The sequence below is a fragment of the Telopea speciosissima genome, chromosome 4 (genome assembly GCF_018873765.1).
Source record: "Telopea speciosissima isolate NSW1024214 ecotype Mountain lineage chromosome 4, Tspe_v1, whole genome shotgun sequence".
NCBI classification, from domain to species: Eukaryota; Viridiplantae; Streptophyta; class Magnoliopsida; order Proteales; family Proteaceae; genus Telopea; species Telopea speciosissima.
This window is the reverse complement of record NC_057919.1, coordinates 21565615-21709793: the sequence shown is the minus strand read 5'-3', so window position 1 is coordinate 21709793 and position 144179 is coordinate 21565615. Positions and strand designations below refer to the sequence as shown.

The following is a 144179-nucleotide window of genomic DNA, read 5'->3' as shown; positions in this document are numbered from 1 at the left end:
GATTCGATTCAATCCAAGTTTTTTCGATCAATTTTATTGGTTTGGGCTAGGTTTTGACAATCCTATATAGTGGTTTGATGGATAACTCTTTGGCAATAGTAGTGGTTATTTGAAAGTAATAAAAGGAATTTGAAAAAACAAAACCAGAAAATAAAAAAAAATAAAAAAAAAAACCAATGATGAGAATGAGAGCGCTTAGACAAAGGACAAAGCCTTTTACACATCTTCATATCTTCCAACCAGTAGTCCATACTGATGGTGGTGGCCATGGTGGGATTGTGTCAGGCACTTAAAAACCTCTTCCCTAAGTCCAACTACTCTTTCTCTCTGTCTATTATGTATAATCCAAATCCAGACTATCTAGTCCAAATGCTTGATATTACAATGCAAAGATGGCAAAAGAGAAAAGTTCTCTGTGAGGTGGTGTACTACTCACGCCCAGACACAGAGGGCAGGCCCATGAGAGGTAAAATTACCATCCTCATGATGTCAACGTATGCGCTCTGATTGGCCCCATGTGCATGTAATGGCCACACTTCCTGCATAGAGAATGTCGATTGAAATACGAATAGGGGAAAAGATCCCTATTTGGTGGTGTTTTCTATGCCCTCTCAGAGGGCACCGTGAGATGTTGCCTCTACCCCCTGGGTAGATACTCAGGCATGGTTCACCCATTGGCCCAGATGCTTGTGTAGCGACAATGCAACCAAATAGAGATCTCTTACCCATAAAATTAATAATTTTTTGAGATACAAGTTTCATTGTGTGTTATCTCTCTCTCTTTTTAAATGACTACCCTACCATTTATGTATATTGCACTATCCTTTAACTATAGTGTTGTCACCTGTTAACTTACCTCACAAGGTCCATGTGACAATCTGAACTCTTAGTGTATGCTTGGTTGGCGAAAAATGAATGAAAAAAAAAAAATTTAATATTTTTATTTTTTAATTTAAAAAGAGAAATAAATACATAAATCAATCATTATGTCATTATATATTTTTTTTATTATTTATTTTTTCTTTTCTCTTCATATCTTGATTCTTGATAATCAAACATAACCTTATATAAACAACAACGGCCTAATGTAGTTGGTGAACTATGATGCGTTTCATGTTCATTCTCAATAGGAGGTCTCGAGTTCAAGTCTCTTGACTATTACCTTCCTCCTCCTCTCCATTTCCTCCCTCTCCCCACCCCACCCCTCCCCCTCCCCCTCCCCCTCCCCCTCCCCCTTAAATAATAATTAGTAAAAAAAAACATAACCTTAAATAATAATTAGTAAGAAAAAACATAACCTTAAATAATAATTAGTAAGTAATGTAAGAAAAGAAGCAAAGTGGTCGCTGCTGGAGAGTTGAGGGGGAGGGGAGGGGGACGGGGGTGCATGTAGGCGTGCTGGCCCCATGGTAAAAGCTCAAAGCCTCAAAACAGGGAAGAAGGGGGGGGGGGGGGGAGGGGACACAGAGATCTTAAGATTTAAATCTTGAAAGACAGCAAGGGAGAGAGAGAGAGAGAGAGAGAGAAAAGGCTGCCACAGAATAGAAATGGAAATGAATGGGGTCATGTTCCACACTTTTCTCGTCTCGTCACCATCCATCTTTCCCTTTTCCCCGCAATACTCTCCCCTCCCTCTCCTGTTAGGAAAAAATTAAAGATTCTACTGTTTCTACTTTCAACCACGAACTTATTATGATGAGCGGAATAAATCACAAACATAAATGAGGAGAACGACAAAATTTTACTGTTCTCAACGTAACTTTCAACGGTGAAAGGGTTGGCCTTTCGGACGGACTGGAGAGACTTGAAGGTTCACGACACTGCTTTGCTTCAATCGTTCAGGTTACCACTCACGAGTCACGAGTGAGAATCAAAATTAATAAATAAGAGAATTCAGGGAAGAGCAGGACTCAGGGCCAGGATGGGGCAGAGCTCTCAGGATTCAGGAAACTCAGGAATATCACTGGTGGCCTGCGTCTGCTGGTGGTGTTACAGCAGCAGCACTGGCAGGCAGTGAACGCGTGGGATTCTCTCTCTTGTGTGACTGGTCTGACGTACGGCGTCAGGGCGTCGCATCAGACGTCTCCGGATAGGGAAGCTGGTTCCAGGCTCTCACAGTGTTCCACTTCCAACTTACACTTCATTTTCTCCTTCTCTTTTTTTTCTTTCTCTCTCCCTTCTCTTCTCTTCTCTTCTCTTCTCAGTTCGCACTTTGGATTTGTCTGTCCGTAACAACTCCATCATCAAGTCCCAAGATAAGTGTGTTACGTCCTTCTGTCCTCTGTAACTCTCTTTAGTCTCTGTCCTTCTCCTCCTCTCTCCCAATCTCTCTCCTTCTCTCATGACTAAAAGCAATAAATATTAAACCCTAATACAGAATTAATCTATGATTAAAGAAAATCCAATCCATCCTTTCAGTCTTTCAACATTTTTCTTCTGTGTATGCCTCTACATCCAGAGACGTCTCTTGTAATCTCTTTCTTTTGTTTCTTAAAAAGGTTATACCGAAACGGGGCTTACCCGATTGACGATGATGCTGGGTAAGATGCATGGAAGAAAAATTCAATCGAAACTTGTCGAAACCATCGAGTTAATTCGATTTCATAAGTTTTCGAGACAAGTTTAATCGGATTTTGATGATTTCAACACATATATCCATCGAAACTAGGAGAAACTTGACTCGAAACTAGGATAGACAGGTATTTATGCCAAAACCCAAGTAAAAAATCAGGACTAGAGACTTTTACTTATGTCTAATATCATTTCAGTAAATATTTTTGTATTTATATTTCGTTTACTTAAGTAAATGTTTTATATTTGTATTTCATTTACTTAATATATTATTCATAAATAAACAAATACTTTCTATTTGAATCCAATAAAAATAGTTAAAAAAACAAATTTCATAAGAAAAAAAAAAATCAATCCCCTAGTTCAAGAACAAAAACTGAATTTTCAACCATAAGTATAATTTTCAATTTTCTAATGTTGGAGTTTTTTCTCAAATCTAAAAATTCAATAAATCTTAATATGGTAAAAATTACTATAAACCAAAAGTGTGATAAAATATTCATTTTGTTTGGATGTTCAAAAAAATAATTTCATTCAAAACGATTTTGATAGCATTCGCGTACACCTTAAGTTTGACTGGTACATAAATCCTTCAATATAAATCATATTTAAGTAATCTTGGGCTTATTGGAAAACTATCAAAACAAAACTTTCTAATAAATCCAAGATTGCTTATAACATTTGAATTGAAGGAGTTATGTTCCGGTCAAATCTTATTCAATACCATGTACAAGAACAACATACAGTATCAAACTTGGATCAAAACCACAAGTAATATTTTTAGTATTCTCTGCTAAATGCGGGAGCTTTGTGCATCGGGTACGGCCTTTGTGAAATTAATGCATGGATTGAGTTTAAAATATCAAAAATAGGCAACACAACAAGAATTATGGTTAAAAAAAAACTTTTGGGTTTTGAAACCAAGGTTCGAGTTAGCCTGGAGAAGGTTCCAGATTTCGATCGAGATATGATCAAATTCGAGACGAATTCATTTTCTGACTAATCGAAACCGAGTTTTAGAACCATTTGTAACATGTCAAATAAAAAATCTACTTTTTATCACATCAACCTCTAAAACTCATATAAAATTTCAACGAATATCTGCTAAGTATAGAGACCATCGAACATCATTCAAGGGTGTCATCATCAATCCAAAATAAAATAGGGTGTGGGATTAAGACCGTACCCTTGCCTGATCATTTGCTTTGATCGGAATCCCAGCCATACCGTTAGTCCAATCCTAGAGAGGCCTGATGCCTTTCCGACGGTCGAACGCTGACCCCCCATCACCTTATTTACCCATATATCACTCAATTTTCTTTTTTATTGTTTTTAAAGCTGAAAAAACAAATACGGCTTCTACCAAAATAAAAATACAAATACGGTAAAAAAATTTTGTCATCACTGATGCTAAAATTAAGGAACCTTTACAGCTTGATTGCCTCTACTGTCTTTACTGTTTCTTTACCTATGGGGAAAAAGTTCTCTATTTGATGGTGTTTCTATGCTATTTCATTAAAATCATGAGATGACGTTTTTACTCCTTGGGTAGATATTCAAGCATGCTCATCCATTGGCCCAAACGCTTGTGTGAATACCATACGACTAAGTAGACATCTCTTACCCATAAGTTAAATATAAAAGAAAATCTCAGAGTATCGCCTTGATCACATGAAATGAAAAATCACTTCTATATTGATACTATTATGTGTGTTCTCATTGGCCCCAACATTGATTAGGGTTTTTGTTGGTGAGGTGGATGAATATATGAACCATATATGGGTGAAACTTCTCTGTGTTTTTGTTGGTGAGATGGATGAATATATGAACCATATATGGGTGAAACTTCTGTGTGTTTATTTGATCAATTCACAACGTTACCAAGAGTAAACTTGTCATTTTAATTTTTTATTCTCATTTGACGTCAAGAATTTACAACTGACTAAGGGTGTAGTTTGTGAAACCTTGGGGTGATTAGTGTATTTTAGTATAAGGGAGATTTATGTAATTTATTCTAAAAAAAATCAAATAATGAGAAAGTTTTAAATGACCCAATATCTAAGTAGAAACAGTGAAAAAAGATATGTATAATTTTGATCCTTTGATAAATATGACCTCAAATAGAACTAATTAAAGCACTAAGATCCATACAACTGATGTATTTAATTGAGGAGGATAAGAATGAGTTGTTGAATCAGATAATACAAAAAAGTTTTTTTTATATTTTTAAATAAAGGAAAGAGGTTGTTTTTTGGTAAAGAAGGAAAGAGATTGTTTTAGGGATAGAGGTGGGAAGAGTGAGAATAAATGCAAGGTTGACGCCGAAGAAGAGTCACGCATTGTCGGAGATGGACATTCGTAGGCAGCATAGCAGCCTTAAATGCCAACAATTTAATTTTTCCCAAATAATTCCGTGTCCCCCCAGTAGTACCATGTGTACAACCAACCCAACCCAACCCAACCCAACCCAGCCCCCTCATCTATCCTTTCTTTCCTTCCCCCCCACTCTCTCTCTCTCTTCTAACGTCTTTCTCTCGTTTGAAAACCTATACCTCACAATCCAAACACACCCTTAGAACAACGGGCCCTCTCTCTCTCTCTCTCTCTGTAGTCTTCAGAGACAGATCAATCCCCGTCAACCGTCACACAAAAAAGTTCTTCAGCAACTGGGAAGCGACACGACACCATCTCTTTTGCTCATTCCTCCTTTGGAATCGGATCCTCATCAATCAAACCAAACCCCCACGCCCCCCACCCCCGCTTATCAGACCTTTGATTGCTGCTAATCTTATCACCCCCATTTTTAATACGACAAAATTAATCTCTGTTCAGGGTCATTTTAGTCTTTTACATCTCTCTTGACCAGGCTTCTGTGGAATTATCTCAGGGAAGGGAATACTCTAAATACCTTATTTATGACGTAGGGTTTCAGAGGTAAATTCCTTACATACAGTTTACCCCGCAGTTAAATTTGGGAGCACAGTACAAAAACAAGTAATTAAGAAAATTTATTTATTAAATATTTAAGGATTAAAATTTTGCCACATCATTTTATCCAAATGGCATAATAAAACGAGTCGGTCCATAAAAATATTTTTGTCTTTCTCATTTGGAAGGTGGAGAGAGAGAGAGAGAGAGAGAGAGAGAGAGAGAGAGAGAGATTTGAGAAACGGAAAGTATCTGAAAGGCTTAAGAGGAAGACTTCACCTTTTTTGCAGGCGGGGAATTGATGACCACAATCTCCTTCTCTTATCTTCTCTGGGCAACAAAAGAAAAGGTCTTGCAGGGATATACAGAAAAAAAAAAAAGAAGGGTAGGGTTGGAAAATTGACAGAAGTTTCATCGCCGGCGGTGGTAGGGCCGGTCGTGGATTTGTATCTGTCTATACTCTCTCTGATCATCGACCCTCTCCCACCCCCCTCCATGTGATCCAGTTTAGAGTATTCTCACTTCTTTTAGTGTTCTTTACTTTACCTAATTAGCAGAGACAGTAAACAAGAAGAAGACAATCAAAGCCAAGTGGAGGAGTGTTACACAGACAGGTGCAAGAGAGAGAAATTTTACAGAAAAGAGAGAAAGAGAGAGAGAGAGAGAGAGAGTGAAGAAGGTTTAGTGGAAGGAATTGAAAGAAGGGATAAGTAGGAAAAAATAAAAAAATAAATGATGGATTACGGTGAACATGAAGAGCAGGAAGAGGAGATAGAGGGGGGATTAGCAGTATCGGCGAGCTACGAATCGCTGGGGAACAAATCGATACCTAAAATGGGAAGCGCAGGTGTTGGGGAGGCTGTGTCGTCCGGGAGGAAAACAGCGAGCAGGTACCGAGAGTGCTTGAAGAATCACGCCGTCGGCATCGGTGGCCACGCCGTAGACGGATGTGGTGAGTTCATGCCTGCAGGAGAGGAGGGAACCCTCGACGCCCTAAAATGTGCCGCTTGCAACTGCCACCGCAACTTCCATCGCAAAGAAACGGACGGAGGTCTCTACCATCCCCAATTTCATCCCTATTACCGTACACCGACGGGATATCTGACGGTGGCGCCACATCATCGGCAGCTGGCACTGCCATCGACGTCTGGAGGTGGAGGGCATAGCAGGGAGGACCAGGAGGATATGTCGAATCCCAGCGGTGGAAGCGGTGGTGGTGGTGGTGGGGGTTCAAAGAAACGGTTCAGAACGAAGTTCACGCAGGAGCAGAAGGATAAGATGCTGGCTTTCGCGGAGAAGCTAGGGTGGAGGATTCAGAAGCACGACGATGCCGCCGTGCAGCAGTTTTGTAACGAGACATGTGTTAAGCGCCACGTTCTCAAGGTTTGGATGCACAACAACAAACACACTCTGGGTAAGAAACCCTAGCTGGTTTTGCTGAATCCAATCTCAAGTAATTCCCAACCCCCCATCAATCCTTCTCAGCAACAACTGCATCTTCTTCTTCTTCTTCTTCTTCTTCTGATAGTCTGCAAGCATTACTATCGAGCTTATGTAACCCACTTAGAACCACTACTTCAGGAACAAGAAGGCCGGAGAACAACACTACACACCAGTACCAACAAGAAGAAGAAGAAGAAGAAGAAGAAGTAGTAGGCGGACGGGAAATTCTATAAAGAATTTATCTACCTTTGCTCACTTGAGATGAATGAATGTTAGTTGGGCTTCGTCCTCTTTTTTTTTTTTTTTTTTGTGGTTTCTTGTCTTCTTTCCTTTTTAATCTATTTATGGGTTTTTTTCTCTCCTTCTCCTCCTCCTGCTGCTAATGATGTTTGGATCGATGGATAGCTTCATCGTTTCTTCAGTAGATTATTGTGGATGAGCCATTGCTCATACCAACAAGTGCTATTTTCTTCCTTCTATTTATTGGGCGCATGGAGAAGACAATTCTGACTTCTTTTTCTATTTGTTCTCTAATTAATGGTTGATTTGCAAACGAAGAATGAATAAGAATGCTACGTTAATCCTAATCTGATACCCATAAAAAAAAAAAAAAGAGGGGGGAAAATAGCTACTAGGGTTTTAAGGTTTATTAATATCAGTTGTTAGTGTTGCCTTAATACTGAAGCTTTTCTTGCTGGTCTCATCCTTACCTCTCAGGCTCACTCACTGTGTCTAGCTTCTGTGAGTTTTGCTTTTTGCACCAATTTCCTTGCAGAGACCCCAAAGCCCTAACGTGTTTGGCATGCAAAAACTGCATTTTCAGTTCCGTTTCACATCTGTCGTCATCTCCGGGCTCTACCATCGATCAATTCCTCTCATTTACTTCTCTCCCAACTTCCCCTTTTGGTTTTGAGCCCAGGAAACCTGAAATTAACTTGAGTGAGACAAATGTGCGTACGAGCCTGCGAAGGGGAAGAGAAATGTTGAAGGTGGAGGGTGTGAGTTACCGGCCTGCAATTGAATCATTGAATGCACTTTCTCCCTTTCCCACAGTGAGCTCACTTCCTCAATTAATTTGATGCTGTTCTCTACTTCTCTAGTCTCCCCTTCTTGTTTTACACTTCCGGTCTCCACCCTTGTTTGGTTTGAACAATTTCTTGCCTGCGTGCTGAGTCTGCTACTTGTTTCTCATCGTTTTCTTTTTTGGATGATTTTATGTTTTATTCTTTCTAACATTATGATCATGAGATTATTTTAGTGTGGTTGGAGTCTCTGAGCTGTTCCCAGCCATGGCTGATCTTATCCCTTCCTGAATTGCATTTTCCTGTGCTGACATCTTATATGTTTGCACTTGCAGAGAGAGAGAGAGAGAGAGAGAGAGAGCCTCTCTCATTGCTGGATTTTTTAATAGTATATAAATAACTAATATGATTGCCCCCACCCTGACGGACAGACGGAGAACGGGGAGCCGGGAATGTTGAATCTATCCGGAAGGGAGACCTGAATTTGATGATATTATTATCTATTTATTATTAGAAGAAAAGAGAGAGAGGAGAAAAAAAGAAGTTCTGCTTCACTTTTTTTTTTGGGTTCCATTCTGCTTCACTTCCCTCTCTTCACTTTAAAAGGGAAGAAGGAGAAGAAGGAAGAGAGTGCAGGTGACAGTCTTTTAAGAAGTGAGCATGCATGGATGAATGATCTGGGGGACATATCTCACTCTTTCCCATCTCTCTCTTTTGGGTTCTTCTTTTACAGTTCTATAGATCGGTTACGGGAACATGTGGGCACTAAAAGAAAATAAAAAAAACAAGATTCATAAAGAGAAGCTCACACATTCACAGCACATACCGTTTTGTTATGCTGTGTGTCTGCAATTGCAATTATCTTTAATTACATTACCACATCATCCATCCATCCATCCACAGAGATCGACTAGAGTTTCCAGTTTTCCAGCTGGGCTTTTCTAGTTTGGTACGTAACATTACAATTCTAGAATGTATATATCTTGGAATTTGTACCTTTCTCTGAGAGAGAGCTAGAAAGCTGAGACCGTGATACCCTACTTGTGATTGAATTCTGCAAACACTATAAAAGCTCCTCTGATCTGTTATAATATAAGAAGAGTAAATGCATTAATGTTTGTAATGGTGAGTGAGGGCCTGAGGGGTGGTGTTAGGGTGTTTGTTAGCTTCATATATATCGCATTTTAATGGGGTCTTTAGCTGTCAACAGTTTTGCTTTGAAGCCGGCCACATGGTGATGGCAGACTAGCCGTGTAAAGGTTTGTAGCTAGTTCTTGACGAGTCTGATGCAACAAGTAAGGTATAGAGAGAATAGAGATGGGTGTGGTGGTGTACTAGTGTGGAGTCTGTGGGTGGACCCTTTTCAATTATTACTTGTACCTCTGCTTTCTTTTTTGCTGTAAAATAAAATAACATATGGTAGAATTGTATAAAGCTATGTGATGGGAGCAGGTTAATGGAATGGCCCATTTACTTGTACTACATTGCCAGGGATGATGGGGGGTTGAAATGTTGCAGAGAGGTAGTCCCAAAGGGACTTTCCTTCTTTCATGTTCTCATGTCAGGTTTCACCTCAACTAAAGTTAACAACAAAGGCTCACAGGAAAAAAGAAAAAAAATCACAAAGCAGTAAAACAAAGTTTGCGAGAAGGTTTTGGGTATGGGGCCAATTTGTGGTAAGCTAGCTGCGTACACTAATCATAGGGCGGGTTGAACATAGGAGGGCAAATGGGTCTTTTTCAAAAGGGAAGGAGAAAAGATGACACATGTTGGGCACTTTAGATGTGTCCTGTGTGCCTTGCCTTTTCCCATATATTTTTTTGAGAATCCAACACTACCAATTGTAGGGACCTTTATCCGTTGCTGTAACTGCAGCGCTACTATGCGCATTGTGTGGCGCAGCAATGGCCATGTGTGCACAATGGGGCCCGTTGTGCACACATGACCATTGCTGTAACATGATTTATTAACAAGTACGGTAGTCCTTTGGTTTTATAACCGCAAACAGTCAAATTGCTCATGATTAGGAACGGGATTAGACATCTTGTCTATATGGTTGTCACACTGTGTACCTAGGAATGATGATTCTGGGGCACAAGCTAGTGTGAGTATACATATTGTGTGACTGTGTGTATACTGAATCGGATCTTTCGAGAATTTCTTATGTAGCTTATGGTCAGTCCCTTGACATGAGGGATCCTTACCGGTACAATCATGCATTGTGAAATTTGGTGCATCAACAGTTGATGTCTTCTTGATTATATATCGATGTACTAGATTCATAGTGTTTGATCGTTCGAACAAAAGAGATGTCCAACATGAAATCCACTCCTATAATTAGGAGAATATCAAGGAGAGAGAAAATACGTATTAGATTGAACATAAATCTGGATCGGGTGGTATTTTGGTAAAATATTATAAAATATAATATAAATTGTTAATATTTATTTTTATAAATATATTTTTGAAAAATGTTTTCTTGGTCCAATCAAAATTATAGAATCTCTGTATTGACAATTACAGTACACTGGGTTCTTGACAATAATTTTATGCATGCATGCCCTATAGTGTACTATATGATCTCATTCTTTAAAACTCACATAGACACTTCTAGAGACCGTAGAAGACATGATGGAGTATGCTAAAAGTTTTGGCCTCCATGCTAATTCATCCTATTTTACTTGATGGAGTCATACTCCATCTAATACCAAAAATCAAACAATCCCCTTCCCCTTCTCCTTAGATCCAAGGAGTTTTCTAACCGTCAGGATAATGAATGCTTGTCTTGGAAGTGGATAACACCATATGATATAAATAATAGATTTCTCTCACGTTGGGGAGGACCTTGGTTGAATATTTTAGAGTTTTCATATGATCTAAGAACCCTAAAAAGAGAGAGTTCGAGTTTCTGCAAGTCTGATTGAATCTCTCCAAACATGAGCTTGGTCTGCTCCAACCCTCTTGTCTCCTTCATGAAAGTAGAATACAAGTGAATCTTCTTTAATTTCTACTGCCTTTGATTTCACTTAATTTAATTGAGTATCCAGTTAGATCTCCTCTGATTTGTAAAGGTATATATGTCACTACTGCCCAACATGGTAATGTCAATTTACCATGTTTTCATGCATGATTCGTCAAGATTCCTTTTTTTTTTTTTTTAAATGTCTTTATATCATTGTTTAGATTTAGGAATTAGCTACCAGGAATAATTTTTTAAGATTTTTCCAATGTATTTTGCTATCTTTCCTTTAATTTGTCTGATTAGCCGACAAATTTCTGCACCAACGTTCTTTAATTATGTTCAAGCTTTTATTTTCATTATTGATTTTGATTTTCTAAAACTTCCATGGTATTTCATGGATGATTTTTATCATTGATTGACATTTTTTTTTTTTTTCAATGTATTATCTTTCCCTTCTTTGTTGTCATGTGTTTCTCTCTCTAAATCATGTCTATGTCTAGGGGTATTTTGGTCTTTTTACATGTGCATGAATTTCCCATAGTTTATTTAATTTCTATTTTGATGATGAATATTTTTTCTTTTTCATATTACTCATAGTGGCCACGATGGAATCCATGGCTGGTCAATAGGAGGCATGGTTTATTATATCGGGATCGGTCTCGGTATCACCCAAATCGGGCCGAATTGAACATATTTTGTCTTGCTTTTTAATAAAAAGCTATTTTTTATTAATTTTTTAACCCTTGGCCATACCAGTGGATCGGTATAAGTCTCGGGTTGGGCGAATTCAACGATCCAAGACCAATACCTCAAACCATGTTGGAAGACATCGTGTGACCATAGATGGTCGGTGATCTTTTGGCCAATATCAAAAGATCAAATGCCTCCCAGAAAAACACTTCAAACCCCCTGAACTATGGTTCTCCGTTCTCAATTGTTCAAAATTTTATTTTATTATGCCATTAGCACCACATTGTGAACTCTATTTTCCGGTGAAACAAAGTGTGTCAAGAAAACAACACCCAGAAGTGGCGATTTGCAGAAGAAATATAAAAAACAGAAGAACGATCACACACAAACACACAGGATTTACATGGTTCACCCCCAAAATGAAAGTTACATCCACGGTCAAGCAATAGAACGAATTTCACTATTCTTTAGAAATGTTACAAAATCTCTCTTACAATCCTCTTAGAGATAAGAACATTATATAGAGAAGCCCTAACCTGAGGAAATACATAAATACCCCTAGACCTAGAAATTGCCAAACCGGACAAGTCGGACCACAACATAACATATATCCCAAAATATACTGTTTCGAAGATCTCGACGAGCCCCACACAACACACAACCTCCGACGGTGATGTACGCCACTTATCGGCAATTCAAGATTGTTTCGAGGCCAAAATGACCCTTCGAAGATCTCAACCGCACATTCTGGACCGAAATTAGGCTTCACCAATAACAGAGTGAACAACGTATTGTAGAGGATGCTTTGATACCACAAGGTGGCATCAAAGATCATGGCAACGGAAATCACAAAAATGGAGCACCTCTCTCAGATCCCAAAGTCTGGCCAAGTTGGAAAGAAGAAGAAGAACAGATTAAAAGTAGAAAGAACAAGAAGAAGAAGACAGGGTCGGGTTGAGCCGAGTTGGGCTCAGCCCGAGGCCTCAACCCTAACCCAGCCCGGCCTTGACTCAGGGCTAGAAATTCCTAACCCTAACCCACCCTCAAGGCCAATGTATCTCAGCCTAGGCCCTGTTCGGGCTCGGCTGCCCACATCCATGCGAGGAATGATTAATTTTATAAATGATTAAAGTGATGATTAAAAAAAAAAAAAAAGATTACACAGGATGGTGCATGGTATTAAGCCATCCAGTGATAAAGAGACAAGTGAAAACGTAATTGGTGGTGCTCTTAAAGTTCCAACCAAAACCAATGCTCCTAAATAGTATTTGAATTGAAGCTTGAGGAAAGTTGGTATGGCCTCAACACTTAAGGGTGATTGTGTTGGTCACAAATATAATAACAAGGGGATGGACAACCACTCTTTATCATGTGTTGATGTCTCTCAAATTATATCCCATAATACCTTGGCCCATGAAGAACCAAAACCAGGGTTGTCTCCATTATACAAAATTTGCATGATTTCCTATTCCCACAGTAACTTCTAGATAGGCTTTCTTACATTTGTTGGGATGGTAAGGGGGAATTGGGGCTAATTTGTTGTGTAACTGTAGTTTGTATTTTTATAATCTTCATTTTAACATCAATTAATTTGAATAATGGGAGTTGAAACTCTTATCAGTTTTGTATTTAGCAAATAATTATTTATTAAATTGGGTGAAACACAAGTAGCTCGATCCCTTGATTTAAATGCCTGGTCCAATGTAAGTCGGGCATTTCACTACATCAAATTGGTAAAGTTAAGACTGTAAAATCAAGGATCGAGTTTTCATTTACCCATGGTGAAGAAGGAATTATATTCCTTGACTATGAGTATTTGTACCATTGGATGCCCAAAGATAGAAGTATTTTTTTGCCCAAACAATAGGAGATGGGAGTTCACTGTTATTGGTGAAGATTGATCTCAGTCCAGAAAGTGTTGTGGTGTTCTGTTTCGCCTTTGAAACACGAGTAAATGGCCTAAAAGTGCTCGTCGAGATCTTCGATTTGATATGTATTTCATTCTATTTTGGTTCAAATCTCGAACCAGACTGGCCGGGTGGGTTTCTAGGGGCAGTTTTGTACCTTTTGGGTTAGGATGTTCTTATATATTGTAGCTATTTCTTTGAAAGATGTGTGAGAGAGTTTGTATTTGCTTCATAGGAATAGTGGATTCGTTCTATCGCTCAACCGTGGATATAGCCTTCCTTTTTTGTGGTGAACCACGTAAAATCTTGTCTTGTTTGTGTATGATATCTTTTTCCTTTGCATTTCTTCTGCAAAATCACCATCTTGCTGTGTTGTTTTTCTAACATTTACAATGGGACAATATGGTCACATCACCAACGGTGAGGGAATTCTTTCCATACAATAGTGAAGGAAAACTTTTGCTAATGACAAACAAACAAACAAAAAAAGACAGTTTTCAATGAGGTTTGAGGTAAAATGACATTTGCACCCCTTAACTAGGAATAGCTTCCAACACGCCATGTGAGCAAAGACCTTTGAGTCGATCTATCCAAAAAATTTATGCCCCTTCCAATCTACCATGTGACAGATATTTGGGTTTCCCGAAAACTCTCTTCTTAGATAGGCCACACAGGAGACCATTGTTTGGTGCTTAAGTGGAAGACAAGTAATTTTTTTTTTGTTGCTGATTTTACCCACACTTTCACTCATGTACATGTGTAGACACACCACCAAAGTGGGTAGATTTTGTTTTGGTTTCAGAATTTCAGCTAAATTTTTGGTTCTGATTACTTGACCAGTAATTTTTTAATTTTGCTTTAATTAAGAAATTCGAATCCATGACTGTGAATTGTCACCGTTAAGTAAACAAAATTATTCTTGGAAATCAAACTACTGCGTGTTAGAGACTGGAGAAGCAAAAATCAGCCCTTGTCAGCTATATTGTGAAATTATGGTGTCTTTTACCATAAAGTAAACTTAAGCCAAAATGTATTTATATAAATTGAAATGATCACTAAAATAATTTTACAACCAAGTTTACAATCTCTCTCTCTCTCTTATAATTTCTTATTTGTCTTATTTTTTAGGGGGATATAAGTACTCTCATAATCTTTTTTCTATTTTTTTTGGGGTGAACCTAAATATATTAAGAAAGAAAAGGAACTATACAAAGCCACCCCACAGGAGAACAAGGAAAAGGAAAATCCAACTCCAAAGTCCAAACAAAGCAATCAAAGGAGCCTAATTTGAAGACCCCAAGCAAATACAATAAAACTGACCTAAAGTGCAATCCAAATCAATAGCATGAAGATGATTCACTCTAGTTTTGATCTAAAAATCAATGGAGCTCCAAATTTTGCGGAGGAAGTCCACTTTCACATATTTCTTTTTCACCAAATATGATACACACAAAAAGTCATCTTGACTACCCTCGTACAAATCGAGTTGCCCTTATATTCCTTTTTAATCCATTTTCATTCACTTTTAGAAAACATAAAGGGACATGGGAAGGGCAGCACTTCTGAATTATCCATTTTCAAATACTCAAGGAGAAAGGGCACATGAAGAATAAGTGATCAATATTTTCTATTGTATATGTTTAGTTTCACCATTGCTCTCATATTTAGAAAGTAGAAACTAATGGTGTCGCCTTAGATATTTTCATATTTTATACTTAGCAAAACTGGACATAAGGTATTACAATTGTAAATTTAGTGACAAAGTGTTTACCATTAATATGCAGACAATGTTTCATGGGGTTCCGTTTGTTTCGGCATAAAATTTTACCTGGAAAATTTTTCACTTTAAGTGTAAAATTTTACAATGTTGAAAAATTTTCCAATGCTTGTTTCCATAAAAAAACAATCATTGGAAAAACTGTTATACATGTTAAATTTTATAAGTCAAATTTTTTGAAATGAAAATTTTCAAGTAAAATTTTCCAAGTAAAATTTTACACCGAAACAAACAGAGCCTGACAATCTTAGAATCTTGAAAAAACTCAAATGAGAAGCCTAGAATAAATTCACAATCATGATTTTGCTTTTATTTTTGAGTTACAACTAAAAATTTGTCTTAGGCTTGCTTTTATTTTTGAGTTACAACTAAAAATTTGTCTTAGGCTATGTTTGAGAATCATGTAGAATGAGAACATTTCATTTTTATTTTCCATTGCATTGGAGTCTGTACGGTTTTTCTCTGAAAATGTACTATATTCAACAGTTAGTAGAATGTAAAATATTAATTCTTGGCTCTATTTGTTTGTAAAATGGATATAAAAGAAAAAAAAAATGTAAACATTGGGCAAGGGTTGGGATTGCCGTTAGCTTTCAATAAGCTAGTAGCATGCACAAATCACAGGGCTTGACACAGGAGGGCGAGCGAGTCTTTTCCAAAAGGGGAGGAGAGAGGATGACATATGTTTTTTTTTTTTTTGGCTGACTAAAGAGACTTTTACTGATCAAACATAATATGTACAAATTCATCCAAACATTCAGAAGATAAGTACTGGACCCTAGCAAAACGAGAAATCCTATCAATAGGTTCAATATAAGATCTAGGTTCTTTTAAAACTTTTACAGACCCAAGGGAAGCAATAAGATGGGAAATATCATATAGCCAAGTTATGATGTGGTATGGCCAGGGATTGTCTGCCGGACTTGTAAACCAATTCTTGATCTCCTGTGAGTCAGTCCACACAGTCACTTGTTGACATTCTAGTGAAAGTGCCTTTTGGAGCCCTTCTTGGAGTCCTCGCAATTCTGCTTCTTGCGCTGACCCTACAGATCCACGATTCATAGAAGAAGCATACAATTTTTGGTTATGAATAATTAGATAACTCCAACCACCTTGAGAAGTTGATGGGCTGTAACTCTCATCCAATATAATGATACAATTCTCCTCCTTTCTCAACCCCAAGTAAAAAGAAAGTGGTAGAATATGGGGAGATAAAGAGGTGTTGGCTTGGGAATCAGATGGGTGGATAGGGTCCTCCCGGTCTATGGATGGAGATAGATTCAAATCATTTATCCATCTGTAAACATTATGTAAAACAGTGTGGGGACTGATCGGGTGGTTGTGAAAAATTACTTGATTCCTAAGGGTCCAAATAAAATATACAGTGATGCAAACAATGCTCAGAATGTAGTGTGCATGAGATTTGGATGTACCTCCACCTGTCAAAATAGCATTAAAAGTGTCCAGAAAAGACTTCCCAGTGAGATATTCAGTTCGAATACCTAGAGGGGTTGCAGCCCAAATTCTCTTGGTAAAGTCACATGAAAGGAAAAGATGCCTAGGAGTTTCAGGTTGAGCTCGACAAAGAGGACAAAGAGAACACCACCCGTAGTGTTGATCTTGCCAAAACAATTTTGATTTTGTGGGGATACCATCATGGAGCAGTCTCCATAAAAAAAGAGGAAATTTGGGTGATAATTTCAGTTTCCAAATTTCCTTCCAAAGGGGGTTTATAAAAACAGTGGATGAATGGGGTTGGTGGGTTAAAAAGGATGCAATTTTCTTTGTAGTGAGCTTCCCTGTTTTGGGCATTGGAGAGAAAAGGTGATCATTGAAGGGATTGACAGATATAGGTAAAGATAAAATATTGTTACAAATAGATTGAGGAAAAAGGGAGGTGAGTAGAGGTAAGTTCCAAGATCTGTTATGTAGCAGCTCACTTACATTATTGAACAGAGGGTTCCTCACTACAACCTAATTAAGAGAAGTAAACAGAGAAGAGGGTATCCATGGGTCATCCCAAATATTTATTTTGGAGCCGTCACCTATTTGCCATCGGACCATTCCCCTCAATGTAGGGAGTACAGTTCGAATACTGTTCCAGGTCCAAGAGCCAAATCCCAATCTTTCCATAGGGTTGAGAAGAGAGGTTTTTGGGAAATATTTTCCTTTAAGCAACTTGGTCCAAAGTGAATGAGGTTCGGAAATTAATCGCCAGCTTAACTTAAGAATAAGGGCACGATTGTGGTTCCAATGGGTGCGAATAACCAGACCCCCTAGATTTTTATGTTGGCAGATGGAGTTCCAAGGTATCAGGGATAGTCTTTTACCTGGTGATGACTTTTCACCCCAAAAAGCCGAATTGACCGAATCAAGCTTGGAACAAACCCTTTTTGGGAAGAGAAAACAAGACATATAGAAAGTAAGAATTGAATGAAGAACAGATTTGATTAGTGTCAGTCTACCTGCTTGGGAAAGAAATTTGGTTTTCCAATTAGCTAATTTATTTGTAACACCGTTTAGAATAGGGGTTAGGCCTCTGTACTTTGACCGTGCATGAAATAAGGTTGTACCAAGGTATTTAGAGTCCTCCCCCATCACCTTCATATCTAGAGCTTTGCAAATCTTAGTTTGTAATCCTTTGGGTGTATTTCTACTAAAGAAAATGCTACTCTTGGCCAAATTTAGCTGTTGCCCTGATAGGGATTCAAAAAGATTTAAGATGGCTTTGAGAGTATATACATCTTTTAAGCTTGCATGACCGAATAAGAGTGTATCATCAGCAAAAAATAGATGGGTAATTTCGGGACCAGCTTGAGAAATTTTGATGCCCTTAAAAAGGTTCATCTGCCTATAAGTTTGTAACAATCGAGAAAGACATTCCATGGTTAGAAGGAAAAGGTGGGGACTTAGAGGGCACCCCCGTCTGAGGCCACGAGAAGGTCGGAAAAAATCAAAGGCACTACCTTGTAACATTTCAGGTAAAAGTTTTTCAAAATTCAAGGTGAAGATTATCTCTTCATCCACGATGATTTGATGCTATTAGTGGAATCTTAGAATTGTGAGTCTCATCATTAACTCCCACTCCTATTGATAAAGGTCCTAAATACTCTTCTTCGGTCGAATCAGAGGGTTAGATCCCATAAATAAAGAGATTCTTTCTTAGACATAAGTGAAAGAAAACTCTATCCAACATTTTATTTTAGATTTTATTTCTTCAAAAGTAAATATAATGTATGCAAAGTTTAAAAGGGGCAAGTGCCTGCCCCCAGAAAAATGGGTGTTCTACCACTCTCTTCCCATAAAATATTTTCTTTTATGTTATTTTCCAGTCATTGTATGGCATGCATACATATACTCTTTCTTTTCTTTTGATAATCTACATCCAAACGCCATTGAAATAATAATAAAATAAAAAGAGTAGGTTTCCTCACTGAGTCACTGGCCAAGAACAGAAAACAATTCCTAAACCTGTAATGTGCTTGTCACCCCCCTACTTATCTGTCAAAGTTTTTGGCTCAATTAGACTCTCACACAAGTCAAATAGAAGTTTGAAAAGATTTTTCATACTAAAACTGCTTTTTGGTGAAATCTGTGTTGTATATGCATGCCATAAAATGATCCATTATATTGGTATCAGCATGAGGCTTTCTATTGTGATTGACATTTGTGTTGATATTTATGGACTAGATATAGTGGACCAAGTCAAGGAATCTGAGCCAACCCAGCCCAGCCCATGTGTTATCAAGCTTCAGTTCTAAGCCCAAGTTCAAACGCAAAATGCGCAGTTACTGAAAATCTTATACACAACTGACTACTTCGACCTATTTGAAATTGAGATTCACACTCTGGCTTAAGAAAGGGCTTAGGTTTGTAGTCAACTGAACTGAAGTCAGCCTGAGCCACCTACAAGACGAATGCCTCATGTTCAGTTATTTACAACAGAAATATTATCCATGATATTAACTTGACGAAGTCAAGTCTCAACTTCTAGCCCTAACACCCCTCCACAGATTAAAAGATGGTTCTCCAGAATCTTGAAAATTTTGTATGATGAAGGCCCTACCAAATACTTGGACTACTTACTGATTTTGGAGTGTGTCCAAAGCTTAGTTATTTCAAGACATCAAGAACAAAGTCTACGACAAAATTAAAGGGTGGAATCATCAGCTTCTATCCATGCAGGTAACAAAGTCTTGGTTAAATCTGTTGCTTGTTCCATCTCCAATTATGCAAGTTCTCACTTTAACCAGATCAGAAAGACTGTTTCTAACTTCTTCTGGGGCCAAAAGGAGGGGGAGGGGGGGTATACAAAATCCATTAGATTTCTTGGCTTAAGCTTTGCCACTCAAAACAGAAAGGAGGCATCGGATTGTGGTATCCTTCGTTCAAAGCTGAGCTCTGCTTTCCGAGGTTGATTGGAGATTGTGATTGAATCCCAACTCGCTATGGGCCAAAATTTCTCAAGGCAATCTATTTCTCCAATTGTGATTTTCTGCACGCTAAGAAAGGAGACCAGCCATCTTAGGCATGGAAAAAGTATTCTTGAAGGCCGGGAGGTTCTCAAAAGTGGCTTACTCTTGCAGGTGTGAAATGGAGGAAGCTTCTCAATTTGGGACGACAGTTGGATCCCCTCGAGTAAGAACTTTAAAGTTATCCATTCCAAAGCTGCTGGCTGGCCCCACTGTGCAAGTTTCGAACCTAATTGATCATGAATCATGATAACAGATCCTAGGATTTGAACATGTTGGAGGGCTTTTTTTTCACCCTGCGGATAGGGCAGAAATTTTGAAGATTCAGATCGGTTTGTTCCCTTAACCTGATCGACAAGTTTGGGGTGGATCACCGAATGTTTTCATTTTTTTATTTTTTATTTTTTGGGTGAAAACAACATACCATCTCATTCTATCTTGTACCAAATGTTTGAATCATAAAAACTCATGCTTTCACCTCTTTCAGTAGTGTAATGAGCAAAAGAAAGGCCTAATCATGTGTTCAACTTTAGTAACTGTAGGAGCAATCAGTTATTAATCATGTCATCGGTGAATTATAGCCCCAAATGAGTAAAAGTGAATGGAAGTTAAGAAAACATTTCATGTTTTAGTAATCTTTTTACCTCTGCAATTTCATAGAAAGGAATTATAATCTTTGTGAAGCCATTGAGGAATAGAAACCTTGGCCCTTTCGACTTGGTTTCCACCCTCTCTAAATAGAAATCTGAATCCTCAACATCTGTGTTTAATATCATGAATGAACACGAAAAGAATCTTATCAACACATGACAACTTCATTGAAATGTCATCTGTCGAGCATCTGAGACACTTGTAACATGCAAAGGTGATGGTTTGTGGTACCACCATGAACTTTCTGTCACTTCAATCTTCTTTCTTGTGAGAAATATGGATTGAGCGCAGTAATGAATAAGGCAGCTTGGATCAATGGAAATAAGCATGGCCAGGCCGAATAGGAGGGGCTTTGTGATATGGAGGGCACATAATGATGGGTCTTTTCAAAGCCAGCAGGTAAAATAGACTCCACTCAAGCAGGAAAATCCCTGACTTCGGATTGCAGGTCATCTCCACTCCTATAATGATCGTAATTTAACAGAGGTTATGTTAGAGATAACTCCATTAAGGCCACCATAGACATCTTAAATGGCCACCCAGGTTTTCTAATTCTATAGCAGATGAATAGGCAGAGGACATTGAGAGAGGGCACACCAAATGTAGGGCCTCATCTTATTCTGTAGTATATGTTTTGAGTCTCTTTTTTAATCTTCTTGATTCGAGGAATGTTCCAATTCCGTTGGATGAATGAAATTTCTCACCATGACAAATCTTTCTCACCTGCTGTCCGCAAGCAAGAAGTATTCATGTTCACTCAAAAAATTTCAGCTCAGATAGAGTATATCAAAGAACTTCATCATTTATTCCCTTGTGAAACAATGAAACAGAAGTATGAGCAATCACATGTAAGCTGAAATACACAAGAAGGATCCTATCTACACCCAAATTGTATCACAAAAGAAAAGCTCTAAGACAGGAGAAACCAGACACTACTCAAAACAGAGCACCATACAGCAGTTTTTCTTTTATCCATATATGTTGAGTTTTCAGCACAAAAAATTATTAACATCCAATAAACATCTCAACAGCATGTGGCGCATATCCCCAGAGTACATAGGTGTCACACAGATTGTAAGTTGCGGCCCTGTAAAGCGTCTTGTAAGTTGATAACAGCACCGTCATAGTTTACAAAGCCCATGAACCAAAACTCAAGGTTGTCAACAGAGATAATTAGGATGTATTTCTCAGCTGGTTTGACTTTGCTCGCTGAAGGATTAACTGCTTTAAGCTGATGCAAAGGGATAACTATCTATTAATGAAAAGAAGCATGGAAGGATTTGTTAGTGACTATTGTGGGAAACGCTTGTCTGTATAAAATCAATAATCTGCAAGGAAGAAGCAAAGGAAAGTAGTGCACACAAAATGCAATGAAATCAAGATACTGCCATGTATTACTGTATCTCATATTCCTCCCAATTCCCCCCCCCCCCCCTCACCACACACACACACACGCCTTTCAGATCACAGAATAAGTGGAATGGAAACTACAGCCTTGTAGTGTTAGTGCAGTGTAATGATTCCAGAACTTAAGAAACCATAACCAAAAGGAGGAGAAAGGAGAGAAGAAGAGAGAAACCACGAGGTGGAAGAAAAAGAAGCTGTGCGATAGATAGTTTGATCTATCACCAGTCTTATCTTATTTATATTTAATTGTCCAGCAATACATAATGAAAATAATCTTCTTTAGCAACTAATCCTAAAGTCTAATCACAACACTCCCCAGCTTAACACTTCCCCTCATATCTCCCATACCTAACTTAGAACAACACACACAGAGCTTAACACTCCCCCTCTCAAGCTGGAGATAGGTGGAGTATATATATCTCTCATACCTAGCTTAGAACAAACACACACACACACACACACACGCAGGTTGAAACAGCACCGTTGTAAACATATCACTAAGTTGATTGCCAGAGTTGAAATAAGCTTTTGCATAACTGCCTTTCACACAAAATGACAATCAACCTCAACATCCTTGGTCTTTTCATGAAAAATTGGATTGCTAGCAATATAAACTGCAGCTTGATTATCAAAATACATATTCATTGGGTGAGGAAATGAGAATCCCAACTCTTGTAGGGGAGACTTCAACTACATCAACTCTGTTGTAGTATGAGCCATAGTTCTATACTCAGCTGCTACACTCGACCTAGCCATAGTAGCCTATTTCTTACTCCTCCAAGAAGCAAGATTACCATCAACAAACGTACAATATCCAGTGGTTGATCTATGTTCATTACCAGCACCAGCCCAATCAGCATCCGAATAACCCACAACATCAATGTAACCATGACGATGATAAATAAGACCTTTGCCAGGAACATCTTTAAGATAGCGCAGAATGTGACATGCAGCATCATCCCAATGAGCATGTTTAGGATTCTCTATAAATTGACTAATGACTCCTACAGCAAAGGAAATATTCGGACGAGTGACAATCAAATAAAAAAGTTTCCCAACTAGTCCTTTGTATTGATGTTTATCCTCAAACTCTTTGCCATCACACCTTAAGTTTCAGATTCAGATCCATGGGGTTGTTAACAAGCTTACAGTACAATATACCAGTCTCAGATAGAAGATCTAGAACATATTTCCTTTGAGACAAACTAACACCTTTCTTGCAACGAACAACTTCAATCCCCAAAAAATACTTGAGCACCTCTAATTCCTTCATCTGAAAATTCTGATAGAGATATGCCTTGACCTCTTTAATGCCAGAAGGATCATTTCCTAAAATTATGGTATCATTAACGTACACAACTAGGATCACGATCTTGTCCCCTTGACGACACACGAACACTAAATGATCAGACAACCCACTGAGTGAACCCATAACCACCAATAACTCTACTAAACTTGTCAAACAAGACATGTGGAGACTGTTCAGCCATATATAGCCTTGTGAAGATGGCATACCTTGGACGCATTCTCCCCCTAAGCAACATACCCTAGAGGTTGCTCCATATAAACTTCTTCCTCAAGATCACCGTACCAAAATGCATTTTTTATATCTAGTTGAAACAAAGGCCAATAAAAATTCACTGCGAAAGAGATAGGAACATGAACAGAATTAAGAGACGCCACTAGAGAGAAGGTCTAAAAATAATCGATACCATAAGTCTGAGTAAAGCCTTTTGCAACCAACCAAGCTTCGAGGCGCTCAACTGAACCATCAGGAAGATATTTAACTGTGTACATCCAACGATACTTCACAAGCTCCTTCCCTGAGGGTAAGTCAATAAGGGTCTGTATGGCAACGTTCATAAAAATGTTTTTGTTGTTTTTGTACTTTTTTGTAACAGAAATGGGACAAAACCTATGTGTTGTCCGGTTCCCTTTTTTTTTTTTTTGTGAATTGAACAGGTAAAAAAACAGATTTGGTACATTTTTGAGAAACACAAAAAAGGAACTCTGAAAAAATAGAAACACACACTGAAAGCAAAAATGTGCACGATACAGACTCAATATTCATGAATTACCACCACCACTACCACCATCACCGTCGCTGCCACCACCACCACCACCGCCGCCGCCACTCCCACCACCACACTACCACCGCCACCACCCTAAACCTCCACCTTCACTGCCAGTACCACCACCAACACCACAAAATAGAAGAAATTCTTCTCTTAATATGCAATCCATTAATGTTTTTTTTTTTCTAGTGGTAAAAATAAGTTTTTTCCAGTTTTACCATACAATTTTTGTTGATACAGAATTACTCCAAAATTACAGCAACACAAAAACTGTTTCTGACTCAGAAACAGTATTTTGGAACAGAAACATTCCCATACAGAGCCTAAGAGTCCAAGTTTGACAATCTAATAGGCATCCATCTCAACATCCATAGCACGTTTCCAACCAGGGGGCAGCAAGACGTCATAATACTTAATAGGTACAGATATAGTAGATAAAGACGAGGCAAAATTGCGAAATAAAGGGGGAAGATGAGAGACAGTAATAAATTGAGACACGGGATAAATAATCTGAGACTGTTTAGCAAAGGTTCAAGTACCTTTACAAAGAACAATTGGCAAGTTAGAAGATAGCGGATGCGAAGGCAAGGAGACTAATGAATTAGAGAGCGGTTGCGAAGGAGCGGCTTGATTCACGAGAGTAGACTTAGGACGACGCTTATAAATCTGCAATTGCTTAACTGGAGCACTATCAGAAGGAGTGTCAATAAAAGGAACAAGGATTGGAATTGGTGGAGACATTAGAATTTCAACATCCATCTGACAGCTTTCAACAGAATAGTATGGGGTAGATTCAAAGAAGGTAACATCAACATTAACAAAATATTAATGGTTAACAGGATTATGGCATCTGTAACCTTTCTGCGTGTGAACATAGCCAAGAAAATACACAAATTACATTGCAGGGATAATGTATCAATTCCAGGGCAAAGGTTGTGAACAAAACGAACACAACCAAACTGTGGAGGCACACTAAACAGATTATCATTGGGAAAGACAAAAGAGAATAGAAATTGATTACCAAGAACAGCAAAGGGCATGCGATTTATTAAATACAAAGCAGTAAGGCCAGCATTACTCTACAAATATTTGAGAACATGCATGTAAAACATCAAGGACTGGGCGATAATGTAAAGCCAATTCACAAGTGACTTAACCCCAGAATAGGATCACAGTTACAACAAGAAAATTTACAACTTCAGAAATAATGGATGCAAGTACTGGATGGGCTAATATTTTAATCAAAGAGAGGTCTAATAGAAAGGATAAATCCCTAAAAATCTTAGCCCAAACTAATGGTTGGATGCTGAGATATCAGCAGGTCACGAAATTAGCTGTAAGTCTGAAAATTAGAAGGTAGTATGAAATAGACAAACTCAGCCTTCTAATGTATACCAATTCAGCATCGAAGGGAGGGTCCCTAATGTGTATGCAGCCCTCCAAATACCAGCCATGGATGGTGGCTTGATGTGCCTATATAAGGAGATCAAAGCTGAAGCAAAACCCCTTGGAGAAACAGAGCTGCAAGGGCTGATGTGGGCTTCTCCAGTCAGCAACAATGGCAGCAGTGAATAGGCACTCTTCTGTTGAACCGATGGGGGATCTCAGCAGTAGTAGTAGCATTCGGTTGATCTCAGTTATGCGGAAAATAAAACCTAGAATATATAACCAGGGAACAGGTCTAGGTTGGGAAGAAGAAGATAGAAGGGAAGGGTCTCTCACCCATGGCCTCTCACCATAACTCTCTCTCAGAGCAACTGAATCACTCAGCCAAACATAAAGCTTCTTTTCTTTTCTTTTCTCAAAATCGTTGGGGGTATGTTCCCCTTCAACTTTAATTTATAATGGAAATCGATTACTCCCTAACCAATTTCTAGAAACAAATAAAATCCCACTTAGAATAAAACTCCTACTAATAATTGGAAACTAATCCTAACTGACCTTCTAATAGAAAGCTATGCAATAAAACTAACTATAGCAGCTGTAGGAGTCATCCACGCAAGAAGCAATTGGCCTTCAACTTGTTCCCCACACAAGGAATATTTATCTCTAACTTGTTCTCCAAGAAGCTGGCCATGGGGCCCACAAGATGTTATCAATTATCTCTCCTCTTGCCAGGCTGATCAATATCTAATAGTAATGTATAGCTGGACAACAAAGGACCTAGCCCCAGGCAGGATATTCTAGAATAAAGTTTAATGCTAATTTGAACTTCAAAATACTAGGCAACAATTGAAGAACTTGTAGTAGATCACACAATGAAATAGAGTGAAATAGAAACAACGAAGATAATAGAAAATAGAAAAGAAAGATAGAATTGGATTGAGTATCCCACTCTCTCCCGGGTCTCTCATCCATGGCCTCTCACTGTATTTTGGTCTCACCAATGGCATCTCACCATACTCTCTCACAGAGCAAGGCACAAGGCTATGTTTTTTTACCTCAATCTCATTAATTAAATTCGTGTACAAGGCTGTAGCCCCTAATAAACTTACATAAAAGACTCAAAAACAGACTCAAACACTAAAAAAGAAAAGCCTAACTCAATCCTTAACTAATAACGTAACATAAACTGACTAGGAAACTAAAACAATGAAAGAACCAGACTCAAAACAGGACTCTAACTAAACTAATGAAGTAAATCCCGTTTTCCTACTTTCTATCCATATTTTAGGCATATTAAATTGGCCAATTACAAAGTAAACCCATAGGATCAAAAGCCCAACACCTACATAGCCCAACCCAAAGCTTATTTTCAATAAAATAAGCCCTTTAGATGACTCTTTTTTTTGTGGGTAAAGAAGCCCTTTAGTTGACTTATCTGCATCAAATAGTAGTAGTCTTCAATAAAGCTGGTTGATATGGCCTATCTTGGCAGAATTTAATCTGGTTCAATATGGGCCTGAATATACCCAGGATATGGCCTAGATAAAAGCTGGCTTGATGGACTTAATTAAACTCATACCATGGGCCAAAGATGAACCAATTTTGAAGCCCACCAGATGAACATGTACTGCATCAATTCCCCCACTAAAAAAACAGACGTGTCCATGAGCTTTGGTAAATTTAGGACTAATATTCATGTTGCACAAATCTAGTTTCAGACCGTAACAGAATTCTGGTAGTTCCTTGAAGATTTGAATGTAACCTAGAAGGTATAGAGTTCATTCTTCAAAGTACTTTGGGGGAATAACAAACTCCATGTGCTCAACTTTAACATCATCATTAGTGTCTATGGGTTCTTCTATGAATGTGTCTTCAACCTTCTCTACTTCAAACTTTAAGTCTTTAAGTTCGTCCTTATCGTTCACAGTCTCCTCAATAGTTGGAGCCACACATAAAACATGAATGCCAAAACGTCTGTGTCATCTTCATCCTCTGCATCTCCATTATCAACATCATCATTCTTCTCATCATCAAATTCCACAGGTTCACACACTAGGAGTTTTGGGTCGGCCTAGAGTGGCAACAATAACAGAGTTAGTATTAAGACGGTGCAGGTAGAACTTGGCAAAGTGTCCATAACCCTTGCAGGGTAGCATTTAATGTCCTCATCATTAAACATAAGTGTTTTACCCTTTTTTGCTATAACTGGTGGAGCTTGATTAGGAACACCACTTGGCTTACTTGCTGGAAAATTGTCTAGCATCTCCACATGGTGGGTTGAAGCGTCAAGTAGATTTTTGAGCAAATCTCAGCATCCATTGCCTTCTCAAAACAGTCGTTCAAACTGAGAATATGGGCCACTCCCAGCTTGTCACGAATGTCAGTTCGTAATCCCAATTTGAAACGAGGTAGGAGTTGATCACCATCCTCATTGCACTTGTCCGTGCCAAAATGTCACTGAACTTGTCCATATATTCTTCCACAGTCATCGAACTTTGACGAAGAGTATTAAATTGGTCATGTAGTGTCCGTCGAAAGGTTGAAGGTAGATACTTCTCTTTCACTATTTCTTTCATTGCCTCCCAAGTAATAGGTTAATTCTGACGACGATACATCTTGTCCTCATGTATACTTTACCATTCTCTTATTGTACCTGTTAATTTGGTACGTACTAACCTCAGCTTCCGATCTTCCGAGAGGTTGAACCAATCAAAGTAGTTGTCGAGAGCACACAACCAATCACAGAATACGAGTGGGTCGTGCTTCCCGTTATACTCTTTCAACTCAAGCTTCACCTTATGCTCGTCATCATTTTGTCGTGGATTTGCATCATGATCAGTAGCATCAACATCATAGTTGGCTGGTGTACAGATGTACCTTTGTGCTTGTCAAGAGGAACTTGAGGAGGTCAACTGATAGTGGTTTGTTGTTATCCCCCTGTATGTCCTATGTATGCATCAAGGCATTGCTCCATAGGAGACAACTTCTCAGTTAACAGTCGAATAGCTTCAGCAAGAGCAAGATTAGTAGTCTTAAGGGCATGGTGTGCAGTATTTGAACTCTCCTCAGCCATGGCTCTGATACCTAATAATGTAGAGCCAAGACACAAGTGACTTAACCGCATAATGGATCATAGTTAAAGGGCGTACCCAGTGCACAAGGCTCCTGCCACTGCGGGGTCTGGCGAGGGTCATAACGTACGCAGTCTTACCTCTGCTTTCGCAAAGAAGCTGTTTCCAGACTCGAACCTGTGACCATTTGGTCACAATGGAGCAACCTTACCGTTGCACCAAGGGCTGCCCTCTCATAATAGGATCACAGTTACAACCAGAAAATTAACAACTTCAGAAATAATGGATACAAGCACTGGATGGACCTAATCTTTTAATCAAAGAAAGGTATAATAGAAGAGGTGAATCCCTAAAGATCTTAGCCCAAATTAACAGTTGGATGCTGAGATATCAGCAAGTCACGAAATTAGCAAGTTGGGTCGAAATCTCGGACAAGTTGGGGTATTTTTTTTTTCACCTCGATGGTTGGTTTCAATGGGTTTTAGACCTAATTTGTTCATGAAAGTTGGTACACAGTCTATTTAGGGCCATTTAAACACAATGACACTATCAAATTTTGAAAAATTAAAGTCCAAATAGGTGTTTCAGTGAGTAGGAAACCAAGACAAACACTTATACCAGAAACTAGGACAAACACTTATTTATGCCTAATATCATTTAAGTAAATGAATTTCATTTTCATTTACTTAAGATATTATTCATAAATAAGCAAACACCATATTTGAATCCAATAAAAATAGTTAAAAAATCAAATTCAAAAAGGATAAAAAGTCAACCCCCCAGTTCAAGAACAAAAACTGGATTTTCGGCGATAGGTGTAGTTTTCAACTTTCTATGCTGGGGTTTTTCTCAAATCTAAAAATTCCATAAATCTTAATATGGTAAAACATTTCTAACTGCGGGTTTTTCCCCCCAGTTAAGTAAATGTTTTTGTATTTGTATTTCATTTACTTAAGATATTATTCATAAATAAGCAAAAATCCCCCTATTTGAATCCAATAAAAAATAGTTAAAAAATCAAATTTCAAAAGGATAAAAAGTCAACCCCCCAGTTCAAGAACATAGACTGGATTTTCGGCGGTAAGTGCAATTTTCAACTTTCTAATGCTAGGGTTTTTCTCAAATCTAAAAATTCCATAAATCTTAATATGCTAAAACATAGCTAAAAACCAAAAGTGCGGTAAAATATTCATTTGTTTTGATGCCCCAAAAAATATTTTCATTCAGAGCGATTTTGATAGCATTCGTGCACACCAAATTAAGTTTGAGCAGTACATAACTTTTTCAATATAAATCAGATTTAAGAAATTTTGGATTTGTTGGAAAGCTTTCTAACATGTCCAAGATTGCTTAAATTGATTTATATTAATGTACCGGTCAAACTTAATTTGGTGTGTGTGAATGCTGTCAAAATTGCATTGAATGAAAATATTTTTTTGGACATCAAAACAAATGAATATTTTACCGCACTTTTGTTTTTTAGCAATGTTTTACCATATTAAGATTTATTGAATTTTTAGATTTGAGAAAAACCCCAACATTAAAAAGTTGAAAATTGCACCTACCGTCGAAATCCAGTTTTTGTTCTTGAACTAGGGGGTTGACTTTTTATACTTTGGAATTTGATTTTTTAACTATTTATATTGGATTCAAATAGGGGGCTATTTGCTTATTTATAAATAATATCTTAAGTAAATGAAATACAAATACTAAATAAGTATTTGTCCTGGTTTCTAGCATAAATAAGTGTTTGTATACCAAGGTTTGCATAAATAGGTGTCTGTATACCAAGATTTCCCACCGAGATGACCAAAACCACGAGATCTCGTCAGATTCTGGAACTAATATGCTTGATTTAGGGTCGAGATCTCACCGAGATGGGGTAATATTGGGTATCACCTGAGATCTCGTCTTGAGTTCTCAAAATAGCGAGATATTCATCAAGATCTTGCGAGTTCTTGTTCTATGATCCAAGAGTGCTACTCAACCCAAGTTTTGTGCTGATCTGATTCTCAGATTTGTTTCTATTTAAAATCTCGTAAGTTCTTACTTTGTGATTTTTAGATCTGAAGTTTGGTTGATTAATCTCAAAACCACCATTGGATTTGATCCATATATTGAGCATAAGTTAAGTAGTCGAGGAGTGAAGTGGAACTCGATCTGAGTTTTGGGAGGATCTAACCTACTGATTTGATTTAATTTCAATTCTTCTATTTGCTGGAAAATCTATTTCAGATTTAAAATTTTCTAATTACTCACAATCTGACAGTTTACTTTCTCCTATCTTCTGAAGGTTGTCTATCCTCATTGTTTGTAATTGAATCCTAGAGTTTGACCTTCATCTGAGAAGGTTGGCTTTTCTATTGACTTTGGGTTGACTTGAGTGATTTGACTGTGTTCTTGAGATCCTGTTGTGAGATTAGGTCTAATTGACTCATACAGATCTGGTCTTAAATTAATGGTTGGATGGGCCTCAGTAGTCAGTACTGTCAGAATATGAGCCCAAATATACTGGTTCAATGGGGGAAAGAATCTAGACAGCATAGTTATCAAAACTCCCAGTTGTCAAGGCGTAGCCTAGGCATCCAGGTGCCTTGATCGCCTTGGTCGCCTTGGCTGCTTTGGCCGCCTTGCTCGCCTAAATGGTGTTGCCTTTGTTTTGGACCCTCTCCAACGGCTTGGTTTGCCTAGACGCTGCAACAACTATGGTCCAGGCTCCTTGGACGCCTTGGTCCGCCTTTTTGGTGCCACCTTGAAATTTATCCTCTCCAACACCTCGTGTTAGAAGTCACGATGTAAAGAGAGGGAGGGGAATCATGATTTACTAATCACGATTTCTCTATGGGGGTATTTCTGTCTTTTTTTATTGTTTTTTTGTTTTGGGGTTTTCCTTATTATATATTGAAATCGATGGCTCCCAAGAGTTGCAGCACATCTTCTTCTTCTTACTCCCTCTTTTCTTCTCCTTTTTCTTTGTTTACAGATTTACATGGTATCAGAGCAAGATCCTTAGGGCTGCTACATATTCCCTAGTATCTTGTTCTCCTCTTTCTCACGGTTTCAACCAATATCGATTGGTTCATTGCTGGTTGGTGATTTGAGACTTTTTTTGTTCTTCGTTTGAAGGGGTACAGCATCCTATGCTGTATTTTGGAGATCTTTAGAGCCTAGTTCATGCTTCGAATTTAAGAACTAGGGCTCTCTGTTGTTTGGTGATCGATTTATGGAGTAGAAGGTTGCGGCTTCTATCTCAATTCAGGTATGTGTTGCTGAGTGTTTGAGATAGTGATATCGATCAGTTTCTGGGCAGATTCTGCATCGGTTTTTCTGGACAAAACCTGCATTGTTTTTGGGACAGCTTTCTGGATTAATTTTTTGGGCAGATTCTGCATCAAATATCTGGACATAATCTGCACCGTTTTTCTTGGGACAGTTTTCTGGATCAATTTTCTGAGATTTTCTGGACAGATTCTATATCAGTCTTTGGTCAATTTTCTGGATACATTCTGCATCGTATTTGGCCTGTTTGTTTGGATTAATGGGTGATAACAAATCTGTTGTTACTGAAATCTCTTCCAACAAGTTAGTGGAAAAGAAGTTGGAAGGTGCCAGCAATTTTCAACAATGGAAGAAAATTGTTGGACTGGTTTTGACTGGTCGTTGACATGAGAAGCACTTGACACAGACCAAGGATGATTCTGATGCTACATGAACAGTGGTGGATGCCCAAATTTTAGGACAGATGTTAAATTGCATGGATCACCATATTGTTGATCTGGTGACCCATATCGATACTGTAAAGGAACTGTGAGATTATTTGAATGTTCTGTATTCTGGACAGAACAATCTCTCTCGGATTTATGAGCTTTCTCAGGACTTTTATCGTGTTGACCGTAAGGGTTGTTCTTTGACTCAATATTTTGGAGACTTCAAGAGGATGAATGAGGAACTGAATTCCTTACTTCCTATTACTTCTGATGTGCAGCAGATGCAAAATCAGCGTGAACTTGCAGTCATGGGATTTTTTAGTGGCCTGGGTAAAGAGTTTGATGCTGTCCGCTCTCAGATTCTTGGAGGCGATAAAGTGGCCACCCTTTCAAAGACTTTTTCTCGTGTTCTACGTGTCTCACGTGAGAATACACATGATACCACACCTGTGGAAACTTCTGCATTGGCGTCTTTCACCCCTAACCGTGGGGGTAGTGTTGGGAATGGTGGTGCTGGCCATGGTCGTGGGGCTGGTAAGGGCCCAGTGTCTGGTACTCAGACTACTTCAGAGGCTTCGGGGGTAGTGAGAACTTACCATCTGTAAAATCAATAAAGAGAAAGAAGAAGAAAGAAGAGAGGAGAAGAGAAGAGAAGAGAAACAAGACTGCTGCAACAGTGGGAGTCACAGTCTAACTCCCGACTGCCCCAGTCCATTCATCTTTATAAGTTTACCCAATAGGGTAAACAGTGTCAACACCGAAAAGACAAAAACTCCCCTCAAGGGGGAATCGTGAATTAGCGCTAATTACTAATTCACGATTCCCTCCTCCCTTAAACGTATCGACTTCTAACACTCCCCCTCAAGCTGGAGCATAGATGTTAATCATGCCCAGCTTGTTACAAATATAATCTACTCTTGCACTCCCCAAAGACTTTGTAAACAAGTCAGTAAGTTGCTCCCCCGTTCGAACATGACGAGGAGAAAAAACCCCTTGTTGCAGCTTCTCACGAACAAAATGACAATCGATCTCAATATGTTTTGTTCTCTCATGAAACACAGGATTCTTAGAAATATGAATAGTAGCCTGATTATCACACCATAGCAACATAGGAGAATCGTTACCAAACTGAAGTTCAGTCATCAATTGTTTAACCCACATCAACTCACAAGTCCCGTGTGCCATAGCCCGATACTCTGACTCTGCACTGGATCGGGCTACAACAGTTTGTTTCTTGCTCTTCCACGACACAAGGTTCCCTCCAACAAACACACAATGACCTGAAGTAGACCTTCGATCAACTGCAGACCCTGCCCAATCAACATCGGAAAATCCAGCAATCCTCCCATGACCATGATCAAAATAGAGGAGACCTCGTCCCGGATCCTTTTTTATATAGCGTAAAACTCTTATAACTGCATTCCAATGAGACGTCCGAGGAGCGGATATAAATTGACTAAGCACACTGACAGGAAAGGAAATGTCAGGTCTAGTCACAGTCAAATAGTTAAGCTTCCCCACAAGCCTGCGATATTTCTCAGGGTCATCAAGAATATCACCATCATCTGACATAAGTTTCACGCTAAAATCCATAGGTGTGTCCAAAGGTTTAGAACCCAACAGTCCTGTCTCTGACAACAAGTCAAGAACATATTTTCGTTGAGAGAGCGAAATCCCTTTTTGTGATTGAGCAACCTCAATACCCAAAAAATATTTCAGTCGCCCCAAGTCTTTAGTCTGAAACTGCTGTCCCAAATGTATCTTCAAACTCTCAATACCTGAAGAATCATCTCCTGCGATAACAATATCATCCACCTAAACTACCAAAAATATCCTCCCTGCATCAGAAAGCCGACAAAACACTGAGTGATCACTCTCAGACCATTTCAGCCCAAACTCCAATACAACATCAGTAAAACGACCAAACCATGCCCGTGGAGACTGTTTTAGTCCATACAATGATTTCTTTAGCCTCCACACCTTCCTAGACGCCCCCTGAGCAACAAACCTAGGAGGTTGCTCCATGTATACCTCCTCATGGAGATCACCATGCAAAAATGCATTTTTCACGTCTAACTGAAACAAAGGCCAATGATGTGTAGCAACCAAAGAAATCAAAATGCGAACTGATGTAAGCTTTGCAACAGGAGAAAAAGTATCCAGGTAATCGACCCCATATACCTGGGCATATCCTTTCGCAACAAGGCGGGCCTTCAAACGAGCCACAGACCCATCAGTGTTGACCTTCACCATAAATATCCACCTACAGCCAATAGCAGACTTACCAAGAGGTAACGAAACAAGTTCCCATGTCTGATTTTCCTCCAACACAGAGAATTCCTCAGTCATAGCAGCCTTCCACCCAGGATTAGACAAGGCTTCGATAACAGACTTAGGAATAGGATGACGGTCAACAGTAGACAAGCAAGCAACAAAAGTAGAAGACAAAATCGAATAGGACACGAAATTAGAGATAGGATGCTCGGTACAACGCCGAACACCCTTGCGATGCGCAATAGATAAATCCAAATCAGAAATAACAGGAACAATGGAAGAAGAGGAAGTACCTATTGGTGGATTCAAAGGCAAAGAAGACGAGGTGTCGCTGCCTCGACGGATGAGCGACGTTGAAACACATAAAGTGGATTCGTAGGAGTTGGCGCTGAAGGCAACTGAACCTGCAAAGGAGAAGACTCAACAACAAATATGGGCAGATCATCATCCAAGGCTGAATTGGGCACCGAAGACTCAACAAAGGGAGTGGACTCGAAGAAAGAAACATCAGCCGTAACAAAGTATTTATTTAAATCAAAAGAATAACAGCGATACCCCTTTTGAGTTTAAGAATACCCAACAAAAAGACATTTAAGGGCTCTAGGATCCAACTTAGAGCGATGAGGACGATGATCCCGAATAAAACAAACACTCCCAAAAACACGTGGTGGTAACACAAACAAAGGATTAGAAGGAAACAACAAAGAATACGGAATACCACCACTTAAAACCGAAGAAGGCATACAGTTAATGAGATAACATGCAGTAAGAACAGCATCAGCCCAAAAACTGTTAGCCACTTTAATCTCAAACAGAAGAGATCGAGTGACTTCGATCAAATGTCTATTTTTCCTTTCGGCGACATCATTTTGTTGAGGTGTATCCGCACAAGAGGACTGATGAATGATTCCATGCTTAACCATAAAGTCATTGAAAGAAGCAGAAAAATACTCTTTAGCATTATCACTACGAAGAACTTTCAATGAAGTATTAAATTGATTATAAATTTCAAGAACAAAGGCACAGAAAATGGAGAACAACTCAAAATGATTTTTCATTAGATAAATCCAGGTAACTCTGGAATAGTCATCTACAAAAGTAACAAAGTAACGAAAACCCAACTTAGAAATAACTGGACACGAACCTATACATCTGAATGAACTAAAGAAAAAGGTTGGGCAGCCCGTTTATTGACTCGAGGGGGATAACTTACACGGTGAAGTTTCCCAAACTGACAAGACTCACAATGCAAACTAGACAAAGACTAAAACCGACTATCTAAAATCTTCAAACTTTCCAACGAAGGATGACCCAAACGACAATGAATTTGATGGGGAAGCGCCACACTTGAGCATGCCACAATTGATGTGTCTTCAAGGACATATAATCCCCCAGATTCACGGCCTCTACCAATTGTCTTCTTCGACTTGAGATCCTGAAACACACAATGATCAGGAAAAAAGGTGACAGAATAGTTGTAAGCTTTAGTGAATTTTCGAACAGACAATAAATTAAAAGGAAATTTAGGAAAATAAGAAACAAAAGATAAAGACAAAGAAGGGGTAGCATGCACAATGTTTGTACCCCGAACTTTAGCTAAAGACCCATCGGCTAACATAACATTCGAAGAAGACTCACGAAACGAAGAAAAATTACCTGAAACCTCAGTCATATGATCCGAAGCACCTGAATCAATGATCCAAGGACGAGAAGTGGATGAAAGACACGCAATAACATTACCTGGTTGAACAAGTGTAGCAGTGGAGAACTGAGATGACTGGGAATTTTGAAACTGAGTAAAATGCTCATAATCTTCATTAGACACGGTTACTGTTTTACACTCAGTCTTGGAAGAAGAAGGAACCACCGAATCACTACTCGCTGAATTTGCAAACTGAGGTGGTTTACCATGAGGCTTCCAGCAAAAACGCTGAATGTGGCCAGGTTTACCACAATGGTGACAAGTTCTCACCTGTCCTGAAGTCTCTGAAGCACCAGACGTGGGAGTTTTACCAGTACCAGTCCCACGACCACGACTACGACCACGACCACCACCATTACCTATCCCACCATTGGGCCCACAGTTTGGTGTAAAAGATGCCAGAGCCGAATTTTCTATAGGAGTAGAATCTTGGCTGTTCTCACGAGAAACTCGTAAAACCTGAGAAAAGGCTTCTGAAAGCGTACCACCACCAAGAATTTGGGATCGCATAGACTCAAATTCCTTACGAAGTCTACCCAAAAATACCATTACAGCAACCTGTTCTCACTGTTTTTGCATGTCTTGTACATCAGAAAAAATAGGAAGGACAGAATTTAGCTCCTCATACAACCTCTTGAACTCCGCAAAATATTGGGTGACATTAAGGGTCTTCTGATCCACCTCATAGAAAGCCTGGGATAGATCATAAATGCGAGACAAGTTGTCCTTTCCATAATACAAGACATTCAAATATTCCCATAAGAATATGAGTCACCAAGTCGGCAATCTGATTATCCATCGAATTCAGCATCTGACTCAATATCCTTGCATCCACAGTGTCCCATGTCGTATCACCCTCAGGTTTTGCCTTCGTCAAGTGATCCTGTTGATCACGACCAATCAAAGCCAACCTGACAACCTTCTTCCATTGCTGAAAATTAGAAATTCCTTCTAACTTCCTTTCAGTAATGCGATGAGAAGATGATGAGATTTCAGTCACTATAGTCTTTGTATCACCCATTCTAAACCGTCAAAGAAGCCTAAAAAATCAGAAGCAGCCCCAAAAAATTGTCCACCAAACAATCACGATTAAACACAAATCATGAATCACCACACAAACAAAACCAACATAAAGAGGCACGATTAATATCGCTGACTTCTGAAAAAATAAAAAACTGATCTCAATTCATCAATCATCGCCTCCACAATCAATCATCAATACCACCAACAACAGACCTAGTTCTTCACGTAATCATGAACTAGTCTTAAACAAAGATCAGACACAGCATTAGGGTACTGCTCCCCTTTAACCGAAAAGTTGGAGAGTCTACAACGTGAGTTGTTTTTAGAAGAACTCAGTTGATGTAAACCTTCATACAAGAGCACAACGATCCTTGGAAGCGTGAATCAGTCTCTAACGATCTTGCTCTGATACCATGAAAAATCAATAAAGGGAAAGAAGAAGAAAGAAGAGAGGAGAAGAGAAGAGAAGAGAAACAAGAGTGCTGCAACAGTGGGAGCCACAGTCTAACTCATGACTGCCCCAATCCATTCATCTTTATAAGTTTACCCAATAGGGTAAACAGTGTCAGCACCGAAAAGACAAAAACACCCCTCAAGGGGGAATCGTGAATTAGCGCTAATTACTAATTCACGATTCCCTCCTCCCTTACACATATCGACTTCTAACACCATCATTGCGGCAAGCCTGGTCACATCCAACGTTTTTGTTGGAAACTTCATGGTAAACCAGCTCAGTTTGCCAATTCAGCTCGTAGTGATTCTGTTGTTGCTTCATCTCCACAGTCTGAGGGAAAGACAATGAAGATGTTTGATGAAGAGTATGAGCGCTTTACCCAATTTCAGAATTCCCAGTCATCTCAGTTCTCCACTGCTACACTTGTTCCGACAGGTAATTCTACTGCGTGTCTTTCGTCCACTTATCGTCCCTGGATCATTGATTCAGGTGCTTCGGATCATATGACTGGGGTTTCAGGTATTTTTTCTTCATTTCGTGAGTCCTCTTCCAATGTTGTGTTAGCTGATGGGTCTTTAGCAAAAGTCTGGGGTACAGGCACTGTGCATGTTACCCCTTCTTTGTCATTATCTTCTGTTTCTTATTTGCCCAAATTTCCGTTCAATTTATTATCTGTTCAAAAGTTCACCAAAACTTATAATTGTTCTGTTACCTTTTTTCCTAGCTATTATGTTTTTCAGGATCTACAGTCGAAGAAGACGATTGGTATAGGCCGTGAATCTGGGGGTTGTATCTACTTGAGGACACATCAGCCATGGCATGTTTGAGTGTGGCGCTTCCTCACCAAATTCACTATAGTTTGGGTCATCCTTCATTGGAAGGTTAAAAAATTTTAGATAGTCTTTTCAGTCATTGTCCAGTTTACAGTGTGAGTCTTGTCAATTTGGGAAACTTCACCGTGTAAGTTATCCCCCTAGAGTCAATAAACGGTCTGACCAACCCTTTTCTTTCGTTCATTCAAATGTGTGTCCGGTCATGTCCAAGTTGGGTTTTCGTTATTTTGTCACTTTTGTAGATGATTACTCCAGAGTTACCTGGATTTATTTAATGAAAAATCATTCTAAGTTGTTCTCAATTTTTTATGCCTTTGGTCTTGAAATTCAGAATCAATTTAGTACTTCTTTGAAAATCCTTCGTAGTAATAATGCTAAAGAATCTTTTTCAGCTTCCTTCAGTACTTTTATGATGCAACATGGGATTGTTCATTAGTCCTCTGGTGCTGACACACCTCAACAAAATGGTGTGGGAGAGGAAAAATAGACATATAATGGAGGTCACTCAATCTCTTCTGTTTGAGATGAAAGTGGCCAAGTTTTTTTGGGCTGATGTTGTCTTGACTGCATGCTATCTCATTGACCGCATACCTTCTTTGGTTTTGGGAGGTGGCATTCCCTACTCTTTGTTGTTCCCTTCTACAGCATTGTTCGTGTTACCACCACGTGTCTTTGGGAGTGTTTGTTTTATTCGGGATCATCGTCCTGGTAGTTCTAAGTTGGATTCTAAAGCTCTTAAATGTCTTTTTGTTGGGTATTCTAGAACTCAAAAGGGTTATCGCTGTTATTCATTTGATTTAAATAAATATTTTGTGACAGCTGATGTTACCTTCTTTGAGTCTACTCCTTATGTTGAGTCTTCAATAGTTTCTTCTGATTTGGATTATCTGCCTGTTTATGTTGTCTTAAGTTCTCTTGGTTTGCAGATTCCTTTGTCTTCTGCTCTGCCTCCTACTTCTACAAAACCTCATGTTGTCCAAACGAGGCTGCACCATGTATTACACCTTTTGAGAGATACACTACTCGGCTGAATGCTTCTACCACGCCTTCTTTGTCGGCAGATCCTGATCCTACACTAGGTACTTCCTCTTCTCCTACCGTTACTGTTGTTTCCCATTTAGATGTTCCGATTGCTCATCGTAAGGGTGTTCGGAGTTGTACCCAACATCCCATTTCTAACTTTGTTTCCAATTCTGGTTTGTCCTCTAGTTTTGTTGCTTGTTTGTCTACAGTTGAGTGTCATCCTATTCCTAAGTCTGTTGCAGAGGCCTTGTCTAGTCCTGGGTAGAGAGCTGCTATGACTGAGGAATTATCTGCACTGGAGGAGAATCAGACATGGGACCTTGTTTCCTTACCATCTGGTAAGTCTGCTATTGGTTGTCGCTAGATATTTGTGGTGAAGGTCAACCCTGATGGTTCCTTGGCTCGTTTGAAGGCCAGACTTGCTGCTAAGGGTTATGCCCAGATATATGGTGTGGATTACCTAGATACTTTTTTCTTGTTGCCAAGCTTACATCTATTCGCATATTGATTTCTTTGGCTGCTACACATCATTGGCCTTTATTTCAGTTAGATGTGAAAAATGCCTTCTTACACGGTGATCTCCATGAGAAAGTATATATGGAGCAACCTCCTGGGTTTGTTGCTCAGGGGGAGTTTGGTAAGGTATGCAAGCTGAAGAAATCATTGTATGGGCTGAAACAGTGGCCTCGAGCATGGTTTGGCCGATTTACTAATGTTGTGTTGGAGTTTGGGCTGACTCGATCTGAAAGTGACCATTCGGTGTTTTTCCAACTATCAGATGCAGGAAGGATATTTTTGATAGTCTATGTGGATGATATTGTCATCACAGGAGATGATTCTTCTAGTATTGGGAAATTGAAAGTACATTTGGGACAACGGTTTCAGACTAAAGATCTGGGAAGACTGAAATATTTTTTGGGCATTGAAGTCGCTCAATCACGAAAAGGAATTTAGCTCTCACAGCGAGATTATGTTCTTGACCTGCTTTCAGAGACAGGGTTGTTGGGCACCAAACCTCTGGATACTCATATGGATCCAAATTTGAAGCTTATGGCAGATGATGGTGATATTCTTGAGAATCCTGAGAAGTATCGGAGACTTGTAGGGAAACTTACTTATTTGATTGTGACTAGGCCTGACATCTCCTTTCCTGTCAGTGTACTGAGCCAGTTTTTGTCCGCTCCTTGGTCATCACATTCGGATGCAGTTATACGGGTTCTACGATATGTCAAGAAGGCTCCTAGACGTGGTCTCTTATATTCTGACCATGGTCATGGGAGGTTAAGGGTTTTTCAGATGCTGATTGGGCAAGATCTCCAGTTGATCGGAGGTTTACTTCAGGATATTGTATGTTTGTTGGAGGGAACCTGGTGTCATGGAAAAGCAAGAAACAGACCGTTGTAGCTCGATCTAGTGTAGAGTCCGAATATCGTGTTATGGCTTATGGTACTTGTGAACTGATGCGGATCAAACAGTTGATGACTGAACGTGGGTTTGTTGACAATTCTCCTATGACTTTGTGGTGTGATAATCAGGCTGCTATCCATATTTCTACTAATCCTATGTTTCATGAGAGAACGAAACACATTGAGATAGATTGTCATTTTGTCCGTGAGAAGCTGCAACAAGGGATCATTTCTTCTCGGCATGTTCGAACGGCGGAGCAACTTGCTGATTTGTTTACCAAGTCTTTGGGAATTGTAAGGGTTGAGTATATTTGTAACAAGTTGGGCATGATTAACATCTATGCTCCAGCTTGAGGGGGAGTGTTAGAAATCACGATGTAAAGAGGGGAGGGGAATCGTGATTATTCTATATGGGGGTATTTCTGTCTTTTTTTATTGTTTTTGTGTTTTGAGGTTTTCCCTATTATATATTAAAATCGATGGGGAGTCACAACCGTGAGAGTTGCAGCACATCTTCTTCTTCTTCCTCCCTCTTTTCTTCTCCTTTTTCTTCGTTTACAGATTTACACCTTGGTCGCCTTGCCGCCTTGATAACAATGCCAGACAGGATGGTGGTTCTTCTCCCATCGATCTACATCAATGCCCACAGCAGACAATATTTATGGCATTTCATGAATGATAAATTTGCTCTTAAAAATTCCCAGATTGAAGATAACTTCTTCTATACAAGACCATTTTTGTAAACAAAATTGATCCATACATGTCAAGTCATAGATCACGGATGAGATTCAGAGCAATTCTTAATATTGGTGTAGCTCAGAACCATTCCTGAAAGTGATAAAAGCTTAGTATGAAAAAAGAATTATTACTGCTAATATCCTACAAGTTAATCAAGCTTATTATGAAAAAGGAATTCTTCCCCACACATAAAACTAGCATACCTTGTAATAGCTCCACTCAGTTTGGTCTCCAACTTCGTATGAAAGAGGATTGTCACTACAAAATGCAAGCTTTGCCGTGGAGAGATATAAAATTCCCATAACTGGACCAGCCGACGTGGATAAGTAGCATGCATAAGAGCTTTTAAGTTGCTCCTCCGGAACAGTATCAAAGGTCTGTCTGAAGATTTTCTCATAACCACCTTCTGCTATAACTTTGGTTCCCTGAGCAAGCCTTCCCATGGCAGCATCGGCTACACTAGGTGCTGTTTTCACTGATTGAAAAAGGAAGCTCATCAATATAAATATTATTCAATGAGGAACCTGCTAAGACATGGCAAGTCAAGAAAATGAAGAAACAAGAGTACATGGCAATTTAACAAGTGTTTTATTTAGAAAATTACATACTCAAAGAAAACTCAAAAACACACCCACATAAACACAAACACAAAAAAAAATAGAATACATTTCTCAATAAAATAATGAATACAGTTTAAAAAGAAGGCACTGAAAAATCAAGAAAATTTTTCTTGGTTGACTAAAGGACGTTTTTTCGTCTGGCCTTGATCAAGAAAAGTGAAACTGGTCTTTATCTGCATATGGAGACTTTTCTTTCAAGTCATTGTTAATAGCTCTCATCCCAACTGTACCCATATCATGGAGGCTGTCCAATCATAACCCAGCTAGGCAGAAAATAACTCGCCCCAGAGCACAAAATAGGAATATACCAACTCTAAGCTCTAAAAATACTCTTGTTTCTCCCCTTACACATGCTTCAGCATTAGCAAAAGGGCCTTGAGAGCTAAACAAGACTTCAGGCCATATAACCACGCATACCTCACTTCTTTGATAAAATGTGATTTTCACCAAAATCACTGAAATTGAAACCAAAATTACCAAAAATTTTAGTTTCAACCATAAGCCAAAATGAAATCCGATGCATTTTCCATTCCTTGAGGTATGGCCTAGGTCAACTTGAAACACAAAGAAAACAAGTTAGCATAGTTGTCAAGGGGTCGCCTAGGCGCCACCTAGGCATCCAGACTCTTTCTTGGGTCTAAGGCGACAACATGCCTCATTCATACATCACGAGCTTGCATTGATTTATGTTTATTCCTTTGCTTTTTAATGAATATACTAGTTGGTCTTCTCATACTAGGTCATTACTAGCATAATTAGATAATATCGCATTGATATGGCTTCCATATTGCATATAAGTATAATTATATAAAATTATCATTGCTATATTACATATAGACATATATTGCACCCCTAGGATGCTTAGGCGGGTGCCTTGTCGCCTAAGCGCCCCTCCAACGCCTTGTGTCGCCTAGTTTCCATGACAACTATGCAAGTTTTGTTTTCAGTATATTGACAAATAAAAGAGTGTGTACAGGGTGGATTAGTGGATCAAAGCATGTAAAGAAGAGGGCTAACAAATCCAGGAAAACAAAACCTCATCCAAGAACTCTCATCAAACCATCCATTCACCTCCTCAACCACCCCCATCCAAGCTCAACCAACACCCCTCCCCCAACCCCAAAAAAAAAAAAAAAGTAGGCCAGTAGAACAATAAAACAAGCCTTGGGTTCTCAAACTACCTCAAAGAAAAAAGATAGGAACAAGAAAGGCAAGCAAATAATAAAGAAGGATCAATTTGAAGCAGCAGAATTCTTGCCTCTTTGACCCCATACTAGTTTTCAAGGCATCAAGGAACACAAGGCAAGTGCCATATTGTAGGTGTACTGTTCATATTCCACATACTTTTCCATATCCCAGACATTTTTTATCAACTTATCATTTGGGCATGGGTTCCTTGAAAATAAGGCAGCTAGCCACCTCCAGAATCAAGGCACACCTACTCGTGTTACCCAGTGGACGCCTTGATACTATGCCCCCAGATCTGTTATGGCCCCTACCACAGGTCTTTCAAATGAGAATTTTCTATTTCTATCAATATTTTTGGCCAAGAAAATCAGGTGCATAAGAATTTCTCAGCTGGCTCAACTATAAACTATTAATCACTTAGAAGAGCTTGATAAGGGAAATTAGCCGCAAAGAGACTTTATCCTGGCTTGAAAATATTTAGAAAGAGAGAAAAAACGGGTAGAGAAAGAAAGAAAAGAAAAGAAACGAGGGGGGGAAAAGAGATGATAGAATTGAATTCTTAAAACCATTCTATTGCAATACAGAACTTCCAAAATCAGAAACACTTCCCACATAAATCTCCAGGTTCCATATGTCAGTGGTCAACTTCTGCAAATTTCCTCTTCATTCAGCTGTATTTTTTTACTCCTTTATTCCACTCAATCAAAAGCTATGCTTTTTGTTGAAGCTCGACTCATCAGATTTTTTTCTCCCCACCTCAAGCAATATATTCCACCTTGCCTTTGTCCTTTTTAGTCTTCAACTTGCACCAACACATTAATCATAGCTAATGTGATGTAAGAAGATTTAATGGATTCTAGCTGGCAGAAACCAGGAACAATATCTGAGTAACACTTTAGAGATTTTATATTTCTCAACTCCGTAAAGATAATCACATAAAATATTCCACCCTGTTTGATCAATATGAGATTGCCAACATGCAGCTCTTTGGTGCAGCATAGGAAGTCTATTTTCTGGATTATTTTTCTAACAAAAAAAAAAACTGCACAACGTTAAAATGAAAAATTGATTACCGCTTTCATTTGTAACCACAATATATTACTGTTGTTGCTGTTGATTCATCCAGACATGACCAATCTTTGGCAACTTTACAACTCTTCAGAGGACTACCAAGAACTAAAAAGGTTGACAAAACTATAGGTTGGCACAACTAGGTGCAAAATAAAAAGGGGAAGAAAGGGAACCTGACCTTGGTATGATTGACCTCTTCACTGAGGCACATAAGCCTTCCACAATCCTAACAACCTCACCTTAAGGTGCTATACTTAATAAAAATCAAAGGGAAAAAAATGGTACTATACATTCTAGATAGTTTTGAATTCAGAATTCTGGCAAAGGAAAGAAAAGGAGAATACTATGCGGTTCAACCTGGTTCAGTTGGGTCCGTTTTATGAACCAGATCAAGCTTGCAGTTATTGATTTGAACCAGTCCTATGGTTCAGATCTGGTTCTGTGAACCAGATAAGGTTCATCCAAATTGTGGGCTGGTTTCTAGGAGTTTGTTTTCTTTATTCTATTCAGGATGTCTGTTGCACTAGGATACTCCAATCACAGCTATCAGGTGGAGGAGATAAGGGTCAGTTTTTGAGTCAGCTTAGGATTCCTCCAAAACACCTGTGTATGGGAGGCTTTCCTTTTCAGTTGTCTTTTCCTTATTATATTATCAGATTAGGACACTGCCTACTCAGCCAATCAATTAGCTGGTTTAAAGTTCTATTTTGTTTCAGTTTATAGTAATTTTATAAAATCATGTTAGGCTATTAGCCCCCCATGATTTGATTAATGAAGAAACACTTTTGGCTGCAATTTGGTTGTGTGTATCTCAGGCCAGCGCTGGTGGATTTCTGGAGTGTTTACTTCTGTGGATTCAAAAGTGTTTTGGTGTGGATTCAGCAAGGATCTGATGGATTCCAGATTGTTAATCATGTGGATTCCTGGTTCTCTTCTCCCATCTCATTCTCCACTCATCTTATCAAAACCAGGTCAGTTATATCATATTTTCTTTCTTGCTTATGCTGTTTTCCCATTCTTTAGTCACATTTGCTCAATTAATTACTGATCTGTTAGTTGATATATTCAACCATTCTTTGACAGTCTTCTACCCTAAATATCTGTTTCTAGTTCTGTTTTAAGTACTGCTTTTCAGATCTGAGATTCCTAATCATTTTAAAGAATCCTATTTGAAGTATGCTTTTTTCAAATCTTTGTTTTCTGAATTGGTTTCTCAAATCTGATTGCAAAATAGTACTAATGCTTCAGTTCTATATTTGTTCATGAAATCTGATCATCATCTTATATTTCTGTTTGCACAATTAAAGGACTTGCTATCAGCAAGTGAAACTCTTCATTAAATTCAAATCTGACCATCAGTTTGCTATGAAACTGTAAGGGAATACTCCCCTTTCCCATTAGGCTACTCAACCAGAATTGTCTGGCCATCAGACCTGATTAAACTGCGATTTTGAGACTTTTCTTAAATCTCTGTTTTGGTTCCTAATCCCTGCAATTCTGGTTTACTGGAATTTCTGAACCCTAATGCTTAGTTGACCTAGAAACCCTATCAAGTTTCTCAAAATGCTAACCTTATATTATGCATTTGATGCCATAGATGGTTCTAAGGAAGCCATATTAAGCAATTGCACCAAAGGGGTACGAGAGATATTAGGAGCTCATGGGCAAGAAGTGGTACAAACAGTTGTACAAAAACTTGATACCAGGAAGCAATGATTCCTTTTCTTGAAGAACTTCATAGTAGAGATTATTCAACTCGTGGTGCTACATAAAATAAGGTTGTCATCCGGAACCCTAGTAACAATTATCATAATGATTCCATTTCACTCTTATGGTCATGTCAAATGTTCAATGGAAAAACCACTTGGCTTTTTCTTTTTTCGTTTAGCACTATATTTCTTGCATCAAACTCACAGTACCAAGTACCTGATCTTTCCACAGTAAAGCTTCTGCTTGACATTGTGCAACACATGGCTCAGTGTCATCCAACAAATGAGATCCAATCCCAACAGAGTCATGTGCCTTTGCTTCATTGAATCACAAATCTAGGTTTTCCATTATAGGTAACAGTTGACATGACTATAAGAATGAAATGGAAAAACAAGGACTCACACATGCCATCCCAATTTTTTGAGAAAAGGTGTAGTGGAGGTGAGAGAGAAAGGCAAGCATGAATAAATAAAAAATCTTCAGACAATCTCAGACTGAATGAAATGAAGTGACGGAAACTCATTTAGTATGTTCCATTGCCAATATGCGACAAAAAATCTTTTAATTTCGTCTGCAAGTAGGTCTGATTTTGAGAAATGTGAATATAGAGAGGTATAATAGTTGGAATAATTACAACCATTTACAACTTCCTCTGTAAATCCACATCAGAAAATTCAAATCCATTTCTTTGAGCTACACAGATACCGCAAACGGAACCATCTCCTAATGGCACAAGTACTCACAAATGTACGCATAATCAAATCGATGCAAACAGACGCCAAGATCCGTTCGTTCAATACTAAACTTCGATCAATTTCGAAACAAAAACATGTCTGGACGTAGAATACATCACAGGTACAGAGGAAAGGCAACATAAAAAGTAGCGTTTGAAATAGAGAAACTTACAGTGTTGCCACATGTTTCCAGCAAGAACCTCCGCCTTCTTTGTGGTTTCTCCCACCTTCTTTCCCCATCCCCCAAGCACATTGCGAACAGTTTCCATCTTCTCTGATCAGAACACGACCGCATTCAATTCATCATTCGGAAAATCAAACAGACAAAATAGAAAAACCTATAGAAATATTTTTGAAAGAAACGAGGGGTGCTCACTCTTGACAGACGAAGAAGACGACGGCGCAGGGGAAGAAGAGACGTAAGGATTGGATTCAGGAGGCATTACGGTGGAGCGATTTACTGGAGTTGCAGAAGGTGTTTCCCTCGCCAATTCAGAGCTCCAATTCACCTGTTTTTGCGGCTTATTCGTCGAAGGATCGATTTGCGATTGAGTTCCCATCACAAAGGTACCCCAATTCTCCTGATTAGTAGCTGCAGCGGGAGGATGAGGAGGAGGCGGAGCAACCTCTTTCGGATCGAGTTTCGGGTACGGGGCGTAATCCGAGGAGTGGTTGCCTTCGCCATCCGATTTCCTCGTGTCGGTTTGATCGCCTTGCTGTTGTTGCTGCTGCTGCTGCTGATCCATCTCCGCTGGAGTTTCGGATCTCGGAAAGATTACTGATGATGACTCTCCTACTGATCACTATTCTCTCACTTGTTGCCTTCTCTGTATTATAATTCTCTTCTGCTTTACTTCTCCGTGAAGAATTTTGTGAATCGAAGCAAGGAATGGAAGAAGAAAAGAAAAAAAAGGATTCTGGTTGTCGAGGTTATTTGAACTGTGTTTCCACAGTCACTCTCGTTCGCCATTGTTTGTGGAGTGCGAGCGACATGCGTCATTTGCGGGGGATAATCGAAGCGGCGGGAAATGATTCCAAATAAATGCATACGGTGGCAATGGTGCTCCAACTCCTTTTCAACTGTCAGATTCAAACTCAAGTCGCTTACGATCCAACCGGTCGAAAAGGTTGGAAGCAACTCCCTTTGGCTACGTACGTAAATACTTCTTTACTATATCGCTGACCCAATCGAACTTCCCAAAATCTGGAATGGGCTTTTTGACCCATGGTCCATGGCGAGTCCGGCTCACGTTGAAGTCCACTAAACGAAACGAGGGCTAACCCAATAAATGCAACGACTGCTTTGATTGCGGGTTGCAACTGACACCTGAAAACCGTTCGATTAGAATCTTTTTAGAGGCAATCAATCCCCTGATAAGACCCCACCTGCCATTCCCGCCCTGCAGTGGGCACACACCCTCTGTTCCATGCTTCCAGCCTTCTGGAGTTCTAGGTGTGCCATCTAGGGATGTAAATGGATAATCGAAAATCTATGTTCGAATTTATTTTAAGTTCGATAAATCTGAATAATTTACTATCTGATTGTAAAATTCGATTAGTTTAATATTTTTGTAAAAATATATGATATATTACTATATTATTTTATTATAAACACTTTTATAAGGATATTTTGATAATCTGAATTGGTAAGCGATAATTGGAGTCAAAAATCGATAATCGATGTAGGTCAGATTCATTTACTAATCGGATAGTTATTAGATCAGATAATATTTGGATATCCGATAAACTCCTGAATTAAAATATAATATTAGTTTTAAAATTTCATTGCATATCAGATAGGATACAGATATGGCATTCAGTAAATAGATTCATATTCGAATTCGAATAATAGTAAATCCAAGCGGAATCCAATCCATTTACATCCCTAGTCCCATCCCCTAGAGACTGAAGCGATCCATTTTATTCTTCGAAAATGAAGTACTACCAGATGTAAGAGATTATTTATTTACAAAATATTGATTGTAAGGACTATAGTATGAAAAATCACTCGAAAATGTTCAAATGTTTTCCTGTCCACAAAATCTGAACTCTGAAGCATCATTAGACACTATATTATACACTACTTCTAATCGATTAATGTGTACCTAAATGGAATATTGTTGCGACTTGCGTGAAAGGTGTTTAGAGTTGCCCTGATTTTTTATCATATTGGTTTGTTGGTTATAAAAAAAATAACCAACAATCACATAATGCACATAAAGATTTATTTTGTTGGATAAAATTACATACGTCACTCATCCTCACATCTCTCCTAGATTAGTTATAAAGAAAGAATCATTGCTACAAATATGTAGTGAAACCTTATATGGATAATTTACTAAAATACCCATATAGCCCATCACTGGTAATTTACAAATATGGGAGAATGTTCTCTGTGCCAGGGGCACAGGCTGTGCCCAAACACATGGGGGTAGACGCAATGACCACCCTGCCCCCCTGAATGACAGGCCCATGTGTCTGGGCACAATCTATGCTGCGGCACAGAGAACATGAGCCCATATAACAAAACCCTACACAGATAACCTAACACAAGTAGTTTACAAATATATAGTGAAATCCTTTGGTCGTACAGCTTTTTAACGGCCCTTTGAAATCAGCCCACTAAAGCAAACGACAGCATACAAGACATCACCCCCCCCCCCCCAACTAGCTTCTAATAATCAAGAATATGTTACTTTGTTGTATGTTCAAGATTAAGCAAATATTTGCAGAGTAGACAAGACATGGAAGAGAAGCGCAACAGTACAGCTTCAAGACATGAAAATTCATGTAAAAGACAAACACATCTTCTCTGTACATGAAATCCATATAAATTGGAATAGCAAAAACCTAATAATCAAGAAATGCCTAGAGAGTATTAGTGGCACGATAGAGAAGGTGCTAAAGAAGGATATCCATGAAAGAAACTGCCATGGATGTTGTGTGTTTTAGAAGTTTTTGTAATGTCATTGCAACAGCCCTGTTGTGATTTGTAATAAAACTAGCTTTTATTTCCCTCAAAAAGTTGGATTACCCATAGCTAGTGATGGTTTCTAGTTCGACACTTAAATTATCGAATCGTTATCCCCTTCAATTCGCTGTCCGCTTCAATTCCTCTGATTCCTCACATAAGAGCGAAAATGACCATCCTAGCTCCTGCCCGAACACACTGCCCAAGGTGGGGTAGGGTGGTCATTTCCGCACCTATGTGAGGAATTGGAGGAAATTGGAGCGGGCAGCGAATTGGAATGAGAATTACCTGCAAATTATCCACTACAACCCAAGTACTATCTATAGTGTGAAAAGAAATCAATAAATTTCAGGCAAAAAAAACTATGGAGAAGATGCATCATAGGCTCCACTTTTTTTTTTCTCTTTCTCAAATACATTTTAGATCCATATACTTTCACCACCATTTTCTCTCTATCTCTCTCAAATGCCCCAAAATAGAAACTCCAATCATGAAAAGAAAAGAAGCTTAATCATCCCAATAAAGAAAATCCTAGACAGTTGCACAACAATCCTAATGGATAATGAGCTACTTGTTTAACCCAAACAGTGATTGTAGACAAGTGGCTTCTAGTTCTATGGTATCCTTTCAGTTTAAGGAGTTGAAACCTGAGATATTTAACATTTGCAGCGACTAATATGATGGTAAACCATATTTTCTGTGGGCTTTTGATGGTTGGTTTTTCATCTAAAAAGGGAAAAATAAAAGCTTCCATCTTAAAATAGGGAAACCAGATAAAGACCTGCTACATTTTTACTATTAGTTGCACGATTGGAGGAGAGGTTCATGGTTGGAGGTATGTTCGTTGGTGGAAATAATCAAAAGGCGAAATGTTCTCAGTGTCAGGGGCACAGGCTGTGCCCAGACACATGGGGTGGATAAAATGACCACCCTACCCCCTTGAATGGTAGGAATACCCAGCCCATGTGTCTGGGCGCAGACTGCACTGCGGCACAGAGAACATCAACCCTAGTAAAAAATAGTGAAACCAGCTCATACCCGAATGGACAACGGAATAAATTGATTCGGGTCCTTTCACATCCCAAGAGTACCAAACAAAATTTTTCATAACAAAACTATATAGATTTGTTAACCTGAAGAGCCTCAAGTATTGTTCATTCTCCAGATAATAATTCTTTGTCCAACAAGCACACTGGAAACTGGAAAGGATGATCACAGATCACAAATCTTCCTGGTGCAAGAAAAATCTTGTCAAAACCTCCAATCTTCAAAACCAGGGTTTCACCATACCCTAACTCTCAAGTCCTTGATGTTGAGCAAGAGCACAACAGAAGAGAGAGAAAGAGAGAGAAAGCCAGGAAAAATTCATACAAGGCTCTCCCCCTCTATGTATGTGTATGGGAGCCCTAATAAGGCTCCCTCTAGTGTCCTTACGAGAGTTTAATATTCTCTCGTCTCTTTGTTGACTTTAATGAGTTTAATCCCAACTTCCTATCCTAGTGTGCATCAAATTAGGGAATAAGTAGAATCTTAAAAGAAAGTAAAATAATTATTTATTTTTCTTTTAATGGATAAATAAAATATTACACCAAATCCATTAATCAACACTATCATTATGGAATCTAGGGCATGTATGTAAAAACTGCCGACCCCATTCCATAGTGCATGTCCATATCAAAGTGTCAGTGTACGCGATTGTATCCGCAAAACGCTTAAACATTTTAATCCAAACGTACATGTATTTAATATTTTATGTGAAAATAAATTTTGAAAACCATTTCTAAAACAGTTGAGGATCCTGATTTTCATACCATCCACAAACAATCTCTCTCTTGATGTTCCCCAATCGGGCAGTGAAAACCTTGTTGAGCGACTCTTTCACTCACAAGTTGCTTGCCCGCACCCAACATATCGTCTTTGGCCCATATATAGGACCTTAGTCGACCGGCAAACCTTTCTAGGTCCATAAGCAAGTATCTTAGAAAACACAGTTTACATGTATAAGGAATTTTTCTTTTAATTTAAATGGTCACGATTAAACAAATTTCTAATGGATGGTCGATGAAGTGTCCACTCAATTATTGATAAAGTTTTGTCATTCTTTTTTGTATTTTAAAGGTTTTTGTCTCTGTCACCATCACTATGCCTAGTGAAGTATAACGTCTCACTATTTGCCACGTAACAGTACATGTGTTATTTATTCCATATGAGAGGATCAAACATGCACCAATAACTGAAAAAAAAATTACAAAAGATGTCATTTTGTATTTTATATACATCTCTATTTTTTAGCATTTTAAAAATTTTATTAAAACTTTGAATCAGAGTTTGAGCAACCTCCTTTGCTTACTTTGGACTAAAATTTAGGTATTGAGATGTATGTGGATCCTCTATCACATGGACTAACTCATGTACTACCAAGTGGCAAACAGCGAAGCATTATACTCCATGAGGCATAGTGACACCTAAAAAAAACTCTTTTTTTTTATTTTTTTATCACAAACTATTTAAGTGTAAATCAAATTTGATAAAATTTGCTAAGACCGGATCACGTGCACATTCCATAAATGCCCCTCCATGCACTCTAAATGGTAGTGGATACAACAACTGTCATCACTTGACTATACATGCAGTTTTGTAGGTGATCTGTGCTCAAATTTGCTTAGGTGATGAGCAAAGGTAGGATGCTTCCCTTTTATTAAATTCAAGTGCAAAAATAACTCTCTTTTCTTTAAAATGCAAATAACTATCTTATGGAATTTGTCAAACCACATTACAATTTTTTTATTTGAACTAAGTTTTCCTCCACCTCCCGGTAAACATTCAATCACAATCCAAGGGTTCACAAATCCCTATAGGGTTTTAATATGTTCTCTGAAATACCCTTTGATCAAAGAAAAACTCGATCTTTTTTTTTTTTTTTTTCCATTAAATTGTGGTTGATATATATCCAATTTAGTGGAAACTGAAGATAGTACCAAGACTCCCTTCCCATGTATTTTAGTTGTTTATTTTGCATCAAAAGTCATTGCTTAGAATACTGAAATGTGAAGTCAATTCTTGAGATATCCCATCATAAAATAAGGCATTAAATCAAGTGTAACAATTAATACAATTTTTAATACTATTAGTTAATAGTTAATATGTGAGTAAAGTCCTGTTGCATACTTATTTAAAAGAGGATTAAATCCTTATTCTTATCCCAAATCTTGGTGGTTCTTATGAGTAGTAATTAATTCTCTTGAGAAAAGACAGTAATAGATACCAATCTGAGCATAGCCCAAGTAACCAAAGCACTCTTTAAGTCTAAGGTCAAGAATGGCATTAGAGTATGAAAAGGAGAGGTCCAGGATGATGAAGAGCATGGGAATCACCTCAAATAATTGACTCAATTTGGATTTTAAGGTCATGAAAATAAAAATCAAAACCACTTTAATTTTAATCTCTCTTCTAATCCCAGGGTTTGTTGCCCTGTCAAAGCATACTGTCTAGCACTAGAATGCTGGCAATATTGGAAGGATTATGTCACTAAAGCACTCACCATTTAATAAATTCTACCTAAGTGAGTGCTTAAAGCCACAAATTCTTCATGCATACCTGTTTGGGTAATTGATACGACTACTGCATTAGGCTAGGGATCAAATGAACTTTTGAACCATATGGAACTTTGAACCAAAATATAAAGTTCACGGGCCAGGCTTATTCTCATTATATGAATTGTAGCTCCTTATATATGGTCCATGAGTATACAAGCCTTAAATTTTTTAAGTTCATATAATCTACTTTACAAAGAGAGTAACAATGGTAGTCCCACATCAAGTGTGTGCGTGTGGTGTGTGTTGTGTATATCCGTCATATTTCCACAGTCCTAAAAATTGATTAACTTTTTGGGATTGGTGTGTAGTTTGTGTGATTACACTTTCATTAAAAAAGAGTGAAAATGACATATAGGCAGATCCACATAGTTGTAGTTGATTTGTATTTGTAATTGAGACGGATTTTGGGTCAATTACATGTACAATGGTAAAATTGTAATTATGTGAGGATTAGGGTTTTGGATTTCCCTATATATTGTTTCTGTGTACAAAACCCTAGAAACAAGCAAAAAGAAACACTTTATGAGGTGGAGAGTGGTGTAGGGAGTTTTTCTAGGAAATAGTAAAAATCTCTGATTCTCTTGGGTGTATATGAACAATCTTGCTGAATCACGATAAATTCCTTGCGTAGTGTGATATTTGCTTGAGTTCTTCTTTGTGGTTGCGCATTCGTCCCCAACAAGATTGATTATAGGTTTTAGTCTTGGGCATTACGACCAATTTTGTTACCACTTTGGTTCTGATATCAGCCCAATTATGTTATTCCTGTGATAGGACTGAACCGAAATCAACCAAACCCACCGGTTTGATGCCCTATTCCCCACATTTTCCATGGTAACATCATCAGATTTAGACCATCATACCTGATGGTCGAACTGTTGACCACAAGGTCATGGTCAATCTCCTTGATTGTGGGATATTATTGGGTTCTAAAGAGTATGTTGGTGAGTGCTTGCAAAATCTCACTGCAAGCAATGGCAATCTTAAACGTTGAGTATGGAGTTTGTTGGTTTACCTTGATGATCCAATATTGCCCCAAGAATCCATGGTGGCCACATTGTGGAATTTGGTGGGTTCGATCGATTTCCATGGAAGTTCTTTTCTCGCTTGGTCTTCCTTCCTCGATTGTTTCATGTGCTTAAATGTGATCCATTATTGGTGTACGTGAACAAGAAGCAGCTGCATCTGCCATTTTTAGGGTCTGCGGCTCAACAAAAATTAAGTGGTAGGTGTGGAAAATGAGACAAGAGAAGATGGTTACGAACTTAAGATATCTCCAACCCATTCATTTTCTCCCCTACAACTCTTTTCCCATGTCTCTCTTTGGCTATAGCTCTTGCTCTCCACCCCCTCCCCTCCTCCCTCGCTCAGATTCTCGCCCAGGGCAAAGGGTGCTCTATCATCTCCCGCTCTTGATCTCTCTCTTCTTGGGGGCAAAGAGGTCATTTTCAGCCCAAGGAGAGAGATAGGGAGTGGGAGGTGCTAGCATCCTCCGCCCTTCGCTCCAAGGAAAGAAACATTAATTCTCTTGTGTTTTTTTATCATCACATGATGATGCATGTTCATTAAGCATGTAACTAATACCATGTGTCCATCAAAGAGAATGAATGAATTGATTAGTGGTATCAATCAATGTGTATCAATTATCGATACCTAACTAATCTATCAACTAAACCTATAAGAAACATATCGATGTAATGCATAACTAACACGCATATTTGATACCATTTTTTTAATCAATGTGATTTAGGATAAGAAGGAAAGTAATTGAAAATTATAATTCTCTCTTTACGTGAATATTCTTCCTTTAAATTTCAATATCGTCAATGAGATATGAGATCCATACATATCTTTCTCGTAAATCTCAATACCGTCCATAAGGTATGAGACCCACCTTCGTTAGAATTGAAAGAAAATTAGATTGAATTTAAAAGAAAGTGGACTTGGGACTAAGAATGTAAAAAATGACAAAGGATGCTAGCTCAGCAACACCATAAAGGCAGCAAAGCCCTTCCAATTACATTACATCCCCTCTTTCCTTTTTTTGTTTTCTTCAATGTTTTTCTATTTATCCATAGTTAGACAACAAGAATAGAAATAGATGACACTGCTAGATAAAATATAATAGAAAATTATTAAAAATTTGAGATGAAACGGAAAGGGGCCGGCCAGGTGAGGGCCAGGTGAGAGGGACTGTCTAAGAAAACCCAAATAATGGATGGGGAAGGGATGGCCTTTGCCCTTTGGACAGTGCAGAGAAAGAGAGAGAGAGAGAGAGAGAGAGAGAGAGAGAGAGGCCTGAGGAGGGCATGGAGAATCCCAATGTACAGAGGCAGACAGCAGAGTGGAGACCAAATAAATTAGTGTTGCTCATCTCACCATACTTCTCTTTCCCCTGAGCTTCATCAAATCTTATGATTGTTTATTTCTCAATCTCCATCTTCCTCCATGTCGTCCTCCCTACCCTACTACACCACCAAATTCACTCCCCCTAACTCCATCTCTCTACCAGTTCTTCTGCTTCTTTCCTTGTGATGTGAGTGTCACCTGGGTTAGAAGTAGCAGGGGGCTATGATCTGAAAAGAGAGCCATAAACAATTGAATACAGCCCACTTTTTTTTTTTCCTTAAATAATCTTTATAGGGTTATTAGATCGGAAGCTGTTAGGGTGTGATGAGAGAAGAGAAGACTGAAATGTCGGAAGACGAAGACAGAACGGTGGATCTTGGTGGTGGCGGCAGCGATGGCGATGGCGTAGCCGATGAGGCATCGTCCAGCAATATTTGGACTTGCCCCTCGCCTACCCCAGATCAAGTCCTCGAGATCGTTCTCGAGAACGTGCTTCTCTTTCTTACATCTCGCCGCGACCGCAACGCTGTCTCCCTCGTCTGCAAGTCCTGGTACAAGGCCGAGGCGCTCACTCGGTATGAGCTCTTTATCGGAAACTGTTACGCCGTGTCGCCTCGCAGGGCGATCGAGAGGTTTCAAAAGGTGAGGTCTTTGATGCTCAAAGGGAAGCCACGTTTCGCTGATTTCAATTTGGTGCCTCAGAATTGGGGTGCTCACTTCTTGCCCTGGGTTTCTACCATGACCACTGCTTATCCGTGGTTGGAAAAGGTTTACTTGAAGCGTATGTCTGTCACTGATGACGATTTGACCCTTCTCGCTAAATCCTTTCCTGGTTTTAAGGAGCTCGTGCTCGTTTGTTGTGAAGGGTTCGGCACCAGCGGCCTTGCTGCCGTGGCCAGTGAGTGCAGGTATGTGGTTTTCCCCTTTACTAATTCTTTGGGCTTAGCTGATGCCGAAGAATGTGTAAATGGATCTCTTATTTGCTTTCTTTTAATTGCCCTTTTGATATTGTTGTGAAAAAAGATTTCTAGGTGTCGTTATCCCGTGAACAACAATGCATAGGTGGAAACTTGCTAGGTTTTCCTGGCTTTGCTTTAGGTCCATTGACCATTGAATTCTGTTGTATGAATCTCTTTGAAATCCAATAGGGCATCCATTCTTTTGATTTGCTTCCTATTCTGTTATTTGTTTTATTGCTAACGTTTTTTGTCATCTTGGTTTGTTCATCTTCAGTTTTTGAAATGAGTATTTGAATCCAACTGTGGGATCGATCCCCAAGTTGGCATTTTGACTTGCTCTTGCAAATTTCTAACTTGCTATGCATAAGGTTATGCTTATAGTGAAATTAGAAAAGGGGAGGGGGGAAGAAGAACCTTCAAAATAATGATAGCCATATTTGTTGAAGGTATCTTCTTAATTAATCACCTTATCAACTCTATAAACTTTTGATGATTCACAGACAGCTTCGTGTGCTTGATCTGATTGAGGATGATGTTATGGAGGATGATGAAGTTGACTGGATATCCTGTTTCCCGGAGGCTGGGACATGTCTTGAATCTCTCGTATTTGACTGTGTCGAGGGCCCTGTGAACTTTGAAGCATTGGAACAACTGGTGGCTAGGACTCCTTCATTGAGGAGGCTTAAGTTGAATCAACATGTCTCCCTTGGGCAACTCCGTCGCCTGATGGTCCGAGCTCCACAGCTCACTCATCTCGGAACAGGGTCTTTCAGCTTGTCAGAGAACCCAGCACAAGAAGATCAAGAAGCAAATATCTCCGAGGCTTTTACTAAATGCAAATCCCTGGTCTGTCTCTCAGGATTCAGGGACATTGTGCTAGATTATCTCCCCACAATTCATCCAGTCTGTGCTAAACTCACCTCGCTCAATCTGAGTTATGCCAACATCAATGCGGAACAACTCAAATCAGTTATCTGTCACTGCCATAAGCTTCAGATCTTTTGGGTATGTGTGCTTTCTACTGTTTGTTATGGTTCTAGTCTCTGGGAATATCTAGGTTCATAATTTGCTAATGAGATCTGAGTATTATTTATTGGTTTGTATTTCTGCAGGTCCTTGACTCTGTACGTGATGAAGGGCTTCAGGCTGTAGCCGCAACTTGCAAGGAACTCCGTGAGCTTCGAGTCTTCCCCATGGATGCCCGTGAAGATGGTGAAGTATTTGTTTCTGAAGTGGGCCTTCTTGCAATTTCTCAAGGCTGTAGGAAGCTGCGATCCATATTATATTTCTGCCAGGAAATGAGCAATGCAGCTGTGGTGGCTATGTCACAGAACTGTCCTGACCTTGTGGTTTTCCGTCTCTGTATTATGGGGCGCCACCGGCCTGACCATGTGACTGGCGAGCCCATGGATGAAGGGTTTGGAGCCATTGTAATGAACTGTAAGAAGCTCACAAGACTTGCTGTATCTGGTTTACTCACTGACAATGCATTCAGTTACATTGGCAGGTATGGGAAATTGGTCCGAACCCTGTCCGTTGCATTTGCGGGAAACAGTGATATGGGGTTGAGGTATGTGCTTGAGGGTTGCCCTAAATTGCAGAAGCTTGAGATCAGAGACAGTCCATTTGGGGATTCAGCATTACTTTCTGGTTTGCACCACTATTACAACATGAGGTTCTTGTGGATGTCTTCATGTAACCTGTCTCTTGAAGGTTGTAAAGAGGTTGCCCGGAGGATGCCTCACCTGGTGGTTGAAGTTATTAGGGACATGGAGGAAGTGGATACTGTGGATGATGCAGTTGAGAAGCTATATATGTACCGCTGCCTTGAAGAGCATAGGCGTGATGCACCATCATCTGTGACGATCTTGTAGGCTAGTGAGAAGGATATAACATCTGTTACGAATGGACATGGATTGCCGCAGGACGACTTATATTCATTCCAGCTCTTCTGAAGAAATTTATATTGTGGGTACCTTTTAAAACCCACAATTGGGTGCAGGAGCTACTTGTTAAAAGATGTTAACACGCCTATCGTTTTTTTTCCTCCACTGGCCGGTCTGAATGGCATTTGAAGCAGAAACCTGTTTGAGGATAGCATGTAGTCATTGCTAAGTACCCTCTCACAGGATCGTGAAATAGTAATTAATGTTGGCGATGGATGTTTCTGTAAGGTGGGTTTGCTCATCCGATGTTGTATTTGTAAGTGATCGATTTTAATGATTCTCTATTTTCCATAAAAGAGATGAGGGGCAGGAATCATCCTCATCAGATATTGGAGGATGTAGGCTTGAATTTTCCTATTGGTTCAAAATCGGAGGTCAGTATGTTCATCTACGATGAAGAATCTGATAGATTAAGAAAGGTGAAAATTGGGAACATTTTAATTTTCAAATGCTTTATGTAGGATTCTATCTGAATGAAGGCTCAGTCATCTTTCTTCAAATGGTAGTTGACTTAAATCTGATACTGCTGATTATTAGACGTCAGGGGAAATGCCCAGAAACTGTTGCAAGAAAACTGAAGAAAGATTGATTTCTCTTCCCATTTCATTCTTTCCCAATGTTTGTTTGGTTTTCTCAAAGTGGTTATAGCTGATTATTTAATTTATCATCAACATCATCATCATAAATTCATAATTATCATCATTGTTACCGAGCATAGCATCATAAATTCATAAAATGCAGAAAAATGAATGAACAAAATGTCACTGGGCCACCTTACCTTTTTGAATGTGCCTATTCGATTGATAGCAGGACCAACTAATGATTTGAAGGAATCAGTGTTGGTTGGAACTTGGATGGCTTGGAGATGAGGAACACTGCAGAACCATCATGAGGTAAAGTAAACTTGATTCTTGCCAAGATATCAGAGGCTCCAATGGGTCCTGATTATTATTCATCAAAAATTTTTGTGGTGGTTGGCTGGATAAGAGAGATTCTGTGGAAAGCACTGTTAACTTATCATTTCTTCCTGTTTGTACCTCTGTATTATTCCACAGGTTTAGCATAGTAGTATACTATGTCTTCTAGTAGAGTAGATTTACAGAATCTAGTTTCTTTTGGAAGTATTATTGATTGGCATCCGTATACGTTCATATGGGGTTCAGATCATTGACCCACGTTAATAAATGTGATTCATCAGAAATTCAGATCTTTGCTGATGTAAGGTGTGCGTCAGCTGTTCTTTTAATCTACTGTTGCTTTTGGCATGCTATGGTAGTAAGCACCCAGCATGACAGCATGCACGCTGCTTACAAGTTCTAAATGAAAATGACCTGAGGACTAGTAGGAGGAGAAGGTACAGGGAAGAGGGAACCCTCTAAACGGTGCAGATTCTCTACGGCGCGGGCTGCCCCAACGGCTGTGCTGTGCTGTGCAGACCCTGGGTCTCGTGCGATGACCACTTTACCCCTGCCCAAGCACCTTGCCTGGGTGGGGGTAAGGTGGTCATTGCACGTGGCCCTGTGTCTGTGCAGCACAGGGCATTGGGGCCGCACACCGTAGAGGATCTGGATTGCCCTCTAAAGGGTCAAAGAACTCTCCGTCTCTGGTGCAGCTTGTGGTTCCAAAAACGCATACTCTTTTAGAATCGGTGGCCTGTCAATCCGTCATGTTCCCCTCATGGTGGGGATGGACACTACTCTCGGTTTCAAGGCTTTGGATTGACTGCAAACATGAATTTTCTATTCTATCGTCTCTGTTTGTTTCGGTGTGAAATTTTACTTGAAACTTATAACTTCAAAAATTTTGACTTATAAAAATTTGCATGTATAAAAGTTTTCCAATGCTTGGTGTTTTTATGGAAACAAATATTGGAAAACAAAACCCCATGTAAAATTTTACATTTGCGAAGTTAAATTTATCGCATAAAATTTTCTAGGTAAAATTTTACGTCGAAACAGACGGAGCCGGTAGGAAAAAGGAAATTCATTCATGTAAAGAAAGAGGAAGACTATAGGTTACAGAATTCAAACGGGAACGACAAAAAAAAAAAAAAACCCTGGATAGTATGAGTTTTAAATGGTAAAAATTTACAAATAGGCGGGACAAATTAAAAAAAAAAAAAAAGAGAGAACGCTACAAGTTTTAATAATGCATATTTTGAAAAAATGGAATTTTTTTTTAAAGACACTATTCTCATATAAATGGAGAAATTTTTATTTGAATACCCGCTTTTTATATTCAAAACAACTGTAACATCCAATATTAATTCATATATATATATATATTCCACAAACCATGCAAGTTCCAAGACATGTCATCTAATATCATCTAAAATATATCATACAATATCAATTCCCCATTCATACACCATAATGTCCAATGTCTTGTTGAGCAATGTGGTTTGGCTATGGGGTTGCTCGTTGTTGTCAACACAACTAACACATTCAGGTAGTGATGCATGTTCAGTTTGAGTTGAGAGGCTTCGCTTTAGATAGTAGATGCATCACTTTATAGCTCAATTTTGGGTCCATGTATTGACCTTGAGTTGAAGGTAATATCATGAGAAATGTAGCCCTTTGAGCAATCTTATGTTGACAAAAGAATTAAGTTTATCAAACTTCAGGAGCGAGAGAGAGAGAGATATATGGTAGTTAAGCGAATTAGTGCGGACGACAAACAATTTTGCATAAAAAGTGCTAAAAAACATAAATACATTTTGAATGCTTTTTAAACGGAAAGGAGGCCGGTTGCCTTTTTTTGACTTTATATTTGAGAAACAAACAGAAATATGCATTTAAACAGTAAAAAATGTTAATGCCATTTTAAACACGTATTTGCTAACTAGGCTACTGGCTAACTGAAGGGCTATTGAAACTATGTTCTGACATTTCTTCTCCATCTTACCATAGTCAAATTGTTTAGAAATATTCTTGATATCCAACAGAAAAAGAAAACATTTCCCATGACCAACTTTCTTGATCCTGTTGGAGAAGCTTTACAATCTCTTCACAATCCACCTAGACTCTAGCGATGGTGAGCCCTAATTGCCTTGCCTGTTGCAACCTTTCAAGAACCACTCTGACTTCGGATTAATCCTGTGTGCTCCCCATATCTAGAATTTAAGGATGCAGAAATGCAATATCCAAAAATCTGAGAAAATAACTGCCGCCTAACCAATCATGCAAAAGGCAAGACTCAAAACTCCCATCACAGACTATGAGGCAAGATGTTCTCGGAACAAACCCTTGGTAATCATTTCATGCGATAACGGGATCATGAGTGGGTGAAAACACTTCTGGTTTTACAGAGTTGAGTGTATTTAGATTGTGAATCCATATATTTATATTAGACATCATATCATGCTTTGGGGATTGGGAGGCTTACCATATTTTTAACATAATTATTTCTAGCAATCTAGATGAAGTAGCTAGCAAGTGATAGCAAATACCGAAAGAAAGGAGGAGAAGTTTGGTTTAGAAAATTGAGACTGGTTAACCACATTATCAAGCATATCTAGCACAGTAGGACCATACAGGTATTCAGTTCTTAACCCTAAAAAATCTTGCTACCTAGAATCTTTTAGAAAGATGACAATATAAAAAAAAAATATGCCAGCCCATCTCTCTTTCTGAATTGCAAAAAGAACAATAACTTTTCGACTAGGAAAAGCTTGATCAATAAGTTAGATCTGGTATTTAGCCCATGCTTTTAGAGTTATTTTCAAAGGAAAATTTTAAATTTTGAATGTAAAATATATTTCCACAAACTGTGAAAAACAAGGTTTCCCACACCTAAAGAGTAAGAGGGACTGAGCAGAGCAAATAAAATCCGCAACAAATTTTCGTTGAGAGGTCCCCCCCGTCTTAGACAAATGAAGCCAAAGGAATTGGTATAATGTTTTTACATCAATGGTCTTTGGAAGATAGCATTAATCAATGGGGACATTCCACTTTCGATTATGAATGAGATCAGAGACGTTATTAATAACATTCCACTTTAGATAATGTAGGGGAATTCCAGTGGCGCTTCCACATGACTGAGGATATATTTGGCAAAAATTGGGCATTACAATTACATGCCCGACATAATTATACTAAAGAGGAATAGACAATTGTAGTCTATAACAGCCCTAGATTAGGGTCCGTGCCCAAAAGATATATCAGATAAGGGGAAGAAACACCCACCTAGGCCTTGAACAAGGTTTACCAGTTTATTTCTATAGAGTTTCCATGTTCTTTGTAGCTTTCCATACCGTAGGGGATATTTTTTGAATTTCCTCCGGAATCTTTTCTTCTCCTTCTAGGTTTCTTTGGTCGGAAATCCTTCTTTTCTCTAGGGTTTCTTTTCTGGAAACTTTTCTCACTTCTTTTTTCTCTTATTTGTTTGTTATTTATAGGAATTTTTTTATGGGGAATTTCACCGGCGAAATACCTTTCACTAGTGATTTGACTGTGTTTTTGGCGAAATAGTATCTTTTTTTTCCAGTGGATCTTTGGGTTCGTTGACGAAAATTCATTTTTGCCAACAGATCTTTGAATTCATTGATGAAAATCCTTTTTCGCTAGTGATTCTAGTATTGGCAGTTTTTAGAATGTTGAGTGGCTTTCGGCACTCACCGTCAAGGACGTAGTTGTCATTTTCACCACATAGTAGGGGAGATTGTAGGATGAGGAAAGGATATATCGGGACAGGGAGAAAGCAGAGCTGGGTAGCAGATGGTGGAGATGAGCTTCTGTCCAAGCTAGGTGAGGTCACTGAACAGGGAAGGGAGATATCGGGATAGGAAGAAAAAGATCAGATGGGGTATGCTAACAAGAGGTAGGGGAATTCAGATCAGATGGGGTGGAGTGGCAACCTGGTTGCAAGGACAAGAGTCACTGGTGCAGAGTGGTGGAGGCAACAGGTGGTAGAGGCGATCAATAATGGGGGTGGGAACGCTAGGGAAAATTCTGCTTGTCTAGGCCTTATAAAGATGAAGAGAGAGACGAGACGAAGAGGCTCACGGGAGGTGCGAGAGACAAGATGGGGGTGGAACTGGCTAGGGACAAAGTTGGAAATATTTTCAGTCTTAAACATAACTTGTTAAATAGGAATCCCCAAACAAAATATTTCAAACGTGAAGTACCGCAGCATAGGTTTCTTAAATGGTTGGTACCCTGTACGTTACACCCCTTTTTTTTCTTTTTATTGCAGAGTTGAATGGTAAAACAAGATATAAGATCGAGTTTTCATTCACCCACAGTGGAAAGAGAATTTCTTAATCCATGGATATTAGTGGTTAGATGGGACTCCTACAATAGTGTGAAGGGCATGACACTCCAATGACTAGATTCTCTTCATTGACAGTAAAGAAACTTTGGCCCAAGATTATACCATTTAATTGGTGAAGCTTTGGTTGAGTAGCATTGATTGGCCTCTGCATTGGGGTTGGAATTGGGCTAGACATTTGAATACCCTTGCTCACCTACTCCATAGATAAATTTGGAATGAGTAGATCTAGGATGCATTCAAACCAAAAGGAGTTCCAAAATACCTCTTTCAAAATGTTTTGTTCTCATAAGTTTTGAATCCAAGATTTCTCCGATGTTGTTTCTAATAAAAAAAAAATAATGAAAAATCTTTAGTCCCACATTGGTTATTGAAGAGAACACAGTAATGTTCATATAATATAATGAGAACTATAGAGGTATGGTTCCATGAAAGAAAGGTCCACCATGCTCTCTTGTCTATGGGGGTTCGGATATTATTCTCACACATACGTGCAAAGCCGAGCCAAGCTAGGTTTTGTCATGGTGAGGCACTAATGTGTGTGATTTCCTTTTTGCTAGTGGCCGGACTTAGATCTATAAAATTCTTTACCTTCCTAAAGTCAATTTTTCTCTGTTGAACATCGACCAGAGTATGTTCTAAGTCAGGGTTTGTCAGGATTGATACCAACATGTTTAACTCTCTGTTCGACATTTAATGAGTTTTACCAGTGTCGGATGAGCATCGAGCACATCATCCAGATTGCATTGGACGTTATCAACGACTAGTTTTTTGTGTCTTCTTTCTCCTAGAGACATACCTTTTGCCTTTTGGACCTTCTTGAACATGAGTTTCCAAAAATTACATCTCCTCTATATATAACAGACATCCTAGGCATTTTCAAGTAATTCTCTCACTCTCTCTCATAAGGGTGTTAAATGTAAACTGAAACCATTATACCAAAACCAAGCTTAACCATTTAAACTAGAACCATCAAACCATTTATTAAATGGTTCGATTTTGGTTTGAAAACATACAACCATTTAGTAAACAGTTCTATTTGATTTAAACCGTTTAACCATCAAGTTTTTCAATTTCCCCTTAATGCTTTGAGCCACTGTCTATTGAAGCCTTCCCCCTCCTCTGGCGGTGAAGCTGCTTTAGCCCATGCTTATTAAACCATTTATATTTACCCAGACTAAACCATATACACCAAGTCTCCACAATTTGGTAAGTACACTTATAATTTAGAACAAATATGCAAATATGCAATCAGGAATGGGTTTAAAACTAGAAAAACGTTGACAATATATTTAAAAATCGTTTATGAGCCTACTATCTCAAACCGGTGACAAAACAGAGACCGAAACCATTTAAAACTAAGAAACCAAAGTCGTTTAAGTAATTGTTTTGATTTCACTCTAACTGGAACCGTTTTCAACTTGATTTCGGTTTCTGCCTACTATACCCTGAACAAGCCAAACCGTTTAACACCCTTACTCTCTTACACTCTTTCCATGTTTTGCTTCTTGTTTTACTGTTTTGAGCAATGTTCAGAGTTTTATTTTTCTTGTTGATTGAGCACAGCCCGAGTGCGTCTTGACATGACCCGGTAAGTAAGCACGACAACTCATAGAAGGGCCTGCGGTTTGTTTCATCTTGGAGGCTAGTTTGCATTATCCGGATTGCATCATAGGACCGGCTCATCTACAGTCTTAATGAGTATGACTGGTGACACGATTCAACTTATTGTTTTTCTCCTACTACAAGTTTTGTTGTAATAGACGAGTTCATGATTGTTTATGAAACACCACAAACCTTAGGAAAACCTAACCACCGTACCACATCCTCCGTACAAAATCAGATTTTCCATACATAAACCTAACCCATATGAAATTGGCTCAAATTGTTTTTCTTATCCCCTGTCACCCTTTTCCTATTCCTAGCTTTTTATGCACCTTTTCTTTTTCAATCTTTTACGAAATCTTCTTCTCCCCTCTCACTTTTTTTCCTTTTCTTAGAAAGTAATGATCACATACTTTTCCTTTTTTTACTTACTTCCTCTCCCTTGATGCCTGAACCAAACCTCCCACCGACCTCTTCCTCTCAACTCACCCTGTCGCTTTGAGAAGCTTGAGGTGGTTCTAATTTTCGTCATACACAAATCAAGGAAGAAATTCTTCTTGAGAGGCATATTCAAACCCCCTCTTTTCACTCTATACAAAGTGAATCTCAGAACTGTATAGTGCTTCTCTCTTCTTCCTCTCTCCTTCGCTCTAATACCACTTGTTGAGGACGAACACAACCACACGAAAGAAGCTCAAGCAAACAATCATACAAAATAAAAAGAATTTTAGATTCATACAAACAATCATATTTAGATTTTTTTTCTTTCTCTCATAGAGACAAAATATTGGGAACCCAAAAACCCTAACTCTCATGTAATTACAATTCTACCCTTACATGTAATAGATCTAAAATCTTATCTAATTACAAATACGCACTCAATAATAATTAATTATATGAATCAATATAAAATACAAAATATAAGACTCAAGGTGACAACATCAAAAGTCATCCAAGAAGAAGTTAATTCAACGATAGAATGCATTTGAACATTTTTAATACAAATTGTGAGAGAGAGAGAGACCCAATTTGAAGAACCACTACATCTGCGGAGAACCGTACACTTGGCAGCATTCCAGACCAGAGAAAGAAACTTGCTAGAGTAGAAAATTATCTTCTAACAGCCATCTCTCCATCTTCGTTTACTTCCTGGACTATATAATTGGATTGGATATATCACCACTAGGGTCAAATGTCAATCAATCAAAGAAAAACACTTGGGGAGGGGGGGGGGGGGGGTGGGGTTATGATATAACCACTTATTAATCATTATGGTTTTGGTAGACATGATATGTGCAACTCTTTTATCGTGCTTTGCTAAGTTTGTGATGTTCCCTACTTGCTCTGTGTAGGCTTGCTTCTCTGCACGAGCAAACGTGGACACACAACTCGTTCCATGCAAGACAAGTCAGCTAGATGGGTCCAGGCCTATCTAGACCTGGATTGAACTGAACTGGACAAACGAACGACTCTCCTTCACTCAAGGGATAATTAGAGAGGCATAGGGAGTCTGGAACTGAAAAATGGTGATTGATAGAGCTGAAGAACTCTTTTCTGCTTCTCTCTCTCTCTCACTCTCTTTTTGTTTTGGGGGGGGGGGGGGGTAGATATGTTGGTTCTGGTGACAAACTCATTAGACAAAATTAAATGAATTGTGTAAACAGTATTAATCCAACTAAATGGGTCCTCCAATCAGATCTAAGCTATTCATGTCTTTCCTCACCATTTCTACTAAGGTTATTTTAAGTCTGTTCTTGGTTCTTTTAGATCCTTCAATCTGAATCAAATCACTTTTCGTGCGGCATCTAAAGGCCTCTGTTGAACTTCGTCATGCCACCTCAAATGACTTTTCGAAACCAAAATTTAATTTTAGGAGAAAAATTCTCTATGAGGGGAGTGTACCGCCTACACCCAAACATAGTTGGTGGGTGTGAAATGACTACTCTGCCCCTTATGAAAGGCGAAAATCCTGTCTCCAAGATGCTTATGTGCACGTTCTCATTGGTCCCCACACGCACGCAGGGGCCACACTCCCCCTTAATTTTATTTCCATATCAGTTTCATATAAAACCTTACTGTCATCTTTGACAAGCCTTCTATTTATGATATGATCAATTTAATCTTACAGGTCACCACCCTTTGAGACTTACATGATGCAGCAGTTAATTTTCTTCTTCTTTTTTTTTTTCCCCCCCTTCTATGCATCACTCTCCGAGGGGAAAGTGATGGAGATGTAGAGAATGTAATTTACAGGTCACCACCAACATTGCAGGACATGGACAAGTTTTTGATGATTATAAATTGTTTGTGATCTCTGAAACAATCTAACTTTCAGAACTTCTTGATGAATACAAATCCAATTCCTTCTGAAATAGCATGAACTTCTGCAATTGACTTTAAGGTCTTACAAACCCCCAAGAAAATGATTTTCTTTTAGGAGACATAATCTCTTCTTCAAACCTCACAATTTAACTTCCTTGACATTCTTTCTTAGTAAGGTAACTAGTATGCTTTACCATTCTCATTATGTTCTTTCTTTACTCAACCCTATCCTTTTATCTCCCTTTTTTTTTTTTTTTTTGGTTTAATAATACTCCCATTTTAATAATAATTCTTTTGTAGGTCTAAATATTAAACTTCCTTGTCTCTTGGATTAAACTTCTTTCTAATTGGAAAGGTAGTATTTTAAAAGATTTATTTTTAGGTACATTATAATTGTGCTTCAATCATGGAGGTTAACCTTCTCATTACCAAAAATATATACCTAACAGCGCATGCAGGAAGAAGAGGGAAACTTGAGATTAAAGATTGTTGTAGTGATTTAGAAATAATGTCCCTTCAAATCTAAAGATTGCAACTTGTGTTGCACTCTTCAGTGTTAATTAAGTTGATTCGAAGGAACCTTCGATCCTTCGTGCCTTGGATCATGAAAATTAAATATATGAAACAGTAAACATCACAAAACTTGAAGGTAGCCATATAGACAAAAATCCACCCTACGCTCTCTTATAAGTTTTATCCTTGTTATTTCAGAATTTGAGAGACTATTAGTAGGTTTGCTTGCAGATACTCCTCTTTGGAAGTTCTTTATTCTATGTAGGCTAAGGCATAGGCTTTAAATGGCATGAGATTCTCCCACAACTTTACAAAAGAGCTAGGTTGAGAACTGAAATATATTCTCTCAAATTTACCATTCAGATTCTCTACTGAGGAATATTCCTTAAGAGTAACATTCAAGCCTCCAAAGGCATTGTGTGAGATGGACTGGTGGAGTTTCTTTTGTTTGCAGTAAGCCATTATTGAAAGCATCAACTAGACTCCCAAACTCAACATATAGAAAGGGCAAAAGCCTATTAATATTTCACCATGGTGGATTACACTATGTATGCCTCACTTCCACTTCTTTTATTGTAGGGAGTTGATCCATAATTGGTTAAAAATGAGATGTCGAAGAGAAAGTTCGAAGTGATCTTATGTAAGATTAGCATAATCAATTGAATTTAAGGTCAGTATCTAACCCTTATAATCCTCAACTTGTCTTGAGTCTATCTTCGCCATGCTTTAATGGACTTCATTTTTCTTTCTTTGTTCAAGTTCTTAGGAATATAATCTATTCTGATGAAACAGTAGGCTATAAGTCATAAGCTAAAAATGAATCTTGCATGATATATATGTAATTCACTGAGGTATGAAACATTCATTTTAAGTAATTAAGTTGATATTATCAAAAAACTATATATCTAAGTGGCCGGACATTAATTGCTTAACTCTAGATAAGTGTATATTAATGTATATAATTACCATTTAGATGTCAAGGGAGCTGAGGTTTAGAACTGTAGATGGAACAGAGAGGAGGAATTTGTGGGTCTTCACTCTTTCTCCTGGACACAAGTATATTGGAGGGGGACAGCATAATTTTCCTCTTGACAATAGATTCCACTCAACTTTTTCCATCCAAAACAAATACCAGCTTGTGGAACATTGTTTTCTAATGAAGATCAAATTATTAACCCTCCTTCATGCCCTAATTTAAGGTTTTGAACCAGATCTATCTACTTCAACAAAAGATAACTAGAAGTTCTTCTTATCCTCTGTTACTCATCCACACCAGGACAGTTCTGTACATATATATAGTATTCAAATAAGTTCATGAACCTCTCTGCATGGTTAATTAGTTTTTTCCATTGTGGTTTATCAAACAGGTTTAACCACTGAGAATTAACACAAGAATAAACTTCATTAATCTAGTGAAGAGTAATAAGTTTGAGAAAGAAACAGAGAGAGGAATCTCAGGGATTCTTGCTTTCTAATCTCTACTTTTATCTTTATTAAAATTTCTTCAACTTGAGGGAATCTTGTATCATTTCTCTCTTAGAAACTCAATAACCACACTTCCTCCCTAGCCTCTCATTTTGGTCCCATCAGTGTTTAGTGATAGAATGAAGATGGGTAAGTACAGTGTATTGGAATTTCATCCTAATCGTTGAATGCTTGATAATCCACTCATTGAAACCTTTCCTTTCAACCAAAAGTGGGGAAGTCATAGATATGGATGTGGCCTTTCAAAAAAGCAGTTAGGGTTTCAACTGCAACTGGTCAAAAGAAAGCTTGAAACTCCATTTCTGATGTTTCATGGTGGAGCCCAGTTAGGTAAAGGATCAGGATCAAACCCAACCCAACCCAAACCAAACATTAAAATAAAATAAAATAAAATTATTCCCATAAATATTCACAAAAAGAAAAAGACACAAATTTTTTGAGGCTCTCATGGTATCAACTCCAAGAGCCACCATCATCATACATTCCATAGTCAATCACTCACTCCATCATCTATTATCCATTCCCGACAGTCGTTGGTGTTAATCTCTTTGCGTTGGACCGGTTTGAAAGAAAACTAAACGCAAAAAACCAAAGGGTACTCCAAAAAAGATAAAGGTGTGGGGTTAGGGGTATCCATGGCCCATGAAAGGACCATTTAGTTGTTCTGTGGCGCCATGGAGTTTGACCTACTTCTGCCATGTGGAATGTCGAGTGGGGCTAAAATTTTATGGGTCGGTAGATCCTATAAGCCCTTTCACACATATCAAGCTTTAGCCCAAATAAAGTTTGCATGAATACCGACATGTGGGTATTGCATGTGATTCGATAAATAATTGAATTTGAAGTTGAAATTTGACACATGACTAATTCATATTATTGCAAGATATCCAATGATTAGAATAGTCATACTTCCATATGGTACAATTAGATAAGTCACTCCCTGCCAGCCTATTTTTTAACGGGTTCTACTAATTCCTTTTATTTCTATTTAAAAGGGTCTAAATTTTTTAGCCAGATAAGGTACCCTTTTCACATGTCAAATTTCAGCTCAATCAGAATTCACTGTAAATGACAAAATAAAGTTTTGAAAATCAAAAACCACGAACCAAGAAATCAACCACAAAGAAGGTATACCATTAATTCCGGGTTTTACACTTGAAATTTTGATACATGTTAAATTCAGATCTTGCACTGTCTATTGAACTGTCGAAATAGCCACATCACCTTCTCAAGTGGCAGAATAAAGTGGGGTCTTCAAGAAAAGCTTAACCAAAATGGATGACTACTGGTTGGGTTCCACTGTACTCTCCACTGCCCATTTGTTCTAAGCTTGCAAAGCTATTGTGGCCAAGGATTTTATATTCAGAATCGGGAGTGTCTCTGCTGATTCTGATTCGGATTGGATTGGGATCAACTAGAACTAGCTGGAATCGGTTCTAAAACAGTAGAAGCGGCCTCTCAAATATGTAAACCCAACAATTCCGTCTCAAGAGCCCTAGAATCGACCACTTCGAAATGTTCAGAATCGAGATCATGTCACAGTCAATTTCAATCCAAATCAACCGATTGATCCGATTCCAATTTTTAAACACAGTGATTGTGAGAAACCAATAAAATTGGATTATATTTTCAGCAAAGGCTGTCAATGAGGCAAGCCTTGTGACCTTTTTTTTTACAGCTCATGAGCTGAGGCCAAGCCTTGCATTATTCTTGCAAGCAAAGCATGTGTATGCTATGAGTTTGCTTGCAAATTGAGCCCAATCCTCAGGCTAAGCTGCTTTTCTTACCTTTACCTTCACCTTTGTTTGCCAATTTAGCCTAACCCTCAGGCTAAATAGTTATCAACTCCTCCATGTTTGTTTTAACGGAAAAAGAGCGTTACTTGGTCATGTGGATTCTGAGTCCAGACACACAAGCAACCGAAAGTACTGCCCTTCCCCCTATGGAATAGAAATTCACATATATGTTGATGCCCCTGTGTGTTCTTTCATTAGCCCCCGCACTGGTGTAGGCACTACACAACTAGACAACGCTCTATTGCCCTTGTTTTAAGTAGTGATACTAATAAAGGACCAAATAACAGAAAGTAATCATCACATTTTAAATTCAAAAAAGCATCATACTTAATATTTTAGTTTATTTTGATTAGGACATTTTTACCATCTTTTTTTTTTTAATTATTTTTAAATCTGTTTGTTACTGTTTGAGAGTACATGTAAGACAAATTACAGTGTTAAAGTTCACACTTATATAAGTAGAAACCAGTTCTCACTAAGTGAAAGTTATTCCAATATCTTAGAATTCCATAACCTAACTTTAAGCATCCTCAGGAATGAGACAGGTGACTTTGGAAAATCTTTAAATCAAAATCCAGATAGTGATGCATTAGACAATTCTATTTGGAAACCTATTGTTGTCACATCCCCTTGCAAACCACTATTTCCCTTTGTGCTTTAACCTAGCTAGTATATTGACCAGGCAACAATATACCTGAACAGGATCAATTCCATTACATGCTTCTACCAACCAATACAAAATTCAGAAATTAAACAGGAAATTAGAAACAGAAAAGGTTTAAAGTTTCAGGTCAATCAGGTTCAACTCGCTACTTTCCCGTTTTTAACTATGGTTTGGTTCATACTTTCCAGTTTTTAACTAGCCTTAATTCTAAATTATGCTAATAACAATGTCAAAAGAGCATCATTTCATAAACTGACCATACTTAATTAGGCCTTGCAGTCTAACAGGATTGATTGAGTTATTGGTTAAAAGATTGGTCTTTCCATCAGATTTATTTCTAGATAATCCTCCTTCCAAGTTGGTCTTCCAAAGTTTCGCAAACTGATATTTCTTCTTTATCTATTAAACATGCCCTCTCTCTTTCTATATTTTGTTTAATTTTTTTGGTGGCTATTTCTGAATTGTAGTGAGCAAAAAAAAAATTTGTTGCAGGCATATTTGAATTTACATGTTAAAGCAAGTCTTGTAGCAATTCTGCAAGTACTTATCTTGGCATTCATACAGTTCCATGCTAAAACTGTTCAACCAACCAGATCAACAAGTTTACCACCTTACTAAGAATTTACATTGGAAATTGGAAGCTGTATTAAAGTCTACACTATTTGTCTCAGTTAAAATTACCAAAAATACAAAACAAGAAACTGTGTAAATTGGTAACTAATTACACTATTTGTCACATACTCGAGTGCCCCCACCAGTAATAATTGTTGTGACTTAACCATGCAAATCACTTATTCATGAGATATGCATCACGCATGCCTCTCACTAGTCTAAGTCTACGAAAGATTAAGTAATAAAATCCTTGTGAAGCAAATTACAAAGATGAGAATGAAAATACTAGTCATGGAGCCAACCGAACAATTTTCCACACTGGCCTTCCATCAACCTCTTGAAGAGAATATTGCAACCTATCACAAACGAAAAAGAAATATACATTATCTTGACATCCAACTCTATTCCCAAAAAAAAAATAATAATAGAATAATAAATTAAAAAAAAAATATTTGCAATGTAGATGGCACTAACACACCGATCATGCAGGCGAGACGGTTGTCCTTGCCAAAACTCAATGACAATCGGTTTTAGCTGGTACCCACCCCAGTGTTTGGGTTTTGGAATCAAACTTCTGCACATTGAAAGAAGACCAATCTTGCTAAGTTCCCACCATCAACACCAAATTTACTATTTAAAGAAGCCAAGAGAAAGGTGTTTCATAAATAAAGGTTATTATTTCGAATTCCAAGATAAAATATTTGCTTCAGATCAAATTTCTTCTGAAATGTACCCCATCCATCTTCTACAAGAAGTTTCGATAAAATAGCATCCAACAAACATGCCAGTGGCTTTATTTAATTTTTTTTTTTTTTTTTTGGGGGGTGGGAGAGGGGAGGGATGCGGGGGTAGGTATTGGTGGTTAGGAAGACAATGGACAGAAAGTATCAGTAGAGCAATGAACTTAAATTTAATACGTAGACTCAAGCAAAAACATGCTTCAGAAGTTGGATGAAAATTAGTTATTCATCAAACTCACCCATCAGAAAACTTTGCTTCCAGTTCTTTATATTCTTGATGCAAAACATGCCTTCCAGGAACAATTGTACTCTGCAAGGAGGTGATAGATTTAGTGTCCATGGTTACACACAAACACCAATCATCAATGGAACATTCAACAAGTTTAGAGAACATATTAATTGAATTAGGCAAGTGGTAAGCCAAGAAAGAAGACCTGCTTGCTAACGATTGCTCCGATCTGAGAACCACGAGGACGACTATGGAAGTACTTCTCAGACTCTTCATCAGAAACCTTCTGCACAGTTCCTTCCACCCTTACCTACAAGGCAAGATGATCCAAAATGATCTCATACAATTGTATCAGATAGAAATTTATCATAGTCTCAATATTGTTGGCACTGAATCTTATATCCACATTAGATGCCATGATTGGTGACCTGGTACCCAAGAGTGATGCAGGAATACTAAAGCACTAAACGGCCAAAAGTAATTCATGCTTGATGGATGTGGTGTGATACTCTAGGGTCTGAAGCCTGAATACTTGGTGATAAAGACTAGGGAATCAGGTTTAGGAGGCCAGTTGGACCATGAGTGGACTTGATCCAGCATGTCAGAGTTCATATCAATATACAGTTTCAGACTCACAATATTGTATCGTTGGGACATGGAAGACTATGGTGTCTATAACGTATGTATTGTTCACTGTACTTGAGTGTCTTTTAATATGCATTGTTCACTCATCACTGTACTTTGTAGTTTTTACTTTAAGTCCTTGACTATTTCTTAAATAATTATTCAATATTATGTGTCTTCATCCATTATTGCATAATTTACTTGTTTTAATTGCCCATTATGTCTCATAGCACTCAAACAATGTATATAGGCAATATTACATAAGGATTCGACGTTTACTGCCAACCAAGGGTGCAAATCCAAAGCACAAAATTGGGTGCCTTTTTTTTTTTTTTTTTTTTTGACAATTTGAAGATTGAAATATGTTTATTAAGCCTAAAACAAGCTTCTCTTAAAGTTTCAGAGCCAACTGTGCCCATTTTCCCACCAAAACATCAAACCAAAAAAAAAAATGTACTATCTCGATGCCGAGATCTTGAGAATCTCGACCTGGTCGAGACACCTCCTCGACACGAGTTTTTGAACCTTGGTGAAAATTGAGGAGAGAGAGATACCACAAAGTGACTATTTTAGATATTTGGCGTCTACCATAAATAAAGAAGGTAACATAGATGATGATGTCTCACAGAGAATTAAAGTGGGATATGTGTTGTATAGATGAGGATGTTAATATGGATGTGTGGCAAAACTAAGAAGGATAAAGTGAGGAACGAACGTATTAGAGCTGATGTGGAGTTGCCCCGATCAGTGACAAACTCTGAGAATGTCGATTGAGGTGGCATGGCCATGTGCAACGGCGGCCTGGGGACGCTCTAGTAAGGAGGAGTGATCTGATACCGATTGAAGGAGTTAAAAGAGCCAGGGGTAGCCCTAAAACGACCATAGGGGAGGTTGTGAAGAATGACATGCTTAGTCTAGGTCTAGTGCCAAATATGACCTCAGATAGAGCTTATTAGAGGGCAAGGATCCAAGTTGTCGACACCATGTAGCTGAGATATTCCTGTTTCCATGGGCTATCCTTTTTCCTCTTACTTTCATTTTCCATTTCACACTTCTCTTCTCTCATTTCTTCAATTTTATCCATCATTCCTCTTACTTTCTTTTACCTTTGTGAAGACCTCAGCTTTTCCCTACTTTGTTTTGAAAGGATCAATGTAGCTGACCCCATTTAGTTGGGATAAGGCTGAGTTGTTGTTGTTGGTATCAGGCTTAGAAAAATGTCTCAGTTATATCTGCCACATGGCAGGCTGGCAGTTCATCTCACATTCAAGTTTGAAGCACAGGTAGACCCACCATCCCCAATCTACCTATAGAATTCCATCGCCATCCAAGTTTTAACACATGGGGAAAAAGTTCATCCTGTTGCTGGGAGTAGGATTTTCATTTTTATATGTTGTGCTTCATGTTGATGATCTTTCTTGTATTGTGCTCCTGGACATAGTAGCTATTTTGTAATCAGCTCTCTCTCTCTCTCTCTCTCTCTCTCTCTATATATATATATATATATATATCAATAAAATTTGCCTTTATCTGTAAAAAAGTCAGAATTGCTTAAAAAGTCAAAGATAGGAATGGACCTGTAAAAATACACAGAAATAGTCAAATACAGGTGAGCCATATGATTTAGTTTGACCACCAAACCTGACATATGGCTAATCTAAGAGTGGCCCTATCTATACGGTTGGGAGTTGCCACAACATCCTAAACATGACTCAAATCAGTTGGGACTCTTTTTCACCTTTTTTGCCATTTTCATAACCATTTAGTCATTTCCTAGATGATGCTTTGCCTTTTGAAAGGCAAAATCATCTAGACTTGCTTGGGTGCCCTAACTATGTTGTTCAGGATGGTCGTACAATATGCTGGGTGTAATGTGACTCACCTGGCGATTAAGACTATCCCAATAGAAAAGAAGCGCTGCACGAGGATTTTCAGATATTTCACGTGCTTTCCGACTGTCATAATTAGTATACCTACAAAATAGAAATAACAGAAAGAACCAAGCAACTGTTTCAAGACATCCAAATAAAAATCTGTTTAATCACACCAGAAACAGTTATAGAACATTACTAACCAAACAAAACCCTCTTTATCAACTCCTTTAAGCAAGACCATTCGCGATGAACTGCCGAAGAGAGGGGAAAAGGTCATAAGGTATAAATAACTAGGCAAAAAGTACTTTAGTGTAAAAAATAAAAATAAATTTATCCTGCTTATAAAGAAAAATTGGGCTTCTTATTAACAATTAAAAGACTAGACAAGATTCATAAAGGAATAATTAAAAGGTAAAAAAGAAAGATGGGAGGTATACAGTTTTCCATCTTTGCTGGCAGTAGATAAAGCCATAGCATTTGGTTCCCGCAGACCAGCTGCCACTGCATCATCAAACCAGTTGTGGAACTGCAAGCAAACTGTACACTTAAATCTTGCAAATGAAAGAAATTTTGAATATAAATGTAACAAAGACAAAAAAATAAGACACATTTTTTTACAAAGCCAGATAGATGCTTGTTTTATCAAGCAGCATTGTTGTCTGTTTAATCAAACTCCGTGGGTAGTCATAAAGTGCCATATAAGTTAAAACAATCTAAAAGTCCAGGTATGTGGTCATTTGTGCTATTTTCACAATACCTGATCTATAGGATCAGCCTTCACATGGTCCTCGAGGAATTCTGGCGATATATAGTTCTCTCTTAGAGATGATATGTCAACTGTTGGAGGTTTTCCTATCCGTACACACATGGAAGTACCAGGATATGGTGGAAGATGAAGTTTATACTTATCTGCAATAGCTGGTGGAACAAACCTACCACCAAGGAAATGGTGGGGACCACAAAATTTCTTGGCACACAGCTTTGGAGCAGTTAATGAAACCTAGAAGCAAGCACATAAAGCATTAATATGACAACGTAATAAAAATGAAAAGGCAAATCCAATAACAATATTTGGAAATAAATTTGCTAAACACTAAAATTATTGAGTGAAGAGAATACAATAAAGGGTTCCATCAGACACACACCAGCATGTCAGGTTTAATGCCTTCGCCACTTATGTCACCTTCTTCAACATGCCACCCAGAAGGAATGTCTATAGACACAATAACAGCTGGTTTCTGACATATCTGATTATTACTGTGCAAACAAACCATCTTTCGGATGAGATCATCAAAAGGAGGCCTCGGGTCACCTGAAAATTTTAAGAATGTGTAGTCAGATATATATCTCAAGCATTCCAATCAAATCCCAAGCAAGTTATAAAATGACAATTCTCCCACATCGTGATAGGATATATAGTAAACGACATGAAAAGGGTAAGATTTTCAGGCTTTTAGGACTACCACAAAACTCGATTGAGTCAAATTTAGTCAAATGCATCTCATAGGACTTAAGAGGTATTGACAATCAGCAGGTTCAAGGTCTGGTAATTACTTGCGGCTGACTTAAGAGGTATTGATAAGTGAATTCACTTGAGTTTTATAGCATACACTATAAAAATTTCACCTACTCAAATGGAGTAGTAAACTCTCGTCTTGATAGTAAAAAGTTACAAGAAGGCAGCACAAAACATTTCCATACTCATATTTTTGTCAGAAGTCCCAAAAGAAATGGCCAACAGTTGTTTTCTCATCTCGTATTTTTGTAACAAGTTTCCTCGAGATACATTTGTTGATTTATCAGTTCTTCTGATGAGGGAAAACAAAATTTACCATCCTGGCTCAAAGCAAAGCTACAGGGTGCACAAAGAGAAGTGGAATAAAACAGTTAAACAAATAGACAACAAATAGACCCCAAGATCTACAATCAGATTTACTCCACAATATGTGAGGCCCGACTAACCCACATTTTGTATCTCAATCTTACACTTGCTCTGATTCTTCATTTACAAGTCAGAGACCTCATTCTTCTTCCTTGCATAGTTGTCACGGCGGATAGGCGATCCAAGGCGTTGGAGAGGGTAAAAATTCAAGGCAACACCAAGTAGGCGGGCAAGGCGTCCAAGGCGCCCGCCTAGGCGACCAAGGCGTCCAAGTCGATCAAAGCGCCTGGACGCCTAGGCGACGCCTTGACAACTATTCCTTTGTATCGTGGAATGTAAATTTCTTCTAGATTTGAATGTCAGAAGTCAAATTTTTTTTTCCTAGTATTCATGTTCTGTCACATCTCAGTATTGTTTTTTCACTTTTAACCTCTGCTTCTGTGGAGTAGGGCTTAGGGAGCCCAAAATATTGGCTTGATGAGGTTTTTTTTTTCCTTTGGAGTCTTATTTTCTGTTTTACTCCAACAGCCACATATTACTGCTGCTTTCCATGGAATTTCGTTCAAGATTTCAGCTTTTCTTTCGTACCCTGTTCTAATTTTTGTTCCTTCTTTTCCCCCATTTTAGATGCAACTGTGTTCTTCTTTCTCAACTGTTTGAAGTTTCAGGACATGGCAGATTTTATTTATTCCTTTGTTTTTTCCTCTTTCTGGGTAACTAGTCTGGCAGCATTTAGTTATGTTTCTAGCATTTACAGTTTCCACTCCATCCTTGAATTTGAATATTTTTTAAGCTGTTTTGAGTTGAGTTTCTAGGATCTGGACTCTGGAGACTAAGAAAGAGTTTAGAGATGAGACAATGGAAAGAGTCTATTCATTCTCTTTGTTTATAATTGTGACACAGTTAAGGAATTCATTCATTATAGAATTTGTAATTAACCAAACTATGGATAAATGCAAAAGATAAATATGCTTATACATATTGTAACAATATCAAAGCTTAGAAAACCAGCAATGGAGAGAGGAAGAAGAAGAAGAAAAACAGAAGAGAGGAGAAAACCGAGAGAGGGAGAGGAATAGAACATAATACAGTAAATTGCTTCTATCATGGACTGGGACTCCTTTATATTAACTAGCAATCAACTCTTAGTAGGAATCCTACTAAGACTCTAAGTCTGATTACAATAAAAGAAAATAAAAACAAAATCAAATTACAATAGGAAATAGCTAGTCTAATTACAATTTAGGAAATAACTCAGAAGACTAAAAAGACATAACAACTAAACTCTATCCCACGGTACACTGTTCAGAACACCCATGGACCATAACCCATGATACACACTTTAACATATATATAGCAGACACCATGCTGCATTAGAGTATACTTGATGCAGTACAAAACCTTTGAATTAACTCCTAGGAAGGCCCACACTTGGGCCATATGTGGGTTATTCTTAAGCCCATATTCTGCTCCTTGGATGTGATTGACCCGCAGCTGGAGGAGATCTTTATTTTTTGACAGAATTGGTGGGTCCCATAGGTCAGTGCGTGGAGAAGGAATTCCAGAAGTTTGTGTGGCTTGTGCAAGACTTGGGAGGGGGGCAATATGGAGGAGATTTGATGGAGATCCTTGGAGATATTAGTGCTACTTCTTCAGTTTAGTTTCTATTCTATGCTCTTTAGTAGTAGGAAAGTAGAGTTGCTGTCATGTTGAGTTTCTATTTCCTTGACTTTCTAATTTGTAAGAGGGAGGGATTTTATTTGGATTTGGCAGCCTTCCTATGGGATACGCATCGAAGTTTTCCATTTTTCTTTCATTGTAAGATTGCTTCTATTAATAAGGAAGAAGGGAGAGAGACACCCTCCCCAATGATTTGATTAGTGGAAAAAAAGGTTTTACAACCATGGCTGTGAAATGCAGCAAAGTGAGGTGAGCGAACTAGGCAGTGAAAAGCTGACCAAGACCATAGGCGAGCGCCTTGGTCATATCCCACCCCCCCCCCCAACATCTTTTGATTCTTCTTCTTCCCCATGACCCCTTCAATCCTTTTTGTTACTATTTTTATTATTCTGCAACAATCGTTTCTGAGGAGAGCCGAAGCACTGTTCTATACTGCTGAAGCTACTGGTTGGATCATTGAAGGTTGAGTTAGATACTAGATGAGGGTTGATTCTAGTAAAGGAACAAGATCTAACAGCAAGGGGAAGAAGAAAGAGAAGTGAAGAAGGAAGAAGAAGGACACTTGTGAGAAATCGATGATCGTGGAGAATAGACTCCACTCACCTATTTTGTCATTAACAACTTCTAGAAATTACATAGGCCTCCCTGAGGAGGTAAAAGGAAAAAACAAAAAAAAGTAAAATTATAATATAACATGACTTATGATATGCCAGTGACAAAAGTACCCCTAACAACATAAACTCTAACACTCCCCCTCAAGCTGGAGAATAAATGCCATGCATTCCCAGTTTGCATAAGAGGGTACTGAATTGGTTAGATAAGAGACCTTTGGTGAAGATATCTGCCACTTGATCACCTGTCTTCACAAAGGGAGTACAAATATAGTCAGAATCCAACTTTTCTTTGATTAAGTGCCTATCAACCTCAATGTGCTTCGTTCGATCATGTTGAACAGGGTTCTGAGCAATACTTATAGTATCCTTGTTATCACAATAGAACCGCATAGTTCCCTCATAGTCCAACCCCAACTCTTGAATCAACTACCTTAGCCATATTAGTTCACACACTCCATGAGCCATAGCTCTAAATTCTGCCTCTGCACTAGATCTAGCTACAACTGGTTGCTTCTTGCTCCTCCATGTAACAAGATTACCACTCACACAGGTGTAGTACCGGATGTAGATCTCTTGTCAGAAACTGAACTCGCCCAATCGGCATCAGTGTAGCCCTCTATCCTCAAATGATTATGCTTGACATATAAAAGGCCTTTTCCTGGAGACGATTTCAAGTACCTGATGATACGATAAACAACATCTAAGTGCCCACTCTTGGGAGCATGCATGAACTGACTCACCACTGCAACTGCATAAGTTATGTCTGGCCAAGTCAAAGAGAGATAATTAGTTTCCCAACTAATCTCTGGTACTTACCTGCATCCATAAGAGGAGAACCACACTCATCTCCAAGCTTGTGATTTGGATCAATTGGGGAGTTTGTTGGTTTGCACCCCAACATTCCTATTTCTTTCAATAGATCTAAGACAAACTTTCTCTGGCATATATTGATTCCTTTCTTTGACCTTAATACTTCAATACCTAAGAAACACTTCAGAAGTCCAAGATCTTGAATCCCAAACTGTTGGGCCAGGTAAGATTTCAATCTACTTATGTCAACAGTGTCATTCCTAGTCACTACAATGTCATCAACATAAACAATGAGAGTTGTGACCATACCATTTCCTCGTCAGATAAACAAAGTGCAGTCAGTATGGCTTTAGGAGTACCCATTCCGGAGAATAGCTTGTCGAAATCTCTCAAACCAGGCCTTAGGAGATTGCTTGAGGCCATAAAGTGCCTTTTTTAGGAGGCACACTTTCCCTTCTGCTGAGGTGAAAGAAGGAGGCTGCATATACACTTCTTCTTCTAAGTCACCATGGAGAAAGGCATTCTTCACATCTAATTGGTTCAACGGCCAATCTCTATTGGCAGCCACTGATAGGAGGACTCTGATTGAGTTATGCTTGGTCACAGGAGAAAATGTCTCTTGGTAGTCAATGTCGTACACCTGACTGTATCATTTGGCCACCAACCGACCCTTATATCTTTCTACAGTACCATCTGATTGGTACTTAATGGTATAGACCCACCTGCATCCAACTGGAACTCTCCCCTTGGGATGATCTACAAGTGTCCAAGTACCACTCTTCTCAAGAGCCATCATTTCCTCGGACATTGCCTCCTCCTACTTTGGATCAGACATAGCCTACGTGACATTTTTCGGAATAGAGGAAGAAGCAAGAGCAACGGAAAAAGCAATACCTGTAAGAGAAATAGCCTCGTAGGAAACAAACTTGGCTATGGGATTAGTACAAGATTTTTTCCCCTTTCGAATGGCAATGGGGAGATCTAACTCAAAGGAAGGAAAGGAAGAAGTGTTACCTGACTGAGGAGGATGAGGCTAGGATGTGGATCCAAAGAGGACTCTTGGCAGGTCTTTTTTTCCCTTTCCCTTCAAGTATTCACTTCTTTTGAACACAATCAACTTTTTTTCTTTGCTAGCTAGCTCATAGTCGTTGCTTGCATCAACATTTGAATGAATACCAATGTCAACATCCACTTCTTTGTATTTCCCAATGTCAAGAAGAAATGTGGAGGTAGAGGTAGAGGTAGGTAAAGGAGTGAGAAAAGGAATGACATCAGCAGCCTGTTTACTTCCAAGGCTCTCCCCCTGAAGAGGATGCTGATGAGGAAGAAAGAAAGGAATAGACTTAAAGAAAGTGACATCTTTGGAGAGAAGTGGCCTTCGGGAGGAAGGATGGTAGCATTTATACCCTTTAGTAGAAGTTGAATACCCAAGGAAGAGACATTTGAGTGCTTTGGGGTCAAGCTTTGTTCGAGTTGATTTTTAAACAAGAACATAGCAGACACACCCAAACACTTTAGGAGGAAGAGAAAAAGCAGAAGCTTAACGTGAAAGGATATCCAAAGGAAATTTGGAGCCAAGAATTTGAGTTGGCTTCCGATTAATTAGGAAGGCAGCAGCAAGAAGGGCATCAAACCAAAAAGTTTTAAGAACATGCATGCCAAAGAGGAGACTTCTAGTGACCTCCAACAAATGACGGTTTTTTCTCTCAGCTACCCATTCTATTGAGGGGTGTCAACATAAGCAACTTGATGAATAATTCCATTATCAGTAAAAAACTGTTGAAGCCCCCCCCATTCATGTATTCATTTCCCTTATCAGAACGAACTATTTGAATGCGAGTACTGAATTGTGTATCAACTGATAAAAGTTTTTGAAAACATCATAAACATTACTTTTTTGTTTCATCAAAAAAGTCCAAGTGACCTGGGAATAGTCATCAACAAAAGAAACAAAATAACGATATCCAAACAAAGTAGTGGGAGTAGATCCCCAAACATCAGAATAGACAATATTAAAAGGAACAATGGATCTATTACCATGATAAGGATAAGATGAACGAAAATGTTTAGCAAAAATACACGGTTCACACTGAAATACATGCGAAGAAGAAAAGGAAGTAAACAAATGTGGTAATTGTTTTCTCATAACAACAAAAGAGGGATGACCCAAACATTGATGCCAAAGCATCATAGAATCCATAGTACTACTGTCACTCCGACCACAAACACAAAAACGAGCAATAGACAAAACAGGTGTTGAAGTAGGTATCCAAGACTCAAGAAGGTAGAATCCTCTCTCCTCACGTCCACTGCCAATGATCCTCTTCGTCACCAAATCCTAAAAAAGAAAATAGGAAGGGAAGAAGGTGACACAACAATCTAAGGATTTGGTTATATGACTAACAAATAATAGGTTAGTGGCAAAATTAGGGACATGAAGAATAGAATCAAGGGAAATAGGAGTGACTCGAACAGTACACTTACCTGAAATAGAAGAACGTGATCCATTGGCAATTCTAACCTTATCCCTATCAGAGCATATAGAATAGGAACCATAACACTGAGACATACCAGTCATGTGATCGATGGCACCAGAGTCAATGACCCAAGAAGGAGCAATGGAGGGTACAGAAGTAGAGGCTTGCAAGGCTGATGTTGAAGAATCTGACTTTGCAGGTGTAGTAGAAGAGTGGCCTAGACAAGACATCATCCTTCGTATTGCTGCAATATCCTCTCTGGAAAGGGAATCAGGATCAGCCTGTAGTCTAGATGACTCAGGCTCGACTGCAAGAGTGTGGGCTCTGGCACCCCCTCTCCTACCACCACAAGTACCAGTGGATCCACCATGCATACCAGGAGGTTAACCTTGAAGGATACAACATCTTTCTTTAGTGTGCCCCAGCTTCCCACAATGATCACATTTAAATTTGTCTCTGTTATCTCCGCAGGTTGGCCCTTGGCATCTCCCCCCTCGCCAATCTCTGTGAGAGCTAGAAGTAAGAGTAGATCTCTCCAGGGATGGTGTAGTATCCATGGATACTCTCCTAGTCTCCTTACTCTGTAAGTAGCTTCATCTAAGGATGGAAGAGCGGACCGCTCCAAGAACTGCAGTCGGATTGGCTCAAAGTCAGGATTAAGCCCACCAAGTAAAGTAAGGATCTCAAGTGTCCTATACACCTTTGCTTCATCCTCAGAGTTGGACAAAATGGAGGTCTCTATAATAGTCATACTCCTCCCAAAGACCAATGACAGTGTTATAATACTCAGAAATGCTTCGGTCACCTTGTTTCATATTGATGACCTTTTGAAGAATCTAATAGACTTTTGCTGAGTCACCTACTCGGTCAAAAGTCTTAGAGACACTGTCCCAGATTTCCTTTGCAAACTCCTTTCTCATAAATCCCTAACCTATCTCAGGTTTCATGGAGAAAATCAGCCACATCATGATAGTGGAGTTCTCAGTCTCCCACTTCGGATATGTTGGATTAGTTGATGCAGGTGCCTTGATAGAACCGGTAATGTACCCCAGTTTCCCCCTACTTCTCAATGATAAATTCACAGAGTGAGACCAATCTAAATAGTTGGTTTCATGGAGAAAATCAGCCAGGTCATGACAATGGAGTTCTCAGTCTCCCACTTTGGATATGCTAGATTAGTTGATGCAAGTGCCTTGATAGAACTGGTAATGTGCCCCAGTTCCCTGCTTCTCAATGATAACTTCACAGAGTGATACCAATCCAAATAGTTGGTGTTGTCCAACTCCACAATAGAAATTTGGGTATTGGGATTATCAAATGGGGTCATGCTAGGATGAAGACCATCGAGACCACCTGTTGAAGCTTCATTAGATCCACTGATCTCAGAACCAGGCCCAAACATGATGTGCAAACACTTGACAAATCACTGAAATATCTTGAACAAGTAGGCAATATGCTTCACCCAGAGAAAGGAAACAAATCGACGACCAAATATATCACCAGCAAGTAAACAGACCACAATTTCTTGATGATAACAACTTCAAATAATATACTTCTTGCATCATTACTTCATTCCATACCAACCAAAGAGACTTAAATAGTGTAACCCTTCAACTCACAGCAGCCATTCAACACATAACAAACAAAAAGCCTCAACAAAAAGCTTCAAACAGAGAGGGAAAAAAAGCATCTGGCGGTACCTGTGCAGCAGCATAGAGGAGAGCTCTTAGGGGCTTAAAATGGACCCTTGGACGATCCAAATGGGCTTGGTTTCATTGCAAACCAAGAAGAAATGAGGCAGAAACAAAACCGAGAGGAAAGGCAGGGGGTAATTCTGGTTTTACCCTCTAGGGCTTCAATCGACTTCTACAGCCTTTGAACTCCTTCCATTAAGCATTGATTTGAAGATTAGAACTCTAATAAGTATTCTATGTGAAATACTTTACATAGTATGGCCTCTATTGGAACCCTCTACCTTTCTAGGGTCCCAAAGAGAGGTAAAGAGAACAGCTGAGATTGGTTGACTCTCAAACCTGCTCTGATAGACTGATACCAAGTTAGAAACTAGATGAGGGTTGAATCTAGTAAAGAAACAAGATCTAACAGCAAGGGGAAGAAGAAGGAGAAGTGAAGAAGGAAGAAGAAGACAGAAAGAAGGAGAGTTGGGAGATATCGATGATGGTGGAGAATAGACTCCACTAGCCTATTTTTTCATTAAAACTTCTGGAAATTACATAGGCCTCCCTGAGGAGGTAAAAGGAAAAAAGAGAAAAAGTAAAATTACAATATAACATGACTTATGATAAGCCAGTGACAAAAGTACCCCTAACAACATAAACTCTAACAGGTTGTTCTATCAAGCTCCAACTGAGACAGGCCTTGAAGATTGAACTGCCACCTTGCGACACTATTGAGTTGATGTTTACTACAGCAGAACTTCAAGTCTAAAGAAATTCAGATCCGAGCAACCGTCTCTGCCCAGATTTTGGCACTGTAATACCCATCCTTAAACCCTCCTTTGACATTAATTTCAAAATGATCTAATGGCTGGATTGGTAGTTTCTGTGAGACTGTGAGTTACTATTTCTGATGCATACATTCTAATTCTGAAGCCCTGTTATATCTCAGCATTCAACCATCAGACTGGGTTGAAGTTTTGAAGAGTTAATCAGCACCAGAAGACCTACCTTTGATGGGGATATCTGTCCCATCAGACTTACTTAGTTACTAATTCTGTAACCTGTAACTTTTCTTGGCTTAATTGCCTATTTTTTGTTAGCCGATGGGTCAAACCTTGTCTCTTCTTGTTTCTTGAGTGGTTTGACATAAATCTAAGGTTCTGTTAAACCTTACTGAGGGTTTTAAGTGTTATCTATCTGTCTGTTCACCTACTGTTAGATGTTATCTTGTTATTTCTGTTGCTGGAGATTGGTGAAACATTGTACTGATGTTAGAGTTGGAAGGTCCTATTGGGGTTAGGTCAAAGTTGTTTAATTGAGGCTATTGAGCCCTAGCCTTACATTAATACTAATTGGAAAACTATTAGTGTTGGAACTATCTATTAATCTGTATTTCATAACCAAACCTCTCATGCTATCAATAATATCATGATGTATTGTGTTCTATACATGTTAGGAGTTAAGACAGAAAAAAAGGATTTATTACCGCGGAACGAGAACCCAAACAGTGCATCTACTATAATGTCATAGTCATTTGACAAGTCCATAGGAAGGTCTTCCATAGACAAGAAAGGGATTGACAGTGATTCAAGCTACAAAAACACATATAAGAAACATGTATCAATAATGGGTGAAACCTTCTCATTCACAAGAAGTTTAAATTTAGTTTACCACAGTACCTGAGTAACCAGACCAGTATAAAGAGCCTTGGGAGTATGTTTTGGATAACAAACATATGTTTTATATCCAAAGTGATGCAGATGACGAGCAGCAACCAGGCCATCACCACCATTATTTCCTGGACCGCAAATAGCAAGCACACGCCTATATTCATTTGGTTTGTAAACCTGCCAAACATAATAATTTCAAATGCAATAAAACATCATTTGACCTGAAGAAATCTACGAGATCCTATAGAATATGTAATTGCAAAGATAACAAAGCTAGTTGCAACAATAGAAAACCCAGCGCAAATGGATACGGGACTCGCTTTCAGGGATTGCTGTGGTTGAGTGATTCAGGCATTGTAAGGGCCAATTGGAGATGACTCCACTAAATTTGATATCAAGGACATTTGCTTTGACTTGATTAGCCCTTTCTTGTGATTCATGGGCTGTTGGTTGAAGGGCTTTTCAGCACTTATCATTACAGTTAGTTTATAATGCAGAGCAGAGGGCTGGGAATGAAGCTCACATCATCAAGGAGGCCAAAGATCTCACAACCTCTTATAACATCTCACTCCAGCAGACACCATGTTCTTTCAATTGTATACTAGCTAAAGCGGGAAAGGGGAAGGAGTCATTCATTACAGCTCAACTTATGTGGTTCGCTTAAGTTTGACTTAGCACTTTTTGGGATTTCTTGACACTTGGCTCTTCTTAATAAAATTGTCATTCATGAGGAGGGAGGGGAAATGACTAATGTAAATGTAGGTGCTTTTCCAATACTTTATTAATTTTTGCCAATGTATTGTGAATTAATCAATATATCTACAAAATAAATATATTTTATTAACATATATTAAGTGATGTCATAACAGTCATAAAATATAATTACAGCGGCTGGAGTCCAGATGGTGTAAATTACAACAGGCAATGGCCCTAACATTATGCTGTGGTTCTTGATCATTATAGGCAATCAAGCATTGCTAAGACCATGGAGATAAGGTAGGATGCAGAACATGGGAAGGCTTCAAGTGACCACCAGGTCCATCCAAAACCCACATCCATAACCAACCAGCAAAGAATGAAATATAGACCTGTGAAAATCAGCCTAGAAAACACTCATATGCATCAAACATGAGAAGCCAACAGATCACATACCAATTTCATTTCTGTACTTCCCTCGTTTCAGTTATCACAATAGAGCAATTAATAGATTCACATTCCAATGGGTTTGATTGTTTTTATCCTCTTCCCTTTTGCCTAATGTTTAGCATATATGAGCCCGTTCTATATGGGATTCAATTATCCACAAAACTCAATTCAAAATCCAGAACCATCAAAAGGAGGAAACGGAAACAAGCTCAAAGGGAGAGAACACAAACAAACAGGGCAGTGTCTAGAATTACCTCAGCTATGGATGCTGCAACACTCAAACCAGCCAATTCCTACAAAGACCCTTAGAGGCAGAGAGGAGTTAAGAGCAACAATACTGAATTGAAACCCATAAAAAAAGGCAACAGGGAAAAGCTAACCAACCATTAATTGGTCGACGCTAAACCAAAGAGGACCCATAAGGATCTCATCGATCTCAGCCGCCTCCTTCTGAGTCAGATAAGACACGGAGTCCGGATCATTCAAGGTCTCCAGAGGCGAAGTGACCTTACCCGCCATTCCTCTCACTTGTATAGACCTCCAACAGAAGCCAACACCAAGAATTGCAGAACTTGATCGCCAACCCCAAAAACCCTATCACATACGAATAATCAAATTAACCAGCATGTATGGGGGTTAGTGTGTATAAATAGTTAGTTGGTACACTTATTGAAGGTTTACCGATGGAGGAGGAGGAGGAGGAGGAGGAGGAGAAGGGATCGCGAAGGAGGAGAAAGATGAAGAAGGAGAAGGAAGGGGAGGGTGGGAAAAGAATCTATTGGTGGCAACGAAATTGGTGAGCAGACAATGGCATCTCATCGTTTGCCTTTTCAATCCACGTAACATCATTTTCTTATGGTGTTAAAATAAGGGAACTCAAAATAATATGGTCATTTTCTTACGAGTATATATCATTCCCCTCCCTTGAAGTATTCATAATATCAAATCCCTCCCCAGGGTTTGAATAATGATAATGCCCTCCCCTATTTTATATAAGATGCTATTAATCGTATCTTAAGTGACTAATGGTGTTAAAATAGCAGTTCAAAAGACAATATTACCCTTTAATTGGAATTATAAAATTAAGATGTCTTTCTCCCTTGCAACAGGGAAACCGAGAGAAAGAAGAAAGGGGAGAAAGAAGAAGCGTCGTTAAAGCATCCTCCGCCATTGATGACCTGGAAAAAGAAAACAAAAGGAATCCTATTCCAAAATCCCAATAGCGAGACAAAAGTATAAAGATGAAGGACAACGAAGTGTGGAGGGTGGGGGAAGAATCTATTGGTGGCAAAGAAATTCGTGAGTAGACTATGGCAGCTCATCGTATCCCTTTTCAATCCACGTAACATCATTTTCTTATGGTGTTAAAATATAAGGGAATTCTTTACCAAAAAATATATATATAAGGGAACTCAAAATAATATGGTCATTTTTTTATGAGTAAATATCATTCCCCTCCCCTCTAAGTATCCATAATATCAAATCTTTCTCCGGGGTTTGAATAATGATAATGCCCTCCCTTACTTTATAAAAGATTCCATTAATCATATCTTAAGTGGCTAATGGTATTAAAATAGCAGTTCAAAAGATGATATTGCCCTCCCTTACTTTATAAAAGATTCCATTAATCATATCTTAAGTGGCTAATGGTATTAAAATAGCAGTTCAAAAGACGATATTACCCTTTAATTGGAATTATAAAATTAAGATGTCTTTCTCCCTTGCAACAAGGAAATCGAGAGAAAGAAGAAGCACCATTGAAGCATCCTCCGCCATTGACGACCTGAAAAAAAGAAAAAACAGGAATCCATTCCAAAATCCCAATACTGAGACAAAAGTATAGAGATGACTGACAACGAAATGGAGGGTGTGGGAAGAATCTATTGGTGGCAAGGAAATTCGTGAGTAGAGTAAACTGTGGCAGCTCATTGTTACCCTTTTCAATCCACTAACATCATTTTCTTATGGTGTTAAAATAAGACAACTCAAAATAATATGGTCATTTTTTTATGAGTAAATATTATTCCCCTCCCCTCTAAGTATTCATAATATCAAATCCCTCCCTGGGGTTTGAATAATGATAATGCCCTCTCTTACTTTATGAAATATTCTATGAATCGCATCTTAAGTGGCTAATGGTGTTAAAACAGCAATTCAAAAGATGATATTACCCTTTAATTGGAATTATAAAACACAGATGTCTTTCTCTCTTGCAACAGCGAAATCGAGAGAAAGAAGAAGGGTAGAAAGAAGAAACGTCATTGCAGCATCCTTCGCCATTGACGACCTGGAAAAAAAAAAAAAAAAAGGAATCCTATTCCAAAATCCCAATAGTGAAACAAAAGCATATAGAGGACGGACAAGGAAGTGGAGGGTGGGAAAACAATCTATTGGTGACAAGGAAATTGGTTATGGCAGCTCATTGTTTGCCTTTTCAATCCACTAACATCATTTTCTTACGGTGTTAAAATAAATCAAAAATAATATGATCATTTTTTTTAAGAGTAAATATCATCCCCTCCCCTCTAAGTATCCATAATATCAAATCCCTCTCCTAAGTTTTGAATAATGATAATACCCTTTCCAACTTTTAAAAGATTCTATCAACCGTACCGTAAGTAGCTAACGTTGTTAAAATAGCAGTTCAAATGATGATATTACCTTTCAAATGAAATTAAAAAAAAACAAAAAACAATGTCTCTCTCCCTTGCAGCAGGGGAATCGAGAGAAAGAAGAAGGCGCCATTGAAGCATCCTACACCTACAAAATAGAGAAAAAAGGAATCCTATTCCAAAATCCCAATAGTGAGATAGAACCATAAAGAGGTTCTGGCGACTGATGGTGTAAATAATGCTTCAATTGCTTAGGGTTGTCCACACACACATGAAAACAGTACTGGAACAGGGTGCCCATTTCCATGGTCCAAGCTCTTGTGGTTGTGGGATGACCCACCGACTTCTGAATTAAACCATGAGTTTATTGACTGAGGAAGCGCTATGCGGCCATCACCGAATAGTGGATTTGGTTCAGAGCCATTCTTTGCTCAGCCATACTCGTCGGCTTCATAGATAGTCGGACTCTGATTCCTCTTGTAATCATTAGCAGCTCCTCTCTGCTTCAAGAAAATGGTCCAGGGATGGAGGAGGGTTGTTCAGTCCATCAGGGTTATCTTCACCTCTCGAGCATAGAGAGAAGAACCAAGTTTTGGACTTGTAACTCTTCCTGCTTCTCAAGGCTTCTGTTCTTCTTCCTTCACCTGATCTTCCTGAGAGCCCTAGATTGCTGGACACACCAATGAGCTTCCAAGTGTCATGCTCTTGTCGTGGAAGAAGGACCCTGTGGACTGAAACAAACATGTAGTGGAAGTCAAAAACTTTTTACGGAAAAGAAAAAATCATAGAAACAAAAAGGGGGTAGAAGGTATTTGTACGTATATCTCAATGAGAAACTCAATTAATTAAAGATGGAGAAGATATTTGAAATTCAGTGAGCCTGAATTATATAATCTTTCTTTCCTTAATTTTATCAATCTCAAAAAATTTTGTAAAATTTTCTAAACTTTGCTTCTAATGTGTGTGGGTTTAGTCCCAAATTGGGTTCTTTGAGAGAGTTTTCTCCATACCCAAACTAGATGCAGCTCATTAACAATTATTATAATATTTTCATTTTTGCAGGAACAAACTTAAATTATGGATAATTAACATGTTTCAGTGAGTAGCTTAAACATCAAGAAGGTGCCCCAACGTTTCAAATTTCTGTAATAATCATTTTTGTGCAAGGGAATGATCTTGTTACGTGTTTGGATAAGGGTAGTAATGAGAGATATTATTATGTGGTTATTTGTTGTTAGTTATTATGTAGTTATTGATGTAGTTATTTTATTAGTTAGGGGAAGTTATTATTGGTGGATAACAGTGGAAGGAAAAGTTATAAGGAGACGTGGCGGAATTACGTAACTATTTGTGTACTTATATATAGAAGTATTGGATAAATGAAAGAGACTTTGGAAAATTAAAACTAATCTTGAATTTAACTTGAGAGAGGCCGGGTACCTCCCAACAAGCCAGATGCCATTGTTTCGTCTGTAAAGCAAAATTCTATCTCAAATTTATCTTTGTCTTCTTCTCTTTTTATCCCTATTATTTCTCTTTCATTTTCAGATTATCTTGCACGATCTTATTTCACTTGCACATTACCCTCGGATCCCTTTTATTCCCACATCCCACAGAAGATAAACGGTAAGTATTATCAGTTCTTACTACACTGAACTAGCAGAAGAGAAGAAGAAGAAGACACGTAGAGGGGTTTTTGGGAGAAGAAGACGTAAAAGAGATTAGAAAATTTGTAAATGCCCACGTCATCACTTAATGATTTTTTTAACGATTAAGATACAGTTGATAGAATCTTTCAAAAATAGGGGAGGGTATTATCATTATTCAAAATCTGGGGAAGGGGTTTGATAATATGGACACTTAGAGGGGAGGGGGATGATATTAACTCTTTTTTATATATTAGGTATCAGAATTATTTTGCCATATAAAATCTCAACAAGACACTCGCACCAATGCCGAACCGTTATCCTCTCATGTTATAGCATGGTGCTGTACTACATCGTGCGGCACTGCAAAGGCCATGTGGCACAGTGGGCCCCACATGATGCACATGGCCTCTGCAACCACCGCACAATGCAGTACAACACCGTGCTGTAACAGGAGAGGATAAAAATTCCACCAATGCCCCCTTGATGAAGTCAAATCCATTTAAGTTATTGATACCCAGAAGTATATAAGAATAAATAAGAAAATTTATTATCATCTCTTGAGCTCGGAAATTTTCTTTTTATTACAGTCCAGATCATAGCTTTTCAGAAGGCTTTAATCCAATGCAAGCTACAACATCCATAACCTTCAAGAGGACAACAGTCCTGTCTAATTAAGCAAAGTCATAAGCTTCAAAAGTTACATATAGGCCTTCGAAAGCCCATTTATTATCACACAGTAGTACTAATATCTTAGTGGCATTAAGCCTTCTTAACTCCTCCATCCCAATTCAAGTAAGTTCCAATTTCTCCCTTCCTTCACATGATGTTTAGTACCATGGCAGCTCATGTTTCTTGTTGATAATAGCAGCAGGACTATTTCCCGATCGGAGAGTATCTACCCAGTTGAATTTCTTGGTACCAGGGAATACCTTTCCTTGCTTACCTTCTGATCTGGAATTCCGAGGCTGAGGAGGATTTTCACGAGCTGCTTTCTTGATCTCATGTATTTCTATTTGAGATCCTCTTGCTTCCATCCTAATTGTTATCTTCACTTCCGAAAATGTTTTATTGTCAAATGTAGATCCAGTTTTGCTATCACTTTTTGATGATTCTCTCTCATTCTTGTCAGTCTGGTGTTGATAAAGCCTGTGCAGTCGACGAGCAAGATGGCATATACCATCTTTAATCTCATCTTCCAAGTCTTTTTCTACATCAGTCTCTAGTTCTGCGCGTATCTTAGATTCCTCATTCGACATGGATACTTTGCAATTGGTTACCAAATTGTTCCCCAAGTAACCTTCATTGACATTAATCTGTTTCAAGTTTCTATCATTAATACATGCAAAGAAGTAAAGTTAGTAACCAAAAATAAAAGCAAGAAAGTAGAAAATTTCACCAGTGCACCCTGCCAACTATGGTTCCTTTGAGTTGCATTTTCACAGTCATTGAGATTGGAAGTGAAAAAATCTGCAAAACCCACAATAAGAATCTGTTATTATTACTCATTAAAAGCTTTGATTGGGAAAATAGAAACATAAAACTATAAAAGGACTCATACTATAACCAAACCAATGGACCTTTTAATTCCATTCTTGAGCTTGTGTTGCTCCACTTCTGTTCCATGTTGGGTTTCACAGTTGGTATTGGTTGATTCCTCTGCTTTTTTATACCAAGTAGATTGACTTGGACTCATTGGCAAGCTGACCTATCACACACGTAGAATGATGAAGACATTAAAAGGGAATTTTTTAGGAGAAAGTGATAGGCAAACCTTGTTTGTAGTAGGGTTATCCAAGTTTAGAAGCCAAAACTCTCTACGTGAAACACCAAGTAATATGAAAAGTATTTCAAATTTTGAACCTAAATGGCTCAAAGTAAAAGCCTACTTTACGTGGAAGAAATAGAGAGTTGTGGGTTGCCCTTAAAGCACAATCAATATAGGGTAATCACGTGGGTCAATGGACAACCTAACCCTAGTATTTGTCTAAACTTTGAAGGTATGAGGTATCCCTACTACCCTTCCCAGGGCCCTCGGTTACCTACCCAAGGATGGCTAATGGGATGTACACTAGTCACGCTTCTACTGTTCTACAGAAGTGGAGCACAGGGCACACAGCAGAGGTTGACATTTGACCCATCACTTGAGGCTGTTCTAAATGGATATTCTCTTGCATGCTTTATACCAGATATAGTGCTCTCAGATGCTTGGTGCCATTTGATGCTTACATTTTCTTTTGGGAAAAAGAACTCAGTCCGAGAGTGTGTGCCCTGCGCCAGGCACATAGAGGGGGGGGTGGCGAAATGACCACCTAGACACAAAATGAAAGGTGAAAATGTCACCCCTGTTGATACTTCCACACGCTCTTCCATTGGCCCACAATACTTACAGCAAGTGCCGTGCTCTCGGAGAACAAAAGTGGTTTTGTTTCAATAAATTATTTAAGGTGGAATACGTAATATTGATCCCTGACTGACATAACTGGAGGCCGGAGTACAGTACTGGTCCTCTACTGCCAAGGCCAAGAAGGGTCCAAACCATCCAAGGCACAGAAGTTAACCTTAGATCAACGTGGTACAATCCTCCTTGATTACTAGCAAGCATGGGAACTATGGAATTTATTAGTTACTCCAAGAGTTATTGAATCTATTTTTATAGAGAAGCAGGAATTTTTTAGGCCGGCTCAGGTTTACATACAAGAATGTTCTTGTACGCCCGCAAGGCATCCAGATGTTTGGTTGCCTTGCAGGCGTACCGAGTGTTCTCTTACGGAAACCTGAGCTGAGTCTGGAATTTTTGTGGAAAAAAAAAACCGTTATGAATACTTTTTTGGCCAAATGTTCTTTGTGTCGGGAGCGCAGGCTGCACCTACCCAGACACATGGGAGTGGGGTAAATGATCGTCCTGCCCTTTAAATGGCAGAAATACTCATCCCATGTGTTTGGATGCAACCTACACTATAGCACAGAAAACATCAGCCAAAAAACTTTTTTTTTTGAATATATTTGATCAATTTTATTAAGAAAAGGCAAAAGAGGGGAGAAGGACTATATATCGCACTAAGACCACAAAAAACAACTCACGATAGGCACCTCAAAAAAAGCAGACAAACAAAGAGACAAAACCCAGCACCCGCCCATCAAAAAAACCCATTCCAAGACCTCATGCATACCCAGGGGAACAGAGCAAAGACGCCTTCAAGAAGAAGGGAGCCACACCACATGCAAACCCCCAGCCCCTGATCACCATATATGGCTGGGAGTGGAGCAAAGGGCCAATAATATCGCTATGGTGGAAGCATCAACAATGCACCTCCAAGAAGTCAATGAATATCGTAGATTGTGGCCATGGAACCACACTGTATTTTCCTAACCCACATTGGGCGATATGTAACAGGCTGAATCCCAAGCTGATTTCGAGGAGAAGAGTCCGGATTGAGAGGAATTCAAAATCACTTTGTTGGATTCCATAAGGCTCCGTTTGGTTGCAAAGAGAATTAAAAGGAAGGGCTGTGAAAATTTTAAACTTAAATAGGAAACTATTGTAATCATTACCGCATGTGACTATATCACTTACTGCAAATCATTCCATATTTGGTTATTAAATTTCACTTTACTTTGCATTTAATTCTCTATGATTTAAAAAGTAAAATAAAAATTACATGTAAAATGTATCATTACTAAATATGATATGAAATTGAAGTAATTTATCCTATCACATGGGGTAATGATTACAAAAGTTTCTTTCTAAGGTATAAATTTTTTCACTTTCCTTCCTTTTAATTCCCCTTGCTAACAAACATAGACTAAACTGCAAGGGCTTGTAATCTGGAAGAGAAGCCCACACCTTGAGAAATTACCGAATCAGCCACATATCTAAAGTCGATCAATGAACTTAAACGGTTCAAGCCAAAGACGAGTTTGTTAATTAAGGTATCTATGGTTCACCCACTGAACCCAAAGGCTCTCCTTCTTCGACCCAATCCATCAAATATGCTTCAAAATCTTTAACAAATTTATATTCCAAAGTCTTTTTAAGATCAACCAACTAACGGGTTTCTTCTTTGGTGAGGATTGTGCCAATTTTCACCTCTCGAGAGCATTAATCCATCCCTAGATTTACGGCTCTTGAATCCTCACGGATGGGTTAGGATCTTCTTTCTTTTGATCGTTTAATTATTTTGTAATATTCATTAGGTATATCATTGAAATCATCGAAGGAAAAGAAAACACATACTTGGAATTGAAATTTTCATTAATGCTTAAAGAAGACAAAGAAAAAGTAGTTGGAATTGCCTACACCCTGAAACTCATCGTGCATGAAAATGTGGCCAATGCAAGCCCAATTGGGGATAGGTCCGAGAGTTAGGTGGATTAATAGATGCAGCATAGGAGCTCCTTCTCCATCGATGTCGAAAATACTGCTACTTCGCTGTCAAATAGGCTTCTGATTCTGTCAACATAGGAGCTCCTTCTCCATCGATCATCCTGGAAGAAGATTTCAAACCCTGATAACAATCTTCCCACAATATCATAGAACCATGGCTCAATATTCCCATAGTATAGAAAAATCTCTCCTTCTCTAGTGAAATATCCGCTAAATGTTCTGTAGCACGGTGAGGCCTTCTTCTATCGTTGGTGCTACCTCCATGTTCTGTGAAATTCTTGCCCCTGATTTCATCACCTTCTGTGCTAATCTCTTCATCTTTTGTTTTTCCTGAACTCTTCGTCTATTGGTCTCTCCCCGACCTATTCCTTCCACCCTTTCTTTCTCTGAGCTCCCCTTATGTCCACCTGTTCTTTAATGCTATATTTCTTCATTTTTTAGTCTACTGGTAAAATCCCCAACCCATAGGTACCTTTATTGTCCAAGAAGTCTGGGAATTTGGGAATACCTCGTTGGTTTTTGCCTATACCCAAACTTGGAAAGTAACCCCATCTTTCTTATTGTTTGAGACACAACACCATTCCATACTCCTTCATAACATAACAACTGACTGAGAAAGGTGCAGACATTTTTAATCTCAAAATCGCTCAGCCGTACCTCTTACTGCTTCCCTTGGGTATTTGTCCCCACAATATTTGCCAAGGTGTTGATCACATGTGAATCTCCTACAATGGTTACAACTTTCCTTTCAAAAATGAACTTCAACTTCTGATGCAAACTTGATGCCGCCGCTCCAACCTGATGAAGCCAAGGTCATCCTAATAGCATATTGTTAGAGAAACTCTGTTTGGAGAAGGAAACTTCAAACTGCTTTGAACGCGATCTCACTATCTTAAAGGAGATATTTGCTCCACACGACAAATTCACTTTCAAGACTCAACAAAGCAATAAAAATAAAACACAGAACTTCTTTTAGAGATATTGAATGCAAGAGAGAGAGATATTTTGTTTGCACACAACACTTCTATTTTATAGAAGTGGAGCACCTCTTCTGAATAGACATATCTATTCATCTTGTATTTAGACCATTAGATCGATTGCCATCCAATCTAACGGTCCAGATTAAACCAGAGATGAACCTATTCACAATAGTCATATGCTATCAAACGTGACCGTAGCATCTTCTAATCCGACGGATCTGATCATTTCAAAAAATCAACGTACCAGATCAGATCACTTGCATCGCGATGCAAGTGTGCTAAGTGCATGCATACGCCACTAACGTCTCTACAACCCACTGCCCACGCCACGCGTGCGCTTGTGTGTGTGAGTGTGCATGTGCGAACGGCTACGCCGTCCTCGCATATACACCGTAGAATGTCTCCCTTTTCCGGTTTAACTCAAGAAGTAAAGAAGGTAATATAATAAATACCATTTATAACTCTTGTAGTTTTTCGATGTGGAACTAAAGCACTTTACCCAAATAACAAAATATTTATTTAATCTCTCATCTTATTACAATCTATCTAACAATCCCCCACTAGATTGTAATAAACATCTTAATATCTCTAACTACATAGTTATGCATACGAAAAGGTTGACTTGACATTAAACTTTTAATTAGTGTAAGTATTTCAAAGTTGTAATATAGAATGTGGTTGATCGATTTAGCATTAAACCAATTCTTACAAATATTAAAATAAAAAATACTACACACACAACTATAATTGATTCTATGTCAAAATCTTTAACATAGTAGCACTCTTACGGTCCTGTGCTCTATCCTGAATTCATGAACACTTACAAGAATAAACCCTAAATTCTTGCTTAGAAACGGCACCATTTCAATATTCATATAGGTAGGTTTTTCTTTAGTATCTCTGTTATTGTAGATACTCTTACTTCATATAAATCTTATTAAAACTTCATAGAAGTTATCCTCAACTCATAACAGTTAATATTGACACCTTTTGGGTTATTAATTTCAATGGTTTTTTTACAATCATTTAGCAATAGTTTGTTATTACCTATTAAACCTTATTCATAAGGTCGGCTTGGGTTCCCACTACTGATGACTATAAGGGTTTCGGCCTCATTCCTTTGGATGTACCTTTTACAAGCTCCCTAAGTAGATTTTTCGTAAAAAGATCCGCTAAATTATTGTTAGACTTCACATGTAGAATGATAACTATACCATCTTGAATCAATTGTCTAAGATATTTATGTCTTAAGCTTATATGTCTAGACTTTCCATTGTAGATCTTACTATAAGCATTAGACATAGTGGCTTTACTATCACAGTACAAAAAAATAGTTGGCATCGATTGTGACTGCAACTTTATATCCAATAATATATTTCTAAGCCATTCTGCTTCTTTTACTATTGTTCCCAAAGCTATAAATTCAGACTCCATGGTTGAATGTGAGATACAAGTTTACTTCTTTACAGCCCAAGATAAGGCTCCACCAGCTAGTGTAAAAATCCATCCAGATGTGGACTTATTATTACCTCTACTAGTAATCCAACTAGCATCCGAGTATCCCTCTAACACTGCTGGAAAGTTTCTATAAAACAAACCAAAATTCATAGTCTTCTTAAGATATCCAAAAACTCGACCAATGGCTTTTCAGTGATCCACACTAGGATTACTACTGTATCTCGAAAGTTTGCAAACATCAAAAGCTATATCAAGTCTTGTACAATGCATTGCGTACATTAGGCTTCCAATTGCACTAGCATACTCAAGTTGTGCCACAGCCCTACCTGAATGCTCGCTTGTTTTAGAACTAGAATCATAAGGAGAATTTGCTTCTTTTATGTCAAGAAACTTAAATTTCTCTATCATTTTCTGAATATAATGTGACTGACATAAAGAAAATCCTTCACTATGTTTCTTTACTTTAATTCCTAAAATAGTATCCACTTCATTTAAATCTTTCATTTCAAATTTTGAAGTAAAATACTCTTTAGTTTCAAGTACACCAACTAAATTAGTTCAAAAAATAAGCATATCATCGACACAGAGGCATATAATTACACCATATGTGTCTGTAAACTTAGAATATATGCATTTGTCTGCACTGTTATGCATAAAACCATTTGACAAAATTACTTGATCAAAATTTTCATACCATTGTTTTGGCGCTTGTTTTAAGCCATATAGTGACTTAACAAATTTACAGACTTTCTTACTATTTCCAGGTAGAACAAAACCCTCGGGTTGTTCCATATAGACTTCTTCATCTAAATCACTATTTAAAAATATTGTTTTAACATCCATAAGTCATATAATGAAACTAAGAAAAATAATACTCTAATGGACGTTATTCTAACAACAGGTGCATATATATCAAAATAGTCAATGCCTTCCTTTTGTTTAAAACCTTTAGCCATTAGCCTTGCCTTAAATTTTTTGACAGATTCATCTGTATTTAATTTCTTTCGAAATACCCATTTGCAACCTATGGATTTAGATCCTTGAAGTAAATCAACTAACACCCATGTGCCATTAGACATTATGGAATCCATCTCATCATTTATAGGCTCTCTCCAGAAAGCTGAATCCCTTGAACACATAGCCTCACTATATGTTTTAGGATCATCTTCTAAACTGAATACTATTGGTATTTCATTTAGAACAACTTCCCTATTCCCTTCCACAAGAAAAACAAGAGCTTGTGAGGAAATAAAATCTGGACTTAAGTCCTTTTCTTTTCTAACTCTTTGACTTCTATTGGGTTCACTAATCACACTCGAATATCTTTTCAAACTAAGAGATGGTTGAGTTTCCATGTTAGTGTGACCACTAGACTCCAAAATAGAAGATGGTGTCTGAATATGTACCTCTTCAGATTTTGATTCATTGATGAATTTATTCTCTATAAATTCCATATCTCTTGATTCAACAATTATGTTAGAATCCAGATCCAAAAGTCTATATGCTTTTAAATTTTCAACATATCTTCAGGTTTTATGAATTTATTCTCTATAAATTCCATATCTCTTTATTTTTATTTTCATACTTATAAGAAATTAAGCCTTGTTTTGACATATTTTTCATGTATCTAAGATTCAAGTGTCCTAAACGAGCATGTCATAAATCAGAAGAACAATCAATCAAGTAAGCAGAACTAGAAGCCATCTTATTAATATTGAGCTTAAACATCCCATCAACAGAATAACCTTTTCCCACAAAGACACCCCTTTGGACAATATCATATTATTAGACTCAAGAACGGTTTTAAAACCATTCTTAAATAGCACATTAGCAGAAACCAAATTCTTACGAATTTCTGGAACATACAACACATTCATTAACTTCAATTTCTTCCTAGAAGTAAATTGCAGTTCAATACTTCCTTTTGCTAGGACCTTAGCAGAATTGTGATTCTCCATTAGAACTTTTCGTCCTGCAATATCCTCACACAGAATTGTGATTCTCCATTAGAACTTTTCGTCTTGCAATATCCTCACAGGTCTTGAACTGTATCTTGTCATTGCACACATGAACCGTTGCAATTCAGTAATCATACCAATTTCCATCATTGCGACTAGATCTTGTGGTGCAGATTCAACAACATTTGCTTTGTCTAGAATACTACTATTCTTCCGATACTTGCAATCACGAATGTAGTGATCCTTTTTTCCACAATGAAAACATACTCTGTCTTTCTTGTCTTTGCTGCTATTCTTGAAAACTTCTTTCTTATTGATCTTTAGTTTCTTATGAAACTTCTTAACTCCATTTTGTTCAACAGTGTTCACTTTAGAACCAATGACCAAGTCATCACGAATTCTATTCTCTTCCTCAATTCGTAGATGCTTTTCGAGTTGTCCAACAAACAAATCTTCTGTCATATGAAGAAGTTTCTTTTTATAATCATTCCAACTGGGGGAAAGTTTTGATATAATCGCCCCCACTTGGAGTAAATCGAAAACTATGGTTTCAAGACCCCGAAGTTTTCCCACTAAAACTTGAAGATCATGAAATTGATCCATAATACTGACACCATCACTCATATTGAATTCAAAATATTTCATGGTGAGAAATTTGCTCATACCTATTTTCTCAGTTCTGTATTTATCTTCAATCTGTTTCCAAATTTCATATGGTGACTTGATTGGCTTGTAGTAATCATAGAGACGATCTGAGAGACTATTTAGAATATATCCTCTGCAGATTAACTCATCTTCTTCACACTTACTTCTTTCTTTCTTCACAGCATCAGTGTCCTTATCAGACGGTTCTAGCAAAACTTGCAACGCAGAACTTAACAAATAAAAGATCTTCAGACGATTCAACAGGAACACCATCTTATCTTGCCAACGGTGTAGTTGGTACTGTCAAAACTTTCGAGTTTGACGAAGTTTGGGGACATCATCATCTTCAAAGCAGCGTTGCCTCCTTCCATGATAACAAAATATCTCCTTTAAATTGTTAGAAAAACTGTTTGGAGAAGGAAACTTCAAACTGCTTTGAACGCGATCTCGCTTTCTTAAAGGAGATATTTGCCTCACACAACAAATTCACCTTCAGGACTCAACAAAGCAATAAAAATAAAACACAGAACATCTTTTAGAAATACGGAATGCAAGAGAGAGAGATATTTCGTTTGAACACAGCACTTCTATTTTGTAGAAGTCGAGCACCTCTTCTGAATAGACATATCTATTCATTTTGTATTTAGACCATTAGATCAATTGTCATCCGATCTAACGGTCCAGATTAAACCAGAGATGAACCTGTTCACAACAGTCATATCCTATCAAACGTGACCGTAGGATCTTCTAATCCGACGGATCTGATCATTTCAAAAAATCAACGTACCAGATCAGATCGTTTGCAACGCGATGCAAGCGTGCTAAGTACTTGCGTACGCCACTAATGCCTCTACAGTCCACTACCCACTCCGCGCGGGCGCTTGTACGGACGGCTATGCCGTCCTCGCATATACACCGTAGAATGTCTCCCTTTTCCGGTTTAACTCAAGAGGTAAAGAAGGTAATATAATAAATACCATTTATAACTCTTGTAGTTTTCCGATGTGGGACTAAAGCACTTTACCCAAATAACAAAATATTTATTTAATCTCTCATCTTATTACAATCTATCTAACACATATTGAATGAAGTAGAGGCGTCGATCACCTAAAAATCAACCTTGAATTCTGCCAGTCCAACAAACATTAGCTGTGAGTACCCCAATAACATCTCTAGATGTTGTTGTAAGCTCTTACTTTGAATAGATAGCTTTAATTGAGTGAGATTGAGACCCATGTAGGTAGCGGTCCTTCCCAATCAACTTCTGCTTCCACATCTTCGTCATTAGACTCATCGTAAAGTTTATCTACCACTTATTGATCTTCTTTATTTTTATTTTTTTTTTTTTTTTTTTTTTATGGGAAAAAAAATATATATATTAAATAATAAAAAAATAATGATTGTACAATATTGTTTGATAATTGTATCTACTCTTTGTGAACATACATATATTTAGCAAGAGCACAAAGTAAAAAGAAGAATGATATACAAAAAGCCTAGAGTTCGAGGTAGTGTGGGCTGTAAGACTAAAATAAATAACGGTAGCTGGAGGACTGATTTGTAGGGATTATTGACCAACTCCAAAATCTCCTTGTTGTTGCACCACACTTCCTTGATGTCGTATCCTTGTCTGGTAGCAAACTCCATCCCCTGAGTAATGCCAAACAATTCTGTTTCCAGAACATTGTTAGTATCCAAAAAACCTGCAGAAAGAAATATACGTTCTCCTTGTAGCAGAACTGTAAAGGCCCAACCAGATTTGTTTAGTTCTGAGGCAACAACCCCTGCGCATAGCAAAATTGAGAAATTAAAGACAGGAAGATGATGACAAGCTATTGAGCCCATTCGTGTAGCATGTTGAAGATTCAATGGGATCACAACAAGGTAGGTTAATCGAAAGCTCACAGAGCCATTTGTTAGGCATAGTTATGATCCATAATGGATCTAGCTTATCCTTCTAAAATAGATCTTTGTTCCTGTAAATCCAAATGAAATAGCAAAAGATGATGAAAACAGAGAAAAATCATTTTGCCATGGCTTTATCTTTTAGATTGCTTAGAGTGTAGGACTCACAAAAGTGTAATAAAGATAGAAAGGATATGTGTTCAGTTCTAAGCCTTAAAGGTCCCGTAGCCCATAAGTGTTTTGTCCATTCACAAGAGACCAAAATATGCCAAATAGATTCCACGTGTCCCACAAAAGACACAAGTTGGGTCGATATGAGTCCACTTTGAGAGGATCGCTTTGACAGGTAACCCTTTATTCAACACACGCCTAAAGAAGATTCTGAACTTAGGGTGAATTGGAATTTTCCAAAAACACCTCCACCATTGAGTTTGTGAAGGGGTAGAGTGGAGAAAAGCATGTGCAACTTTTTTTAGTAGAAAAAACAGGTGAATTAGTAAGAGTGCATAACCAAGCATCTGTACGATTGACAAATTGAATATTACCACAAATTGAAGCAAAGCAAATTGGCTATTCATTTGTAAATGAAGTGTGAGAGCCAGAATTATCAAAGGCATTGTAGACAGACACATCAGTTACATTGATCTTCTTTATTGAAAACCATACTTAATAGGTCATCTCTTTCCTTTTTTGACCTACTGATGGAGCACTCATCTGAGGAACTAACACATGTCTTTGATGTGAAGTCCATCTCTGCTAATTGCCCAACTCTGAGGCTTGACTCATTTTCATAAAGACTCTGCAATAGAATCCCACATATATAGCCTTTAACTTGAGATTCTTCTTTAAAACTTTGCAGCCACAGACAACTATGATCTAAACATTATACCCCAAGGAATTGAAATATGACTCCATCCTTGAGAAAGATTGTGTAGTTGGACGCGTTAAACATAGGAGCATTACTATATGAAGATTCTTCACCTAAAGTCATCTCTGTTCACTGGATCAGCCAAAGCTGCTAAGCTCCTCACTGGCACATGACACTTTGATACCAATTGTTGAACTAAGACGGCCACTAAGGGTGAATCAATGGTGTCCAAAACTAATCTCAACTTGTTCATTCTTTTAACTCACTTATTGGCGTCACAACCACTCATGCACATAGGCACATCATAGCACCCATTCACATGTTGTTATGTTTGTCTCGAATTTTTGTACCAGTTTCAAAGTTTGCCTTGCTCCGACATTTTTAGTGACAACCCGAAGGGGAAATTTTGTGAGGTCTGTGATGGTAGTAGTAGAGGACTTGGGCAGATAGGCTCGAACCCGACTTAGAGGAGTATTCCTTTGTTTTATTGTCTTGTTGTGTAAGCAAGAGAGAGAAGCGAGATTCGAGGATTATAGAGTTAGGGTTTTCTGGAGAGAGTTCTTGCCGCGACTTTTGGTGTTCTTGAGAGATCTCCACTGTATTTTTCTTCCATTACATATTGAATTGTCTTCAACTTCGCCCGTGGATGTAGCACATCACATTGGTGTATGAACCACAATTAAATTTTTGTGTCTTCTTTGCTTGAATCTATTTTGTTTCTTCATGTTTCTTGGTGTTTGCATTAACACTGTACATACCTCGCAATCACATGCACTCAAAACGATGTGGCCATATTCACAGGCTTTCCATCTTACAGAGTGCTTCGCAGATATACATGCATTTATATAACAAAACAAACCACAAATTAGAGTATATATGGTTCGACAGTGTGCCCACATCCACGGTGCAAATGGTAACTTGGACTACAACCCAAATCCTACCATTGTACAATGCAAAATACAATATTTATATGACACCTACCACGAAGGAGCTACAACCCCTAGTTTATGTAGCTAAAACTACAAAGTAGCACCCACTACCAAGGTGCACCCACTTGCTAGCTTTAATGCTTATAATAGATGGACATTAACAAGCCCAATTTAAAGCTAAACTAGTCTAAGAATTTCATCACACTTGCCTACAAACTAGTAAATAATGTGGGAAAGACAAACAAAGTAGGTTACCTCTAACCGATGTTGTTTTTCCTCTTCAGCTCACATTCACCAATGTCTCTTCGCCACTGGAGCTTCATCAACCAAGTTGTCACTTGGACCTTGAAGCTTCTCACAAGCCCTAGGTTTGTTTTCCTCTTCTTCTCCTCCTCTTTCTTGAGTCTTCTCACAACCCTTGAAGGCCTTCTTCAAATACGCTTCACCAACTCTTCACTTGAATGCTTGAGAGCATCAATGGAACATTGAAGATTGGGTGCTCTAGGGTTCTTCCTCTTTAGAGCTTCCTCTCCTTCTCTTTTTTCTTCTCTCTCGCTCAATAATCCTCTCTCATTCTCTCCTCCATCAAGCCAAATGTTATTTACAAGACCCCAAGAGAATGCCACTTAAACAGCCCGCATTCACAATTTCCTTTCCGCAACTGGCCGACCGGTTCGATAACCAATGAACCGGTTCCTTGAGCCGATTGGCCTCAGTGGCTCTCAGGTACCATCAGCCGGTTCCTTGACCTCTACTTACTCAACAGGCCATATCTCTCTCATCCGAACTCAGATTGACTTGATTCTTTTTCCATATAAAAGCTTGCTCAAAGGGCTATAACTTTCATGTTTTCACCTTCAACTCAAGTTAGGTGCACAGGTTTGAGCTTAAAACTAACAAACACTGCTTCCTAAAACACACAGACCATGTCAGATGTTCTTGCCATTGCTTTCACCTCCGATATCCGATGAACATGTTGCCACTGAAAGCTGGCTTGATTTCTTTCATTCCAGATTGCTACATCTCCAACTGCCAATGCCAGCTGTCACTGTCGTTGACTGCAGTGAGAATATGAACAATCCTCATACATCAAAGAGAATGTCATCACAAAAGGTAGAGCAGAACTTCTTTTGAAGAGGGACCTCTAACTATTCTTAATTGACTTTTCTAAATGAATGAATTACATTGACTCTTCTAAATGAATGAACTACCTCAGTCAAAACACTATTCAGATGAATTATTCAAACATATTTTGTATTCATCAGAAGTATCAGCATGTTCTCAATAGTCAAATTTTGAGCCAAGTTGCAGAGGATGACAACAAGAACCAGAAAAAGAAAGTGCTAAATCAGCATATTGCCATTTGCACATTGCTAGTGACTCATTTAGAGTTGCAGTCTGTAGTAACACAATGAAACAAACTATGAGTTTCTGTGCCTTTTTTTTTTCCCAAGAGCTTGTATACCCTTCTCTATCATGGACTCAACATCATATACATGCCATATGCCAATTTTTCATGAGCTGTTGAACATGAAAAGCACAAGTACCATCATACCTGGGAGAAGCTTTCTGATGGATTGGATAACTCTCCTAACATCGCGGAAGGATTCAATGTTTTCTATATGACCATGAACTCTGAGTGACATCAGTATAGGTTAGGAAGGTCACTTGTTCTAAAATTGGCTGGAGTTATTCCTATGTTTTTTCTGTTACATATCACTTGGTTTTGCCTTTTAACTACAATTCTGCAGATAAGGACGTATACTGAACTCGGGTCATGAGAATTTGTGAGAGACTCCTGCACTTCTTTTAATTTGCCCAAAAGAACCAGATCATTGTACACTATCTGTTCAGATAATTAAGGACTAAAAGTTATTTCATCAGGGAGAAAAATTAGAAGTTAAAAAGTGGCAAAAAACAGAGCAAATACATTGACTGTACTGACAAAATATATGACAGTATATCAGAAAATTGTGTGGCTCCCCAACATGGGAAAACTAAACCAAACAATGGAAAATGATAATAATTTTTTGAACTTTCTTAAGAGCTGAAAACAGAGATTAACAAGTGCTAGAATTGCCTCCAGAAATCTAAGTTACAAGAGCAAGAACTGTAAAATACAAGATATTACCATGACTTATGGCCCATCACTGCACATTTACATACATGCAAACCATTCATCAGTCCCTCCTTATGGAGCTTGCAGTACCCCCATAGGGCATAGACTTGGATTTGTTCAATCTCACATAAGGCATCCTAAGAACAAACCCAGATCGCCTCCGAACTAGTGCAAGCTGCTGGTTGACCGAGAAATTACCATTAGACCCCATTTTCCTCTCTGTAGCAGAACCAATCGATTTGGACCGGCAGGCACGCTTTCTCACTGGGCCACTCAATTCAATCACAAAATCCATACTGGGCTGAACACTCGACACTCTTCTGCTCCTCATCAATGAAGAATTTCGACTACCATGTCTAGAGCTCTTGGCTACATCATCAAGCTCAACCTCCACATCAAACACCTGGGCACCCATCGACAGCGACGGTTTCACCATCAACCGCCTAATATTCCTCCAAATTGGCGAAATCGAGTTCACTCTCTTGCAAGCTAATCTAAGGCAACCCACCACCTCCGCCATGGCTGGCCTCTTCTCTACATCCGACGCAACACAGCGAGAGGCCAACAACGCCAGGTCCATTACCACCGACGGTTCCTCCGGCGGCCCAATCCGAGGATCATAAAGCGAGGTGAACTTACCTTTTCGAATCAACGGTAAAGCCCAATCGACCACCGACGAAGGGCTATAGTTCATATCAATGGCGTTTCTGCCACTGATGATCTCCAACAGAAGAATCCCAAAACTGAAGACATCGCTCTTGCTACTGAGGTTCTCCGGCGTAATGTAGCCAGGGTCCAGATAGCCTAACGTGCCCGCGGGGGGCGTACATCTTATCCTTACATCCTCCACGTGTCCCCTCAGCGCCAACCCGAAATCACCCAACCTAGCGTTCCAATTGCCGTCGAGGAGAACATTGGAGGATTTTATGTCTCTGTGAATAACCGGCGGGTTCGAAGAGTGCAGAGTTTCGACCGCCTTGGCGGTCTGTAAGGCCAACCGGATTCGCTTCGACCAACCGGGCGGTCGAAGGCTGGTAGAATGAAGGAGATCGTAGAGAGACCCGTTGGGCATGAGCTCCACCACCAGTAGTTTCTTCTTCTCTTTAGGATCGAGACAGTAACCCAAGAGATTCACAAAGCGGTGGCTTCGGATTCTGGAGAGGATTTCGATCTCGTTGTCTGCTGGGCTGTTGTTGGCGTTATCGTCTTGAACAAAAGCTGTTGCGGCGGTTCTTGTCTTTTTGACGGCGGCGATGAGGTTTCCGCCGTCGATGACCGCTCTGTAAACAGTGCCATGGCTGCCTTTACCAAGGAAGCTTGACGAAGAGAAGCCTCCGGTGGCGGACTCTAGTTCAGCGTAGGAAAACTTTCTCACATTATTACTTCGGTGTCGCTGCTGCTGCTTCTTCTTCTTCTTTCGGTCCCAGTTGTAGGGATCGCAGACGGCAATGGCGGACTCTGCTTTGCAAGATAAGCGATAACCCATCTAGAAGCACTCGCTCAGCGTCGACAATATGCTGGGGTAGTACAGGGAAAGGAAGAGATTCAAAGAGGGGGAATCCAGAGCATCGAGAGCCATTACTGGTGAAAGTCTCCAACCGAGTCTCTATTCGTTACTGCCTTTAGCCCTTTACAGCTTCTACCTTAAAGAGTTGGACTTTAGTGAGGAGAGAGATTCAACTTCCATCTAGAATTTCAGACTTTGTCTGCTAATAATATTTTAATAACAGGGGAAGGACTTAGACTCTTTGAGGTAAGAGTGGGAGAAACGGTGGTGAGGTCTGTGACTCTGGACCAAATAAAACATTAGTGGCCGGAAAATTCTAAATTGGAAATCTTTATTATCATTATATTAAGCACAAGGGGAAGAAAAACAAGATATTTCAGGGACTGAAGAAATGGGGGAAGTACATAACTTATACTACTACTAATACTACTATTTTGTTTGGATGCAGAGGTTCTCAAGTTGAATTTGAAATAGAAACCATTAATTGAATTGTAATTTAAGAGAGAAGAAGGCCATTGAATTGTGATTTAAGATAAGACAAGGACATTAGATTTGGTGAGGGACAGTGTGTCTCAATTGTGCTGGGCCTGAAACTTGTTAAGTTTGTGGTGGATAGGAAATTGGGAATATAACATTTTGTCTGGTTGGTTAGGGGTTGGAGCTTAGAGGCAAGAGAATTTGAATGGTACAACTCATGCCATAAGTGGCTATTTGTTTGGGTAGTTTCAATTGTACCGACAGTTTTAATTGGTGTTAAAACAAACATCAAAGAATCACGAACAAAAAATCAAAACAGAACCAAGATGACATAGATTTAAGGTGGTTCACAAACTAATGTGATGTGTTACGTTCACGGGCAAAGCTAAAGATAGAGTCACTATGAAATGAAAAAAGATTACAGTAGAGATTTCTCAAGAACACCAAAACGGTAGCAAAAACTCTCACCCAAAAATCTTAACTCGAAAATCCTCAAATTTCACTTGTTTACACAACAAGATATGCAAGCATATAAATACTCCTTTCAAGTTGGGTCGATCCATCAGATTGGATCATACCATGCCAAGCCCTTCGCTACCATCACATATGTTAAAAAAAAGAAAAAAAAATCTCATTCGAGTCACCACCAAAAATATCAGAGCGGACTAATTTTTGAAACCGATATTAGAATTCAAAACACACACAACAATTGGGGTTACTCCTAGTGATTTGTCTTTTTGTTTTTTTTTCTTTTTTGCTTTTTATTTTTTTATACATACCACCCCCGAGGTTTAACAAAAGGATGATTTTTCCTCCCCCGTTTTGGAAAATTCTGCGTACCTCTGTTTGCAAACGGTAACAAATAAACCCATTCCGTATGACTAACTCCGTTAAAAACATGGGGTGAAATGGCAAAATTGCCCTTGCAAAAAAAAAAACCTGCAACTCATCTTCCCCAAATCGATTTGGGGAAGATGAGTTGCTCTCTGCTCCTAATTGAATCTCTAATACTAATTGCTAAGAGGAGTTATCGAGGGTACCTTCGTTTTCTTTGCTGACGGAGATCTCAGAACCTCCTATTGATTCCTCCTTCTCCAAATCCTCGGGTTCCCCTACGAGCCACTGGGTTTCAAATCTGGTTCCATACATAGCATCGTGGTTTCTGTTCTGAACATCTCTGTGGTTGCAAAATTTGATTTTGATAATGTTTTCTTAGAGTCCTATGGCAAGTATGGTTTCAAAAAACCCAGTTTCAGATTCCGTTTTCAAATCCTAATTTCAGGTTTCTGTTCTACTACTGAATTGAGTTACTCACAGCAACCATCTTTCCCCCTGCCGCCATCTCCATTTTTTTTGGATTATTGTACATGTGAGATATTGAAATAGATCATCATCTACCTCCCAATGGAAACAGAGCACGGGAAGGTGATTTCTCTTTCGAAAGTTGCAGCCCCCTCATCCGAAATACCAAGGAATCTCATGAATCCATGCCACCATAGCTCCAAAACCCATTATAAGTAATCTCCAGAAATCAACGGGGGTGATAGCTACAAAACAGTTCTGGTTTCAAGGAAGTATATCACAGAAAGATTGGAGTTAGGGCATGAGAAGTTTGGGATTCGAAAATGGGTTGCCATCTATATACAACCATGGAAAGGGAGGTTAACCTTCCAGCCCCACCTGCAACTTCCCATTTAATTCACTTTCAATGGTGAATTCGGTAGAAGGATACCCATCTAATTAAAGTCCCATTGTTCAGACTGAGATGAAGAAATCGAGTTAGAGTCTAGGGCTGCTTGATCCAACCAAGTCATTAGAAATCGAACCCTACGATCACTCTCTTTTCAGATCCTTCGAACCCTCTCTGCCAAACACCCATCTCTCCAAAACCCTAACTTTGTCCGCCTGAAACCCTTCTCCTCTTCTTTCATTCCTCGATTCCAACCTCCGTCGAGGGCCCAAGCTTGCAAATTTAGAAACGGTGAGGGTTAGGAAGATGGAGCAAACAGGTTGTTAGAAAATTTAGGGAAGTCGGAGCGGTTTCTGCATAATTGGGGAAGATGGGTTGCAGGTCTTTTTTTGCAAAGGTAATTCCATCGGTTCAAATCTAAATTTTAACACAGTTAGTCAGTCAGCCATGAACTGATGGAATGGAATTATTTGTTACCCTTTGTAAACCTTAGAGGGGGTACGCAGAATTTTCTAAAACTAGAAGGTAAAATCATCCTTTCATCAAACCTCAAAGATGGTATGTGTAAATTACCCAATTTTAATTTATATGAGTAAAAGAGATTCCTTCTCATGGGAGGATATATGATTATCAGGCATTGGATTGGAATGTAGATAACAAAATATTAAGTTAGGTTTATTTATTTATTTTTCATGTGAAGAAAGAAATTGAATGTAGAGTATGGACAATGTCTGAGAAGAGAAAGAGTTGCAAGAATGGAAGTATGTGGGTGCCTGCAAGTGCATTGTTTGGATAATCACAAGACTCCAAAGCACAAAGAAGACGACTCGAGAGGAAGAGGCCAAATGGGTTTTTATTTTTTTTCCCCTTAACAGGTAAGGCTATAACAATTTTCCTTTTATTATCATTTTCTATTGGAAGAAGGGATCCATCGCATAGTACTAAAGCTAAAAACATACATGTAACAGTTGGACAGAACAACATTATCCTTTTTTGGATTATTTTGGATGGTTCAGTAGCTTTTTGCAAGTTCTGTCTGATTGCAGGTAAAGGGAAAGGAAGAATAATGAAATCAGTTTAAAAAAATGAAAATTTTTATAATCATGAATACATAAATACCTTAAACTCTTATTAAATTTGGCAATCATATACAAAACTTCCATAACCTCTTATTAAATATGGTAATCATACTTTTCAAATGAAATCTTTATTTTTCTTTTTAAATGCAAGGAATTTGATTGCAAAATTTAGTAACTATTGGAATATTTTCACAAAAGTTTTGATTGCAATTTGTGATTAAACCACAGAGGCCATATCCTTTGCAAGCTGCTGAAACAACTCAAGATCCTCACCTTTGCCCCCAACAAATTTCTTAGTCCTTTTGCATGTATTTTGATTTTCAACCTAACTATTTTGGACAGAGTGGTGGTGAACTGATGATAGATGGCAGTTTCCCCTGCCCAAGAATGTAAACCCCGACCCAAACAAATTAGATGATAACATAATACAATAACGAATGGACAAAGTTTTCTTCCACACATGGAGGACGCGGTTCACCCACCATCTTAGGGTTTTATTATATTCCAAAATATCCTCCTGATTCCTATTCTCGCCCTCTCCCGTCCCTCGGTGAATGAGATCCTATTCAACGTTGGTGGAGGGAAACTCGATTCCATAACGAATATAGAAGTCCGCTCTTATTTCTTAACTGGATTGTATTTTATATGACGAATGAACAAGAAAATGTTGCATGAGAGCTCGTGATGGATGGATTGACTGCCATTGCCTGGCCTGGGCTGAGGTCTTGGATAGAGCCCGGCCCGGCCTGACCCTATACATACGGTAAAAAACATTATTACCCCAGCCTTGCGTATCCCTGGAAGAACAAAAATAGTGGCTGTTAAGGTCAATCAGGCCAATCCGACCCAATCAGGATCAATCAGGGATGGGCTCGGTTGGGTTGAACCCAATAAGGTTGGGCCTGAACTTGGATTGAATTAAGGAGACCTAAGGTTGGGCTGGGGTTTTAAAAAATCCGAAGCAGCCCTAGCTGGTTACAACCGTAATTCAACTTCTCCCCTATCCATAAAGGTATCCATCATCACCGCCCATCAAAATTAAAATACAAAATTTTCTCATGAATGCTAAATCTGCATCTTATATAATCTAATTGACTCAGCATTCATAAGTGGACATCAAATCAACCTGTTAGTTAATGGACTTAACTCCTCTCAGGTTCCTGTTCGGTCAAGTTCGTAGGTTCCTCTCATAGGGGATCGGAAATGACGACCTCACCCCCGCCCGAACACACTACCCGGGTGGGGTGAGGTCGTCATTTCTGCCCTCCCTATGAGAGGAACCTACGAACCTGACTAGGCAGAACCTGAGTGGAGAAAAATTCGTTAGTTAATAATGTTAAGTGGTGGTGATTGGTGAATCACTTCCAGCTTTTCTTCCGTGCAGTGCACGTAGACTGAAAGAGAGGAGCAAATTCGGTCTAGGTCCTGCTCCTGGTCCACCATTCACGTTAGTGGAATGAGGATATCTTGATCATTACATTGGGTTGGTGTTAATCATTTGTTGATAAAGTACCTATTTATTTCTTGGAAATATTATCAAATTATTCAAAATTGTGTTTGGGATTTATTTAACAATTTACTCATCTAATCATTTTAATCAAATTATCTAAAATAAAGATGTGTGTTATTGAAGGAAAATAATCCTCTCCAATTCCTAAAGGAGTGTAGTGCAGCAGTGTTAGTGGAGATGTCGATACTTGGCAGTTCGGACATTCAATGGTCCGAGCTCATTGATATGGACTGTTGGATGCCCGATCTGCCAGGTGTCGACATCTCCACCTAGCACTGCCGCACTGCACACTTTTAGGAATTGGAGAAGATTAAAATCCTGTTACTGAAACACTATAGAGAATGCTTGCTCTACGGCCACCTCTCATTTGTGTGCATTTTCAAATTCTGGTTCTCAATAGTCGCCCAAGAGCGTGTAAAATTACCACACTAGTCCACCCACTAGGAGTGTCAATCGGTCAATTTGGGTTGAGTCAAGTTTGTTGTGGGGAATGGTGAATCTGAAACCAAACCAACAAGGAAAATTCGATTTCAATTTGATTTAGTTTCGGGTTTGCATCAGTTTCTTGTTTCAGTTTGTTATAGGGTCAGCTTTGGTTTAGACCCGGTTTGGGATTAGTTTAACATCAGTATTTATATAAAACTATAGGAGAAAACAAATGATTTTTAATGGGTTTTGAGTTGTTAACGATTTCTTATCGAGGTAGATCGGTTTGGATTCAGTTTTGGTCCGGGTTTTGAGCTGGTTTGGGTTTGGTGTGGGGCACTTTTGATTTTTGGGGTGGTTCGGTTGGTTTCAGAGTCGTAATAACCCAAAGCCGAAACCTACCCAATAAGACCTAGGTTCAGTTCGGTTAAGTTCGGTCCCAAGTTTGACACCTCTACCAGACTACCACCAACCCCTATGAAATAAAAAAATTTCATCCATGTTAATCCCAATGAGGCTGTGACAGACGCATTTGGCATGCACTGATGTAGAGGTCACGCAGCCATGCAGCAATCGTAGATGCGTACAGCATAAACTGGTGCAAGACTCTCCCAGAAAATAAAGAACAGGTTCTAAGCTGTTTCAATCCAATGTGCATTTTCTACCCCCAGCATTGCTTTCTTCTTGCTTGAAAGGGGGAAATATGGTAGACAAAGACCCCACGTGAGATACCTCTCTGTTTTCTACATTTAAGACCTCAATTTCCACATAATTAAACCCAAGTACGCTAATACGTCATTAACAGTAACCGTAATCATAACACACGCTTCCATTAGAAATAAAAAAATTTTAAAAAATTAATAATACCCATTAATAGCAGTCTTTTTGCGTCATTAGCCTTAATTATTTTTACTTCCTTCTTCTAGGCTTAGTATTAAATGTGGAAAACATGGAAAGTAAAAAAATCATCTATGTTTGAACCTGAAACCATCATCAGTAAAGAAAAAAGAAAAAAAACAACGTTGGACACCTTACGATTTTGAAGAAGTTGAATTCTCAAAACTTAAAAGGATAGATAATCTGTAAATCTGGAACCACAAATTCAGGATAATCATCGTTCTAATTAAGCAAATCCTCTCAAACCAAAGATATCCTATCTTTCTCTCTATCTTCTTCTTCTTCTTCCAATTTCATTACAATTAAGAACAAATTTTGAATTCTCTGATAATGGCTTTTATGCTAATCAAGTACTTCATTAAAAAAAAACTAGCTAGAGACTTCATCCAAGAGCTTATACCTTCGAACCTTACCTCTGAAGACCTGTTTGACGATCCCACTCCCACCAGTCTTAGGGATTTCCTCCGATTTATTCCTTCCAAGTTTTTCCTTCAAGCACCCATTTGCAATGATCCTCTTTGGCGCTGCCATCGATGATTGCTCCGGCGATCTCTGTTTCTTCATGGGATTCTGTAGATGCAATTGTAGACTTCCTCTCTGGGCCTTCACACCCACAAGCCCATCATTTCTCCTGTTCTTGATTTCTTCTTCCTTTTTATCTTCAAGTCTGTTATTGCTGTTATTATTAGGAGAAGTAAGAGAAGAGGAATTGTTTGCTCCGTCGTCGATGATCTTCCTTCCCTTTCTTTTCAGACACCAATTACAGACTCGATAAGAATCGGCTTTCGGGTAGAGATCGCTACAGTATCTGCAATCGCATGAATCATCATCATCATCATCAATTATATCTACAACTTGTGGTTCTGTGTGGTCTCGATCAGTTAATTAGTTACCTGTGTTGGAACCTGAAGAGGCAAATCTTGCATCGGAAGAACTCGTTGTGTAAGCCATAGTCTCCACACATGCAACACTCGAGGGTATTGTTCGATGATGTTGCATCGGTTCCCTGATTGCTCATCTCCTGCTCCGTAATCGGTACCAGAGCTTCTTTCTTTTCCAGAGAGAGTTGGGTGGGGTGGGGAAGAAGGTTCACTACAAAGTGAACAACCTAACCATTTCAGAGGATGGGAGTGAGTGGGCTTTTCAGTTGAAAGGGCCCTCTAACTGCTTGAAGAAATTATGACAAGAGTGGAGAGAGAATATATATACATAGGGAGAAAAAAAAGCCACCCGGTCACGCCTGCAAGCCGCCCATTGCCTTGACACAGGGATGCATGGAATGATCGAAGGGGTAGTACCCCTGTACCCCTGTATATAATAAATGATCAAGGATGTGACAGTCATTTGTGCACCACTGTGTCAGAGCACAGGGGCAGCGTGCGCTGCATTAATGGCATTCTCTTTCCAATATACATATTGGGTAGGAGTGTAGACCAAAGCTTTATTCAATATTAGCGTGAGGACTTGAACATGGATTGCATCCTTGAACTCTTTGTATGCGCAAAATGAAGAATAGATCACCTCCTCCAGTTTCGAGAGTGTTTGCCAAAAATATACTCATTCTTTGATAACCACAAAAACTAGCAAGTAAAGGCACACTGTGATATGAGATCTCGACCGATTAATTTCCCAAAACGTGAGAGAACAGTCCAGTTCATAATCCAAGTATGAAGAGGAGGCTCAGAGTCATGAGGGTCAAGATATCCATCCAATGGCACTTCCTAACCACGGAAAATTATCACCTCCAGTTTGTTGACCGGCCCAGTTCCGTAGTTCCTCTAATAGGGGGATGGTGGATCCCACCCGGGCAAGGTGTTTGGGTATGGGTAGAGAGGTCATTTCAGCCCCCCTTTGTTTGAGGAACTGGGGAACTGGGCCGGTCAGCAAACTGGAGGTGATAAAGATCCCCTAACCACACTGCATGGGTGAAAGAACACCCAAATAAAATATGCGATATAGTCTCATGAACACCACATCTTCCACACTCCGAATCAACCCGTGAATATTGCTCCTATTAAGAGCATTAGCAGCACCACAAGCACACCATAAGAAACATTGGATTTTAGGATAAGTACAGCAAGACCAAATGAGCTTCCAAACCTTATCCGGAATCATATGCAAAAATATCTCCTCAAGAATATCACGTATCCAAGTCCTTCTACATTGGTCAATTAATTGTGATACTCAAGTATAAGGAGTTGAAAATAAGACATCGGAAGGGCGAAATGACCCCCCCCCCTCCATTATAAAATGGAAAATTTCACCCTTGTTGGATGTCCAGTGTGCTCACAGCTTAGCAGCGATCCCTCCCTTTGAAAATTATACATTATTTTATACTAGATTTTTCAGCCATACTAGGACAATTTAGTAGCTTGTGTAAAGCTTGCTCTGGTCTACGTTCATTTGGTTTCCAAAATTTCCTGATATTATTGAAATATACAATTATACATAGTAAAATCATACATATAGTCAGAAAACATGCCTAGCTTGGCCTTGCTTAGCCTTGAAATGGCAAAAATTGGGGCTATCGGGGTCAATCAGGGCCAACCTAGCCCAGTTAGAATCAATCAGAGCCGGATTAGGTTGGGTTGAGCATGGTACGGCTGTGCCTGGGCTGGGGTTGAGGTAAGGGGACCTTGATTTTGGTTGGAGTTCTAAAAAATCTGACCCAATTGCACACCTGATCCAACTTCTTCCATATTCATTGTAGCCATTCGAAGAGAGGTATCCATCACCAACGTCCATCAAATTAAAATACAAAATTTTCTCTTTAATGGAATTTTACATGCTATATAAAGTAAATTTTTGAGAAAAGTACACTTCCCTATACTTTGTTTCAATGGCAATCCCATCCACTGCATATTGACTAATGACAACTGTCTACTCTTAGATTTAAAGATTGTATCAACCGTACGTATATTTGTTGACGGTGTTAAAAATGTAATGAAAAAGATAATAGGGATAAGTATGCATACCCCCTGTCATGCACCCAATATTCCTCGTACCCCCCTAAGCTTTTGATAAGTTTACGTATCACCCCTCAATATTCCATGTACCACCCCTACTTTATCCCCCTAATGCCATTTAAGTCCACATCAAGTATTAAATGCTATAAAATGGTCAAACTACCATTTCTTCTATCTTTTCTAAAATTTGAAAAGTCCTAATTACCCAGACCTATTTACTAAAATTTGAAAAGATCAAAATGCCCTCATCTTCTCAAAATCATCATCTTCTTTTACACCACCATCACCGCCACCACCACCGCCCACCATTAACACCATCACCATCCCACCGTGAAGCCCACCTCCACAAGTGAAGTACGAAGAAGAAGGAAAAAGCGTCCTTGCTCCTCCCCAAAGCCGAGCTCTTTCGCTTCGTTGCTCACAAAGTTTCCCTATAAATGTAAAAATTTAAGGGCGAATCAGCTCGTGGGCTTGTACTTCCGCAGACCTTGAATTAAACTCGAAGCATTTCTCGTAATCTTTTCACTCTCATCATCCAACAATCCCAAACAAATATCTACAACCCCTTCCCTCCTAGCCTCCGAACCCACTTGTTCACTGTAAGAACAGATCGAAATCAAAGCGGATAGGGCGTGCTGTACGGACCGTGAAGTTCCGTTCCTTAACACTCCAACCAAAATTGGAACACAACCATCAAACCTCGCCATTTCTTCTCTGCCTTCCTTGCATTTAGCCAAGAGACTCAGAACTTCAAAAGCCCTGTCGACCCAAGAATCAGCCATTTGGATCAAAATTTGCACCGCCCCACATTCGACGACTCTCTTCTTATTGTCGGGGAATGAACAAAGGGCATCAAGAGCGGTGGCTGCTTGTTTCTTTTCTCTGCTGCTGCCATCTCGAAGAAGCGAAACCAGAGCTTTAATAGCAAAAGGGTAGGAACCAATGGTGGCCTTGTTAACTTCCACCACGGCCAGACTCGTCAACATGGTGGCTGCAAGAGCCCTGCAGTTAGGTGTCCCACCCTCACTCTGCAAAACTCCAACCACACGCTGAATGGCACCCTCAGCGACCAAACCCACCTTGTTATCGTCATCTAGATTGAGATTGAGAAGATGATGATTTGGGGAAAAGAAGATGATGATTTGGGGAAGATGAGGGCATTTTGATTTTTTCAAATTTTAGCAAATAGGTCAGGGCAACTAAGTCTTTTCAAATTTTAGAAAAGATAAAAGAAATGGTAGTTTGGTCATTTTATAGCATTTAATATCTGGTGTGGACTTAAATGGCATTAGGGGGATAAAACAGGGGTGCTACGTGGACTTATCAGAAGCTTAGAGGGGTACGAGGAATATTGGGTGCATTACAGGGGGGTACGCGTACTTATCCCAAGATAATATTACCCTCATCTCTGGATACCTTTAATAGTTTAAGGGATGATACCTCCCAGGACGTCATATCTTCTCCAGTGGAAAAGAAGAGCTGAAACTGTCATGGCAACTCTTCGATTTGTGAGAGCTGCGTGCTGGTGATGGTACATGAATACCACGTTGGGCTCCTTTGTAGTGCGACATAGAGTGTAGCGCACATCCAACGGCCCATAGTTCTTGGGCACGCAGCCCAACACCCCACCTATGTGTTGAGCTGCATGCCCGAACACTCTGGGCGGTTGGATGGTGCGCTACACTCTGTGTCGTGCTACAGATGACCCAAATCCCATGAATACCCGCCTGAAACATCTCCGTAATCCTCTGACCCTGAAGTTGAAGGCAATAATACTGATGATGTTGGTCTAGGTGACTCATTAATCGATGGTCGATCTGACCATGGGAAATATTCCAAGGATGATTGGTTGTTATGATGGGTATTTGGATCAATAATAAGGGCTTCTTCTTCCTCCTTGTGTTATGGTTTGATAGAGGAGATGGATGAGTAGCATGAGGGAAGCTGCAGCTATGGTTTGGTTGAAGTGTTTGATTCAAAGCTCAGTGCAAAACCCTCTCCAGGATTGCCACCCATGACAAATTGGGGGGGGCGCTTCATGAGCATATCTTGGCATGTGTTGTGGCCTATGTAAGTGGTGGGATACATTGCAGGATTCACATCTTCGGTCTTTTGAATTTGTTTGGTTGCTAGGCAACCTGTAGATCACAAGATTTTGACTAGCTTTTGTCTTTTAATTATTAGATTTTTCTTGGAAATCAAGTCAAGCACATCAACCGAAAAAATTCCAAGGCAAAGTGGCAAATTCTCTCTCTCTCTCTAATACATGAATGAGAAAATTAAATATAAATCTCGAGTATTTGGCATTGAGGATCTCTTTCTGGCCGTATTTTTGCCTGGAATAGCCATCTTCCATGGGTTTGGGAGTGACCTTGATCCATGTCTCTAACATCTTTTTGTAGATCAAGAAATTATTATTTCCTAGTTAGTTCACAATTGAAATTCCCAAAATTAAAGCTCAAATCCACTGTGAGTGAGGAATCAATGAGGGCACACTTGCATTTAAGATCGGAAAAGAGATACCAAACCTTTGTTTCTTAATTGAGTAGAAATCAATCTGATGAGTAGTAACTCAGAATCTCAGAATTCTGATTACCAAATTATCCAAAAATAACGAATATTTGATCTCACCTCCTCTTATATCACCCTCTTGGATGATCAATGGAAGCGGGTCTTTAGGAGCTGAAACCTCCTTTAGGTTCTACAGCAACTAAACCCTAAACCCTATATCACAAATAGACTCATTTAGAATAGAATCAAGGGGAAAACCTTACCCTCAGTTTCGCGTCATAGCCACTTGATTTCGCAGATACTAGACAGTGAAAAGATCGGTGACACTACCGATGGTTGATGAGTTTCAACCCAAGAAGAACTTAGGAAGAGATTGATGACACCATTCCATTCTTCGCAGGTTTCGGTTAAGCTCACAAGGTGTATACGACTATTTACAAGTTCCGGTTAAAGCTTCGGTGATCGGAGAGCTTCAACGAAAAAGATAACCACCAGAGAGTGTTCGAACGAAAAAAATTACACACCAGAATGTTCGAATGAAGAAGAAGAGTACATCTTCCTTATCTCACTTAGTTCTCTTATTATTAGGGAGGGCAATCAGGAATATCACACTACATAAGGATAGTTTGGGGTTTAAATGAATATTTTAAGGCTGAGGTCATCACTTAATAGTGTTCTTCTCATAGATTGGATATGGTTGATAGAATCTTTAAATCATAGGGGAGACAAGTGTCATTAGTCAATATGCAGGGGAGGGGAGTGCCATTGAAAGAAAGTATTAGAGAGGATACCTTGGTCATTACGGGTATTAATTATTTGTTGATAAAAGTACGTAATTATTCTTGGAAAAATTACCAAATTATTCACAAATTGTGTTTAGATCTATTTATCAAATTACTCATCCAATCTTTTTTAATTAAATTATCTAAAACAAAAGATATGTATTATTAAAACACTATAAGGAATGCTTGTTCTACAATCACCCCGATTCCGATCATCGCAATAAAAATATGCAAAGGCATTAGTAATTGTGTGAGCACAGGTGTGGCAGACAATCATAACAAGTCCAATGGAATAAGGGAGTTATAGAGGATTTTAATCCTCTCCAATTCCTAAAATTGTGTAGTGCGGCAGTGCTAGGTCATTGACTTATGTTGAGCTCGGACTATTGGATATCCGAACTGCCACATGTCGACATCTCCACCTAGCATTGCCACACTGCACAGCTTTAGGGAATTAAAGAGGATTATTTTCCGAGTTATAGAACAGGTGTGGTGCATAAGATTAATAGAACCTTTTGACATTTTGTTGTGATAATCAGAGTCAAAATTAAATGTCAAATTAGTATGTGGTGAGGTGGTCTATACCAGACTTTGTTTAAAGAATTCAATAATACATATCTTTCTTCTAGATGATTTGATTAAACGAAAGACTAGGTGAATAATTTGATAAATTCAAACATATCTTTTTGAGTAACCAAACAATAATTTTTCGAAAAAAAGAATGTTGTCTGGTTGCCACTACACCCAGAAACAAGAACGTGCTAAATTACCATACCACCCCCACCCATCCTTATGAAATAAAAAAATCCATCCATGTTGACGCAATTTCGTTGGGCCCACACTGATGTAAAAGTCACGCGGCCAGACAGCTATCTCATGCCCTATTTGCCTTATCTTTATTCTTTCTGTGCTCTCCAAAAAAAAAATGAGCAGGTTCTAAGAACTGTTATCAATCCAATGTGCCTTTTCTTTCCACACCCCCCCCCGCCATTAGCTTTCTTCTAAACTTCTTCTTGCTTGACAGGGAAATATGGGTCCACTATGCACACATGGCCGCTGCTGCATCACACGATGCACACAGCAGCGCTCCAATTAGAGCAGCACATAAAAATTCGACAAAGACCCTTGTGATCAAGTCTCTGTTTTTTACATTTAATTATGCCTTAAACAACGGTGTATTCTCTGAGAGCCTCAATTTCCACATAATTAAACTCAAGTACGTTAATACGTCATTAACAGTAACCCTAATCATAACACACGCTTCCATCAGAAAGAAAAAAACTAAAACCTATTAGTGGCAGTCTTTTTGCTCCATTAGCCTTAAAATCTTTTCTTCTTCTTCTTATTGTACTAAATGTGGAAAAGAGGGAAAGTAGAAAAATAATCTATGTTTGAACCTAAAACCATCATTTTGAAGAAGTTGAATTCTCAAAACTCAAAAGGATCGACAGTCTGTAAATCTGGAACCACAAATTCAGGGTAATCATCGTTCGAATTAACCAAATTCTCTCAAACCAAAGATATCCTATCTTTCTCTCTATCTTCTTCTTCTTCCAATTTCATTACATTTAAGAACAAATTCTTAATCTCTGCTAAGGGTTGGCTTTTATGCTAATCAAGTACTTCATCAAAAAAACTAGCTAGAGACTTCATCCAAGAGCTTATACCGTCGAACCTTACCTCTGAAGACCTGTTTGATGATCCCACTCCCACCAGTCTTAGGGATCTCCTCCGATTTAATCCTTCTAAGTTTTTCCTTCGAGCACCCATTTGCAATCATCCTCTTCGGGTGTGCCGCCGTCGATGATTGCTCCTCCGGCGATCTCTGCTTCTTCATAGGATTCTGTAGATGCAATTGTAGACTCCCTCTCTGAGCCTTCACACCTACAAGCCCATCATTTCTCTTGTTCTTGATTTCTTCTTCTTTTTTGGCTTCAAGTCTGTTATTGCTGTTATTATTAGGAAAAGTAAGAGAAGAGGAATTGTTTGCTCCGTCGTCGATGATCTTCCTTCCCTTTCTTTTCAGACACCAATTACAGACTCGATAAGAGTCGGCTTTCGGGTAGAGATCGCTACAGTATCTGCAATCACATACATCATCAATTATATCTACAACTTGTGGTTCTGTGTGGTCTCAATCAGTTAATTACTTACCTGTGTTGGAACCTGAAGAGGCAAATCTTGCATCGGAAGAGCTCGTTAGGTAGCCCAAAGTCTCCACACATGCAACACTCGAGGGTATTTTTCGATGACGTTCCATCTGTCTTGCTCATCTCCTTCTCTGTAATCGGAACCAGAGCTTCTTTGTTTTTCAGAGAGCGAGAGAGAGAGAGGTGAAGGGAGTGAGTGGGCCTCTTATTGTGTGTTCTGTTGTACGAAGTCTTTTACCCAAAAATAAAGAAAAAACTGAAGTCCGAATAGTGAGACTTCATTTTCAGTTGAAAGGGCCCGATAACCGCTTGCAGAAATTAAAGACAATAATTTCGACAGCGATGTTATGGCACCCCCATGACAGAGGGGCGGGTGAATTGACTATCCTATCCCAAAAAATTCTGCCTTTTTACACAGACTGGTGGTCATTTTGCCTGCCCATGTGGGACAGCGAATCGCATATGCATGTCCAGGTGACATTTTTTTTTGGGGAAAAAATCTTCTACAGTATCCTAATCTTGCAGTGTTTTCCTTAGAGCTCACCATGTGGAAGTTGTGATATACAGTCCTGAGTTTGAGAAGAAAAAAAAACTGCCTTGCATTGAAAAATAATCCTCTCTAATTCCTTAAATTGTAGTAGTGCGACAATGTTAGGTAGAGATGTCGACACCTGAGCTTGGACCATTGAATGCGGCAACTGGCAGATGTTGACATCTCCACCTAGCACTGTCACACTGCCACACAATTACTTGAAACTTCTTTCACGTGTTGAGCTCTTAGGCCTGCACTGGAAAGGATTTTAATCCTTCTTTCTCTCATAAAACATTCTGCATTATTTTTTCCCAATTAATTATTAAAAATTTTCTAATTTTGACTATTTGGTAGGCGACCCATCGGAATATCGAAATCGTAGAGAACCAATTCGAATACTGATTCCTTGTTTTAAGGCCCTACTTAGGAATGATATCTAAAAAAGATAACTACCTAACTTCACCATCTATACACATTGGCTACCTTACACGTAAACTTATAAGCTTATAAATTGAATACCCCGACCTCACATGTGAACCTAGGCACGATTTTGTTGAACCACCTTATGAGATGAATACCTCATGTTCAGTTATTTACAATAGAAAATATTATCCATGAATAGCTATTAATTTGAAGAAGTCAAGTCTCAACTTCAACCCCAACACTCCTCCTTAGATTAAATGATATATAGTTTTCTAGAATCTTGAACATTCCATATGGTGAAGACCCTACCAAATATTTGGGACCACCTACTTATTTTAGGGTGTCTAAAGTTTAGTTACTTCAAGACTTAGGGAACAAAGTCTTACAAAAAAAAAAAGGGTGGAGTCATCAATTTCTATCCCGTGTGGGTAAGAAAGTCTTGGTTAAATTTGTTGTTTATTCCAACTCCAATTATGCAGCTTCTCACTTTAAGATTCAAAACGCCCATCACAATCAGATCTGAAAGACCATCTCTAACTTCTTCTGGGGCCAAAAAGAGGGGATGCACAAAACCCACTGGATCTCTTAGACCAGGCTTTGCCGCTCAAAACAGAAAATAAGCATTGGATTGCGGTATCCCTTCCTTCAAAACCAAACTCTCATTTCCAAGGTCGGTTGGAGATTGTGGTCGAATCCCAATTTGCTATGACCATGTCTCAAGCATGTTCTAAGGGGATGGTAGTTTAAATTCATCAAGATCTTTTTTATTCAACCGTTCATAACTATGTCAGCTGAGGTAATCATGTAGAAGTAAGTGCAATTAATAATTGTACACAATGAAAGCAACAAATGATTCTTATCTCTTAATAACATTATTGCAGGAAAATGACTGAAACTTAGCATCTTATGTGTTAGTGTGGCCATGGGAAGATGCTATTTAGGATGTTATTACAATTGGATTAATGGTTAATAACATTTTTGCAAATAGTACGAAGGTTAAAAACTTGAAAATGACATTTGCCTTATTAAAATGGCATTTTTGTAATTATTACTATAGTTACTAAAATTATTCCATCAGGGCCATACCAAGCGCTGATTCTGTTCTGAATGTAATCCGAAATTAATTCCAGAAAAATTTAACAAGTTATGATTTTGCTCTAAAAAATCATGGAATAAAAAATAATAATTCCACCCAGAATGAAGGAATTGAGAGTAGAATCATGGTTTCGGTTGGTACCGATACGAATGCATATTGATACGTATCTTTTTTTTTTTTTAAGAAAATAGCGTGTCTCGGTCGGTATCGTATTGTATTGTTCGATACAGTCCGATATGATATGATTCATACCGTTACTTACAATACGTACCTTAAAGGCTTAAAGGGTTCTATGAGAGTATCGGTATGTATCGGCCGATATGGCTCGATATAGGTACATATTAATACGGTTGATACCAACCGATACACGTTGATACAAACATTAAAGGCCCATATGACTATCAAACTATAATTTTGGCTTTGAGATCAGAAATTGAAGGAGATTTCACAGAAAAATGAGATTTTACAGAAGAAGGAAGGTTTCAGAAAAACTTGATCTTTGTGTTTAAATCATGGTTTTTAATCCAATCTTTTGCTATAAATCATTATATATAAGTAAAACTAAGTTATTTGATGCATCAAACTTGATCATTTGCAAGAATTTGTACTCAAATCAATGAAAGATTCTTATCTCGTTATACATTGTTCTCCATTTTAGTGTTTATGCATGATACATGTTATATATTGCTTATGTATATTGTTTTTTTCTCCAGAAATGTATTTCCATGTGTATCTTGACCATTTCTATACGATACGATACGATACATCTCTTAAAATCACCCTTTCGATACGATACCTGATACCAATACTTCAAACCTTGGCATAATTGTTACCAATCAGCCCCTAAGCATGCTCTAATTCAGAAGCAAGGAGTCTAAATCAGATCATAGATCAGTCCCAGCTGATTCCAATCCAATTGATGTTGGATCAACCAATCCATAGGAGGATTGGGCAATTTAATTAATAAAACAGATTACAATAGAACAGCAGCAAATGGATGCAAAACAGATTGATAATCGAAGAGGGAAAGAACAAGGAAAGAAACAGGAAAGCTATTACAATAATCAGAAGTACTACTCCAAGTTGATAGCTAAATTGACAAATCACAACAGCAAATAAAAGCATGTAACTCATACCTGCCAAGCTCTCTGCACCTTACACATTCACCAACTCTTCCTTGAAGAACCTTTTCCATCAGTGACCCATCAAGCAAAGCATTTGATGACAATCCAAATGCTTCTTGCAAGGTTACAAATCTGTGCTCATTGTCTCTACTATCTCCTTTATCTCTAGAAATCATTTCTTGGTCTTTTTCACTGTGTAAGAGCAGGCTGAGTTTCCATTTCCATTCATCAATGTTGGCCACAGAGGAAGACATCTAAAACAAGAAAGACATGTTTAGAAGAAGAAATTCCACTTGACACAATATCTGTTTGTACATCTTTTTAAGATAATAAAATTAACGAGCTCCAGATCAAGTTAATGGGATCTTGAAGTCACTTGAAGGTGATTTTTTAAACAACAAATATACTCCTTTCTGGCTTTCGGTTAAGCCTTGTTGCATTGCCATTGCCCATTTCTAGGTTATGGCAATGCATTGCCCATTTCTAGGTTATGGTACCCCTTCTTTCACTACAAAATGTCCATCACCAATCATCTCATGATGAGAGAGAGAGAAGAAAAATGTTGATTATGCTTTTTCTCAAATTTCTTTCAACTGCTCACACTCTCCCACAGAGAACACCGACCCTTATAAAATTTAGTAGACTTTTAAATTAGTTTTTGAGGACAGTTTTCACAAGCCATGCATGTGAGAGGATGGGAGTTTCGAAGCATTAAATATGGTGGGGGGTTTATGACTTTTCCAACCTTTTGTGAGAGGGGACAGGTGCATACTTGCACGGCTGTGTATGAAATCTTTGGCCTTAGTTTTTTTTTTTTTCTTTTCAATTTGCCTCACTTACAATCGCAAAGAGCTTAGAAGCTATGGAATAAGTTGTGTAATGAACATGGCTCCGCAATGCCTATTTCTTCGAAGAGAACCCAAAAAATATAAAAGGCCAAGTATAGTAGTATGATAGTGTCTAGCTAGAAGCCCCTCCTACTCTATTGGGTCTACCCTTGACCATGTTCAGATCCAGATTTTGGTAATCCAAATAAAGAAAACTATAACTAAGGGGAAAAAATCCTCTGCAGTGCCTTAATCTGGCGGTGAACTACAGTGCGGGTCTGAAAACTCAATACATGGAAGATACGACATCCAACAGTACCAAGCTCGAGAAGAAAGAAAAGAGAAAAAATATTGCCTTGCATCGAGCTCACACCGTTGGATGAAGCTTTTTCCACGTGTCAAGTTCTCAGGGCCGCACTGCAATGCACCGTCAGATGCCCGCACTGTAGAGGATTTTAATCCAAAATTAAGACAATTGCCAAATATGTTGGATTTCATAGGAAAGAAATTTTCAAAGTGTACAATAACAGAGAATTATTGAAGTTTTCCCAACTTTGGCCGCCCAAATCATGCTACTAGATGGGCTGAGTTTAGGCCTATGTAGACCTTGCTCAGTCTATTCCTTCAACAAGCCTTAGTTGGGCTGCTTTCAACTTGGCCAAACATATATAGCTATGTGCCACCCTAGTAGTTGGATATGCTAAAGCTAAATGGTATTTCCTTGGTCTACCATTCATGGGTTGCGTAGAGCAGGTGGTAGATGGTCTAATGGCCATGAAACCTCCTCGTTGCCTTCTTGTGTATCTTAAAATATTGATTCATGAATGGTTGGTCAAACACTTGCTGTTGGTCCAACACCCATTGGACTATTGGAGTATTTTCGCTTTCTTACTTTTGAGTGGAGTTGTGTTGTGTATGAATAGGCTTAGGATCTTCTACAATTGTTAGTTTTGAAGGTAGCTGGGTTGTCCACATTATTATCTCTATCTATGGTTCATCTGTATATCATCATGTCTCATAAAGGTTTGAATTGAAACAAAATATTAAAAAGTTTAAGAAGAGATCTTAATCTTTGTTGCATAGGAGTATAGAACCATTGAAAAATAAAGTGAAAGAGCAAGGATGCGATCATATGTTTGATATAACTTGCCACAAAAATTGACAAATGTTCTATGTTTTGAATCTCTCAAATTATTAGCATGTCAAATCATTAGTCCCTATGATTGAGACAATACAATGAAAATGATTCTTTTTGTTTTGGGGGGAGGGGGTTAGAAGGCTGAATCTTATTGAAGATCAATGTGAATTACACATGGATAGAAAACGAACACATCTCCCTAATCCAAGGATTCGAATTGGGCAAAAAAATCATACACGTGACCAACCGAACCCTCCAGGTCAGGTAACCAACGAAACTGTTAATCTCCCTTGGAATAAAAGTGAAATTACAAGCAACAAAGTTGGAAGATAAGAATTGGATATCCTCCCAAGATAGACGTAATATTCAAAGGTGAAGAGTGAATTCTCCGTTGTAAATTGGAGATTATGCTTCGATTATCTGATTCAATCTGAACTCTTTCACATCCTTCAAAGATCATTTCGAGTAAAGCCAATCGAATTACTAAAGCTTCACCCGCAATAGGTTTGTTGGTGCTCTTGGCAGTGTTGTCATTATTCGCAACAAGGATTTGGCAGTGGTGTGGTTGTGAAGACAGTATTCAGGTGGTCAGCAGGTTGTATCCGATTGGGTTTGCGTTTTCTTACTTCTTTCTTATTGGTCCGAAAGGTACCTATTGGAATAATATATATATATTTACTTGGGAGGATCGAAAACGCATCTTTGGAGCCCTAGAGAAGAAGGAAATCGAGGAGAAGTCGTCTTCTATCATTCCGGCGTGGTTCGAGAGCAGAGGAGTGAAGGAAATCGATTAAAAACTTCGATTTGGTTGTTGGTGAAGGATTCGAGTGCTTGATTCGTTTTATTAAAAATCTCATAGCATTCGTTTAGAGTTGGGAATTTACCTTTGAGAAAAAAACGTCAAAATTTAAGGAAACTGATTCACCCTCCCCCTCGCAGTTCAATCTGGTATTCACAAAATTGAATTAATAGATCAAACATTATGGAAGAAATTTTCCCAAGTTTGAAGACCGACTAAATTAAATTTGAGCTGGTTGGGCATTTCAGAAATTATTATTATTACTATTAATTTTAAATTTTTTTTAAGACAAACTACTCTCTATTTTCAAAGATAAGTCAACAACCTTTATCATATCATAAGAAAAGAAAAAATAATTTAATTGAGTTTTTATTTCATTAGAGTCTGTACATCTTTTTCCATGTCCCCAATTCCCAATGTAACGATCATTGTGAAAGATATTGTGAAAAGTGCAAAGAGCTAGAGATTTGTTAAATCGTTTTAGCGTTGCCTGTATCTCTTTATATTTAATTCCTTAATAACAGTGAGGGAATGAGAGAACCCATGCAAGTAAAGTGAACGTGGTGGCCTGAATATCTGAATTGGGATTCAGGTAGAAACATAAATTGATCCTCGATAGAATACCCATGTGTTTGTTCATCACCAAAACCCGAAAACTATTTTACAAAAAAGATTACCAATACTCTTTTTTGCCCTACACCATCATCATCATCACCATGCTGGTCGGTGCAGCAATACATGGAAAGCTACTTTTCTCTCAATTACCAACTTAACTGCAAATGACTTCAAGTTTCAATGAACCAGATAGACCCGCCAAGGATTTCATGAAGATTTGATACTTCTTTCCATAGTTTCACTTCAGATGTAATTAAAGAAGAAGAAGAAGTTTTGACATGACAAATTGACAAACATTTCTGTTGAATGTAATCTAAAGGAAGAACAAGCAGCCTCATCGAGCAATATTTGATTTATTTCAAACTCTAACTAGTTACTAGTCCTTCCATCCATTTATTCATGTTGTATTTTTTATTTTAATGAAGTTTTAAAATATCTCTGTGTTTTTAGTTCTGATCAACATTGATCGATTTGTTGATTTTTTTTTTTTGGCGTGTTTCTTGAAGGGACACATCCCTTGGGAAGGGTGTCTCCAAGGAGTCTAATGTCGACCTTTTCCATTGTGTCTTTTGAAGGGACACATCCCTTGGGAAGAATGTCTCCAAAGGGTCCTTCATCTTATGTATATAGATGATATTTTTGGATACTTTTATAAGTGAATTACAAATATTGTTACACACTCTCTTTTATCAAGTTCTGAAGTTTTCTTTATAGTTTTTTTTATTGTTTTGAAAGGTCTTATTATTCTATTCTTGTTATTAACTGAGCACAATCCAAACGTATTTCGACGAAATTAGTAAGCGAGTGCAACAACTACTGAAAAAGCTAAAGATTGTTTTATCTTAAAGGCTGATTCGTAAGAACCCAACTTACATCTTAAGAGACATCTATAGTCATAAGGACAATATCTATTGATGCAACTCAACCCATTAAGTTTCTCAACATAATTGCATATTCGTGATGTTATATTCAATATTTGAATTGCCAACATTAACCTTGATTATCTACAAAATAAATAAATAATTTAAATCCATTGTTACATGCATTTTCATGTATGATATAATTTGAATGATTTATTTTCGACAATTCATTCGTGAGGTGATTTTAAAACGTGAACCTTGATTGCCTGTAAAATAGATAAGTAATATAAATCCTTTGTTACTACAGGTATTTTCGAAAAGATGTATTTTCTGTAGTTCATTGGTAAGGTTTTAAGACGTGACGTGACGTGACGTCACAGTGACTTGAAGGGACGGTGAAAATCAGCGATCCTAACTTGGTGTCATCTAAAAAACTAAAACCAAACCTAGCAGCCAGCGGAAACAATCCATGTGGAACTACTGAGAGGCTACGTGGCTTCACACATCACCACTACTAACTTATCGTTTTGATTTAATATATGTATTTTGTCAGACTTCGATCATAACAATAAGATAATAAACCCAAAATAGAGCAAACCGTGACAATGAGCTCTTGGAGACCTGATCTGACCTGACCTGACCTGACCGGACATGAAGAGAATAAGGTTCTTCTTTGGGATCACTTTTTTAAAGTACTATTAAGAAAAAAAAAATTACTTCCAGAGCTCCCTCTACAGCTCCACTTGTTGGGTGTCACATGTGTGTTTATTTTTTTAAGTTTTTAATAAAAGCTTCTTTAAAAATGCCTATTTGTCCAAATACATTTCTATAATTTTTTTAATTATAATTTTTTTTTTATTTTTAAAACAAGTCCAATCTATTAATTTGAAATGTTAGAGGTTAATTTAAAGAAATCTAATGACCAAAATGCTCTTATGATAAAAATCCACTTAAATTAAAACATAAAATGATCAAATTACCCTCATTTTCTCCAAATCGTTTAAGATTTAAAACTGAAAATCAAATTCTAAATCATTTGAGAAAAATGAACCCTAAAATCAAACCTTCAAATTGAAATGGAAAGATGAATCCTAAACCATTCGATGTCTTCGATGCTCATGTAAATACAAACCCATTAGTTGATCACATTTCTTTAATCTTTCAACCTCCCTCAAATTTATGCGTGAAAGTGGAACCAAATGTCAATGAAGTGTGAAGGGAAATTGAAATTGGAAGATAGCTTGTGCCCTATTCTCTCTCCGTGTGTGTCTTGCTATTCGATTCCTTCACAATCCCCAGTCTTACTCTCTTCCATAATAAATACCTTCCTTCCTGGTTCGTTCCCTCCCAACAACCTCACCTCTTTCCTGCAAATCCTCTCTCTCTGCAAAGAGGGGAAAAAATTCATCTTATGGTTTCTTCCTCCTCTGTTCCACTCTTTAATGATACCAATAGCCGGAGTGAATTATTTGTGGGCTGATAAGTATAATCTGAAAAGTTTATAATCGTGTTAATGGATTATGTGCACTTATAATCGTGTTAATAGAGTCCCAAATTGTGCAGATTTCAATCTATTATACAAAACAACAACAAATTGACCGATGCTAACGATCTCAACAATAAATTCCCTCATCCCTTGTCTTGATTCATGGGAAATTTTCTTCACTGCAATTTCAATTTTGGAAGTTTGATTTCAGTTTTGGAGGTTTGATTTTAAATGGACAATTAATTCCTTAATCTAATCTATTGCTTTCCAGATGGGTTCAAACTCTAAACGATTTGGGGAAAAAAATTTCAGTTTGATTTAAGGAAGTTGAGGACAATTTGATCATTTTATTTTTAAATTTTGATGGGTTTTTATTAGAAGAGTATTTTGGTCATTAGATTCCCTGAAACTAATGTCTAACGTCTCAAATTAATGGACTGAACTAAAATACTACACTGTTTTGAAAATAAAAAAAAATTTGTAATTACAAAAATTGTAGGGGTGCATTTAAATAAATGGATATTTTCTGGAAAGCATTTGTTAAAAACCCTTATTTTTTTGTTCTTTTCATTACAATTAAGGGGTAGTAAAAACTTGGGGGGACATATATCTGGTTGGGACCATAGTTATCATCTCCATCGTTGTTGGGCGAATAATAAGCGACACATCATAGAGTCAAACGGATAGCTGTTTGTCAGTATATTCCTTTTCCCTCAATCTCCTCCTGCCAATCACCACTCAGTGCCAAAATGAACCACCACTCTTTTAATACAATGTCTCCCCCCCCCCCCCCCCCCCCCCCCCATCCACAATCCACCACTATGTTGATATTATGGTTTTTATCCTTAAAAAAGAAGGGGGGAAGGAGTTTCTCCGGGGAGTGTCCCATGAAATGTGTGCCCCTCCCTAATGAAAAGCAGAAATCTCGCCTCTATTGATGTTTTTGTACGTTAATCTTGTATTGACGGATGATCATGCTTCCAGACAGAAAACTCTCCTCTAAAAAAAGAGATTAAATTCCATGTCTGGCTGCGTAGTGTATGTAAGCACCTCCATGTGTCATCTATATCTCTCCTCCCACAATGGGGGGTAGAAATGCTATTTCATAGGAGAAAGGAGAGATAGACATAGGGAAGCTTTAATGTACGCTACGTACACAACCTAGCAGCGTTCTTCCCCACTCCCTTTCCGCCCCCCCCCCTCCCCCTCCCACCTCCCAAAAAGAAGGAAAAAAAAAAACAAGGAAAAAGGAAGGTTGCCATGTCATTAGGCCCTTGCGCCAACACAGTAGTCATCAGTCAATGGGAACACATGCACAGGCATCTAATAGAAATGGACTCATAAGGCAAGTGTAGACCTCGAGTTTTGTCACCCCCAAAAATGATGACAACCAGAAGTAGATTGACAAAGTATCTCTCTCACCTCCCAAAAAAAAAGCCCCTCCCAAAAAGAAGGAAAAAAAAAAAAAGGAAAAAGGAAGGCTGCCATGTCGTTAGGCCCTTGCGCCAACACAGTAGTCATCAGTCAATAGAAGCACATGCACAGGCATCCAATAGAAATGGACTCATAAGGCAAGTGTAGACCTCAAGTTTTGTCACTCCCAAAATGATGACAACCAGAAGTAGATTGACAAAGTATCTCTCTCAAGAATAACTCAACCATCTAACCTACCCTACCATGACCCTGATAAGGTTTGCACAAGTGTCTTAAGTGCAAAATATTTGATGCTAGCCAAGGGTGCAAAAGTAGTGATTAGATAGACTACATGGAATTCCCCTCCCCCCAACACCAAATTAGGGTTAGTTTTTGTTCTGAAATTAAAAATATTTTTTATCAAAACTTGGACCAACACCTGCACCATTGGATAATGCTCAGAAAAATAATTCCAGCGGTATATTATGCAAAACAAATCCTGCCTCTGGACACGAATCGACGTCCAAAACGGGACCAAGACTCATTCGAGGACCCAAAGGGATCCATGGACCACTCAAAGTGATCCACAGATTACATGGAGGTTCCACGTATCTTGTCTATAAATAGGACCCCCCCCCCACGGGCACTTGCATTATAAAACAGATTTTGGGCTTACCCGAATCCGAATTTCCTACCTCTAAGCCTATTTTCTGAGTTGTCACCCTATTCTAGTGTTATCTCGACACCCCCTCTTTATGCGGATAGTCCCTTAATGACCTGAAATCCACAAAAGTAAGAATTTTTCAGATTCGGTTAACATCGATGTTCTCTACGTCGCAGTGCAAGCTGCGCCCAGACACATGGGGGTGGTATTTCTACCATTCTAGGGGCGGGGCGGGGGGGCGGGGGGGTAGGGTGGGGCGGTCATTTTGCCCATACCCCATGGGTTTGGGTGTAGCCTGTGCCCGCAGCACAGAGAAACATTTAGCCTAATAATAAAGGATTAAAATCCTCTCTAATTCCCTAATAGTGCAGTGCGGTGTAGTTCAAGGCTGATAGCTCGACACGTGGAAGGTGCTAAATCCAATGGTGCTGAGCTCAATTGACCCAGTTTTTTTTTCCTCGAGTTTAGCACCATTGGATTTGATATCTTCCACATGTCGAGCTCTCAACTCCAAAGGAATTGGAGAGGATTTTTTTTTATAATAAATATCTCATGGTAATGCTCCAAACGTGGTACACACCCCCTCCAGAGTTGGATTCAGATATGCATGAAGCACTTTGTCCCCCCCCCCCTAAACTCTAGTTTTCGTACAAGATTGGCCCGATCTGGATTGGCTGGAATCGGGATCAGCCTATGTCGATCTTAATCGGATTTGATTATTCAAACCCTAGGTCTACCTCTCAAGTATTTTAAATTTAGAATCAGAGGTCAAATCGGTCTATGTGAATTCCAATCTAGATCGGATCAAAATAAGCCGTAATTAGTCCCAAAAATCCTAGAATCGGCCCCTTAGATATGGGATAGGACGATTCTAGGACGAGTTTCCCAACACGTCCAAAACCGAAAAGGCTCAATAAGGAACTAACTAGAAATGGAACTGCTAGGATCTGTTTAACATGCCTAAATTCCTTATTTAGGATTAATTAATACTTAATAGTTATAACTTATATAAGAGTTATATTGAAATCACAAAGAAAATCTAATGGTTATCAATTATTTTGGGCTTAGTTAAGTAATTGTATTATTCAGAATTGATATTTGATTATTTTATTTTCAAAAATATATTCAATTATTTGTTTGCTTGGAAAATTTTTATACATATTTGATTGATTGAGTTTTTTTTTTTTGGGGTAAGAGATTGATTGAGACTTTGAGTGATTAGCACTGTTAAGAAATCGGAATGACACATTCCCATTATTAAAATGGGATCGGATCCTAATTTTGGGAACATTTAGTAAATGGTATGCTTTTGGGATGGGCCCCCTTGAGACCAGAATCGGTAAGAAAACGTCTCATTTATTTATAACCATTCCGTTTGACTTTGACACCCTGATAGACAATAGTAATTTACTAGTTTGAAGTTGGAAAAATTACTTGATTAACCATTGTAAGGTTTGTGTTTACAAAATTAACCACTTCTTGTTTTAATTAATAAAAAATACACTATTTTGAGTTTGGGTTTACAGAACTATCCAAAATAGTGTTCATTGCTCATTTATATACCATTTTTTTACATTTTTGCTCCCACCCACTCTTTTTCTTCTTCTATCTTCTTCCACGATTGCGATAGGAAATGCAAACAATTGTGTGGGGAGGCTTTCCCAGTTTCTACGCATGGATTGAGGAATCGGTATTGAATTGGCCGATCCATATCAATATTGACTTTCCTGGCCAATCCCATATCAATGTATAGTATGGACCAAGAATAGAAAAGTAAAAAAAAAAAAAATGATTTTTAAAGAAAAATAAGGGTATTCATCTTGGGTCAATCTAGGTCGAAATGGATCCATACGGCTTATTAAATTCATGTTCCACCCTGTCTAATGTCTTCTCACATCTTGATCATGTGGATTTTCCAATGACACTCTCTCTTCCCTAATGGTGTGGTATGAGAACTTCCCCAAGAACATGTCTTATTCCAACAATAGAGCACCAAGGGAAAGAAATAATTTCCGATTTCAAACCCTACTTGTGTAGTTCTAGGGTTGAACATGTGGAAATGAATGAAACTTCTAAAATCAGATTGAGCTTGGGTGGCATTGGCTGATTGGTATGTATAGTATATATATAAGGAAAAGAAATTTAGTTCGTCTCCAGGGAGCTCAGCACGCCCAGGGTGCTATCAGCCGTTGGGCTGTGCCGCACACATCCCTAAACGTGCGCCCAGATGTGTGCAACACAACTCAGCCGTTGAATGCCCCTTGGCAGCACCCTGGGCGTTGGACTCCCTGGAGACGATCCTAAGAATACTATTTAAGCACGTGCATCGTGTGATGCGATGCCCCTGCGCCTAGACACAAAGACACGTGAAATGATTGATGCACCCCTGAAAATTTTCACTTTTTCATGGGACCGCACTCGTGTCTGGGTAACACACTGCACGAGCTCAGGTAGCATTATATATATATAATGCTATTTGGTCGCGTGTCCCTTGCACCAGTGCAGAGACTAATGGAAACGCATACCCAAGCATCTAATATGGGGGCAAGGTGGTCATTTTACCACCCATGTGTCTGAGTGTACTGGACGAGACCAAGCAGATATGAATATGTGCCAATACAAATACCCGGTTTCTTTTATGAGGAAAGCATCCATAGGATCCCTACTGTATATTTGACATTAGAGGCTAGCAATGGATAATGACAAAAAAACATTTAATGAGTTTCTCATCCAATGAGGTGTAAAGGGTTGGAAATCAAAAGAAATAAAAGTCTCATTCTCATTCAATCAAATTAATTAATCTATAAAAACCCTTCAGAGGAAAAAGCCTACGGATCATATATATGGTCAGGAATCACTCAATGAAGCTAATAATGGCTTCTAGGCAGACCACAGACCAATTCATTCATGGTCCCCACCCCCCTCCCCTCTCTAACTAACTTACTTTTTTTTTTTTATAAGAAAATTTATTTAACGAGGGAACAATGTTCCCGAAGAGTCAGCGTACAACAAAAGCAAAATACAATGAGGCGGCGAAACATGCCAAATACTGTGGCATAGAGATCTTGCTCTCAAAGATGCTAAACAGTCCGCAACTGCGTTGGCTTCTCTTAGTGTGTGCATTAAGATGACTTTATCAAATCTATGAGAAAGTTCCCAGCAATCCGAAATGATTGATTCAATTCTCTAGGGGGTGGATCGGCAATTTTTGCTGAGATGTTAATGACCAGCAAATTGTCGCTCTCAATGATCAACTTTTTAATGCTCATGTTTGATGTTCAACCAAAAAAAAAATGCTCATGTTTGATGCAGTCAAGAGCACATATCAGACAACAAGAGCTTCTACTACTAGAGCAAAGTTCTAACCAATTCCCATAAAAAAAACAGCAAATGAATGAAGCGTTAGATGACCTGCATACCCCACCGATGGCTGCCCTGCCTCTCTAACTAACTTGGTGTACATGTGATACACGAGTCCTGTTCCCTGGCCCTATTTATTTAACAGAGAAAAGTGAGAAAAAAAAAAAAAATGTGGGAAACTTGTACTTGTTTTCTACAAACTACCATAAAATGTGACTGTTTGGTTAGATGGGGTGAGACACTTTCAGACAAGCTCATTAAATGCATTTATTCTTATCTCGTGGGGTGGTATCCATCTTTTTCCCACCCTATTCACTTTCATGCCCTGTTTATTTAGAGGGGACTTAGTTGGGGTGGGAGAATTGAGATCTTTATCCTCTCAATTACACTGCCCGTACTTGACTCAAGTACATCTAACAGAGGAGGCAGAAATGACTATCTTACCCCCTGCCCGAACACACTGCCCAAGGTGGGGTCCACCTCCCTCTATTAGATGTACTTGACGGTCAAGTACAAGCAGTGTAATTGAGAACATAAAAATTCGGAAAATTGGGATGGAAAAATACTGATATGGCACTTCAAAATTCCGCCCCAATATTGTTTGGTTAATTTGGGGGGGAGGGAGAACTTACAAAAGCTCAGGGGACATCATTAATTGCTTTGTCTGCTAATGTGGTACTTCAAAATACTACTATTATCCAAAGTCCCAACAATTTGACTTTGGTTGCTATTCATGGAAAAAGTAACTTTATCTCATGTCTATCTCAACATTTCCACCCTAACAAAACTCTTCCAACATGTGGGTTCCATCTTCCTAACAATCTCACCCCCAACCTCCTTTCTAAACAAACGGAGCATGATAGGACTTTGACATTATTCATGGAAAAGTTACTTTTGAATCTATCTCTATCCTCTTCGTATTTCCTTTTTTTCCCATGGAGTCCCACCCATGTCCATTTCTTCTCTCTCTCATCCCATTACAAAATACATATTCCATTATTTCCTTTTCTTTTCTTTTCTTGTCAACCCAACCCACAACATGTGAGACCCATCCTCACAAGTTTTCCACCCCTTTTTATCCGTCAAACAAACGAGACAAGTTAAAGACTTAATGATGTTGAAGGAAAAATGGTGTCTGATGATGAGAAAGATTTCTTCTTCATTGAGAACTCATTTTTTTCCTGGTGATTCTACTAGAACATGGTTTGAAGAATCAAAATTGAATCAATCAATTTTGCCAATTGAAGAGAATTGGTCAAGAGTGATTCCAATGTCTGATGGTTCCTGCAACCCTCTTTTGAATCGCCCATGATTCATGTTTGATCTTCATTTTTTTGTCAATTGTTTTCTTCTTTTAGTTTTAATCAATAAAAAAAACAGAATATCAATAATACTTACCTATAAAACAACCACAATCTTATCTCAACTAAATGGGATCGGCTAATAAATCAAAGATTTTGAAAATCTTAGATTTTTCATCTTGAATCCAATTTTTAGGTTTCTCATCCATTCCATGGGGTAGGACCCACAGAATTTTCTTACCATAAGATGAGACACTGAAAATTGATTTTTGAGCTCCTGATTTCCATTTACATCTTTAGCAGAAGACAAAGGGACTTTAGGGTAGTGACAAAACTAAAGTGATGGTCCAGATTGAGTAGGGGCAAACCTAGATCAACAAATTATTTTCATAGGATCCTTTGCATGGCCAAGCTCAATCCTGACATGCATTCACAGTTCACATAAACCCAGCAAGCCATTTAATGATTCCTGGTCCATCTAGAACTACCCACTTAGTTTCCCCTTGAAATAATTACATGGAAATACGAAAACCCATTTGATAAAATTCAGAAAATGTTATATTTTAATCCTTGGGGAGTGAAATATGTGTTCCTTGTGTGGCATTTGAAGTTGCAGGAGATGTAACGAATCACAAACAGTTCACAAACAGTGCCCTAGTAGTTAGTTCTTAGTTACCACCAAGAAAAAGAAAAAAGAAAAAAAGTAGTTAGTTTACCTGTCTGTCATTGGTCCACACTCCTCCACAGTAGCAATTCGTAATTCTGTAGTTGAATCTCCCAGCAATTAATGTAAAGTACGTTATTCTTCTCACCAAACGGGGTATGTTTGTTGGGATCATAAAACTAACAATTAAAATAGCAGCAGTAGTAGTAGTAGAAAGAATAGAGAGAAATCGTGTAGAATGGGATGGATTGCACAAAAATTGAGAAAAGGAAGCTAAAAGGAAACAGAGGATCAAAATCTCCATTCTTTATGTAGGAGACAGTATCAGAAAGCCAGAGTAAAAGCGATGATAAAACCAAAAACTGTGTCAAGCCCATCACTCCACAGCCTGTAAGACTATTAGAAAATCTAGAAGAACCGCTCTATTTAAGATAATCCCAAGAAGCCCATGTGTTCTATGACTTCTTCCTCTTCTTCTTCACCAAAGCTTCTCTTTATCCGTCCTGTTATATCTATTCCTGCTCTGTTCTTCTGTTGAGTTCTTTGTTCTTTATCTCTTTCTGGAATTTTCTAATCATGTGGAAATCAGAGAACGAGTCAGTTGGGGGAAGAGAGTATGGAGATGGAGTCCTCAGTTCAAGTCAGCATGGAGTTGAGACTAATGGGTTCGAGCGAAAGGATCAATCATGGTAATTTAACTAGATAAATTCTTTCATCATTTCTGTGAAAATCTCAGCCTCCTAAAGCAAGGTGGTGTTGTCCTGTAAATAGGTACGTTGCTTCAGATATTCCAAGTGATGTTCTATTACAAGTTGGAGATGTTAGTTTCCACTTACACAAGGTAGTTTCTTCTCTGTACAGAAGTTTTAATTGTTGGTTCTCTACTTTCCGGACACTTATCCAAGCTTCTAAAATTGAGATCATAGATTAACTGATAGGGGGGGGGGGATGTTTGAAATTTGAAATTTGAAATTTGAAATTGGAGATGAATTGATCTGGGGTTTTTATAATTTGAAATTGGGAAAATATATGGATTCCTTTTTGGGTTTGTAATTTTTTTAAGTTTTAATTATTTTTCCTTCTTGTTTGTGCATTGTAAGTATCCCTTGCTTTCTCGGAGTGGAAGGATGAACAGACTCATATACGAGTCAAGGGATGCAGAGCTGAAGAAGATAATAGTGGACGACCTTCCAGGTGGAGCTGATGCATTTGTGCTTGCAGCAAAATTCTGCTATGGGATTGCAGTTGATCTCACAGTTGCAAATATCTCAGGCCTTAGATGTGCTGCAGAGTATCTTGAGATGACAGAGGATTTAGAAGAAGGAAACCTCATATTCAAAACTGAAGCCTTTCTGAGTTATGTGGTATTGTCTTCATGGAGAGACTCAATTCTAGTGTTGAAGAGTTGTGAGCCACTCTCTCCATGGGCAGAAAACCTCCAGATTGTACGTAGGTGCAGCGAGTCCATTGCTTGGAAGGCCTGTGCCAATCCAAGAGGTATCAGGTGGGCTTATACAGGAAGACCCACAAAGGTCTCTAGTCCAAGCTGGATTGAGATGAAAGAATCAAGTCCTAATAGGAATCAACAGGTTCCTCCAGATTGGTGGTTTGAAGATGTTTCAATTCTCAGGATTGATCACTTTGTCAGGGTTATTACAGCAATCAAGGTGAAGGGAATGAGATTTGAGTTAATTGGAGCTGCAATTATGCATTATGCATCCAAATGGCTCCCAGGATTGATAAAAGCAGGTATGGCAGAGGAAGCAAGTAACAGCAGAGATAATAATGATAGTTGGAGAGATGGGCTTCACATGATTGTTGCAGGAAACAAAGATGATCCACCAGGTGTTCCGATCAGAGAACAAAGGATGATCATTGAGAGTCTCATTAGCATAATCCCCCCACAGAAGGATAGTGTTACATGCAGTTTCCTTCTTCGGCTTTTGAGAATGGCAAACATGTTGAAGGTTGCACCTGCTCTGGTAACTGAATTGGAGAAACGTGTGGGAATGCAGTTTGAACAGGCTACTTTGCCTGACCTGCTTATTCCTTCATATAACAAGAGTGAGACCTTATATGATGTGGATCTTGTTCATAGGCTTTTGGAACATTTTTTGGTTCAGGAACAGGCAGAACCTTTGAGTCCAAGTGGGCAGTCTTTCTCCGAGAAGCAAACATATGAAGGGAATCCCAGAAGTAATCCACCTAATGCAAAGATGAGAGTGGCAAGGCTCGTCGATAGTTACCTTACAGAAGTAGCCAGAGACAGAAACCTTTCCTTGACAAAGTTCCAGGTCTTAGCAGAGGCCTTGCCCGAATCAGCGAGAACTTGTGATGACGGACTTTACCGTGCAGTAGATTCGTTTATAAAGGTAATTCAAGTTTGAACTTTGAAGTCCCTAATCTCATGAAGAAGGTTTATGATTTCTCTGCACAGTTTGCGTTTTGCTCCTGACTTAACCCATGATAAACATGAATCCATCAATATCTGATATCACTGACATAAGAAACAAATTAACATGATAGAAAACAGATGCAATGATTTGTATACAACAGAAGAATTGCAAAACAAACAAACTGACATGATACAAAACCAATGCCATAATTTGGATAGAACAGAAATCAAAACTTTTAGTACTCTTATCAGTATTATTTAACATTGAATAGGGCTCTTGGTAGCAAATACATAGTCATGTGAAGAACTGGTAGTCATATGACCATACATATATAGGCAGATAAGTTCATTTATAGAGCTTGGGCTCACAAAAAAGGGCTATATCCATTCACTAACAACAAGAAGTTTTCCAAGATATGTAAATTGAAGAAGAAAGCCTCAATTCGTATCAGCTGCAATTGCAAGAATCTCTCTCTCTCTCTCTCTCTCTCTTTCTCTCTGATTGGATTTTTATTTCTTTTTATAAACTCACAGGCTCATCCAACACTCTCTGAACATGAGAGAAAGAGGCTCTGTCGTGTGATGGACTGTCAGAAACTGTCCATGGATGCTTGTATGCATGCTGCACAAAATGAAAGGCTTCCACTGAGAGTAGTGATGCAGGTCCTATTCTCTGAACAAGTAAAGATAAGCAATGCCATAGCAAATAACTCCCTGAACGAAACTGGAGAATCTCATTACCAGCCAATAATATCTGCTCGCAAGGCCTTGCTTGAAGGGACTCCACAATCCTTCCAAGAGGGATGGGCAACAGCAAAAAAGGACATTAACACACTTAAGTTCGAACTTGAGAGCATCAAGACAAAGTACCTTGAGCTTCAGCATGACATGGAAAACATGCAGAGACAGTTTGATAAGATGCCAAAGCAAAAGCAGTCATCAGCATGGACCACTGGGTGGAAGAAGCTGAGTAAATTCACTAAAATGACTGCTTTGGAGACCCAGGACATTGGGTCACAGATGCCAACTGCAGCAGGACAGACAAGAAAGCCTACCAGAAGGTGGAGGAATTCTATTTCCTGAACAATGAGGTAGACAGGGTTTTAAGGTTACAGGGAGTGATACTAGACAGTTCAATTCTTTGCGTTTCTTGGTTCTTCTGTTTTTTTTCTTCTTCTTGGAAAATTCTCTTTTAATAGCCATTACTTCAACTGTGATCTGGCAAACAGGAGATGGCAAAGGAAAAGGGAAGACTGAAAATGGCATGGGTTGAAGTGGTGAGAAGGCAAATGAGCATCAAGAAGTATGCAGCTTCAATGGCTTTAAGTGGAATGGCAGAATAAAATTCATAGAGCTGACCCCAAGAGCTGAGAGAGATGCTTCTTTGAGTTTAAATGATTACTAGTTGAGAAGTCTGTGAGTTGCATCTTTGTTTGTGTCACCTTTGAGTTTTCTTATAATTCTTCTGTTTAGTATTTCATTTCAAAAGGGGAAATAATTTAACACTGGAATAGTTTGAATGAAGCATAAATTTAGCATTGAAAAACAGAGAACTTTGGTTCTTTGGGGGATGAATAAAGAGGAGAAATTAAAAGACAAGAACATTGGATGAATTATTCATGTT

General features: G+C 38.6%; 9 protein-coding genes and 1 long non-coding RNA gene across 11 annotated transcripts; 3 read left to right on the top strand and 7 right to left on the bottom strand.

Annotated features, from left to right (window-relative positions):
- Nucleotides 1-6146: 6146 nt before the first annotated feature.
- LOC122657397 (zinc-finger homeodomain protein 2-like) lies at nucleotides 6147-7232 on the top strand. Its single transcript, XM_043852095.1, has 2 exons — nucleotides 6147-6913; nucleotides 7081-7232. Exons 1-2 carry the CDS (start codon nucleotides 6232-6234, stop codon nucleotides 7173-7175), a joined length of 777 nt encoding a protein of 258 aa, XP_043708030.1. The 5' UTR covers nucleotides 6147-6231; the 3' UTR covers nucleotides 7176-7232.
- Nucleotides 7233-21282: 14050 nt separating this feature from the next.
- LOC122657296 (GEM-like protein 1) lies at nucleotides 21283-47762 on the bottom strand. Its single transcript, XM_043851948.1, has 5 exons — nucleotides 47359-47762; nucleotides 47222-47322; nucleotides 47018-47119; nucleotides 41726-41997; nucleotides 21283-21675 (listed from the first exon to the last, which is right to left on the bottom strand). The coding sequence occupies exons 1-5, from the start codon at nucleotides 47589-47591 to the stop codon at nucleotides 21487-21489; spliced, it is 897 nt and encodes a 298-aa protein (XP_043707883.1). The 5' UTR covers nucleotides 47592-47762; the 3' UTR covers nucleotides 21283-21486.
- A 7849-nt stretch (nucleotides 47763-55611) lies between these two features.
- On the top strand, nucleotides 55612-59337 carry LOC122658768 (transport inhibitor response 1-like protein). Its single transcript, XM_043853873.1, has 3 exons — nucleotides 55612-56669; nucleotides 57221-57725; nucleotides 57833-59337. Exons 1-3 carry the CDS (start codon nucleotides 56086-56088, stop codon nucleotides 58592-58594), a joined length of 1851 nt encoding a protein of 616 aa, XP_043709808.1. The 5' UTR covers nucleotides 55612-56085; the 3' UTR covers nucleotides 58595-59337.
- Nucleotides 59338-73035: 13698 nt separating this feature from the next.
- On the bottom strand, nucleotides 73036-89229 carry LOC122659651 (pyridoxine/pyridoxamine 5'-phosphate oxidase 1, chloroplastic-like). 2 transcript variants are annotated; one of them, XM_043854749.1, is made up of 14 exons: nucleotides 89063-89229; nucleotides 88741-88954; nucleotides 88611-88649; nucleotides 87220-87387; nucleotides 87027-87132; nucleotides 77544-77710; nucleotides 77156-77398; nucleotides 76836-76924; nucleotides 76599-76649; nucleotides 76407-76497; nucleotides 74106-74210; nucleotides 73911-73981; nucleotides 73410-73505; nucleotides 73036-73287 (listed from the first exon to the last, which is right to left on the bottom strand). In XM_043854749.1, exons 2-14 carry the CDS (start codon nucleotides 88873-88875, stop codon nucleotides 73221-73223), a joined length of 1428 nt encoding a protein of 475 aa, XP_043710684.1. In that variant the 5' UTR covers nucleotides 88876-88954; nucleotides 89063-89229; the 3' UTR covers nucleotides 73036-73220. The 2 variants fall into 2 exon arrangements, with proteins under 2 accessions (XP_043710684.1, XP_043710683.1); XM_043854748.1 differs by lacking the exon at nucleotides 89063-89229 and having other exon boundaries at nucleotides 88741-89052.
- Nucleotides 89230-93419: 4190 nt separating this feature from the next.
- On the bottom strand, nucleotides 93420-94431 carry LOC122660030. Its single transcript, XM_043855203.1, has 3 exons — nucleotides 94195-94431; nucleotides 94014-94084; nucleotides 93420-93930 (listed from the first exon to the last, which is right to left on the bottom strand). Exons 1-3 carry the CDS (start codon nucleotides 94238-94240, stop codon nucleotides 93445-93447), a joined length of 603 nt encoding a protein of 200 aa, XP_043711138.1. The 5' UTR covers nucleotides 94241-94431; the 3' UTR covers nucleotides 93420-93444.
- A 13493-nt stretch (nucleotides 94432-107924) lies between these two features.
- On the bottom strand, nucleotides 107925-109405 carry LOC122659077 (serine/threonine-protein kinase-like protein At3g51990). Its single transcript, XM_043854230.1, has one exon. It carries the CDS (start codon nucleotides 109347-109349, stop codon nucleotides 107925-107927), a length of 1425 nt encoding a protein of 474 aa, XP_043710165.1. The 5' UTR covers nucleotides 109350-109405.
- Nucleotides 109406-115818: 6413 nt separating this feature from the next.
- On the bottom strand, nucleotides 115819-116490 carry LOC122659076. Its single transcript, XM_043854229.1, has 2 exons — nucleotides 116343-116490; nucleotides 115819-116257 (listed from the first exon to the last, which is right to left on the bottom strand). The coding sequence occupies exons 1-2, from the start codon at nucleotides 116465-116467 to the stop codon at nucleotides 115819-115821; spliced, it is 564 nt and encodes a 187-aa protein (XP_043710164.1). The 5' UTR covers nucleotides 116468-116490.
- A 2267-nt stretch (nucleotides 116491-118757) lies between these two features.
- LOC122659075 (U-box domain-containing protein 8-like) lies at nucleotides 118758-119524 on the bottom strand (the record flags this gene model as incomplete). The annotated part of the gene is made up of 1 exon (XM_043854228.1): nucleotides 118758-119524. A coding segment is annotated over one exon (651 nt), but the record flags the coding sequence as incomplete, so codon positions are not given.
- Nucleotides 119525-123263: 3739 nt separating this feature from the next.
- On the bottom strand, nucleotides 123264-140642 carry LOC122659877. The gene is made up of 3 exons (XR_006332571.1): nucleotides 140623-140642; nucleotides 127081-127085; nucleotides 123264-123628 (listed from the first exon to the last, which is right to left on the bottom strand). It is a non-coding gene; the product is annotated as an uncharacterized LOC122659877 (long non-coding RNA).
- Nucleotides 140643-140722: 80 nt separating this feature from the next.
- On the top strand, nucleotides 140723-143680 carry LOC122657561 (root phototropism protein 3-like). Its single transcript, XM_043852298.1, has 4 exons — nucleotides 140723-140849; nucleotides 140932-141001; nucleotides 141261-142532; nucleotides 143090-143680. Exons 1-4 carry the CDS (start codon nucleotides 140737-140739, stop codon nucleotides 143636-143638), a joined length of 2004 nt encoding a protein of 667 aa, XP_043708233.1. The 5' UTR covers nucleotides 140723-140736; the 3' UTR covers nucleotides 143639-143680.
- Nucleotides 143681-144179: the final 499 nt, after the last annotated feature.

What these genes read in the sequence shown, in the direction of transcription:
- LOC122659651 (XM_043854749.1), bottom strand. Translation starts at nt 88,875, where the DNA reads ATGGCGGGTAAGGTCACTTCGCCTCTGGAGACCTTGAATGATCCGGAC. An exon ending in TTGCAGCATCCATAGCTGAG is followed by an intron (nt 87,388 to 88,610) that starts GTAATTCTAGAC and finishes TATGTTTGGCAG; the next exon opens with GTTTACAAACCAAATGAATA. An exon ending in GGGATAGTCTTAATCGCCAG is followed by an intron (nt 74,211 to 76,406) that starts GTGAGTCACATT and finishes CTTGCCTTGTAG; the next exon opens with GTAAGGGTGGAAGGAACTGT.
- LOC122659077 (XM_043854230.1), bottom strand. Translation starts at nt 109,349, where the DNA reads ATGGGTTATCGCTTATCTTGCAAAGCAGAGTCCGCCATTGCCGTCTGC.
- LOC122657397 (XM_043852095.1), top strand. Translation starts at nt 6,232, where the DNA reads ATGATGGATTACGGTGAACATGAAGAGCAGGAAGAGGAGATAGAGGGG. An exon ending in CAACAACAAACACACTCTGG is followed by an intron (nt 6,914 to 7,080) that starts GTAAGAAACCCT and finishes CCACTACTTCAG; the next exon opens with GAACAAGAAGGCCGGAGAAC.
- LOC122658768 (XM_043853873.1), top strand. Translation starts at nt 56,086, where the DNA reads ATGAGAGAAGAGAAGACTGAAATGTCGGAAGACGAAGACAGAACGGTG. An exon ending in GCCGTGGCCAGTGAGTGCAG is followed by an intron (nt 56,670 to 57,220) that starts GTATGTGGTTTT and finishes GATGATTCACAG; the next exon opens with ACAGCTTCGTGTGCTTGATC. An exon ending in ATAAGCTTCAGATCTTTTGG is followed by an intron (nt 57,726 to 57,832) that starts GTATGTGTGCTT and finishes GTATTTCTGCAG; the next exon opens with GTCCTTGACTCTGTACGTGA.
- LOC122657296 (XM_043851948.1), bottom strand. Translation starts at nt 47,591, where the DNA reads ATGGATCAGCAGCAGCAGCAGCAACAACAGCAAGGCGATCAAACCGAC. An exon ending in TCGACGAATAAGCCGCAAAA is followed by an intron (nt 47,323 to 47,358) that starts ACAGGTGAATTG and finishes GGCGAGGGAAAC; the next exon opens with ACCTTCTGCAACTCCAGTAA. An exon ending in GTCTTCTTCGTCTGTCAAGA is followed by an intron (nt 47,120 to 47,221) that starts GTGAGCACCCCT and finishes TGTTCTGATCAG; the next exon opens with AGAAGATGGAAACTGTTCGC.
- LOC122660030 (XM_043855203.1), bottom strand. Translation starts at nt 94,240, where the DNA reads ATGGAACAGAAGTGGAGCAACACAAGCTCAAGAATGGAATTAAAAG. An exon ending in CTCAAGAATGGAATTAAAAG is followed by an intron (nt 94,085 to 94,194) that starts GTCCATTGGTTT and finishes TGGGTTTTGCAG; the next exon opens with ATTTTTTCACTTCCAATCTC. An exon ending in ATAGTTGGCAGGGTGCACTG is followed by an intron (nt 93,931 to 94,013) that starts GTGAAATTTTCT and finishes AACTTGAAACAG; the next exon opens with ATTAATGTCAATGAAGGTTA.
- LOC122657561 (XM_043852298.1), top strand. Translation starts at nt 140,737, where the DNA reads ATGTGGAAATCAGAGAACGAGTCAGTTGGGGGAAGAGAGTATGGAGAT. An exon ending in GAGCGAAAGGATCAATCATG is followed by an intron (nt 140,850 to 140,931) that starts GTAATTTAACTA and finishes TCCTGTAAATAG; the next exon opens with GTACGTTGCTTCAGATATTC. An exon ending in CAGTAGATTCGTTTATAAAG is followed by an intron (nt 142,533 to 143,089) that starts GTAATTCAAGTT and finishes ATAAACTCACAG; the next exon opens with GCTCATCCAACACTCTCTGA.
- LOC122659076 (XM_043854229.1), bottom strand. Translation starts at nt 116,467, where the DNA reads ATGAGCAATCAGGGAACCGATGCAACATCATCGAACAATACCCTCGAG. An exon ending in CTCTTCAGGTTCCAACACAG is followed by an intron (nt 116,258 to 116,342) that starts GTAACTAATTAA and finishes ATGCGATTGCAG; the next exon opens with ATACTGTAGCGATCTCTACC.